The sequence below is a fragment of the Schistocerca nitens genome, chromosome 5 (assembly GCF_023898315.1).
Source record: "Schistocerca nitens isolate TAMUIC-IGC-003100 chromosome 5, iqSchNite1.1, whole genome shotgun sequence".
NCBI lineage: Eukaryota > Metazoa > Arthropoda > Insecta > Orthoptera > Acrididae > Schistocerca > Schistocerca nitens.
Window position 1 is genome coordinate 354,105,459 of NC_064618.1, and position 142,009 is coordinate 354,247,467.

A 142,009-nucleotide genomic window follows, 5' to 3' on the forward strand; every position below is an offset into this window, starting at 1 on the left:
TACCAAAAGCACAATTTTTTCCAGAAACCTTAACTTTCATGTACGATGAGAGAACTACACTCCTGGAAATGGAAAAAAGAACACATTGACACCGGTGTGTCAGACCCACCATACTTGCTCCGGACACTGCGAGAGGGCTGTACAAGCAATGATCACACGCACGGCACAGCGGACACACCAGGAACCGCTGTGTTGGCCGTCGAATGGCGCTAGCTGCGCAGCATTTGTGCACCGCCGCCGTCAGTGTCAGCCAGTTTGCCGTGGCATACGGAGCTCCATCGCAGTCTTTAACACTGGTAGCATGCCGCGACAGCGTGGACGTGAACCGTATGTGCAGTTGACGGACTTTGAGCGAGGGCGTATAGTGGGCATGCGGGAGGCCGGGTGGACGTACCGCCGAATTGCTCAACACGTGGGGCGTGAGGTCTCCACAGTACATCGATGTTGTCGCCAGTGGTCGGCGGAAGGTGCACGTGCCCGTCGACCTGGAACCGGACCGCAGCGACGCACGGATGCACGCCAAGACCGTAGGATCCTACGCAGTGCCGTAGGGGACCGCACCGCCACTTCCCAGCAAATTAGGGACACTGTTGCTCCTGGGGTATCGGCGAGGACCATTCGCAACCGTCTCCATGAAGCTGGGCTACGGTCCCGCACACCGTTAGGCCGTCTTCCGCTCACGCCCCAACATCGTGCAGCCCGCCTCCAGTGGTGTCGCGACAGGCGTGAATGGAGGGACGAATGGAGACGTGTCGTCTTCAGCGATGAGAGTCGCTTCTGCCTTGGTGCCAATGATGGTCGTATGCGTGTTTGGCGCCGTGCAGGTGAGCGCCACAATCAGGACTGCATACGACCGAGGCACACAGGGCCAACACCCGGCATCATGGTGTGGGGAGCGATCTCCTACACTGGCCGTACACCACTGGTGATCGTCGAGGGGACACTGAATAGTGCACGGTACATCCAAACCGTCATCGAACCCATCGTTCTACCATTCCTAGACCGGCAAGGGAACTTGCTGTTCCAACAGGACAATGCACGTCCGCATGTATCCCGTGCCACCCAACGTGCTCTAGAAGGTGTAAGTCAACTACCCTGGCCAGCAAGATCTCCGGATCTGTCCCCCATTGAGCATGTTTGGGACTGGATGAAGCGTCGTCTCACGCGGTCTGCACGTCCAGCACGTTCGCTGGTCCAACTGAGGCGCCAGGTGGAAATGGCATGGCAAGCCGTTCCACAGGACTACATCCAGCATCTCTACGATCGTCTCCATGGGAGAATAGCAGCCTGCATTGCTGCGAAAGGTGGATATACACTGTACTAGTGCCGACATTGTGCATGCTCTGTTGCCTGTGTCTATGTGCCTGTTGTTCTGTCAGTGTGATCATGTGATGTATCTGACCCCAGGAATGTGTCAATAAAGTTTCCCCTTCCTGGGACAATGAATTCACGGTGTTCTTATTTCAATTTCCAAGAGTGTACATTGCTGGCTGGCTCTGAGCACTATGGGACTTAACATCTATGGTCATCAGTCCCCTAGAACTTAGAACTACTTAAACCTAACTAACCTAAGGACATCACACACATCCATGCCCGAGGCAGGATTCGAACCCGCGACCGTAGCAGTCGCGCGGCTCCGGACTGAGCGCCTAGAACCGCTAGACCACCGCGGCCGGCGAGTGTACATTGCCTCTTGTGCATTACGTATCTCTCTGACACTGGCAACGCAACAGCTGCATCTCTTCTGATACCAAATGCAGTATGTAAAAACGTATTTCGCTTTAGAATGAGACGTAGGTGACGTTATTTACACAATATCAGATTCTTCTGAAAGACTAATTGCACAGTTAATTCGTAGCTTTCATCTTCAGTAGTGTTTTTTCTGAGCCACCAATCTCCACCAACTAAAGGAGTCTGCATTATATAGCATACTTCAACCGAAGAATTACACGTTCTATAAACTGGGCCAATAAAGTATCTAATTTATCAATTTCTGTAGTATATCATGACACCGTTTGGGTGGAAATGTAATAAATGAATATAGTGTAAGTGGAAATGGATCAGAATAAATTTTCTAATCATCTTGTCAGCACTGACAATTAATGGAGTCAGTGACAATTCCTCTTCTTGGCTCTCTGGCGTAAGGTTCGTACCCAGAAGAAACACTAAATCTTTGTTTTTTTTATTTTGTAAAATGAAGAAACCGAGCAACAATTGCTGAAGCGACAATATTTTTATTATTGCATACACGACCAGTTTCGGAACACTTACATTTTCAGCACCTGGTGCAAAAATTAAAATCACTTAACCATCTGACGTCGTCCTCACCCCCAAGTTGTCATGGAGCTAAGGTTCCGTGTCAAAATGATAAAAAGGGGTACATAAATTCCATAAAAACCGTTCCCCCTTGCGCCCCGACCGAGAACTCTCTGTAATAAATCTTTCATTTCCTGGTAGTAATTCTCGTATTTAATGTAGTCAGTCTACTATACAGGATGTCCCTTTCAAGCCCCCCACATTTCGAAGGCCCAGGAATAAAACCTGCAGTAGACATGATAACCTCTCAGTCGCTCATTCTATGGGTCGAACGAGCTTTTCATTGTTCTGATACAAGCTTTCTTTCAACTTCTTTCCTCGTCAAGTTATTGTACTGCCAGCTAATTTTGGACTATGGTTTTCCATTTTAGTATTTAATGTTCTTCTACAGCACCATATTTCGATAGTTTCCAGCTTCCCCCCTCCAATTTTTGTTTCAATGGTCCACGTTTCACTTCCGTAGAATGTCCTCCACATGTCGAGTCTCATAAACACCATTTCTCTAACATGGAAAGGATCATTTTTCCCTTTGATGAATTAAGCCACATTTAAGCCGATTGCCTTAATAAGCAATAAAAACATTCTATAAGGATGACACTGACATTTGGGTGAGATGTTTAGAAATGTACCAACTGCTGTTCAAATTACCAGCTATGAGACTATGAGAACCAGAGGTGATCGTGTTGTGTACTCAATGTTATTCCACAGCATCACACCAGGAGTTGAACCCCTATGGTGATGTCTCTGAGGCGAACGACGTTGCTGTATACGCCCTCCTGATACTTTATTCGGAAACGGGTCTCGTGTGATTTTTGCGACTCGGTCCACTTCTGTGTCCAGTGTCGTCCATGGGAGCATCAAAGTCAGCGCAACTCTCGGCTGCCGGAGCTAGGGTTGCCGTGCTGTCGCTCCAGATGTTGGCGTGTTGTCGGTGTTGTTACTTGTCTTGCTGCTTTTGAAACCCATTTCCTGACTCAAGGTTGTGACGCGGCTGTACCATCCTGTACGGCCGAGCAAACAATATACCGGTCCAGAATGAGATTTTCACTCTGCAGCGGAGTGTGCGCTGATATGAAACTTCCTGGCAGATTAAAACTGTGTGCCTGACCGAGACTCGAACTCGGGACCTTTGCCATTCGCGGGCAAGTGCTCTACCAACTGAGCTACCGAAGCACGACTCACGCCCGGTACTCACAGCTTTTTGAGGTAGGAGACGAGGTACTGGCAGAAGTAAAGCTGTGAGTACCGGGCGTGAGTCGTGCTTCGGTAGCTCAGTTGGTAGAGCACTTGCCCGCGAGTGGCAAAGGTCCCGAGTTCGAGTCTCGGTCGGGCACACAGTTTTAATCTGCCAGGAAGTTTCAATATACCGGTCGTCTCTGGCGCTAGTCGGTTGTCCTCGCTGAGATCCTGCATGGCTGAGATCCTGAATGATAAACTGGCTATTCCCATGAGGCAGAACGTTAATTGCGTTCTCGATACGCCATGACCTTGCTGCTGTCAAATTCGAACACAAGGTATTAACCGTTTCTCCTTCTTGCACGAAGTATAATAAGAATGATCTAAAAACCAAGTGACAATGAAGTGTAATTTCTGAATGGGAAACCTTCTGCGTAGTACTCACTTGTATACAAAACACCGAGGGCGTTACTCCTACCTGCAGTGATGAAATACTAATCATATGCATATACAGGGTGGTCCATTGATAGTGGACCGTTTACCAATTGCGGAGAAGGTCGATATCGTGTTGATGTAGGGCTATTGGGATCAAATTGCCCAACGGGCGTGTGCTATGGATGCTGCTCGGTATCCTGGACGACATCATCCAAGTGTCCGGTCCGTTCGCCGGATGGTTACGTTATTTAAGGAAACAGGAAGCGTTCAGCCACATGTGAAACGTCAACCACGACCTGAACAAATGATGATGCCCAAGTAGGTGTTTTAAGTGCTGTCGCGGCTAATCCGCACATCAGTAGCAGACAAAATGCGCGAGAATCGGGAATCTCAAAAACGTCGGTGTTGAGAATACTACATTAACATGGATCGCACCCGTACCAGATTTCTATGCACCAGGAATTGCATGGCGACGACTTTGAACGTCGTGTACAGTTCTGCCACTGGGCACAAGAGAAATTACGGGACGATGACAGATTTTTTGCACGGTTTTATTTAGCGACGAAGCGTCATTCACCAACAGCGGTAACGTAAACCGGCATAATATGCACTATTGGGCAACGGAAAATCCACGATGGCTGCGACAAGTGGAACATCAGCGACCTTGGCGGGTTAATGTATGGTGTGGCATTATGGGAGGAAGGATAATTGGCTTCCATTTTGTCGATGGCAATTTAAACGGTGCAATGTATGCTGATTTCCTACGTAATGTTCTACCGACGTTACTACAAGATGTTTCACTGCATGACAGAATGGCGATGTACTTCCAACATGATGGATGTTCGGCACATAGCTCGCGTGCGGTTGAAGCGGTATTGAATAGAATATTTCATGACTGGTGGATTGGTCATCAAAACATCGTACCATAGCCCGCACGTTCACCGGATCTGACGTCTCCGGATTTCTTTCTGTGGGGAAAGTTGAAGGATATTTGCCATCGTGATCCACCGACAACGCCTAACAACATGCTTCAGCGCATTGTCAATGGATGTGCGAACATTACGGAAGGCGAACTACCCGCTGTTGAGAGGAACGTCGTTACACTATTGCCAAACGCATTGAGGTTGATGGTCATCATTTTGAGCATTTATTGCATTAATGTGGTATTTACAGGTAATCACGCTGAAACAGCATGCGTTCTCAAAAAAGATAAGTTCACAAAGGTACATGTATCACATTGCAACAACCGAAATAAAATGTTCAAACTTACCTACGTTCTGTATTTTAATTTAAAAAACCTACCTCTTACCAACTGTTCGTCTGAAATTGTGGCCATATGTTTGTAACTATTACAGCGCCACCTATCACAAAGCGAAAAAAGTGGTCCAACTAAAACATTCATATTTCATTACGTACTACATGATTATGTAATAAAAATTGTGGGTTTCTATTTTTAAAAAGCGCAGTTGATATTCGTTTGACCTAAGGCAGCGCCATCTAGCGGGCCAACCATAGCGCCATCTGGTTTCCCCCTTCAAGCTAGACAAGTTTCGTTTTTGTAGTTTTTCCGTTTGACGCTTATTTCGTGAGATATTTGGCCCGGTCACGATCAATGGATCACCCTGTATATGACTTTGAATATAATACAATGGTGTCTGTTCCTTTGCACATGTCCGAAAGAACAGACATCACGAAGAATCTGCAGCTGTGCTACATTATATATAAATTGAAGGTGGAGAGGGGAAAAAAAGGAAAGGATAGAGAAGGGGTTAATGATGTCAACTGCATCGGGACATAACGCGGAATCAGCGGCGACGAGTGAAAATGTGCACTCGACTGTGATTCGAACCCAGGATCTCTCGCTTACTTCTTCCTTTTTTTTGTAGTTGTTCGTTGTGTTTCGCCACATGACATCCGTTATCCGTTGAAGTTCCTTGTTGATACCTTCGCTCAATTTCTTTTTATTGCAAAGAGCAGCCAACTCTCTGACCGAACACGCTGAGCTACCATGCCGGCTAAGCAGTTGCGTTAGCCACTGCGCCACATGGACACAGTCTTCAGGGCACCTACGCGGAATGTCTCGGCACACCTCTCGGCCGATCCCGTCTGGGTGGCGCATTGGTTAACGCAAGTGCCCACTAAGCGCGAGGTCCTGTGTTCGAATCCGGGTCCAGCACACATTTTCACTCGTAGCTGCTAATTCCGCATAATGTCCCGATGCAGCTGACACCAATAACCCCTTCTCTTTCCTTTCTTTTATCCCCCTCGACCTTTAATTTACAGATAGTAAATTAAAGTCCCCTGCTGCGTTTTCTATCTGTATATGAAGGCTTATCACACAAACCACTATAGGCATTTAGATATAGCTTTTACTAATAGATAGATTACTTCATTAGGAAGGTTTCTGCGTATAACTTTTCTTTATAGTAATGATGATTATGAACTATATGTATTGCTACATCCGCCACCAAAAATAGCTGTCGAGAATCCCAATATAGACCTGCGAGCAGTACCAAATGTATGTAGTATATATGGTTAAAGCTCAACCCAGCCAAAACCTTAGCGGTGCTGGTTCGTTATTCTAGGCTCACTACTCCGAAATATCGGAACTCCCTGCCATCTGTAATCCTAAATGGGGAAAATAGCAACTTCGCTTCCTCAGCAGAGTCTGGGAGTAGTAATAGATGAAAATCTAAATTGGACAGAGCACATAACTGCAATGTGCATGAAAGCATCAGCTTCTCTCCATGACCTACAAAAATATGAAATGTTCTTCCCTCTTGACACGAAAAAAATTTGCACAAACGTTTATACTTCCATTTACTAATTTCAGTTATGTTAACCTGCTACATCTTCCTCTGGAGAGCTCATGGTGCCACGAACTGGCTATGAATGCCCGTATTCATTACATCTGTGGTGTTCGACTCTGATCATATTTCACCTTCATATCTGGCTGCGTACAGAAAAGTGCAGAGAATTCCACACTCTCCATCATTCACTACTGTCTTGTCAAGGCACGGTGTCCTCCATATCTCTCTTTGAGCTTAACGCTGTTATCTGAAGAGCATGGCATAAACATCCATTCCCATCAGATCAAAAACCATCTGTGTCCCACTCCATCGTTCAGCCGCCTTCTCGAAGTCTTCTCAGTAACAGGAAGCTGATTCAGGAATAACCTCCCGTATTACATTAGAGAACAGAATAACATCTCCAGCTTCAGAAGACACTTAATGGCATATCTATTAAAGCAACAATAATGATTACCATTGTCGCTGCACACCCTTGTTATCCTTGTACATCTTCTTTGAAATCAAATCTTCCTCATTTCCCAATATTCTTAGCTCGTGCAGACATCTTAAATTTTCTTACCCCAGACTTGCTATATCATGAAATATCCATTTTCTGCATCTATAAACTCATTTTTAAGTGTCCGGACTATTTCCATTATTCTTCTAATTTTTATTGTGATTATTATTATTATTACCATTGTCACTATTACAGTCAGCGGCAGCAGCAGTACAAGCATTGCCAGTATTAACTTTATTACCCCATAGTCAGTGTTATATACTCACAATGTCTCTATAGATACTTAAGTCATTTTAATCATATTTTTCATATGAAAATTGTTATTTCTTAGGTAACTATGAGGTAAAAAAGGTACTATATGTGTGAAACTGTGGTCTAACGTAAGAAATCGACTGATGGCCCTAATCAGATCAGGTTCAACAAATAATAAAAATAAATAAATAATTGGCGTTTTGAGTGACATCTCATGGCAATGATTGTAGCTACGAGCCGTTCAGCTACAGAGGTAGCTTCATAGAGCGAACAAGCCTCCACACCCATGTTCTGTGATGAGACGTGTACGTTCAACACCTCATCACCTATTTGTGATTTCAGTGTTCTTCAACCCTCCCCTGGGTGCTCATGACTGTAGTAAACTATCAGCCGACCAGCTACACCGTTTCCGACACGCATGTTTTCCTGTGCCGGAACGTAACAAACTGCCCTTCTTCAAATTCATTTGTGTTAGCGGATTTCCCATTTGCGTTTAGTAACGTCGCTAGAATGATTCATTTCTCGTCTCTGCTCTGCTTATGCAGTACACGAGGTGGCTATAATTAAAGTGCAGCTACTCATGGAGGTCCAGTGTGGTCTCTAATTATCATATGGCAGCGAAAATTGGTGGATATGCTGATACATTAGCGCGGAAACGATTTACGCTGGAAAAAGTTATTAGTTGCAATTTCGACCACCAAGTTCAAATCAGATGGTGTACAGCAACTCGTCAACGTCTCCGGTGTTCATGTGGACCAAACTGTGATTTTGGCAGTTAATAATAGTATCGACATTATGCCCTTCTCACTTTTTTTACCCTTTCTGTCCATTACATAACCGTGGAAACGTTTCTATACATCTTTCTCACATTCATATCGCCAGAATTGTACCTGGTGGCCAAAACTGGAACTAATTTTTTTCAGTGTAAAGCGATTCCGCATTAGAACATCTACCAAGTTTCGCTGCCAGACGCTAATTACAACCCATGACGTCCTCTGTGAATAATTGTACTAAACATTATAACCACACAGTAATTTACTTATCGCATAAAGTGCCTGCAGCGCCATTAGGTGGCATGCGTTAGATCTCACTGTGGGTACTGGTTACAATGCTTTGGTTCATCGGTGTGTAAAGAAGAAATTAAATGCTATACGACATGGAACTGGAAATGAGTCATTACATAATGTATATATTAGGAATCGTCGTCCTTTGTAGCCAAATTGTCAGCATGTAGGTCTGCTATGCGGTGGGCTGGGGGACTGGGACCTATAGGCATGACATCAAAAAAGAATAGGGTTAAGGAAGAGGGAATTTTTAGGAAGTCAGCCCTCTTGGGGATGCGTGTGAGTGTGACACGAGAAGGTACTTGGCACAGCATATTTGTAGGGGGAACCACTCAGAAAGTGTGTTGTTTATGGTGAAAGTCCAGGCGGGAAGTTGTTTTGCTTAGATACAGAACGGTACTCTTGCTTTGCAAATTTCTAATCAGAAATTTAAAACTGTATGAGTCTTTGTCGTATAAAATGCGCCGTGTACGAAATCCAGAGCTGATTCTGTGTGTGTTGTGCTCTCGTGTTCTGCTTAAATGTAAAGGAGGAAGTTATTTAAGGATGGTTTGTCAAATACCAAAGTGATCCTACAGGAACTTTAAAGAGCAATAGATCAGTCCTGATCGACAAAGAATCATATTGACCGTAGCAGTGCGGTGTTTCAGAAGAATTTTTAATGAAAAAGATGGGCCTGTTCGTAAGAAGTCTGTCTAAAATATTTGTTTTCCAGTGAATAATTAAACAGAGGATGTACTGCTACTTGTCAGACGTAGAGTTTGACATACGATACAAAATCAAAGAATGACCAGTAGTTCTGTGATTTTATTCATAATTGTATCATGATACTTTCATTAGAAATGCATTACTGTGAAATTCAAATAAATACAAATGCCCCCATGCTGCGAATAAAATTCAAATTAGTAATGACATGCAAATGGAATAAATCAAGAATGAGAAAACAGGATGAAAATTTACTTTTATTATCATCATTCACAAATCATCAGTACAAAAAATTACATAGTTGATCTGACTGGGCGTATACGTTGCTCGATAACTGACCACTTATTCTCACCACATGATAAACGATGACACATGTAACCATGGGCAGCTGGTGTGATGTTAGTGCGTCATGCCGATCTCCCAGTGAGTCTCTTGTGGTCACTGCTTGTCGGTGGGCAGTTCTTTCCTTCATGTTCTGAAACGGAGCTAATTATAACTGAAATGCACGTCCTCTCAGTTACTGCCATCTTATCAAATAAAAAGGAAACAATTGTCAATTCTGCACTATCTCTTCGCAACATTTTATTGAATCGATTACCATGTGCACTTTTTGGTGCTCATCAGACATACACCAAACGTTCCTATACCCTCTTTACATCTGTTCAGTTGACTGCAACATACACTGATGAACAAACTTTTCTATTGCTGCACTGGTTGGCGCCTCTCCATAGATGACAAATATACACATTCACATACAGCCCACATTTATATAACAAGAGACAAATTTAGCAGAACGAATTACAATAAGAAAAAATTACTTGAGCATATGACCGAGTTTACGTTGACTGAATGTTAATTTTTGCATAAATATTTTGGTAGAGTCGAAAATACTGACGTAAAGGTTCAATTTCTTCCATACAAACTAGAATTTATCTTGATTCAACCTACAAATATTCTGATTTATTTTGATTCAATTTTCGGCAATTTACACATGTAAGTTGAGTGTACCTAGTTGTATATGTATCGACGCTATATGACAAACAGCTGCAAGAAAGTTAACATGGTTCTGTCCACAATTACTGTTATGCTAGATCCTGACAGCTTGACTTTATTTTTTACAGTTTTCGCAACTCAAGTTTGTTTAACTTTTGTTATTTAATTCCCTACAGTACAAAACCGTTCCAGTATCTTATTAATTCATTGAACTGCACAGATGTATTGGAGGTTTCATCGTATTGTTTTGTTACGATTATTGTCTTGCTACTGTTGTGAATCTGAAGCGTCCCAGAGATGTTTATCAGCGATGTTCTTACCTTCTGTACACAATAGCTAGATGCAACGATGCTGCTGATCCAAGCAATATGGTGGTTGTTCCGCTTAAACTTTTAAAAAATAGCGTGAAAATTTTATTCTTCAACACATAACTCTAGAAAATGCCTCACTGGTTAGAAATATTTACAATCACTTCAGGGAAAACATCTGGATTGGAGTCAGAGGTGGTGCTTCGTTAAAACATATTGATTTATGTCAACAATGCACACTCACACTATTACAAATATTTGGATTGTGAAATATACATTTATCTAAAATTTACACATACATGCACTATGCCCTCCCAGTTACTTAAAACCAATTCTAAATATTTTGTTGCAAATGAAAGTCCCTGTAACATTCACAGGTTTCGGTAAACCAGTTAGTTCTGAAGTCATAAGTCCTTGCACACAACGGAATCCACATCTACTTTTCACTTTGCTGACCATCGTACCGTCACTTCTCATTAAATCAGTTATTTCAACTTTCCCAAACTTCAACAGTTCTGGACTCTTCTCTTCTCGTCTTGCAGTTTTCACCCATAAATTAATATTGTTCTTCTTCCGTCTCCCAGTTAGCTACTCTTCTTTTCTTAGTACACCTGCAATATCTTTTAAAATAATTTCTACACATGAATGTCTTGGTTTACAGTTCGTCTTCCTGCGTTAATACGACTCCTTTACAGTTAGCCGTAACACCCTCAGTCAAGCTGTAAATTGATCTAACTTAGCTTCACTTTAACACTTCCTCATTGTAGAATTTCTCCCTGTACAATCTTCCACACGCCCTAGACTGAATATTGCTAGATAAAACTTCTACTTCCACTGTTACACAAATTGCGCTTTCCACAAATGCGCCTCCACCAAAACTCCCTTGATGTGTCTCTTTGGTCATTTACTGATGTAGATGTTACTTTTGCCCAACGGGCATAGTACTTCATTTACATAGACCATAGGTGTTTGCGGTAATGCTACATATGCAACATTTTAACTCTATGCAGATGCACAACAAAAGTAATGCATATACAAAAGAGATTAAATACATTCATATACTAATAAACGCACTTTGTATTCTGTATTAATAAAAATCAGAAGTATAACATTACATTGGAAACAAATATAATTAAAGAAAAACCAATAACACTGTTAAATTATTTACAAAGGATAAAATCTTCGTCACAGTACTATAGCTTCAGTGCAGCTTAAGTCATTTGTCGTTTTACTCTTCCCAACTCCCCACTCTCCAGGTACCACTCAGCGACTGATTCGGTGCTGTTGTCCTTGGCGGAGTAGCCACTTGCTGGCTCCCAACATCACGTGTCGTCTTTTGTCTGCAGAGGCATGGACACATCAAATTCAGTGTTAACATTTGTGATGGCATATACGTAGGACAAACAGGCAGAACGTTTGATGACAGATTCAAAGAACGTATGAGAACCTGTAAATATGAGGCGAACCACTCCACATTTGTAGAACTCCTAGTAGAACACAATCACAAGCCAACCTCTAGAGCAGAAGACATGAAAATAATTAGTATAAAGTATAAAACAGCACCTTCTAATTTTGCAAGAAAATTACCACATACAAAAACCAAGGTAGAAAAAAACCCTCTGTTGAATGATCAAGTATACATAACAAACAACTCACTGTTTACTTTAATAGACAGAATAGTAAAGATTATGTCATAATAATAGAGATTATTCTCATAATAATACCACCCAACCCCTTTCCTCCCAATCTCCCATGGACCCCTATTTAAGAAAGCTCAAACCAGCTGAACAGCAAATCTTTCAACCTCTCACTGCTAATGACAGAAGAATAATAGTGCTCCACAGAAATTAGCGCAAAGAACATGAACATTGTGAAGAAAAACGTTCGCAGTGTGAAAATGTACTTACGTTTCGTAAGTAAAATTGTAGTTCGGCCTCCAGCATGTGACCAGATGAGACGAAATGCAAACACCAGCCCAAAAATCAAATAACTGTAAGTAATCACTTGCCTCGGGCTTGGATGTGTGTGATGTCCTTAGGTTAGTTAGGTTTAATTAGTTCTAAGTTCTAGGCGACTGATGACCTCAGATGTTAAGTCGCATAGCGCTCAGAGCCATTTGAACCATTTTTTTGAAGAAAGCCTGAAAGTAAAAGACGAAGAGCGTCTGGGAGAAATAAAATAAGTTGCAGAAAGAAAAAGGCGGTTTTTATTTACAAAAAGAATATTTCTGTGCTTGCTGCGGACGATGGCTATGCAAACAAATTTGTTACTGTTTACAGTAATTACATAGCAGAGGGTGTGTACCATTTATATTTAGAAGATGAGGTCAGACGAAGTCGGATTTTTAATAATTCAAGCAATGGACCTCAAGAAAGACCATCCGAAATGGAATGGAAAATGACATACCACAAGGTGAAAATGTGCACAAGAGCAAGTGGTTCAGATGGCTCTAAGCACTATTGGACTTAACATCTGAGGTCATCAGTCTCCTAGACTTAGAACTACTTAAACTTAACTAACCTAAGGACATCACACACATCCATGCCCAAGGCAGTATTCGAACCTGTGACCGCAGCAGCAGCGTGGTTCAGGACTGAAGCGCCTAGAACCGCTCGGCCACGGCGGCCGGCTAATGCACGTACGACCCACAGTCGGAAAACAGTAGAAAATAGGCTGGCATACCTGTAGAACGTAAAGTCAGAACACATTATGCGAAACACTATTAGAATCACTTAGCATGACGCGTGAGAATCTCCAGAAGACGTCTAGAGAGATATTGCAGTCACCTCTTCCACTAATCTCTGAATCAAAGTTCCCCATGATCAGCTCTGAAGGATCTCCAAAAGAACCAGAAAGACTTTCGAATGACAGAATCCTCTGAACGTGCAATAAGAAAGCTTTCAGCTCACCAAGATCCCCCAGCTGCCCCTGTTTGCAGATTTCATTTTCCCCCACTGCACCATTCAGGGCCCAGACTTTCCAGTCATATCGTTTATGTCGTTGGTAGGCTCAGCTTGCAATGTCACTCACTGAATGACTGACGGTGGGTAACCACCTTTAGCATTCTTTATTATAGGATGCCAAACTTTAACATTTTGCTTCCGAAAGTCCCTGGACGGCAGGTAGTGTCGAACACGGGAACTCTGGAGATCGTTCTCACGCCATCTTTTGCAGCACCTGCCACGGTGTCTCGGTATTTCTGAGCTGTCGAGAGTTTTATCAAACTGCAACTTAACAACAAGCCCATCTGTTCATAATGGGAACGCTTTTAAGCCCCTGCTAATGTGTCTCAGGTTCTCGAAACTCTGAAGCGTCCCTCAGCTATCAGTCTTAAAATGGGACACCCGCTTTACAGTGAAGAGTATCACTTAAGCTAGGCCATACCTGCCCATTTTCTGTATCTTTCAGGAAAGTTTCAAGACATCCAGACTTTTCGTCACTGGGACCCTTTTTTCCAGATCACTGGGCTCTGAAGAATTCACACACGTATTGATGATCATACGAAAATCTTCGAACTTATGCATAGAGGAATATTGCATGTGAGGATTGTTCTTCGGCTCTGTAGTTTTAAAGACTGTGTAAAATTACAAACTGTGTGTTCACTTCTGACACTCCACTCCTTTTCCCCTTCGTCAGACATCAGCACAAATACCCTTTGAGTGCATTAGCATCTATAAAATAAATGACTGGGGTTAGGAGTGGACCCTTATTCTATGACAGAGTACAATGGTGTTTAAGCTTTACACAAATTGTTTTTAATTCAGAATTATTATCAAATAAATGTACGACTTTACATAGGTTTTAACATGACAATGTTAAAACAGTTGTCAAGATAATGCATTTCATCCTGATTAATCGAAATAACTCTAAACATGACAATATCAAATTTTAACCAGAAGGTTCTTCACAAAATTATTTTTACTATTACTTCGTGAAGTTGGCCAGTATTACAACAAATCATCCGATTCTGGTTCTAAGTTCGGTAATATTTAGGATAATAATCAAGTCTACAGAGGATGGTTAGTTTTTGTGACAAGCTGAACAAAAGATTAGTCAAGGTTGCTCGAGTTCACAGTGAATGCAAGCTGGTGAACAAACAAGTTAACACCTCTGCACTCGGTATTTACCTTAGCTGTGATGAGCTGTCAGCTGCATGGCTGCTCTCATCCTCTGGAAGTTCTATAAAGGCTTTGCCGATTTAACCAGAAGAAACTGTCCTATGTTTCTCGTTACGTGAGAAAACATGCACTCATCCCTAGTCTCGAAATATGGCGATATGCACGCCTATGGATGGAGCAGCATGCATATTACAATGCCCTCTCAGTTGTCACAAGAACATTCAACTACTTGGCTGTCTCATTTCTCCGCTAAAGCTAATATCTAGCTGAATGTTAGCCGAAGTGAATGCAGTGTTAACACAAAATTCCTCCTCTGCGTCGTATAGAGCGTGATGTGCCCCGTTCTATACTTGACGCTGGTTCAGAGACTTCGGTCTTGTGTCTCTCGTAGCAAAACTGTCACCCACCTGGGTCCTTTTGTGCTCCACATCATGGCTTTTTCCGACCAATAGCAGGATTCCTTTTATTTTGTGGAAACTATCTCTGCCAATCGCAAAGGGCCTACCATCAAACTATATTAGAGTTTCGACTGTTTACCCCCTCCTAGTTCGTGTCAGACAATCGGACATTTTGAACCCGCTCCAGATGCCTAAAGGTTACATGCGTACATCATGAGCGTACGACGTGCAGTTCATGTGATTGACTGCGTCAGTGGTTTGTTCGTATCTGTCTGGAAATCCCCAAGTGCAGTTTTATAAAGATTCTTTCCATACCACTCCGGTGGCCCACTACTTGCCCTCCTGGATGAGTCACCTGGCCTGTTCGTTGTTCCACGCCGCGGGTCACTTTAAGAGCTTTCCGTTGTACTTGTCCAGAGCGTGATGTCGCCCCTCGCATCTGCTCCCAAACAAAACGCTTCCTCCAGCAGCTTGTTTCACCTCTTACTCATTGACATGCAAGATTTAGGTTCGGTGAGTTAATACTGTCGACTGAGTGTCATCCTTTTGCATTGCATACTCAACATTTTAAGAGGCAAATCTGTCTTTTCGCCGAAGTAGTTCAGGTGACATATTCAACTTCCCATTACGATGTATAAAAACTCTCATGTAAGGTGCGAAATTAACATTCACCTAATCTGCCACCTTACACACTATTTATCAATTAATCACTTAAATGGAATTTAGTTGATCATCATGTAACTGGAAAGTTGCCATGAAACACCTAGTTCAGGGAGGTAACGCTGGGAAGAACTCCAAGCAAACCAGAGTGGAGGTTAGTTGAAGATCAGAGGATCACTGCGTGGAAGCTGCCTGGAATTCCTATAGCGGCAAGTGTAAACCCTGCCACGGAGTGGCTATGGACGTTAAACTGTGCTAAAACTAAATCTTCAAATACTCACCAAAGGCATTAAAACCACTTCCTGACAATCTACAGAAAATCTAATGACACGGTTGAAATCGAAATGAAGAGGCGAATTCAATCAAATTACCAACATATTTATGCAGCAGACACTGAAAAATTATTAACATTTACATCTTGAATGGTTTATAACAACAGTAACAAAAACTACAGACACACTAAATGTGCTTGAGACACTCCATCTGATAGGTCTTGAGGTCAGCTATTATAATGAGTACATGTATCTTAGTACACATCAAAGTAATTGTTACAACTAATAGTTATTACATAAGCACCAAAACAAAGAGTTCCACATAGATACATGACAGATTAACATCAGCATGAAAGATTTATGCTATTGTTTCAATATATTAATATTTGTTTAAAACGAAAATTTGTAATTAATTGTTTATGAAGTGGATGTTTGAGTAACACAGTGAGGACGTAGCGTGCTGACTAAAGTAGTAAATTTGACTAGCGCTTGTCATTCGTCCTTATGTGAAATGTAAAATAGAAATTAAAGTTGTTTATCATATAATGTTTAAGGTATAAAGAGTACAAGACAGCTGATGTTCATAACATGTTAATATGTGTATGTTTATAAGATAACTGTTTTAGTAACATAGTAAGAAAGCTGAAAAAAGTAGCATATTCTAGTAGTGGTTGTCTTTCATTTGTTGGAAATGTAAAATTTATACAGATCACTGGTGATCATTCTACAGTCTTTAAGTATAATGAGTAGCACTTAACCTGTAAAGTGTTTAAACATGTATACTATGTATATTTCAAATATCTAAAATCATAAAATCTTGTATCCAGTAGAATGACAAAAACTGAAGAAGAATAAAGCTCAGAAAATCTTATTCTTTGGTTAGATAATATTAATGTCTATGCCAAAGAAAAAGAATAGAGCAAAAAAGGAAGAAATAATTTTCAGGCAAAGCGGATTTTTTTTAATTGAGAGAATATGAAATAAATTTGTTATTGTGCTTCCTACTATAGCACAGTGATGTAAACACACAGAAATTATTTATCTGTTAGATAGTAATAGTTAAATAACAGCTCTGGTAGGCATTAAGGTATGAAGGTATGAAGATGGTCTCTAATTAGAAAACCCTTTTCGATTAGCAGATGTTAATAGATATTCACTTATGGCTATTTTTCCCTCGGTGTCTGAGTAATTTATTCAAGGTCACCCTGCGACTGCTGGTAATTAATGCGTTGAAATAATTTCAGCTAATTTTCATAGACTTTAGTGCAACTGTACAAGAGTATGTGGTAAAAGCATATGCAGTTTATGAGGAAATCAGCATCAGCATTATTTTTCTTTGTCATAAAAATTAAACTAACAAGCAGAGGTGACATCAGACTTTGATCTGATTCTGCATTACTATTGCTGCTAAAAAGGTTAGAAGCAAAAAACGTGTAATTCAGCAGAACAGACTTACTTCATGATGCTTTTGGTAGATTAAACTCATTTGTTCCAGAACCTGTATTATTCCCTAGAGACAGAGAAATTTCTTTATGTGTATTAGGCACTTCTTCAGGATATTACTAATCTACATTCAAAATGTAACTGTCCTTTGAATTATCTTTAATAGTCAGTATGTATTTCTTCCTCAAATATTAGTTGGATTCAGAAAGACTAAACCTTGCATAAGGCAAACATTACTGACTCTATTCATCCACATAAACTATTAGTATCTCAATATCCTAAATCGTTTAATTCATTATCTGGATCACATACCTTCAAATACATATCACTTGCTTTTATGTATCTCTTACAACATTGTCAACTCTTCAGTGATCTAAGCTACATCATAATTGTGTAACAAAATTATTGATTAGTCATTTTCAAAGCTGTATCCTATCCTACCGCAATTGATCTATAGAACAACGTGGGATCTAAACTATAACATTTTACAAATGTTCTGTAATGTTTCCAGGTGCATACTAATAATAAAACATGTATCTTTTTATATAAAACACTAGCTGTACCTGGCCATGCATTGCTGTGGCTCAGTCTAGTTGAATGGAAAGGAAATAAAAGAGAAACCACACATTTCTAGTACATATGGAAGATGGATAAGTATCCCAATCTCCTTCTGACCCTTTCCATCTCTTCCTCCCTCTCTCTTTGTCCATCTCCTCCGCCTTCCACCTCTCACAGTCGACCAACTCTTGTCCCCTCTCTCTGTCCAGCTTCTTCTCCCTCTCTCTCAAACTTCTCCTGCCTCCTTTCTCTGTCCATCTCCTCCTTTCCCCTCTCTGTGTCCACTTCCTTCCACTGCTCTGGCAATCTCCCCAAACCCACTCTTCTCTGATCTTGAGCTTTGTTTGTTGTTACTGCAAATTCAGGCTGTACATTTAATACACAAAACATAATCCGATACACTAAAAGTACAACTTTCCTGTTTCCTGTTTTCTATTAAACCTGTCTGTGAGGAAGGATACAAAACCACATTCACTTAGTTTACTGTAGAATTCAATTTTTGAAGATAGTTGTGTTTCTTTAAATCTTTTTCAATTTTTCATGTAATCCTAAGGATAAACACCTGTGCAGGTCTGCTTGATCTTATATTCTCCAGTTGATCCTTCTTCAAATTTTATCATAATTTATCTAATGATGAAACCATAAAAGCAAGTGAATCTCTAAACCCAATTTTTATGCTCTCAGTTTTCTTTCCAAAGCTTTTGTATTGCTCTTCATTTGTTTGGAATCAGATCTATAGATTTTTATCATATCCTTACTTATAACAAACATATTAACATCATATACTGATAGACTGTGTAGGTACATGTTAATGTTGGAGTCTGGTAATTCAACCAGCAAAACTTCATCTCTAAATTTACATCATAACTGTTTTCTCATTTTCTCTAATTTGTGTCAGTTCAGTAATTTCTTATAATTAGTTTTAAGTCCAAACAGATGCTCAGCACCATTTTCCATCCTGTTTTCAATCTTCATCTGATAATAATCAAACTTCCTATTAAAAACAATTTCTAATTTTATTAATGTGTGAGATAATTCAAATTTATCTTACAAATGTGACACAAGTTATCTTTATCAAATAGTATTGTTTCTTCTCCATTAGATTTATTTCCAACTATTTGTTACTCATCTTCTCAACATGTCTTTTAATCAGTTCAGTAAATTGTTTAGCTGCATTTTTAGCTATGAATACAACAAGACCCTTACAATGTCTGTGATTTTACTTCATATAGCATGCTTTTCCTACATAATTTTATATAATTCACTCGGATTCAGTAGACAACTGTTAATGTTCTCTAAGAGTTTCTTATAAAAACAGTATAAATCACAAAAGGTACTTCCGTACAATTCTAATAACTTTTGGAGTGGTTTGTTTTAGTTGTTAATGGTAATTCTTTCCTGACTGTTGTATTTTCTACTTGCCTTTCTGTACCGTTTTCTAATTTTTCTTTCGAAGTGAAATGTAGTAAACACATCTCACAGATTAATTTTTATCCTTTGTATATTGTGATTTATATACATAATAATTTAGAATACCGAGCGAGGTGGCGCAGTGGTTAGCACACTGGACTCGCATTCGGGAGGACGACGGTTCAATCCCGTCTTCGGCCATCCTGATTTAGGTTTTCCGTGATTTCCCTAAATCGTTTCAGGCAAATGCCAGGATGGTTCCTTTGAAAGGGCATGGCCGATTTCCTTCCCAATCCTTCCCTAACCCGAGCTTGCCCTCCGTCTCTCATGACCTCGTTATCGACGGGACGTTAAACACTAACCACCACCACCACCAATAATTTAGATAGAACTTTAATTCAACAATAGTCAGCATTGAGTCCATTCCAATAGTGTAACAAACTGACATGTTGTTCTTTCACATAATCTGTTAAATATAGAAGATATAGTCTGTGTGCTTCACAAAGTGAGTATCCATGACATATGTTCAGTTTCCTCTCTGTTTTTAGTAAACCACCAATTTTAATAGGATACTTAAATTCAGTGATTTTCACATCAATGTCAAACTGAACATTCTGACACTTAGTGACTTAGGATTTTCAGGAGATTTAATAGTCTGCATGAATGATCTACTATCTTCGTTTTCACACTTGCACAAAATTTCCTGTGTTCAATCACATTTGATATCGATACTTTTGGTACACATACACCAGTCATTAATCCAACTAATTTATCAAAATTTGAGGAAAGTTTGGATATGTCAATTAATGTTTTTGATAAATTTTGATAAATTTGAAGAAAGTTTTAATATGTCAATTATTGTAATTTCTTTGATTAAAAATGTAGTGCCCATCTTCTACAACTTACAAATAATAAGAAAGATGAACATGTAGATTTATTATTATCTATTTTTAACTTTTCAGTAATATATAATAATACTTTCTCATGCTTTGTAACACGATCTGCATGATCTTCTGCCAGTGATAACTGTAATTTCACACCCTACAGGAAACATTTTTGATCTTCCTTTTTTACATTAATACGTTCTGCTTCATTACTTTTGGTAATTCAGTATATGATAATCGTCTTAGTGAGCTATATCTGATAACTGCGGGTGTGAACCTATGACTATATGCAGACTTCATTCAGAATCTCTTGCCTGAAACTCTGTTGATTTTGTTCATATTTATGTGTTAGAGAAGAATGTGATATCTCTTTTATGAGTAATTGTATGATTACTTGAATTAAAATGGATTTCTGTGTTCAGTTGTAATCAGTCGTCCTAAAGTTACAGTATAAGTACGTGTTAACTCCCATTCTATTATAACTCATAAATTCTCTTTAAACATTTTAGGTATAACACATTCCACAGTCGTTAAAAAATCTGAGCATCTCTCAGAGCCTTTATTGATTTCTATATTAATTGTTCCACATCTATTTTGAACAGCTCTCTCAACAATGCATCTGGTGTTCTGAACTCTCCTGTTAGGCTCTTCAAAAATTACTGATGAGAATGAAAATATGTATATTCTTCAATTATTTCACTCATTTGGTAATAACCTTTAGGTACAGCTCTGAGTTCAAGAATTTTCAGCATGCTATGATTTAAAACAGTGATAAAACCTTTAATTTCTTATAGGAAAAATCTTAGAGAAAACAAACATGGCTTATAACTTGGTGTTACTGAACATACACACATTCACCACAATTACGACAAGTTTTTTTTTAATTTTTCTGTCTGGGTTTCTTAGAGATCTTCTTATAATAATTATGAGATGTAACACACTACCCATCAGAATCTCTTAACTTTTAAGTTTTTTGGTCATTCTTTATTTGTCTTAAGAATGCAGCCTTTACCTGAGCTTGTTTATCTATTCTTTACTTTTGTATAGTTATAGAAACGATATTCAATTTTATTCATTTATTACCATATGCTTATTTTAGTTTCCATTTAATAAGTGTAAAAATTTATTTTTGTTTCAAAAATTGGTATTTTTTATAGTATCTTCATTTTCTGTTTTTATATGATTTTAACAATTTCTTTACAAGTAGTTGATAAATTAGTACATTCTTATAGAATTTTGAATTTTTTAATTTCATATACACTTAAAGATCATTGCTTTAATCTGAAATATATGTGTCTTTTTTTCAGTTCTCTGCTATTTTTCATGCAGGGTTTATACAGAAGAAAAATGGAATAAATGTGATTTCTTAAAAAATGTGCTGACACAGATATATTTTCCAACTTCCAGGAGCGCTTTCATAGAAATGAAGTAAATTCTAAATCTGTCCAGAACTGATCTAGAAATGTCACTTTATATCCAGTCCATTGTCCTCTATACTAAACTGGAAATACTAATTCACTAAGTAAATCTACGGCACATGACACTCATTGACACCATTGATAGGTCATGAAAAGCTGTCAAGATGTTCTGCAATTGAGGAGAGATGTAGCTATTTATTGATACCATGTAATTTTGTCTGGGATTAGTTTGTATTTTGCTGTTACTGTTGCTTCATATATGCTAATCCTCTGTAAGATCAGTTTCCCAGCTATTGTGCTTAGTTGACATACATAATTTTCATACTGCTGCTAAAGATCTTCTTTAATAATAGCTCTCAAAAATCTTACATATATACAAGTGAGATTTTTCTAACATTATCAGTATTTTATTTCTTGAGGGAGGAGATCAGTTACCTATAAAATATGAGTAAACCACTGAAATAAGAATATTTTAATACGATTAACACACAAGACTAGTATTCGATGTTGAGGCTATAAACTATTTTATTATAGTAAAAGATAGATGGAAACATAACTGTCTGTGCTGTATGGATCCCAACGTTTAATTATACTGGTTCTAAATACAAGAGACAGAATCACATGAAAGCCACAAGCAGAACACACAAGACAATTCAAAATGCCATTCACCAATATAACGCCTTTATCATGGCTCTCTAGACAAAGACTTCTTTCAGTACGTTCTGTTTTTGTATTGTACTTCTGAGATCCCCACGTTGTTTTAATTAGTCAGAAATTTAATGCAGTGTACTTCAGAAGATATTATGTCACTTACATATCACAGCTACTCATTCCTAATCAATAACACAATTTTTGTTTCTAATACATATGTTACACATCAAAGTAGTCCAGTAATCGACTGAACGGACAATGATACTGGCATCTCAGCGCACTGTTTTCATCATTATTACTTCAGGGCATTTCAGGGGATCTCGAGCTACCGAAAGATGTCGTTATTTATGGCTGAAATCATGTACAATGGTTGATAAATATTCCTTATAATTTTTGTTGCAAGATGTATATTATGAATAAGTAAAATCATGGCTGCCATTGCATTGGATTGATTAAGTGGTGTTCCACACAAATTATCTTTCGAATTTTATAGCAAGCACCAACCAACTGACAGTTTGGCAAAACAGTCATTAAACTGTTTAGCAATGAACTGAAATAGATTCAGAAACAAAACACACTGATAGTCATAACTGGTTGTCTTGCAATAAAGACTGAAGATACTGATGAAGGACAGAATCCAATTTTAAAATATGTTTTGGTTCACTAAGTAAAAGTGACTGTATTAAAAAATCACATCATCAGCCTGCCTGTAAACGTAATTACTGCCGCAAGAATTGTAGGATTAAACTTTTACAAGTCCAAAAGAAATGTTCAGTAAATATCTGAAATAAGTGTACAAAATTATCAGCGCCAATTGTATGTAACATTACCACTCTTGAGACATACATTCACTTTAAAAGCATATCTGAAATAAAAATTCCATATCAGTATGACCCAAAGCGCCATATGCACAATCGATTTAGGTTGTAGTCATAATAAACATTTAAGGAACCCCCGCCAGACCAACAAGGTTTTGCTAGAAAATGAAGCCCTAGTAGCAGACTTCCTCGGAAATTTCTGCAAATGACGTTGTGTGAAAGGAACAATGACGCTTTAGCTAATCAACTGAAAGCTTGGGCGTATCTGAAGAAGCCAGAGTTCAAATTTTCAAATGTGTGTGAAATCTTATGGGACTTAACTGCTAAGGTCATCAGTCCCTAAGCTTACACGTTACTTAACCTAAATTATTCTAAGGACAAACACACACACCCATGAGCGAGGGAGGACTCGAACCTCCGCCGGGACCAGCCGCACAGTCCATTACTGCAGCGCCCCAGACCGCTCGGCTAATCCCGCGCGGCGGAGCCAGAGTTCCTTAATCTATTTTATTGTTGAACAGGATATTTATTTGTTTCGAATTTTTAACGAGATGTAGTTAATCATTTGTAATAAGTGAAGATTGTCAGATTGAGGGACAGAAGTAAGTATCTGCCTTTTGCTGGCAGTGCTGTTTCTGCTGAATGCTCTATTGGCTGGTATGTGGTTTCAGTTCTTAGGAATATCATTTCGGCTTGTTGCAAAGTGCTAACAATGAGTATGCCTCACCGTTAGTAAGAATTACGAACGTATTGAAACAAGAATCTGCCTTTCACTGGAAATCATTATCAACTCATTTACCTATTTAACTTAAGACATACTTTCCCAAACAATTGCACCTTCTTATGTATGCGTATGGGCTAAGATTCGACGGAAGCTGGAAAAGAAAAAGTAAGCCTAACGAAACTAAACCAAAAATTATTTTATCATGAAACAAAAGCAAAAAAGCAACAAAAATAAAGGCTGTCTGTTCGAAAGAGTGTATGTTTCCACATTCAGGTAATAAAATCAACTACTCAGCGACATTCAGTACACTGCTGTTCCAATCCGTGGATTGCCAAACACGTCTACCTTCTTCAGCAATGCGGTCCACAAACTAGCCGAGATATCACTGCTCAGTTCAGTACCACTCATCGACGGCGGACTTCCTGAAATGAGCCAATGTGTTAGGAGACTACTACAAGCGTCAATTGGTTCAAATGGTTCAAATGGCTCTAAGCACTATGGGACTTAACATCTGAGGTCATCAGTCCCCTGGACTTAGAACTACTCAAACCTAACTAACCTAAGGACATCACATATATCCATGCCCGAGGCAGGATTCGAACCTGCGACCGCAGCAGCCGCGTAGTTCCAGACTGTTCTAGGCGCTAGAACCGCTCGTCCACCGCGACCGGCATCGTCAATTGGTCCCAGTATGCTCAGTCACTTTCTTGACAGCAGATACCATTGGCCATTCCACTCGGCTGACTTTTCTTGGAGGGAAGTGTTCACGAGGTGGTCGTGGTGTGCTCGTGAATTATTGTCTAAAAAGTCTAACCCATAGCCGAGAGTTGGGAAATACATTGAGGGTTTCTGTCCCGCCACTGCATAGCCTTAAAATTATTCTCGATAGTGACGACAGGCGTTCATTATTATTGCACGAGACCGGGAAAAGCGTGGCTCACCAGCTTTCTGTTCAACCCGTACGATTGTATGTCTGGTATGTGCCTCTAACTCTTCCGGTGAACATTAGGCATTAGAAAATTGTTGCATTTATAGGCGATGAAGACCCGACTCCTTTGAACTAGACTCCAATCCATGTGTTCCCTTACTCATCTTCTTCACTCACGACGTTGCGTACTGTCTAAACCGACAGAATACAACACTCCCAATTGCCTTCAGAATGCAATGCACAATTCTGCTGCATTTTCCAAGAAGTACCAACGAGCCATAAACTGAAAGTAGCGTTCGCGGGAAACCACTGTGAACAAAACGTTCTGTGTCTCGCGATAGCGGGCGCATATTGGAATGACAAGGCTGTACTGTACGAAGATCTCTGTGTTGACTACCTAACTCGCCGTAACAATAATGAAAATGTGTATACGAACTAAGCTTAACGTGATCGTTCCATTCATATATACGTGCAGAATTGTCTCGTTGGCGATTCGAGAAACAGTGCGCTCTGCTACATCGTACCGAGTTAAATTTTACCTCTGTTACACAGGTGGCTGCACGTAGTGACTTCCTGTGGCCGGAAGAGTGTTGAGTAAGAGGTTTCCGGAGGAAAAGTCATGAGGACGCATCACAACATTCATAACGCAAATGCATTATCATTGGGATACCTCGGTTACCACAAACATGTGCAGGAAAGTGTTCACAAACACTACGTAAACGATACGTCAGATTGTCTGTGAGGTATGTAGGATATGTAGCCAATAAGACTGGAATAATCTCAGGCAAAGTAGCTATTTCGTAAATGTGTTTAATTGTCTTTCCATGAACATGTCACTCACAGATGGCAGCCTCAAGGCCATTAACTTCCACTGACATCTCAGACGTTACAATAGATATCACACTTCACAAAGTGTAATCGTTTGGCACAAAACACACTTCAGAATCTTGTTACACAGAGATGTAACCACTCATCTTGTCAAGATCTGTGAACGAGTAATAAAACCAAAATCAAAATGTTTAGTAACTAGTAATCATCGTATGTCTTCATCACACAAAGTGTAACATATCAAGATATATGAAATCTTCAGTATTCTGTCGCAATCTTCTCATTAAAAGGTGTAATCTTATGACAAAGGTTTAACTCAGTAATAAAAGTACTAAAGTTAGAATCTGTCTTGTGTTTTGAGGCTGCGTAACCCATGGCGCGCAAAAATACTCACGCTATATTCATCCAGTATTTGAGAATGAGAGCATTTAGTGAATTCCAACAAACCTTTCACAGAACTTCAAAACTGTACGAAGCTCTTCCTCGCTGGCACCCCGTCACAAAACCATGAAAGGAAAAAAAAAATTACCTCTTGCAATATTTTCGCTGTTCATGCAATAAAACTTCATAATCAGGCGTGACGTTTTCATTTATTACTTCTTTAGTGCTAACTCCATCGGCAACACAATACGTCCCTGAACGTACCTGCAAAATTATATCATTGTACAACACACAGTTCAGGAGATATGACGTCGTAAACACTGAGACGTGTGAAAAATTAGCGTTTGCTTGAAACGGAGATGAAATCACGTAGACTATACTTATACACTGTTGATAATAAGAGCACTTATCGACTTCCAACAAACTTTAAAGAGAACTTAAAACTTTTTCTCGCTCACATGATCAATAGCAAATATTTAACACATTAAGTCGTTTCTAAAGTAATTAGAAGTTTTAAGTTGTTTTATACGTAGGATTTCGATTCTTTCAAGAATCTGGAGTTTACTGCTAAATACTAAATCACTAAAAGCAATCAAAGAACAATATACGATGTTTTTAAGCATCTCATATAACTGTACATTGTTATACTTTGAATATGCGTTGCAGAGGGTCGAATGACCCAGACATATGTAGGAATGTGTAGCCAACCGGAATTTAAACATATTCGGGAAGCGCAGGCGACTCCACCCCAACAGATCGGGTAAATAAACGACGGGATGCGATTAAATCACAAGTACAATAAAATTTGTATATGCAGGAGAGGAAAGCCTCAGAGCTTGCCAAAACAGTAATTTAAAATAGAATACGGTTGCCAGTCTCATTAGGCGACGAGGGTATCGTAGCAAAATACTAGACTATTAGCTAAACCTCTGAGTGCAAACAATACGAAAAAAATGTAATTTAAATATTTTTCAGATAATTAATCTTTTTTATCTTAGTAAGCAATGAAAACAAGAATAAATTGACAAAAATCTAACAAATATATGTTTTGAGGAGATGGTTCCACGTTGGAACCATTGGGACATGTAGTTTCCAATCATCCTTCATTTCATGTGATACGTTTCGAAGCAATGTCACATTTTTCCTAGATACAATCGCAGATATCGACACTTTCATGAACTCATAATGCGTAAATCAAATTATAGCGCTATGTAACAAGCAAAAAAAGTCCCTTAAAATAATAAATATATATCCAATTACAAAACTGATAAAAGTACGTATTGTCCCAGCGATTTCATGTCGAAACGACTCATAAAAGCTGTCGTACAAACTGAAATTTAGGTTACGGTGGACCTATTCTCACTGCTAAGTATCTTCTCAATATGACCACCGTAAAAAAAAAAAAAAAAAAAAAAAAAAAGATCCTTCACACACCACGTAGCAAAATCTCTGCGTCGGCTGTTGCTTTGAGCACTGTAAGTAACCGCTAAAACACACTACATTCGTAGAAATACCCCAGTATACAGCTGGACATCCCTGTCTCGCACTGGCGTCGGTGCTTTCGCGCAAAAGGCACTGGTACTTCGAAACGAAGTTAATAAAATGGTGGTTTTGGGTAGAAACCATTGCTGCTCAAAGGGTTAGCTTATGCACGATAATTGCACCATGAAATACATCCACTCCAAGCAAGTGAAATTCATAGGAATGACTCTAAACGCACAGATAAGACGCTTTTTATTTTAGCTGTTGTCTTCCCTCTCGCTAGTGCCACATAGCCGTACGGAGTCCGGTCTTCTTGCTACAGAACATGCTCGTGACCATCGCTGCCAAGAAATCACGTACAGTGGCTGCATTCCTGCCAAGTCTCTGCAGTATTGCAGAAGGATCTTCCAGCTTCTTGCAGTCTTAGAGGCATTCTTGACTAACATCAACTTACCACGTTCAGTTTCAAAGGTGCCTAACTTTAACAACCGTTACACCGTGTATTGAAAGCAAACCTTAGCCGGACCCTCGTAGTGGCGCTAGCAGCGCCGCTCTTAGTGTGACTGGACATCATGTTTCAGATGTAGAACACTCCTACCAACTTCCGTTTATGTCGATAAGTACCTTCTTTGTGTTGCGATATTTTTTCCGTCAGTGGACAGAATATCTGTGGGGCACCATCTCCTGAAAACATGAATATTTAGAGGTGATAGAACACATTTAAATTAATTGTAACGTAAAAACATGTCGAAGTATACCTCGAGCTTTAGATTGCCGTGGCTATTTTTGGTTCTTAGCAATTTTATTTGCATGTCATGGCTGTTCTATAGCTGAAGCAGGTTTCTTATTTTTCGCTCCTGTGTCTTTGTTCAATCCGAAATTTTCTTCAGTCTCTAACGACTTAATTCTTGGCGGGACGTTATTCTGTTCGGTGTTTGATACAGTAATGTTATGTAACACTGTTGTAATGTCATGAAACATTGTTTTCTACGATCTCACATCAGTAACTAGGAAAATTAAGCTCGGAGATCCTATTGGTGCTACTCGAAAGTAATTTTATGTGCTATTTCTAGCTTTCAACTCTCCTTTCATCTAATACCCTGCGTAATAACACGAACAACCTACATTTCACATATCATAATCATAAACATCGATGTGGTAAGGGCATAGACCAATAACCTTCATTGGCACTTCAGAGGAAAACAACAGGGAAGCACCTCAAGGATGTAGCAAACAAAGGAATGTCAGACTGCCGCTAGGCAAACATAACGAAGTACAGAATAAAGAGCACTAGGGCAGTATGAGTCTACTGTAGCAACTCATCGAAATTCATTGTTCATCATCTTTTATCTCCTTTCAGAAAATTCTGTTCAGATATAATGGAGCCAGAGTTTGAAGTATCATCTTCTGCTGTTATACAAAATATTTATATCTACGTATTTCTCAATAATTTTCGAATGACAACCGGAAGTCCTATCGTGACATTTCTAGAATTGAACAGGATTTTCAAGTTTTAGCTTGAGGAACTTTTTACGTGGTAGTACTTACGCTCCATATTTTACTCAACATATGGAGTGAAAGTGAAAAAGATTTTTGAATGAAAAGAATTTGAGATTGCATGCCGAAGTGATACCAACAAAGGTTTCTAAGTACGTTTCTTGTAACATATGACGCAGACGGTAGATAAGGGGTTGCAAGATAGACCACGAAAGCTGTTCCTTTGACAATTTTCAGAAACAATTCTTTGACACTGTCGGTATACTATCTGCGACTCTGAAACTGCAATGGTCTTCATCAGCTTGAAAAGAATCCGAGTGACAGAAGAAAAGATTGTTCATTCATGAGTATGCGTCAATAGTACAACATCCATATGCAAATGCTGAAGCGTAGTGTTTTTTATATCGTTATAAGATTTCTTAATTTGCATTGACGAGTGCTCAACAGTTATATAACATACAACCTTTGTGAAGAAAGAGGAGGATGTTTTCGATATACTTGTGTCTTTTAATAGTGAACACACAGTGACGAATAACACAATTTGCAGTTACGTATGTCCATCTACGTCTCTCTTCTACATATACTGTAACTTACAGTACTTCGATATTAACCTCCAAAGCGATATTAACATTTTACGGAATGATGCCAAATCTTACCAAGAACTTTCCCGGAACAATGGCACCATTAGCGAAGACGTCACCAGAAATTCAACAAGATGTGCTATGCGCAAAACGTTACTGTCGACAGATCAGAGTTTTGGCAGTAGTCCACATACTATCCCTGGAAGGCAATCGATTTCTGAAAGCCGTTGGCTGAGTGAAGTTATACATACGTATTTCTGCCACTCCTGCCTCTCCCCTATCATGTCACAGTCTGTTCTACGATTAAATTACTCTGCTGAACGGGAAAGTGGAATCTCTATTATAATACAGATTCAGTTTACCGATACTAAGGAACGTTACGTCTTGGATATGAATTAGAAACCAGAAGCTCAAAATGATTCATTTAGTAGCTTAGACAATTGATTCAATTAGAGGGACTTAAGCTGTGTTTACAACTGACTTGCAATTACTCGTAGTTTTAATTGAGTCTAATTAATTATTTATTTCCGAGAACTTTTCCCGTTTACACTGTGAGAAATAGGATTTGTGCGGAGAGAGCAATATTCCCTTTGAATACCATTTGTAATAACCGTGCTGGCAAACACCACACCGTAATTTATTACTTATTTGTAGGGGCATTTGATTTCATTTGTGTGGTTTTATTAATGAGCTACACAACACTTCAGGTACAACCTTCGGTGGATGTTATGCACGAGGAAGTGACGTAAATTGTCATACGCATTTAATTCAGAGATTCTATTACGCAGCTCAGAAATTCTCTTTAAGGTGCAGTGAGACCTACCTGGCTGTCAGCAGATTTTGTACGAGTAATAAAAACATTGAGAGTCTTCTGTATTGATCCTGCAGTCTTCGTTTATAAGAAGAGCAGTCGTGTGGGGGAGGGAGCCGATGCTGCAGAAGTGCCGTCCTATTCACGTCAGTGGTACTCGTACTGGGACTGTGAACGGTGGAGAGGAGGAAGGAGCTCAGAAGTGTAACAGTCTACGATTTTGGCCGTTTTTCGTCATGGATTTGGATACTCAAGGACCGAAGTCACTGACATGGCAGTACACTGCGGACTCCATTCTCAAGTACGACGTACGTTTTCTGAGTGTATGTGGTCTTTGGCCACTACAAGGCTCGCGATTGTTTCGCATCTTTACTGTCACCATCATCACGCTATGTTTGGGTCACATTGCCGAAGCCGGTATCAACCTCTGCACACTGCGAGGCGAACTGGAAGACTACACACTGGCGCTGTCCAACGTGTCGGTGATCATCGTCGGCGTGCTCAAGGTGGCGATCTTCCTCCGTGACGAGGGCAGCTTGTGTCGGCTGGTGCGCTGGTTGGATGCGCTGGTCAAGCGACAGACGGAGTACGTGCGGGGCCAGCCGCGTCGCGAAGCGATCTTCAGGGAAGCTCGGCAGCGCGCCAGTCGCATCTCAAAAGGTCTGGACGCGTACAACGTCTCCCTGCTCTTCGTATGGATTCTTGCACCACTGATTGCATCCCCGGGCGACAAGAGACTACCCCTCCAGCAACTCCCAATGGCGAACACGACCGCCTTCCCCCTGTACGAGTTGTCCTACGCCTTACAGGCTATCTCTCTGACGTTCATCGCTTTAATCAACGTGCATATGGACTGCTTTTTTACAGTAGTTATGATTCACATAGCAGCTCAGCTAAAAATTATGGCCTCACGCATTGCTGATCTACATCTGACCCGAAATGATGGTGGAAACTCGTCAGAATCAAAATTGGGAAATAATAGTTTGGTAATGGAAGACCTGTACAAGCAGTTATGCCTCTGCATCCATACTCACCAGGATATCACAAGGTACATAACATCAAGAAGATATCATTCAAACCATTTACATTTAAGGTAGTTCATGACAATATGTTTCAGTACCAGGGCTACAGTACGAATTTCTTGTCTTTGCGAGAAAGTCACCTTAGCCAACAGACTATCCGACGACGTCTCCTGAACCCGTTCAAATTCTCGCTGTCTTCGATGATTCCCTCTTACATCCCGAAGTCTTACGTGCATGGAATCTCCCATGTTGGGAGTAGCACCAATCGAGGAAACAGTAGCAGAGGACTTGTCTATAAATCTAGAACCAGGGATACTCCATGTGCACGAATGACAAACGAGAATTGCTTCACATTCCCCACTCATCGCAGTAGCACACTGGACGAGGTGACGCAGTGGTAAAATACTGGACTCGCACTTGGGAGGACGGCGCTTCAGTTCTCCATCGGACGACCTGGATTTAGGTTTTCCATGGCTAAACCACTTAACGAAAATGCCGTGATTGTTGCTTCCCCATATTCCCGTTCCATTCCCAGACTGAAGGTGTGCTCTGTCTGCAGTTATATCGCCGTCGAGAGGATGTTGTAAGGTGACACAAGAATTGTGCCAGGAATAGGACTTCTCATGCTTACGGCGATCGCTCCTTATAAGCAGGAATTCCAAGTTGAAATTCTGGTCCGCAAGCAAATTTTTCACGTTTAATTCCGATGTATATCACCATGGACAGTACGACAAGTTACTACATTTACGAAATTCTTATTACAAAACAGTTCTTGCTAGTAATTAATGCACCATTCAAATAAAGATCCTTGTATCTACCGAAGTAACTAACGCACGATTGTGTGATTGCGCAGGATGACGTCCTGGGAGAGGAATAATTTTTTCATAAGCTTCAATGCGTTGTCAAGGACTAAAGTAATGTTCCCCATGATCAGAATTGGTATAGATGTTACGGGATCAGTTCCAGTACTTCTCACATTGCCTCAAGCAAATAGAGCACGTCACACTCATCACTGTGATAGGTCCGACAGATAGGGCAGAGAGTTCGGCTGCTCTTTCGTTCTAACTTCGCAGAGCAGACTGCTTGCCAACATCGAATTCACCTTCCATTATACTCTCACAACTAGGTGCTGGAACGGATTGCGCCAGTCCATAAATCACGTGAAACAGTAACAATAATAGCATCTACCAACAAGGAGCAGTTCCAGTAAGGACTCTGAAGGTGGTGAGGTATGGCATTATTTAGGTATTAGTTGCTTCGTGTAATTTTGAGAATCTATGGAAAACTTAAATGGAGATACAGGACCATAATTGTAAATGCTATTCTATCTGAATAAGAGTGCACAGCTTTTAAACCCAGAAATCTTAAATAGTGTTCCTGAAAAGGGAATAGCTCATTGACAGCACCATATCATTCATGCTGAATATGAATGATCTGAGTGTGCAGTGAATCTATATCCTTTTGACACTGGATCAGAGAGATGGGCCAATTGTTTCGTGGCCATACCCCCTCCCGATTTAAGCCCATTGGTCTCCTACACACGGGAACGCACAGTCCGTCGTGCATTCGACCTCGGTAGCTGAAGAGGCAAATGCTCTCTGAGGATTGTGCTAGCCTGTCGGACGTTTCACGCTACACTGGGTTGTGCGTGTTACGTAGTATGGCGAGGAGCGAGGACTGCATCTACGACTACATCTACATCATAACTGTGCAATTCGCTCTTAAGTGTTTGGCAGAACTACTTTCAGACTATTTCTCGATCGTTTCACTCTCGCAGAGTACGTGTGAAAAATGATTTCCTAAAATTTTCCGTTACTATTACTATGGTAATTTTCCCCTATGCAGGTCAGAGTCAAAAAAATGATTTTTCCTCCAAGTTGGTGATTAAAATTCCATGAAAAAATCTCGCCGCAGCACATAACTCCAGAAATGAAATGAAATGATCGCATTGCATTGTTGGCCGGGAGCTCCCATTCGGGTTCCGCCGCCAAGTGCAAGTCTTACTTCAGTCGGCGCCACATTGGGTGACTTGGGGCTGATGATGAGGATGAAAACACAACACCCAGTCCCCGAGGAGAGAACATCTCCAACGCGTCCGGGAATCGAACCCGGGCCCAGTACATGAGAGGCAAGCATGTTACCACCCAACTAAGCAGGCAGACTTAACTCCAGAGAAAGTTACGAACGCCTCAAGAAAAACTTTGCAAGCTAATTTTAGTCCCTTATGACCCTTTAGACCAATTCTGATTTTATCATTTCTAGTGTCTCTAGAACTAAATCCATTTTTTCGTATTTGATTTGTTGTTTTCCCATTTTTTGAGGCTCTCCTCAACAGCCATTTTGAAAATGTTTTTGATATTTACTCGTATTTCCCGTTCACATCTCGCATGTTCTGAAGGAGAGGTATCACAGAATGCCTCTGCATAAATGATTCACGAATAATTGTATAATGGTATGTGGCACCATTAATGTGAAGAACTATAATAATGAAACTTCCTAGCAGATTAAAAATGTGTGCCGAACCGATACTGGAGCTCAGGACCTTTGCCTTTTGCAGGCAGGTGACCTACCGGGAGAGCACTGGCCCGCAAAAGGCAAAGGTCCCGAGTTCGAGTCTCGGTCCGGCACACATCATTCATCTGACAGGAAGTTTCATATCAGCGCATACTCCACTACAGAGTCAAAATTTCATTCTGGAACTATAATAGTGTTCGAAAGCATGCATTCGAATAACTAAGTAAATCTGTTACCGGTGTAAATGCGCCAGGCTGATGACTTTCGGAAATTTATCCAGTCCACATTTGACCAGCACACTGATTCCAACGCATACGCAGCATATGCATTCGCTTTCCACTCAGGAAACCTAAGAAATACCATAACATTTTGCTTTTCAAACGTCGACCCATTACACGGCAAAGTCGATTGTCTTCAGTTTTTTCTCTTGACAGTGCAAGACGATCTCACGTGTAATTTCTTGTACCCTTATTTCTCGTTTTGTTAATGACTTTCTTTCGCTTTCAAATCTCCCTACAAGAGAACACAACAGGTCCTTATATTGCCATACAGTTCCACAACTGAAGTTACTTTTAAGAGGATGACGTCCAAATGTGGCTGAGAAATGTTCAGCAATGTCAAATACAAGAAATGGCATCCTGAGCTGATTCAGTTCTCAGACTCTTACTCGAAGTGACGCAAATTAAGAATTCTAGCCTTCAATTCTTGTAGTCAACGACGACGTAAAGTTAGTTAACTTATTGAGAAAGATGTCTTACTGTTTCTTATTGAATCTTTTTGGATATGTGATGCAGAAAGATCAGCCAGAACACTACAGCCTCCCCTCTACCGTATGAATCAGTACACATGGTAATGTGGAGATCACATAGCATGGCCCAAAGAATATTTAAAATTTGACCAGAGACATATTAAAGAATATTCGGCCTACTCTGTGACTAGGGAACGGAGAAGGTAGATAATTTAAGTAACTCTGACGAATGTGGCTCTGACGACACACATTTGATCTTAAACAATACTTCCTATTTTATAAATGGGAACACTCATGCAACATAAATTCTATTGCCAAAAGTCTGACGTGGACGTTCACTCCGAACAAGGCTGAGAGCGAACGAAAATTAAATAGGCGTTTGAATGGATAAACAGCTAAAAACACGACTTCCAGTAGTTTCATTTCAGGCTTAACAATTGTTTTACATAAAGTGTGTTAAAGTACAAGCACTCACAGATACAATCGACTGACTTTAGTGAACAGTTGTACCAATACGGCAGAGAGGTCCGTAAACAATCAAATGTAGAACTAAGATACACATTGTGGAAATATTTTGAGAATTTGAGGACCAGGCTCATAGCTGTATGTATTTTTTTATCTTTATATGCTTCAAGCAAGTATCAAGCAATTAACAATCATGCTGTGAGGATCCAGAGGACCGAAACATTTCTGGATTGAAACAGAAAAGAAGGATCCGACCGCGTTTTTCTCCGAATAGTGACCTGTAAATATTTTTTGATTATGTTCTTCATGTTTCAAAAAATGTATGTAGCTTAACCCAGAGAAGAGAATCATTTACAGTCTGGCGCACTAATGTTCGTTAAAGTATTTAATAACTACACCCTCTTTGTGCACTACCTCTGTAACGGTGTATGAAACAATACGTTGATGCACCCACGGAACATGCTAAGAATTTCATAATCTTGTTCCTTGGCAAACTGAATATTATTTTTCTTTTTTCAGGTTCATCGTTCATTTAGAAAAAGTGATGAATCCCATCGCAATGATGCAGCTGGCTCTAGGAGTATTCAACGGCTGCATGCTCATTTTCCCGGCAGCTTATGTAGGTACCACTTGGAAATTCACGTCACCGCTTATTGCAAAATATGATACTCGTAAACTTCGAGGTGTTGTCTAAGATCTAGAAGTGGGTAATATTCCCAAAAATATTATACGGCTTTAAACAATCTTGCTGCGACTATTCTCAGCCACAGAAACGAAGAAGGCAGAAGTTATCTCAGGAAATACAAGGTGTTTCAAAAATGACCGGTATATTTGAAACGGCAATAAAAACTAAACGAGCAGCGATAGAAATACACCGTTTGTTGCAATATGCTTGGGACAACAGTACATTTTCAGGCGGACAAACTTTCGAAATTACAGTAGTTACAATTTTCAACAACAGATGGTGCTGCAAGTGATGTGAAAGATATAGAAGACAACGCAGTCTGTGGGTGCGCCATTCTGTACGTCGTCTTTCTGCTGTAAGCGTGTGCTGTTCACAACGTGCAAGTGTGCTGTAGACAACATGGTTTATTCCTTAGAACAGAGGATTTTTCTGGTGTTGGAATTCCACCGCCTAGAACACAGTGTTGTTGCAACAAGACGAAGTTTTCAACGGAGGTTTAATGTAACCAAAGGACCGAAAAGCGATACAATAAAGGATCTGTTTGAAAAATTTCAACGGACTGTGAACGTGACGGATGAACGTGCTGGAAAGGTAGGGCGACCGCGTACGGCAACCACAGAGGGCAACGTGCAGCTAGTGCAGCAGGTGATCCAACAGCGGCCTCCGGTTTCCGTTCGCCGTGTTGCAGCTGCGGTCCAAATGACGCCAACGTCCACGTATCGTCTCATGCGCCAGAGTTTACACCTCTATCCATACAAAGAGTTTACACCTCTATCCATACAAAGCGCCGCTACCATTGCTGCACGAGAGACATTCGCTAACGATATAGTGCACAGGATTGATGACGGCGATATGCATGTGGGCAGCATTTGGTTTACTGACGAAGCTTATTTTTACCTGGACGGCTTCGTCAATAAACAGAACTGGCGCATATGGGGAACCGAAAAGCCCCATGTTGCAGTCCCATCGTCCCTGCATCCTCAAAAAGTACTGCTCTGGGCCGCCATTTCTTCCAAAGGAATCATTGGCCCATTTTTCAGATCCTAAACGATTACTGCATCACGCTATCTGGACATTCTTCGTGAATTTGTGGCGGTACAAACTGCCTTAGACGACACTGCGAACACCTCGTGGTTTATGCAAGATGGTGCCCGGCCACATCGCACGGCCGACGTCTTTAATTTTCTGAATGAATATTTCGATGATCGTGTGATTGCTTTGGGCTATCCGAAACATACAGGAGGCGGCGTGGATTGGCCTCCCTATTCGCCAGACATGAACCCCTGTGACTTCTTTCTGTGGGGACACTTGAAAGACCAGGTGTACCGCCAGAATCCAGAAACAATTGAACAGCTGAAGCAGTACATCTCATCTGCACGTGAAGCCATTCCGCCAGACACGTTGTCAAAGGTTTCGAGTAATTTCATTCAGAGACTACGCCATATTATTGCTACGCATGGTGGATATGTGGAAAATATCGTACTATAGAGTTTCCCAGACCGCAGCGCCAACTGTTGTTGAAAATTGTAACTACTGTAATTTCGAAAGTTTGTCTGCCCGAAAATGTACTGTTGTCCCAAGCATATTGCAACAAACGGTGTATTTCTATCGCTGCTCGTTTAGTTTTTATTACCGTTTCAAATATACCGGTCATTTTTGAAACACCCTGTATGTCTACTGCAAGTCTCTAAAGTGAGCTCCTATAGGAACGTTAATCGGGAAATCTCAATATGAATCCCACGATTTTTTTATTTATTATTTCTCTTAGAAAGCTTAACAATTATTCTGAAGAACAGTGAACAGTAAGTCAGTAATTTAATTGCTAGATATTTACATAACGAATTTACAAGATCGTATTGACATGTAATATTAGCGTTATATGATCTAATAATAAGCAGTTTCCAATAAAAAAAGTCAGTGTTCGTTGCAGTAATAACTTAAATGTTCTGTATGATTCACAAGGAACTCCTTGAGTGCGAGGTCAAAGATGTTTACGGCATTCGACACCCCACATGTAGTTTACCATGCAACCACAGTACTGGTTGCTAATGGCAACAGGGGGCGGGAATGGAAGTATCAAATCGTGAGCACAGAATGTGACTACGAAGCGTCGTTGAACTACTTAATCGACGAGTAACTCACAACAGGTGCTACAGGTGTTGATACAAAGCAGGGCAATGACAACAGTGACCAAACCAGACATTCATATATCTACAACAAGATGAGTCAGTCGAAAGTGTTGTGGCTTATACGCGCGACTGTGCAGAAAATGTCCTTGAGGCCTATGATATGTACTTAATAAGTGAAAGTGATTTTGAAACACTTGTCCTGTCCTGTAGTTCTTCATACTTGTCGGACGTGGAGCCGTCTCCAGTGAAACGTGGTAAAGGGCAATCGTTGTCCAAGAAGGGAGCACTAAACATAATTACGTAAATGGAATATCATCCTCAGCACAGTAAAAATATAATAATTTATGAACAGATTTCGAGTAAGTCCGCAAGAATACGACCGTTTAGTGCGTAAGAGAAACTACGAATATTCAAGAGAGGACAAGGCGCACTTGATACAAAGAGTGGTGTTTGCGTGTTTCAAGAACGCTCGATACAATTTGCACGATGTTCATGTTAGTGACCTACTAAATTATGCACATCAAATTGAGCACGATGTAGATTTCCGTCATTTCAAGTGAAGCAATGGATGGTTCAGAGAGTGCTACAGGATTGGAAGACAAAAAATAACGAAATTTCAAGCAAAGCGTCAACTTGATGAGGCACAGCAAACAGCGGAATCGGCCCGAAAATTTATAGATGAGATAAACAAACTTATCCTTCCGTTCAGAAAGGAATTTTTTTCAACTCCGACCAGTCGGGATCTGAAGAGGAAATGCGCATGAGAGGAGCTCTGAAAATTAAAGACACCAAGAGAGTTGTATCAAGATCAACTAACATCAATGCCCTAATGCATTCGTACACAATTACGTTGACTGATTGTATGGATCGTAAATTGGATGGAAAGTTATTTACTGTGCTACGAGAAGTTGGAGGTGGTCTGCTCCATAAGATTCTTTCCTGTGTGCGTGATGTGTGATCTTGCAAGGGCAAATGGGGTTAAGAGAACTACAACTATGGTATGAATACTGCTTTTGGCCAATAGTTGGTCAAAATAACTTTATTTTGCTTGATTCCTGGTCTCCTTTAGCGTAAAAGAGTGTGATATTGCAATTCATACCAGCTGGAAACACTGGACAAATCCAGCCTATGAATGTTTGTTTTTTCGGCACCTGGAAAACATATTATCGCGCTTTGTGTAGCTAAGTCCTAAAGGATATCCGGTTTGACGATAAGCTCCATGGCAGACTGTTGCAAAAAAATGGTTCAAATAGCTCTAAGCACTATGGGACTTAACGTCTGAGGTCTTCAGTCCCCTAAACTTAGAACTACTTAAACCTAAGGACATCACACACATCCATGCTCGAGGCAGAATTCGAACCTATGACCGTAGCAGCAGCGCAGTTCCGGACTGAAAAACCTATAACCGCTCGGCTACAGCGGCCGGCCAGACTGTTTCGCATTCGGTTGCATGCCGTGACATTCCATCAGTTCCCATCGCCCCGTTACACCAATATGCTTCTATATGCATTGTTGCATTCTTTAAGAGTGAATACCTAGCTGAACGTCCTGCACGGTTAGTAACTCCCTAGGGGTTCGCCTTCGATCTTGATATGTGCGAACCTTTGTGATCACTGCGGCGCTCCATTTTTCATTCGGCGTTCATGGTGCAAGCTACCGGTTAGATTTGAAGATTTCTTGAATGCCGACAATGTCCATTTTGTGAATTGCAATACACACATCCCACAGAAGATTGATCTCAGCAGCTCCCAGACACTCATTTTCTGTTTGCCCTCCCCAAACACATGGTGAGTCATTAGCAGCTAATATATTTTCTCAGTAGAACGAAACGCAAGGCCAAAGTTGCAAATTTTACTTCTTTGTTCGCTCGATGACTAGTTTCGGGACGACGATTTGAAAATGAGTCTCGGCCGACACAAGTCTTCGAGTGAATAAAAAAATAAAATTTGCAAGTTTGGACTGGTTTTTCGTTCTACTGATTAACAGAAATTTCTGACCCAAGCTATTCAGCATGCTGAAGGTTCGTAAATATATTTCCTGTCTTAGTTGCTAACATAAAACTTTCAAATGAGCGTTACTAAAGACTGAACTTGTGACTTCGCACTAAAGGGGTTCCTTGTCACAGACATTATGAAATAAATGGTAAGGGTTCGCCAAATTTATGTCTGTGGTCGCAGAACAGAGTAAACATGTCGTAGACAAGCATTACCGCACAAAATAATAATTCGACAGTGTCGTAAGTTTAAGTAAATCTTGTAGCGTCGCTTAGAGCATATCGATTATATGGACAATATAATGCGGTAATGCAATTGAAGCATAAAGAAATCTTTGACGCTCCATATTTCGCCACTTTCGGTTTTGAGAGCGATAGCCGTAATGTCGTCAGTAAAAGAGTGTCATTACATTGATACTAATGTAAACGAAGCCAAGAAATAGGACAGGCTGCTCGTCCCAAAGATGTCGAGTTTGCAGTTGATAACTAAGGGATGATACGTATGTCTTTCAGAAAGTAAGTTACACATATCATCCCACGCTAAGACCAGAATGGTCCATTGTCAAAATAGAGTACACGTTTGGGGTTTCTGCAAACACAGTTCCGCCGCGGTATCGATAACAGGTACAGCACAGTGCAGGAGGGAAGTAGCGCGGTAACTGTAAACCTGCTCCAAAGCTGAAGTGCGCGAAGCAGTACGATTCTTTATGGCAAAACCCTGACTTGCACAAAGATGCCCTATTAAATTCTGGTGGTGTATGGACCAAATGACAGTGGCCACACAGGTGTGGATGATGAATCTTACACCATATGATTTCCATCGTGAAAGACATTGTCCGACGATGAGGGAATTTACACAGCGATTTTCGAATGGCTCCGTGATCAAAGAGCGGATTTCTATCGTCAAGGAAGCGAACCATTGGAATAAATTTGCGGCCATTGTTTACCGAAACTTGGTTACAGTGTGGAAAAATTGTGTCACGTATCTGTGTGGCATTGAAGTGTAGTGTAGCTTTCAATAGAAGTTATTTGCCCTACCACAATAATTGTAAATTACTTTTTGAAGTCTCCTCGTAAATACCAATGAAACGTTAGGAATGCGACTTCCCTAGGCAAATGAACTTTAGATGCACCAATCGGTATGAAAACTGCAAAGATTTTCGCAGCAGAGTCGGTTGACACTAAAGTTTTCTGAATACGGTATTGCGTCATAATGTAAAAACTATACTGGAGAAGCCAACGTTTCGGCCAATGTTACACTGACCTCCTTCTAGGTCTTCAGGCGATACCATATTCATAAAACATTTGAATAGGTATAAGTCATGAAGATGGGCAAATAGATGAATTTCCCCTGAATTTGTCTCAAATTCTGCGTAATTTAGACTCAGATACGTGACGCACCCACGCAGATAGAAACAAGAAAAACCACTACATGTATTTATCACAAATTTGATTGAAACCATTTGCGTGGACGTAAGCTAGAAGATGTTAGCACGATCACACTCAAGAAGATCCAGCGAAAGCGTAAGGAATATTGCTTAAATTTGGAGTCAAGATGATTAAATCTTAAAGTCCCGTCGACGACAATGTCATGAAAATCGAAGCTCTAGCTTAGGCAAGAGAAGTGGAGAGAAGAAAATCGTCTGTCTCGTTTTGAAAGGAACTTTTATGGCACTCGCCTTAATCGATTTAAGCAAATAAAGAAAATTTTTAATTTGGGTGGTGAGCCGGTTATTAAAAGATCAGTCCGCCAGAATACGAATCCATTGACTTCACAGTCGGCCGAAGTGGCCGTGCGGTTAAAGGCGCTGCAGTCTGGAACCGCAAGACCGCTACGGTCGCAGGTTCGAATCCTGCCTCGGGCATGGATGTTTGTGATGTCCTTAGGTTAGTTAGGTTTAACTAGTTCTAAGTTCTAGGGGACTAATGACCTCAGCAGTTGAGTCCCATAGTGCTCAGAGCCATTTGAACCATTGACTTCACCAGCTATCCACATCGCTCAGTCTGTCAGTCAAAGATAGAGCCAACTCTTCAAGTAACTTTGGTCACTTTCAAGGGCAAATACGTCATCGTTATCTTAACGAAGGAATGGAATATTCAACAGAAATACAGATATAAAACAATACCTTGAACAATAAAGTCAGTTGTGCCATTCAGTTCAAGCCTCATTCGAAGTAGGTATCAGTGAACATATTCATAGGTTCGATTCTCAGTTTTCAGCCAGGCTTAGGGCTTTTGCTCATACTAACGTCTTCTTTCACCAGAAAAACGACTACTCAAAAATGTTGTACAAAAATCTTTGGCATAAAGTGCATTTCCGTGTTCATAACTCAGTCCACGCGTAGCATGCGTGAAGTATCAACAGAACTGCCAAGTGTGTGAGATGTGATCATAAGTTTTTAATCAAGCGACAACCGAGAAACTAGGTCATTTTGTTAGTTCTCGTCTGGTTATTCTCACATCTTCTCAACGATGGTTGTCTTGGTGGAGACCTTGCTGGGAGAAGTCTGTAGTTTAGCTATTCAGGGAACGTTCCACCTCGAAAACCATCAGGTATTTTTCCTGAAAATGCTCGCAGGCCTTTGTATCTTCATCCAAAGAAAGTGGAAGAAGTCACAGACTGCCACGCCAGGAGAATACGAAAGATGAGACAGAATTAGATAGCCTAAAGAGACAGCATGTATGACGGTGGATGGTGTCCTGTTCAGAATGAGAACGGGCGTTGTAGTGCACAAAGCTTCCAGCAGCACTTGACGGCCTCCCAAATCGTTTCGGGACTGACACAGATGCATTTCCGCCGTTGCCTTGATTTGTCGGGGTGCGAACACTCGCGGAACCCTGCAGGCTACAACTCTTAGCCTTTTCAAAGTGTCGTGCAAGATGTTGAAAACTGATCCATGACTCACTTTTTTTCTCAGAAGTGATCCGCTGGTCTTCGAGCACCAGAACCTTCACTTCTTTTACGATTCCCAGTTTTTCAGAGAGGTCGTCTGCTACTTCGTTCTTCATCATTCAGAGATGTTTGAGCAGTTTGAACAGAGTGCAGGCGTCTGCACCAGCTGATCAGCGTATCATGTGACGGTACATCGTTATTGTGCATTCCCACCACATCAGCGGGGCTTGCTGCAGCGTTGTTCTTCAAATGCTGAAAAATAAGCTGCTGTACGATACTGCACTTTATTAGTGAGCTGCTTTAGCTCATCTAGCAGCGTGCTACGGTATTGTGGCGCGACTGTTTTAATGTGTACCGGGACTGCAGACATATACTTGCAGACAAACAAAATACTAATTTCGTAATTTCATTTTTTCGTGTTGATGATCAATGATTTATGACTAAAGGTCGTAGTTAATTTAAGAAATATTGTTTTATACGCATACCGATTTTAACGTTCATTTTCATATTTTTAGCTATCTGTATCCTTTTTGTGCGCTCTGAAGGTTGTTGACAGAATGACATACGAAGAAAAAGTGATGGAAACGTGATTTGTTCACAGAGCGCTGAAAGTGGATCTCTGCTGAAGATTTTGGTGAGCGCGCCTGCAGTCAGCACGCAGTTGCTGCTCTACTGCCTCGGGGCTCACAGCGTGCGGGAACAGGTGAGCCCAATCACTTGCGTTTCATCCTCTCTTTAGCGGCTCAAACAATTTGAATGTAACCATTGACCAATTGAGTTTAACACACTTCCTAACAATGCTTAGGCTCAACACGCTTGTATTAACAGTAAAGTTTATTCCACTTCTATACTGAAGCTGCAATTGCTACATTGCATTTCCGAATTAATCTAAAACGTTCTCACCGTTCACGGAAGCCTCTTAACAAGCGTTCCAGTAGATATACGAGTATGTTCTCCCAACGGAAGTTACTGATCAACAACGACGACGCTGTTTCGGTCACAGTTTTCATAATTAATTACACGCATCTTTCCGCAAATAAAACGTATCATTAATTACTTTATCCTACCAACTGACGTAATACTTTCAAACTCTTTCTCATCACTTATCAAATTAGTCATACAAATTATGCACTACGTCACACACATTCAAACACTGAAAATTACAAGTTATTTGCAGTTTGTTTATACATGCAGTAAGTAGAGGTAGATTATACACAGAAATTAAATGAGTTATTTATCTAGACGAAACAACAATACAATTTTAAAATTCCCTTTACAGATGTCCTTAACCTGTATCTGTGAAAGCAGTGTGAAAATCTGATTCAGGCAGTCCAATTAAATCCATTTACCATATTCCGGATCGAAAGCATCAGACATTCCTATGTATAAGGTCATTCTTCACTACTGTAAAGGCGTATTCATGTTGTTGTTGTTGTGGTCTTCTGTCCTGAGACTGGTTTGATGCAGCTCTCCATGCTACTCTATCCTGTGCAAGCTTCTTCATCTCCCAGTACCTACTGCAACCTACATCCTTCTGAATCTGTTTAGTGTATTCATCTCTTGGTCTCCCTCTACGATTTTTACCCTCCACGCTGCCCTCCAATGCTAAATTTGTGATCCCTTGATGCCTCAAAACATGTCCTACCAACCGATCCCTTCTTCTAGTCAAGTTGTGCCACAAACTTCTCTTCTCCTCAATTCTATTCAATACTTCCTCATTAGTTACGTGATCTACCCACCTTATCTTCAGCATTCTTCTGTAGCACTACATTTCGAAAGCTTCTATTCTCTTCTTGTCCAAACTAGTTATCGTCCATGTTTCACTTCCATACATGGCTACACTCCATACAAATACTTTCAGAAACGACTTCCTGACACTTAAATCTATACTCGATGTTAACAAATTTCTCTTCTTCAGAAACGCTTTCCTTCCCATTGCCAGTCTACATTTTATATCCTCTCTACTTCGACCATCATCAGTTATTTTGCTCCCTAAATAGCAAAACTCCTTTACTACTTTAAGTGTCTCATTTCCTAATCTAATTCTCTCAGCATCACCCGATTTAATTTGACTACATTCCATTATCCTCGTTTTGCTTTTGTTGATGTTCATCTTACATCCTCCTTTCAAGACACTGTCCATTCCGTTCAACTGCTCTTCCAAGTCCTTTGCTGTCTCTGACAGAATTACAATGTCATCGGCGAACCTCAAAGCTTTTACTTCTTCTCCATGAATTTTAATACCTACTTCTAATTTTTCTTTTGTTTCCTTTACTGTTTGCTCAATATACAGATTGAATAACATCGGGGAGAGGCTACAACCCTGTCTCACTCCTTTCCCAACCACTGCTTCCCTTTCATGCCCCTCGACTCTTATAACTGCCATCTGGGTTCTGTACAAATTGTAAATAGCCTTTCGCTCCCTGTATTTTACCCCTGCCACCTTCAGTATTTGAAAGAGAGTATTCCAGTTAACATTGTCAAACGCTTTCTCTAAGTCTACAAATGCTAGAAACGTAAGTTTGCCTTTTCTTAATCTTTCTTCTAAGATAAGTCGTAAGGTTAGTATTGCCTCACGTGTTCCAACATTTCTACGGAATCCAAACTGATCTTCCCCGAGGTCCGCTTCTACCAGTTTTTCCATATATATATATTCATACAAATCTTCAAATGTTATGAGCACAGATTGAGCGAAAAATGATGTTATTATGAAATCATCTGCTCTTAAACAACTAGAAACATTGTACATTACTCATTTCAACATCATTAAAAATGTTTAATGCTACTGCAGCGACTAAATGAAAGACAGTTTGTTTTCTGCCATATGCGTTTCGTTTCTTTTATTGTGAAGCGTCTTCTGTGGCCTGTCATACACATTTGTCTTACATTGCATAGTACTTAACAAAAATTTTACTATGTTAAGTTTTCTCTCTTTAATGTATTCTTTTTTCAGGCTAGAAACAACGTTTGCAGCACAATTTCGTGAGACTAGATTATCTTTTGGTGTTACTTACGATTTCTAATTACGTCAATCCACGTGCGTCCTTCTGGAGGTGTGTTTAGTTGGTCTGCATACTCCAGATGGCCGATTTTCGGCTTTTTTTCGACCACATTTATTTCAACATTTCATTTCCACTTTCCACTGTGTACTGAATGTGTGCGTTTATAGTGTGTAGTGTTGCCAACTGTCATCGTGTGTTTATCATTTGTCTTTTGTGTGTGTTGTGCTTATGTGTAGCACGATATTTGTTCATTTGTCAAGTGTGTGCGAGTGCTGTTACGTGTGGGTACGATGTCATCTGAGTGTGTGCGTTATTCTTTGTGTGGTGGCGTGGTGGAGTAGATACTTATGTATGTGTGTGTGTGTCAGCGAGAGAGAGAGGCAAGAGTCGAGAAATATTATATTATTATTTTATGTGTTTATGTTGTATGTTTTAGTGACTAACATGATCAACAATTGATTGTTTATATTGACTTGGTCAGTAATTACTTTCTTGTTCATTACCAGGGCTCATTGGTTCAAATGGCTCTGAGCACTATGGGAGTCAACTGCTGTGGTCATAAGTCCCCTAGAACTTAGAACTACTTAAACCTAACTAACCTAAGGACAGCACACAACACCCAGCCCTCACGAGGCAGAGAAAATCCCTGACCCCGCTGGGAATCGAACCCGGGAACCCGGGCGTGGGAAGCGAGAACGCTACCGCACGACCACGAGATGCGGGCCAGGGCTCATTGTACAAGGAAGTTTTCCTGTAATGTCAGGAGTTTGTTATAATCGTTCACTCTAACAACCAACTTTCAAGTCCTGTTCCAGGTTGGATGCTTCATGCTCATGTTTTATCAAGTGTTAAGTGAAGGTAGAATGGATATTTTCATATTTCCATCTTCTTGTATGTTCCTTATACCTAGTTTTGAAATTTCTTCCAGTCATTGATACTCTGATTTGCGTTTTTGAACTTCCAGTCTCTAATACCTACTCCATCAACTTCATTTGGTTTTCTGTTGCTGTTTGTAAATGTGACCAGAGTGTGTTTCTTGTTCTGAAAACAGTCTGTAATCGTAGTTTCTTAACATATTTGCTACAGTGAGTGTTAATTTGTGTTTCTATTTCACACTTTACCATTTCTTTCTCTTAGTCATGTTATGAGTGTTACTGTTTTGTGTTTGTGTGTGCACAGTAGTGGCTGTATTGTTTGGGGGATTTTTCGTAGACTAAGAATTGGCAGCACTACACACTCTAAACATACACATTCAATACACCTGGGAAGATAGCCAGTTAAAACACAGCACTACCGACATCCTTTATCGAACCCTAATTTACAAAACCCAATGCTGTAACACCAAAAGAAAGGCATCAGTAAGAAATAACATCCGCCGGAAACGAGTCTCGTGTTCTGTGAATGTCTGCGTTACACCTCAATTACTCTGCACGAGAATTTGCCTGCCCTGTCTGGTACAGTTCCAGGTATGGCAGACAGGTAAGACTTCGCCCTAAACGAGACTTGAAGATTAATTACAGGCAGCATGAGATCAACTCCATTTCAAAAGATCTAATGTGTACCAGTATCCCATCCCCGGACATCAAAGAAGTCCATCGCCTTTATGGGTCCTCTCCAGAAACTGCCCAACTGAAATCAAGACGTAGTTTCCTCCATACTACGGAAAACATTACAGAACAACCTTCAACATTCAGACTAAATTCTTGGCGTAACAGAGACCGCAAACTAGAATTAATGGCACCATCAGAGAACTCACTTCCCGGTCATGAACAAAGCTGGATAACGTGGAAAACGCTCCTTAGACTACGATATGGAGTCGGTAGGTGTAAAACCAACATTCTTGTGACTCCACCCTGTGCGAATGCGAAGAGCAAGCCATGGATCATCTCCTAATTTGCAATCTGTGTTCAACTACATGCGCCCTAAAAGAACTGATGTCAACTACCCACTAAGCCTGTGAGGTGGCTAAACATTCGCCACACAGCATTTAAGATGTGTGTTATTACGTAACACCTGGTTGTAGAAGACTGGTAATGCTTATAGTACCAGACTGATATTACCTAGGTGTTTTTATTTTATGCTATATGGTTCCTGATACGATTAAATTAACACAAATTGGAAAGTGAAAGTGAAGTGTTTAAACATATCTGGTCGAAAGAACACCGAAAATCAGCCATTTGGAGTATGCAGACCGACTAAATACGCCCATAGGACGACACTCATGGATTTACAACATGCTAACTGAGCCAAATGCTGAGCCGCCTCGTGCGCTATCATCTATGCCATGTGACTAACAGCTGGCTCAGTTTCGATCCTTCTTACCGTCCCAAGTGCACTTTTTGCATTGCTCTCTTGCGTCCTTTTAGGAAACCAAACGAACCTTCAAATCCACTTTTTGTATCGTTCTCTTGCTCCGTTTTATGAAACCAAACGAAGAACACGTTCGACCGTACCGTCAATTGAAAGGGCCCCTTGAATTTACACACGTAACGGGTTGATTAGCTAACTTCAATGCTATTTAACTCGGAAACGACGCAACTTAACGGCTTTTTTCTGAACAACTATTTCTCAGTAAAGGCTAGCCTTCAAAACCCTTACAAGCTTTCCAGATTGGTTCTGACCACACTATGCTCATGTAAAAGCAAACAGATCTCGAAATTTCCACATAGCCTAGAGATGTTCTCCTTGTACCTAGCAAATGAATACAGAATTCGAGTCTTCAAAATAATTTAATCAATAATATAAATGTTTTCTGTTAAAACTGACTGCGAGAAACAAAATGCTGTGTTGTTCTACGAAAATGTGCGGTTTGTCTCTCTATCTAACAGTCGTTGTAACTAAACTAGCTGGGAATTTAAACAATAAGACATTCCTTCTCTTTACACTACAATGTGTTATGTTTTCTTCCTCGCAATCAGTTTTAATAAAAGAATAGGCAAGTGGTGACTCATTGGTTTATGATTAGAGTACGCCTACGGAATCTGAATCGTGCGAAGCTTTGAAATCCTACCCGGTCACAGACTGAAACTCTGAAACTACGGGAAATACCCTCATTGAAGCTACTATCCAAACACGTTCAGCAGCTGGAGAGCTCTCTCTCATATCCTGTACACCAGAGGTTCCAAACAATTTACCCATTCATTTTAAGCGATTTCAGTTCCCAATCATGTTTTGTTTGCAATAATAATACACAAGACTCAAGGTCAGAAAAAGGGGGAAAGAGGAGATGAACCGAGGAGGGGGAGGGGCATATCTGGACATAAAAATTCGGAAGGAGATCGACAACGAGAGAGGACGAGGAGGAGATGGAGAGAGAGTGAGAGAGAGAGAGAGAGAGAGAGTGAGAAAGAGAGAGAAAAGGGAGAAGGTGATGGACAGTGATAAGGGGGGGGGGGCGAGGAGACGGTTAGTGAGACGGGGGAGGAGGGGGGGAGAGCGGACCATGGGACGTATATCCATTTCCAACACAGATTTAGCAATTGCCATGTATTGCCAGATTCACTAGTACACAATAACGTCTCTCGTCATCATCAATTTTCAGATGATAGTGACCTAAAGGTAAGGTATTCCCATTGTCTAGAAATAAGAAAATAAAAGCAGGCCACCATGCGGTAAAGATGAAATAACGAACAAAGGGATAACATTCTAGGAGCTGAAGTATGACTTGTCAGAAGACTGAGAGGAGGCCGATAGCACGCGTTTAAGCTCACGCAGGCTGGCGTGAGGTCTGGAACATTACAAGGAAATGAGAACTTAGAAAAACGGACGCAGTTGATGTAATACTTAACTTTAATCCATAATTGTAGAACATTGGTCTGACGGTACAGGCATCACAAGTTAAATATCTATTGATAATGGCGCCTTGCTAGGTCGTAGCAAATGACGTAGCTGAAGGCTATGCTAACTATCGTCTCGGCAAATGAGAGCGTAATTTGTCATTGATCCATCTCTGGCAAAGTCTGCTGTACAACTGGGCGAGTGCTAGGAAGTCTCTCTAGACCTGCCGTGTGGTGGCGCTCGGTCTGCAATCACTGACAGTGGCGACACGCGGGTCCGACTTATACTAATGGACCGCGGCCGATTTAAAGGCTACCACCTAGCAAGTGTGGTGTCTGGCGGTGACACCACATTTCTCCCCCGCAAATCGGCGGACGGTTGTGTTATAAGGCCTCCGCCCGCCGTGGGGAGAACCCCATGTTGACGTATGCGACGAGGTGGGGAGTCTAACAACAGGCGAGGCTGTGCCACCCGCACCCGGCCATTCGGTCCGAGGGGAGCTAGGAAACGCCTGAAAACCTAGTCCAGGGTGCACGCCAACATGCGGTGTATGCGCCCGTAGAGAAACAGGAGGGGCCGAAGGGTCGACCTCCATCGCGTCGGGGTACCCGACGGGCGAAGACGCCATCTGGTCCGGAGCGGGCAAGAGTTCCATGTCGGAGGACAGCGGGTCACGGGAAGCGATCGGCGGTGCGTGACCCAGGGAGCCGCCCGGCGGTTGCAGCGACGCGTCCACTGCTGGCGTCGCCGGCGGGAGAACAGGCTGCGGCGACGGCGCGTCGCCATGGGGCAAAATGGAAGGCATCGTCGGTAACACCTGGGGATGAGGCGAGCCAGTAGATGGGTCCCCAGGGCGCTGACCGGACGGCACCGTCGCTGAAAGCAGACGGGGAGCGGCAGAACCCAGGCGACGACAGAGGCGCAGCTGATTGAGATGCCGACGCACCTCACCAGAGGCTCCCAAAACCAGATACAAAGCGCGGCCTAGGCAGCAAAGAATGCGCCCTGCGAGCCAACGCCGTGAACCTCGGTAGTTGCGATAGTATACAACGTCCCCTGGAGCAAAAGCAGGTGGCTGCCGCTGCACAGGAACCTGATGCGGCGGATGCAGCAAAGACATCAAGGTTCGATGAGGACGAGCGTGGAGCAACTCAGCCGGCGAGCGACCATCTCGGGGCTGAGAGCAATACGAGGACAAGAAGAGCAATAACGCGTCCTCCCGAGAATGCGACTCTTTTAACTTCAACATCTGTGACTTGAAATTCCGGACCAATCGTTCAGCGGCACCGTTTGACTGAGGCGAAAACGGCGCGGATGTCAGATGTTGAATACTATTGGCCTTTCAGAATGACTGAAATTCTGCGGACATGAATTGTGGGCCATTGTCGGAAACAATGGTCTGTGGAAGACCTTCAATGCAAAAGATAGCCGATAACGCTTGGATGGTGGCAGATGACGTCGTGGAAGACATCCTGACAACAAAAGGAAAATTACTGAAGGAATCTACCACAACCAACCATCGAGCATTCCAGAATGGACCAGCAAAATCGATGTGTAAGCGTTGCCAAGGGGAAGTGGCTTTTGGCCATGCAAAGAATTTCCGCGGCGGTGCGGATTGTTGTTCGGCACACGCCATCCAAGAAGTGCACATATTCGCATCGATTCCGAACCAAGTACAGTGCTGACGAGCAAGTTGTTTCGTGCGCACTATACCCCAATGTCCTTGGTGGAGAATCCGTAAGACAGAGGACTGTAACGAACATGGGAACACGACCCTGGACTGATCATTATCAGAACGCAACAGCAAAACACCACGTCGAACAAAAAGTCTCTCCCTGTGAGCAAAAAATCGGCGAACCAACGGATCCTCGATCCGTGACTTTGACAAGGGCCATTGCGTGGCATCAAAACGCAGAACGGTAGCAAGGACAGGGTCAGCAGCTGTGGCTGTAGCCACACGACGAAAATCAATCGGAAACGATTCGACCACGTCTTCGGTTTCCGCATCAATGAACATGCAAGCAAGTTCGGAGGAATCGAATGCTCTATCCCCAGCAACAGGCAAACGGGACAACGCATCGGCGTTTCCGTGCTTAGCAGTGGACCGATACAAGATATCGTAGCGGTACTGCGAGAGGAAAATAGACCAGCGAATGAATTTCTGCGCTGTACGTGGAGGTACAGGCTTGTTCGGATGAAAAAGCGATGTCAAAGGTTTGTGGTCCGTGATGATGGTAAATTGATGACCATACAAGAAATCATGGAACTTAGTAACACCAAAGACGAGAGCCAAAGCTTCTTTCTCGATCTGTGAATAATTTCTTTGCGCAGACGAGAGCAATTTGGACGCAAAGGCAATAGGGCGATCATGCGATCCATCTTTGTGCGCAAGCACAGCACCGATCCCGAAATCCGATGCATCTACCATCAACAAAAGGGGTTTCTGGGGATTGAATGGCGTAAGGCAAGTAGTGGAAAGCAACGCCGATTTCAACTGGTGAAAGGCGCGTTCGCATTCCGTCGTCCAGACGAACGGAACACCTTTACGGCATAAGCGATGAAGTGGAGCTGAAATTGAGAGGCGTGCGGCACAAATTTGTTATAGTAATTTATTTTTTCCAGCACACTCTGTAGCTGCTTCAAATTCTGCGGTGAAGCCAAGTCGTGTATGGCAAAGAGGTGCTCTGGACTCGGATGTATGCCTTGGGCATTGATTACATGTCCCAGATAGGGTAAGTCACGAGCAAAAAACACACATTTGTCCTTCCGCGAGCGAAGACCATTTTGTCGCAAGACCTGAAATAATGTTCAGAGATTGGCTAAATGTTCGTCTTCCGTCTTTCCGGAAATCATAATATCGTCCAGATAATTTGCTGCAGTAGGGACCGAGGCACAAACAGTTTGCAGATATTGCGGAAACAATGCAGGGGCGGATGCACACCCGAATGGCAGTCTTTTGAAGCGATACAAACCCAGATGCGTGTTAACCACCAGGACGCGCTGGGATTCGTCGTCCACTGGTATTTGCGAGTACGCATCTGCTAGGTCCAACTTCGAAAAATATTTACCCGGGCACAGTTTGTCAAAAAGATCTTCCGGGCGGGGTAAAGGAAAAGTTGCAATCACTAGTTGTGGATTCACCATTGCCTTGAAGTCCACACATGGTCTCAATTTTCTGGAAGGTTTTGGATAATTACTAAGGGTGATGCCCAGAGAGAAGCCTGCACACGTTCAATCACACCTGGTGATTCCCAATCGTTTAACGTTCTTGCGACCTCATCATGCAGTGCGTGGGGGACATTGCGTGCTCTGAAAAATTTCGGTTGCGTGTTTACTTTCAGTTCCAAATGTGCTTTATAGTTCTTAGCGCAACCAAGGCCTGGTGCAAAAATGTCAGCAAATTCTTCCAATAGACGAGAAACACTGGCTGAAGGCACAGTCTGGTACACTGATAGGACTTGATTTACTATAGACAAGTTAAACAACTGAAATAAATCTAAACCAAACAAGTTCACTGCAGGAGAAGAACGAAGGACGTAAAATGACACAAGTTTTTTTGTCCCTTGTATGTTGCAAGAAGGCTGCACTGTCCTACCACAGAGATATTCTGACCGGAATAGCTAGTTAACTTAACATTTACGGCACGCAACGGAGGTGTGCCCAGCTGTTTGTACATGTCCTGATTGATTAGTGAAACCGCAGCTCCGGTATCGAGCTGGAATGGTATCACGGTACCATTTATGACCAAATCTACAAAAAGTTTATTGTCCTGCTGACGACAAGAGCGACTGTCTCGTGCAACGTGAATTGACACTGGTACAGAATCACTTGCGACTTGACGGGATTGCCGTCGATGTCGACGCACACTATTTGCGGGACGAACACAGTCACTGTTAGAGAGAGTGGCACTGGGCGGAGTGGAATGAACTACATGAATTTCCATGGGCGAAGGTTCACGAGCCTGAGTATTCTTGTTTCGATTCCAGCGCGAAGCAAAGGGCCTGGAATGGTTGCTAGGTTCCGATCGGAGCTTTTTCTGGCAAACACTCTGAACATGTCCTTTATTATTACAGAAAAAGCAAATAGCCTGGCGTGACGGGCAATTCTCACGCGAATGTCTAGTAGCACACCGCGGGCATGATTTCAGCACTGCATTTGCTTGCTTGCACGGCACACCTAGCGGAGAGCTTGGCGGCAGCTGCGCGGACGGGCGCGAGGGCTGTTTACTGTTCCGTGCAGCGCGCCCGGCGGGCCGATTAACGTGACACACGGCTGGCGAAGTTGCAAATGATTCCTGAGCAAAGTCAAGTGTGTCCTGCCTATCCAATATGTCCATCACTTGTTGAAGGGAGGGATTGACTAGTTTCAAAATCTGTTCCCTTATACAAACATCAGAAACGTTCTGTGCAATTGCATCACGTACCATAGTATCTGAATAAGGATGTCCACATTCACACTCAAAAGCACAATCCCTAGTAAGGCCTTGCAAAGTTGCAACCCACTCCCTATTAGTCTGACCGGCCGTACGTTTTGTACGAAAGAAGGTATACCTTTTTGCAACTAATTGACTGATTCTTGGAAATATGCATCTAATGCCAACAAAATTTCCTCATAGGACAGAGTTGCTACATCGCGTCGGGGAAATAATTTCACTATCACACGGTACGTGTGCACCCCGACGGATGCTAACAAAAAAGGCTGCCGCTCGTTACCTTGAATTCTGTAGGCGGCGAGATGGAATCCAAATTGGCGTGACCACTCCGTCCAGCTTTCCAGTGCAGCATCAAAAGGACGAAAAGGTGGTGCAACTGCGTGTTGTGGCTGCGGTAGCGGTGTAGCGGCGGCTGCCGCATCGTTTTGCATTGCACGTTGACCCTGGACGAGCTGTCCAAGGGCACCCAATAAGGCCTGCGTCTGCTGATTCTGTAAGCGATAAAATTCGGACAGTACATCTGGAGATTGTGGCGAAGCCATGACACAAGTAATTTAAGCAAGTATAAAGAATAAGACCGTTTTTATCCTCGTCGCCAATGTTGTGAATTGGCAGGAGCCAATTCACGGGGTTTGGAGGAAGCCAAAAGGCTCGCGTTTAACCTCACGCAGGCTGGCGTGAGGTCTGGAACATTACAAGGAAATGAGAACTTAGAAAAACGGATGCAGTTGATGTAATACTTAACTTTAATCCATAATTGTAGAACATCGGTCTGACGGTACAGGCATCACAAGTTTAATATCTATTGATAATGACGCCTTGCTAGGTCGTAGCAAATGACGTAGCTGAAGGCTATGCTAACTATCGTCTCGGCAAATGAGAGCGTAATTTGCCATTGATCCATCTCTGGCAAAGTCTGCTGTACAACTGGGCGAGTGCTAGGAAGTCTCTCTAGACCTGCCGTGTGGTGGCGACACGCGACACGCGGGTCCGACGTATACTAATGGACCGCGGCCGATTTAAAGGCTACCACCTAGCAAGTGTGGTGTCTGGCGGTGACACCACACTGAGGAAAGCTAGAAAATCTGTAAAGAGAAATGTTGAGGCTCAATCTAGATATATTTATTTATTAGTTATTTAACTTGATCAGATTAGGGCCATCAGGCCCTCTCTTTCATCGGACAAGTGTTTCACACATGCAGCATTTCATACATCAGAGTTACATCATGACAATAGTTTAAATACGAAAATTAGATTACTCTAGTAACAATATGAATAAAGAGTAATGACTAAGACCTAATAAAGTAAATGCTGGCAGTATTTTTACAACATGTGCTATACATACAAATTATGATAAAAGCAATAATAATAACAGTAAAAAAATCAAATAATAATGATAAACATGAGAAAAATTGGCAATAGTAATGAAGATTTGTGCAGTTGAATATTGCCCGCATCTCGTGGTCGTGCGGTAGCGCTCTCGCTTCCGACGCCCGGGTTCCCGGGTTCGATTCCCGGCGGGGTCAGGGATTTTCTCTGCCTCGTGATGGCTGGGTGTTGTGTGCTGTCCTTAGGTTAGTTAGGTTTAAGTAGTTCTAAGTTCTAGGGGACTTATGACCACAGCAGTTGAGTCCCATAGTGCTCAGAGCCATTTGAAGCATTTTTTTGCAGTTGAATATTAATATCTTGGTGTGTAAAGTAGATGTTTACTAGTACAGCGAGTTTTGGGGAAGGGAGATTTAAGGAGGGAGAAAGAGGGAAGTAGTGAGGTGAAGTGCATTCATATACAGAGGAAGGTATTACTGTTGCTTAAGTAGATACGTCATTTACTGTTTTTTGAAGCCGGACATGTTTTTAAGTTCTCTAACATAACGAGGGAGGTTATTCCAGAGTCGTGTTCCCGCTACTGTAAAGGACTTGGAGAAGGTGACTGAGCGATGCAGTGGAACAGAGAGGATTTTACTATGATGGGAACGTGTGTTTCTACTATGTTGTTCCGACATAAGCGTTAAGGACGAGGAGAGATATGAGGGACAGTGATCATTTATAAGGCAGTAGATGAGACAGAGTGTATAGAAATCTCTGCGTTTGTCTGCACGCAGCCAGGACAATTTTGCATATGCTGGTGAAATGTGATCAAAAAGTCGAACGTCACAGATATATCGGACGCAGGCATTCATGACCAGTTCCAGACGTCGCGAATTTTCCTGAGAGAGGCCTTGTAGGATAATATCGCTGTAGTCAATGATTGGGAATATAAGCGTTTGTACTAATTTATTTTTCAGATCGAAAGGGAAGAGTTTTAGGCAGTGAAGTGAAATTGAAGGAAGATACGGATTTCTAGTCAGACGATTATAGGGTAATATCAACAGTGGCAGAAAATGATACAACGGGTGTAGTTCATTATGTATAGGGACGAAGGACAGATATGAGCTACTTTGCACAGTTCAGATGCGATAGCAAACCAACATCTACAGCGATGGTTTAGGTATAGCTGCCGTCGTCGCAATCAGAAGATGAAGAGATAGAGAAAGGGTATGAGGATACTGAAAAGTAATTCGTTATCTAAAGGGAAATGAAAATCTAATTATTCTGGAGAACTGAACGCGGTTGCTGGGGAAGAAACAGAAGAAATGGTTACGGGAGAATACGGGCTTGGCAGTGGGAGTGAGAGAGGAGGAAGACTAACTGAGTTCTACAATTAAGTTCAGATGGTAATAGTGAATACTCTGTTCAGTAATCGCAAGGGAAGGAAATGTACTTGCAAAAGACTCAGAGACAAGGAAAGATTCCAGCTGTATTACATGATGGTCAGGCAGAGATTCCGAAAGCAGATATTGATTTGTAAGGCGTACCCAGATGAAGATGAAGACTCAGATCACAAATTAGTAATGTTGAAGCGTGGACTGAAGTTTAAGTGAATGGGTCAGAAGAATTATTGTAGAAGTAAGTGGGTACTGAAGTACTGAGGAAGCCTGAGGCCAATTTGAAGATTCCAAAAGATGTAGGTCTGTGATGAGGAATAACACAGTGAGCAGTTCAGCTGAAGAGAACTAGACATCTCTAAAAAGAAATCAGAGATTTGGAAAAACAAAGACAAATACTAAGAAGGTAAGTGTAAAGAAACATTGGGTAATTCAAGAAATACGTCAACTGATCTACGAAAGAAAGAAGTAAAAAATGTTCAGGGAAAGGCAGGCACACAGCAGTAAAAACCATTTACGAATGAAATAAATAGAAAGAGTAGGGCACCGAAGGCAAAATGGTTGTATAAAAGATGTGAATAATTCGAAAAATAAATGATCGTTGGAAAGACTGAATCAGTATATAAAAGTCAAAACAACCCTCATCGAAATAAAAAGCGGAAGTGGTAACATTAAGAGTACAATGAGAATTGCAGAAGAGAGAAAGGATATGCGTCAAGAGTGCACTGAAGACCTCTATGAGAGGATGAACTTGTCTGATGACATGATAGAACAAGAAATTGGAGTCGATATGAAAGCCATACGGGATCCAGTTTTAGAATCAAAATTTACAAGAGCGCTGGAAGACTTGAGATCAAATAAGGCAGATGGGATGGATAACATTCTATAGGAAATTCTAAAATAAATGGGGGAAGGGGCATCCTACTCACCATTCAGGTTGGTGTTTAGAATCTATGAGACTGGCAGGCTACCATCAGATTTTCGGCGAAATATCACCCACACAGTTCCGAAGATGGCAAGGGCAGATATGTCCGAGAACTATCGTACAGACAGCATCCAAGTTGCTGACAAGAATAATATACAGAAGAAAGTAAAAATCTGAGGGTCCGTTAAATGACGATCAGTTTGGCTTTAGGAAATATAAAGGCACCAGAGAAGCATTTCTGACGCTACGTATGTTAATGGATGCAAAGCTGAAGAAAAAGCAGGGCACGTTCATAGGATATGTCGATCTAAAAATAGCAGTAGAAAATGTCAAATAAGAAATCTGAGGAAAATAGGAGTAAGCTATAGGGAGATTTGGGTAATACACAAATCAACAAGAACCAGAATGTAAAATAAGACTGAAAGACCAAGAACGAGGCACACGGATTAAAAAGGGATTCAGTCTCGCCCCTACTGTTTTATTTATACATCGACAAGCCATGATGGACGTAAAAGTAAAATTCAAGAATGCGATGAAAATTCACATGAAAGGGTGTCAATAATAAGACTCGCTAATGTCATTGCTATCCGCAGCGGAAGTGAAGAAATATTACAGGCTATGTTGAACGGAATAGACAGTCTAATGAGTATAGAATATGAATTCAGAGTTGTGATCTACCCCCTACTTCCTACTTGCAGCTATTGTCCACAATAAGCAAAGTCTTTTATGAAAAATTTGAGAGGAGCGAAGATTACAATAAATTTTCGAATTTACTTACCTTGTCATGTTGAGTTGGCTCCAGTTCCTCTTGTCTAATTCTCCTGATTCTTGAAGACGAAATTCTCATGTTTTATGTCCTCACGGTTGAAATGAAGGAAATGAATTTGTTGACGCAGAATTTTTGTTTTTACGTTAACATATTTTCTCTCTTTTTAGTATGTCATGCAGTCTTTTGATTTTTCACAATAACAAAGCCGAAATTACATTGTTCGCACAAAATACAAAAATACGCCCGATCACATCAAAGGCTAGCTTACGACTCTCCACTTTGCGGAAAATAATCATACTCCAAAGGGTTCACAATTTTTCTTAACAAATGAATTTCTACCGGTTCCTGTTACATTATCAGTTTCACTTATTATTTCATAAATGAATCCAGAAATAAACATAGTAACCAGTACAGTATTGCGTAATTAATAATATAAATTTTAAGTGTGCCAATAATTCGCAATTTCAAATGTTTTTAAAAAAATAATTTTAACTGTATATACAGAACTAGTACTTATCGATTATAACATCGAGACTAAAACATTTTATAAAGTAATTCATTTTCACAAATTTTAACTTGAAATATAAAACTGTGTATACAATTATATGAAAGTTTTCAGAAAAGCAACTGAGATAATTCTGACCTGTCCAAATTTCGAAAAATAATACTGGTATCAACAACTACTGTTGAGGAAAAGTAATGCTAGAAGAGGATGTCCCGTTTCAGAGTGAACGGGAAAAAGAGAAGTGGCAGGAATGAGGATACTGAGGAACTTAACATCATCACTGGTGACCACGAAGTATACAAAGTTAAGGAAATCTGCTGCCTTGGTAGCAAAATAACCAGGCAAGTAGGTCGTTCCTGTCCAAGCGAATTCTACTGGCATCAGACTTAGCCTTTAATCTGAGGAACAACGTCTGACAATAGACGTTTGGAGACAGCACTGTATGGTAGTGAAACATGGACAGTGGGAAAACCTGAATAGAAAAGAATCCAGGTGTTTGAGATAAGGTGCTACAGAAGAATGTTGAAAATTAGGTGGACTGATAAGATGATGAATGAGGAGGTTCTCCTCAGAAAAAGGGAACATATGGAAAACACTGACAAGCAGAAGAGACAGGATGATGGGACATGCGTCAAGACATCATGGAATAACTCTCCATGGTACTAGAAGCAACTGTAGAGTTTAAAAACTGTAGGCGAAGACAGAGATTGGATGCTACTCTTTGATGCACAGGTTAGCGTAGGACAGAAATTCGTGGCGGGCTACATCAAACCAGTCAGAAGATTTATGACTGAAAAACAAGCGTCTCAAGCTGATAAATCTAGCTTGTTCTGTTTAACATCTGAAGCTAAATGGGACTCGGATTGAATAATAAGTGCTACAACTGTTTTAACATTACAATCAAACACACATTGCGGGTAAAAATCTTCAACAAAAGTCTGCAGTCTACCCTTTGCGCTGCACCTTGTACATCCTCATTCAATTACGATGTATACACAGTAGCTCATAGATTGACTAGGTCACTAACAGGTTCACCAATCAACTCATTTTTCAAACATCCAACCTCTTAGCCTTACAAGTAGAATGTTATATGTGTTTACAGGCAATATTGAACTATCAGTCAGTCAGGCAGCAGTAGCCGACCGCGACAGACGCAGCAACAGATAAGTAACCTCATTTGTCATTTACGAGTTCCTAACCAGGAGCGAATTTTATTATATCATCTGTGTGCTTTAATAGTTTAGTTTCTTGAGTTTAAATTTAACATCTAATAGCCGCAGTTCTCGCGTTTTCGTTTACGTCAGAAAGTAAACCGATTTTGTGACATATTACAAGTTCCTAATCAGGGTCAAATTAGTTAGTTTCATCTGAGTGCTTCGGTAGTTAGGTTTTTGAATATCTGCGTATTACTAGACACAGTTCGTGCGTTTTCGTCAGGTTCTACAGTAGAGTTGTGCAGCACGTGCTGATAGTCCGTTTATCTGCATAGTTTAGTTTTCCACGGTGTTTAGTATGGACAGGGACTGCGATTGTTGTGTGCGGATGCGAGCCGAGTTGGTGACACTTCGCTCTCAGCTTCAGGCTATGATGACTTCGGTTACACAGCTTGAGGCTGCAGTGGATGGGCACCACTGTTGTGGGCCGGCCGTGGGGATCCAACGGACGTCCAGCGCGTCAGAGTCCTCCGATCGGTCCTCACCGGTGGCCAACCCAGTTACTGCTCGCACTGAGGCTGACCCCTCACCTGTGGTCGAGTGGAAGGTCGCCCCGGGCCGAAGCAGGTGGCGAAAGACTTCCCAGGCGGCCGCACATAAGGTCTCCCCGGTTTGTCTGACAAACAGGTTCCAGGTGCTGTCTGTGGCTGACATTGTCGCTGCGCCAGATGCTGTCGCCATCCTGTTTCAGAAGGAAACCACTCAGCCAGCAAGATCCGGGCAATCGCACAGGGTGGGATTATTCGTAGTTGGGAGCTCCAACATTAGGCGCGTTATGGGGCCCCTTAGGGACTTGGTAGACAAGAAGGGTAAGAAATCCAATGTGCACTCCGTGTGCATACCGGGTGGAGTCATTCCAGATGTGGAAAGGGTCCTCCCGGATGCCATGAAGAACACAGGGTGCAGCCAACTGCAGGTGGTTGCTCACGTCGGTACCAATGATGTGTGTCACTTTGGATCAGAAGAGATTCTCTCTGGTTTCGAGCGGCTAACAGAAGTGGTAAAGGCTGCAAGTCTTGCTTGCAAGATGAAAGCAGAGCTGACCATTTGCAGCATAGTCGACAGGACCGATTGCGGACCTCTGTTACAGAGCCGAATGGAGGGTCTGAATCAGAGGCTCAGACGGTTCTGCGACCGTGTAGGCTGCAGATTCCTCGACTTGCGCCAAAGGATGGTTGGTTTTCGGGTTCCGCTGAATAGGTCAGGTGTCCACTAAACGCAGGAGGCGGCTACACGCGTAGCAGGGGCTGTGTGGCGTGGACTGGGCGGTTTTTTAGGTTAGAGGGTCTCGGGAAAACACAAGAAGGGCTTCAGTCACAAAGGGTGCAGGCTGAACACAGGAGGAACGTAGATACAGGAACTATTGGTATAACAGTTGTAAATTGTCGTAGCTGTATTGGGAAAGTGCCAGAGCTCCAAGCGCTAATAGAAAGCACTGATGCTCAAATCGTTATAGGCACTGAAAGCTGGCTAAAGCCGGATATAAGCTCAGCCGAAATTTTTGCGAAGAACCTAACGGTGTTCCGAAAGGATAGGCTAAACACGGTTGGCGGAGTCGTGTTTGTTGCTGTCAGTAGTTTAACTTGTCGTGAAATTGAAGTAGATACTTCTTGTGAGTTAGTATGGGCAGAGGTCACTGTTGGCAACCGGAATTAAATATTAATTGGATCCTTTTACCGACCTCCCAATGCAGATAATACAGTTGCTGAAAGGTTCAAAGTAAACTTGAGTTTGATTTCAAACACGTACCCGAATTATACGATAATAGCTGGTGGTGACTTTAATTTACCCTCGATATGTTAGCGAAAATACATGTTTAATTCCGGAGGTACGCATAAAATATCATCCGAAATTGTGTTAAACGCATTCTCTGAAAATTATCTCGAGCAATTAGTTCATGAGCCCACGCGAATAGTAAACGATTGTGAAAACACACTTGACCTCTTAGCAACAAATAATCCTGAGTTAATAACGAGCATCAAAACCGATTCAAGGATTAGTGAACACAGGGCTATCGTAGAAAGATTGAATATTGTAATCCCAAATTCCTCGAAAAATAAGCGAAAAGTATACCTATTCAAAAAAGCAGATAAAAATTCACTTGACGCCTTCCTGAGAGACAATCCCCACTCATTCCAAATTAATAATATAACTGTAGACCAGATGTGGCTTAAACTCAAAGAAATAGTATCGGAAGCAATTGAGAGATTTATACCAAATAAATTAACAAACGACGGAGCTGATCCTCCTTGGTACATAAAACGGGTTAGAACACTGTTGCAGAAACAACGAAACAAACATGCCAAATTTAAAGAGACGCAAAATCCCCAAGATTGGCGATCTTTTACAGAAGCTCGGAATTTAGCGCGAACTTGAATGCGGGATGCCTATAACAGTTTCCACAACGAAACTTTGTCTCGAAACCTGGCAGAAAATCCAAAGAGATTCTGGTCGTATATGAAGTATGTTAGCTGCAAGAAACTATTAATGCCTTCTCTGTGCGATAGCAATGGAGATACTATCGAAGACAGTGCTGCCAAAGCAGAGTTACTAAACACAGCTTTCCGAAATGCCATCACAAAAGAAGACGAAGTAAATATTGCAGAATTCGAATCGAGAACAGCTGCCAACATGAGTAACGTACAAGTAAATATCCTCGGAATAGTGAAGCAACTTAAATCACTTAATAAAAGCAAGTCTTCTGGTCCAGACTGTATACCAATTAGGTTCCTTTCGGAATATGCTGGTGCATTAGCTCCATACTTAAGAATCATATACAACCGTTCGCTCGACGAAAGATCCGTACCCAAAGACTGGAAAGTTGCACAGGTCACATCAATATTCAAGAAAGGTAGTAGGAGTAATCCACTAAATTACAGGCCCATATCGTTAACATCGATATGCAGCAGAATTTTAGAACATATATTGTGTTCGAACGTAATGAATTACCTCGGAGAAAACGGTCTATTGACACACAGTCATCATGGGTTTAGGAAACATCGTTCTTGTGAAACACAACTAGCTCTTTATTCGAATGAAGTGCTGAGTGCTATTGACAGGGTATTTCAGATCGATTCCGGATTTCTGGATTTCCGGAAGGCTTTTGACTCTGTACTACACAAGCGGCTCGTAGTGAAATTGCGTGCTTATGCAATATTGTCTCATTTATGTGATTGGATCTGTGATTTCCTGTCAGAGAGGTCACAGTTAGTTGTAATTGACGGAAAGTCATCGAGTAAAACAGAGGTGATTTCTGGAGTTCCCCAAGGTAGTGTTATAGGCCCTTTGCTGTTCCTTATCTATATAAACGATTTGGGAGACAATCTGAGCAGCCGTCTTCGGTTGTTTGCAGATGACGCTGTCGTTCATCGACTAATAAAGTCATCAGAAGATAAAAAGAAACTGCAAAACGATTTAGAAGAAATATCGAAATGGTGCGAAAAGTGACAGCTGACCTTAAATAACGAAAAGTGTGAGGTCATCCACATGAGTGCTACAAAGAACGCGTGAAACTTCGGTTAAACGATAAATCAGACTAATCTAAAAGCCGTAAATTCAACTAAATACCTAGGCATTACAATTACGAACAATTTAAATTGGAAGGAACAAATAGAAAATGTTGTGGGGAAGGCTAACCAAAGACTGCGTTTCATTGGCAGGACACTTAGAAAATGTAGCAGACCTACTAAGGAGACTGCCTACACTACGCTTGTCCGTCCTCTTTTAGAATACTGTTGCGCCGTGTGGGATCCTTACCAGATAGGACTCACTGAGTACATCGAAAAAGTTCAAAGAAAGGCAGCACGTTTTGTATTATCGTGAAATATGGGAGAGAGTGTCACAGAAATGATACAGGATTTGGGATGCACATCATTAAAAGAAATTTCTCACGAAATTCCAATCACCAACTTTCTCCTCCGAATGCGAAAATATTTTGACACCGACTTACATAGGAAGAAACGACCACAAAGATAAAATAAGGGAAATAAGAGCTCGTACGGAAAGATATAGGTGTTCTTTCTTTCCACGATCTACGAGATTGGAATAATAGAGAATTGTGAAGGTGGTTCGATGAACCCTCTGCCAGGCACTTAAATGTGATTTGTAGAGTACCCATGTAGATGTAGATGTAGATGATGTACGATTATGATACTTCTCATCCCTGATAACATCGTAATTATTTGAAGTGTTAACATGATAAATTAAGTTATCGTTGTCTGTGTAACACCGTTTTAATTAAACGAGTATTTTAAATTCAGGGCATCTGCAGCTATTGAAAGGTATGATGCTGCGAATTCCATTGACAGCTGGCAAAATTCTTGTTTTACTGATACACAACAGGTTTGGCGGTCTAAGGCCGCATCATTAGGTGCAAAAAAGTTGTCGTATAGGTACCCATCGTTCCTAGTCAAAATATATTATCCGGTGAACATTGTTTATTTCATATTTGCGAATGAAGGGGAACTTGTTTTAAGATTTGCATGCATCGGTGTGATGGCAGGGCAACCCAGTGTTGGGAAGGGTATAAGCGGTCCGCACAGTCGAGTGAGGCGGGCCTTTGTTCGCAAATATAAAGTAGACCATATTCACTGAATAACGTGTCTTGACTACGAGTGATGCGTACACTTACGTTGGTTCAAATGGCTCTGAGGTCATCATTCGCCTAGAACTTAGAACTACTTAAACCTAACTAACCTAAGGACATCACACACATCCATGCCCGAGGCAGGATTCGAACCTGCGACCGTAGCGGTCTCTCGGCTCCAGACTGTAGTGCCTAGAACCGCACGACCACTCCGGCCGGCCACACTTATGAACTTGTAACATTGTTGCACCTGATGATGAAGCTTTAGGCCGCCAAACCGATTGTGTATCAATAAAACAACAGTTTTACCAACTGTAAGCGGAATCTTTCTTACATCAAATCGTATTCATTGCATTGCTGGAAACTTGTTTAGTTTGCAGCCGTAATGAAAGTCTATACGATGTGTCTTCATAACATCTAAAACATCCATTCCTACCGCTATTGGCTTATGAAAATCTAAATTAAGTCTTTTTAATTTATTACCAACTAAATTTTGTTTAAAATAACGCTCCTTTGAAAATTAGGTCTTGCACCAATACAGTAGCTGATATCAGTATAAAGGCATGAGCATTTGTAGGGAAGCTAACATTGTCGATTGGAACACTTCTGTGCAATATATATTCAATAGTACGAAAACCAACATACCGACAAATGCAGTCAAATGGTATTGCATTTGATGTCAGAAGTACAGTGTATAGCAAAACATCAACGAATCAGACGGCAGAGCCTGGACCCCGGTTTACAGGGTGTCGGCTCTGTGCGGTGTCAGTACGTGCGCACATGCCTTTACTGCAGCCAGGAAACATGGATTATTAGTGATACATAAACCACGATTGTCACAATTCCACACGGAAAACAATTATCATACAATAAAAAAGCAAAAATCGGTGCATACAACCAAACGGAACACTCTAATCGTCAAATCGCCAAGAAGTTGAACCATTCATGCACAGTTATTCAGTTATTTATAACTTCGTTACACTGGGCGCACGATATGGACAGAGCACGAAATATGGCCAAAAGTAGAAAATTATCTGACGCATGAAAACGGTTATTTTTGTGCAAAGCTAGGGTCACAAACCATATTTTTTCTCAACTTGTTGCCGATTTACGGTGGCCAGTGACTGCTGGACATGTACGACAAATTTTGTCACATGACAGATATCCATCAATCAAGAAAGACTGCAGAAACCAACACTAACACCCAGACATAAACAGGCTATGTTAGAGTTTGCCGAGAAACGGATGTCATGAACTTCAGAAGGGGATAAAGTGGTCTTCAGTGATGGGAAAAAGTTTAATTCATATGGGCTGGATGGATTTTACTGTTGGCATGATCTAAGAACAGAGCATCAAGTAAGAATGAACAGACATTTTGGTGGTGGAAGAGTTATGATTTTGGCAGCCTTCTGCGCTAAAGCTAAATCACGCATTGGTTGTCTGAACACTAGAATGAACTCTTAACATGTACACTGAAAGGCTAGAGACAGAACTGATTAGAACTGTGAGAACCTAGGAGACGGAAGTCGAATGTTTCAATACGTCTGTGCATGTTTTTGCTACAACCAAAAAGTGGTACTGTAACAGTTGTGTTACTAAATGTGACTCTTCTGTCACTAAATGTAACTGTGTTTTCTCTTTTGATGCAAGTCAATTGTCAGGATGAGCATTCTAAAGCATTCTGTCAGGGTGAAAATATTAAATAAATTAACTTTTCTCTCTTAACAACATGTGGGCAGGGTGGGTTCTTCCTTGGCTCGGGTATGAGGTCGAATGAAACATCATTTTTACATAAGATAACTTTTATTGAAGATTTGTACAACTGTATCTTACGGAATGTTCTGGTTCGGAGAGCGGCAGCTGTGTCGTTTGTGAAGTCTTCTGCTGCGGCAGCGGCGGCGGCGGCGTCTGATTACGCGTAGCGGTGTGTATCTCGTGTCGCCGTCTCGCCCAGTTGACTGGAGACGTGCAGCGCGAGGTGGCCCGTTTAATTATTGCGAGCGAAATCGTGCATCGGATGATACCTTGGGTATCGCCTCCCAGTGTTTCTCTTCTCTAAGCGGCCGCGTGTGTTCTGCGTCGGCCAGCGGAGCGGCGCGGCGGGGGAAGGCCAGTGTGGCGGACTCGAACCACGGACTCCCGCTTGCCAGTCTTCAGCTGTCAGGTCTTCATCCCAGCTCACAGGTGACTGCTGATGTGAGGCCGTCTCCTTCAGGTCCTCACGAGTCACCCGGGTATGTAAAAATCCGACTTCAAATACCTTTTAACTGCTGTCTTCTGGCGCCGCGGCTGCTGCTTGCTATTCCATTACAGCGGCGGACTTGCTTCATCTGTGCATGATGCAGACTCTTCTTGCATGACGGTCTTCAGCACCGAAACTGACAGAAAACTACTACTACTCTTCTTTTCTTCCTTTGTCTCTCTTCTTCGTCTCCGTCCCCGTCTCCGTCTTCGTCTTCAACTCCGTCTCCGTCTCCGTCTTCATCTGTCTGGCCCACTGCGTCTCGCGTATTTATTCACTTCAGTTTACTGGAGGTGAACGACTTCACGGTCATTGCCTCTTCTGTCACGTTGAGAAGCTCCTCGAAGAATCTTCTTAACGTCGGTCATTGGCTCTTGGAATGTAGGCGAGGGCTTTTGATCCCATGTGACGACTGAGAAACACGTGAGCCGGGTATTGCCTCTTCTGTCACGTTGAATAGCTTCTCGAAGAATCTTCTTTACGTCGGTCATTGGCTCTTGGGATGTAGGCGAGGGCCTTTGCTCACATACGACAACTGAGAAACACGTGAGCCAGTCTGGCGATGCCCTGACGGCTGAATCGACAGCGCCCGCTTATGTGGAACTTGCTGACTTCACGGTCATTGTCTCTTCTGCTCTGCTGTTGTGCCCGCTGTATGCCCGTATGTAACTCTCTAAACTAAACCAAGTTTTTCATTTATATTCTAATTTCTAGTTCACTTTGATTTCACTAATTTATTTACTTAAGTACCACTCAACATTCCTCCACCCTTCGGAGAAATTCGCCCTCGAATTTACCACTCAACATTCCTCCACTCTTCACACGGCAAAAGCACTAACACAAGCAATGAAAACTCTCGACTTAGAATATTACACACGTTTCACATTAAGTATGTTGAACATACTTTATCATTTTACAAAAGCAATGTACGCTCATGAATCACATAGTTCACACATAAATGGTTATAATAAGTGTAACAAATCTTGGTGACAATGAATAAACAGAAAATAGATTTTTCACTTAGAAAATTACATAGCAACACCTGTTTCATGTACCCTATACTAATGCAAGAATATCTATTCTACAGTATTGTTTATTTTAACATGAGTCTGTTTAATAAAGAATGAAGTACAATAAACAAAATTAATATACTAATGCTCAAACGTAACTACTGAAGTACACCAGTTAAGAGTGTGGTATCCAGTGAACAGGGATTTGATGAAGTGGTATATTATGATTTGGCTTATTTTTTCGTCTTAAATAAAAGAAAACTGTACAAAGTAGAAACACCAACACAAAGGTTCCAAATATACCCGTTCCTAGCATTATAATTTTAGTTTTGCGTTCACCTTTTAATTTTAAGACATGTTGCATCATAACATTGGCATCAATTTTGCCTTGCTGTGAGTTTATGAACATATCTAATGACTTCAGAAGGGAACTGTCAAGGGAGTAATTGAGGTAGGATAGGTTTTGTGTAGGAAATGCTTTGCATGGCGTTTCCTGAAAAGAGCAAACAACATGGTTATGAACCTACCAATCTAGTAAAAACAAAAACAAAGAAATGAAGGAATACATTGTTAACTACAAGATCTACATGTTTCTACGTTCAACTTTTTTTTTCTTAAAAAAGAAACCATTATCATGCATTAATTATTCACATTTGTATATTATCCACAGTCGACTAAGATTCCACTAGGACATTCGTACCCTTGATCGAAGATTGTATGGTGCCATGTCTGTATGTTGTGCTGGCGTGGCCACTCTTTTTCCTTTACGGGAACTTCCTCCACCCTTCGGAAAAGCAGACACTATTGTTGAAGGAATTACATCTGGAGCGCCCTTAAAAGGTTTTAAACGACTTGCATGGACAATGGTAGTTCGGGTGGGCAGTTGCAGTTTAACGTTGACTGGTGACGTGATCTCAATAATTTGATAAGGACCTCTGTAGTTTGTTACAAATTTCTTCGTTTTTCCTTTCGCAATGTAGGGGGTTGAAAGCATCACCCACTGACTGATTTTGTAATTTGGATATTTAGCTTGGGTATTACCTAATCTTTCCTGTCGTTCCAAAGCCTTTGTATTAGATTTTTGAACCTTTCTCCATACATCCTTCATCATTCGACTGAAATCTCTTACTGTTTCTCCAACTTTTCCGTTTTTCTGCCTGATTACATCAAAAGGGGACGGCATTTTTCTCCCATAGACCACTTCATAAGGTGACATGCCAGTTGCTTCATGCGTTTTGGCGTTGTATACCGACACGATTATTGGTAAATACGTATCCCAATTAGAATGTTGTTGATTAATATAATAACTAAGCATCTTGCCAATTGTCCAATGAACTCTTTCTGTGCGCCCGTTGCACTGAGGGTGTAATGGAGTTGTGCGTAATTTGCGTATTTTTAGTAAGTGGCATAGCTGTTTCATTAATTCAGACATAAAATTAGATCCCTGATCTGTGATAATAGCTTCAGGTACGCCAAATTTAAGTATCCAGTTGTTAACTAAAGCTTGGGCAACTGTATTTGCTTGCTGATCTGGGAGACTCACCATAGCTAGATAGCGTGAAAAGTGATCTATAATTGTAAGAACATACTTATTACCAGCCGGTGTTTTATGAAATGGCCCGTAGAGATCCACTCCGCAGATTTGAAATGGACATGAAGCCTCGGGGAGCCTCTGTAAGGGTATTTTTGAACGAGAAAGTTCAGCTCGTTGTGCGCACGCAATGCAATTACGAACGTACTGCGCAACATCCTGCTTTCTGGTTTGCCACCAAAATCGCTCTGCTACACGTCTTTCGGTTGTCCGCTGTCCACCGTGTCCTGCAAGGATATGATCGTGGGCCTCTGCCATTATTTCTTGTCTAAGGTGTAGGGGAACAACAATTCGCGGTCCAAGTTTTGTTTTACGGCATAATACACCATCTTCAAAGCAAAATTGTTTTTGAGTTGCGTATTTTTTGCATTCTGTATCCTCATCTTGTGCCTTTCTCCAGTCCTCAGTATCTCGGCCTGTTGCTTCCAAAAGTGCTATTTTCCGACTTAGACAATCTGCATTCGTGTGTTTTTTGCCTGGTTTATGGATAACTTCGAAATCCATTTCGGAAAGACATAGGGCCCAACGGGTGAGACGACTAGATGGATCCTTTAATCCAAGCAACCATTTTAAAGCTGCGTGGTCTGTAATGCCCTTGAATTTCCTACCGTAAAGTAGCATTTAAAGTATTTGATACCATAAATAACACTTAACAATTCTTTCTCCGTTGTGGAATAATTTCTTTCTGCCGTTGTTAGTTGTCTCGAAGCGTAGGCTATGGGGTGTTCCGCGCCATTAATATTCTGACTCAAAACAACTCCTACTGAATGACCACTTGCGTCACAGGATAAAATAAATTCTTTATTATAATCTGGGTAGGCTAATACTGGACTGTGTGTTAACTTATCTTTAAGGGTTTGAAATGCTGATTCACAATCTTCAGACCAATGAGATTTTGCACCCTTTTTCAATAATTGGGTTAAGGGTCGGGCAATTTCAGCGAAATTTTGAACATATTTCCGGTAGTACGATGCGAGACCAATGAAACTTTGTACTTCCTTAACGCGTTGTGGTGTTGGGAAGTCCTTAACTGCCGAAATTAATCGAGGATCTGTTTTAATTCCTTTTTCACTAATGACATGCCCTAGGTATGTAACCTCTGTCAATGCAAAAGTACATTTTTCCATATTTAATGTTAATTTAGCTTTTCTAAGTCTCTGAAAAACATTACGCAGATGCACAGCATGTTCATTAATGTCTTTGGAGAATACAATAATATCGTCTAGGTATACACAACATTGCTGAGTTTTGAGTCCTCGCAATACTCCATCGAGTAGTCTTTGAAAAGTTGCTGGTGCATTTTTCAAACCGAAAGGCATTCTTTTAAATTGCCAGTGGCCTCCAGGGGTAGAAAATGCTGTTTTATGCCTATCTTCAGGAGCAACTTCCAATTGATGATATCCACCACGTAGATCGATTGTTGAAAAGTATTTACTGTTACCCAAACTGTCAATGATATCTGTAATGTTTGGAAGAGGATAAACATCTGAGATAGTTTGTTTGTTAAGGTGTCTGTAGTCACAACAAAATCTATATCGTTTCGTACCGTCGGGAGACTTCTTTGGAATAATTACGATATTTGAATTATAAGGCGAATCAGAATATTCTATAATTCCATCTTTTAGATGCTGTTCTATAAATTCATCCAGTACTGGCTGTAAGTGATGCGCAACTCTATAAGGCTTCCTATAAACTGGGGGGCTATTTCCTGTTGGGATCCTATGCTGTGTGATATCTGTTGCTGGCAGTGGACCTTCTGCATTAAATAAATCTTGAAACTCAACTAAAACTGCTTCCATCGTGTCTCTATCATTTCCTTTCAAATGCTCAATCTTCTGGCGTAATGCGGTTTTATAGGCGTCTGGTTTCTGACCATCATTAATATCTGACCAAATGAAATCTTCTTCTTCAAAAGTACTGACTGTAGCTACTAATATTCCCTTATGCAACTCTTTGTCCTCCACTCCGAAATTGTCAATATGTACCGGTACTTTTCTTTCTCCCTCAACGTCTTGAACCCGTACAACACTTCTACGTACAAAACAATGTGATACATCTAATTCCTCATTTTCCTCTAAAGGCTCTATTAGACACACTGTATCTGTAGGTACCTCGGGGTCAACGGTCATCCAGAAAAGTTTTCCTGAGCCAAATGGTATCTGATCCCGCGAATCAACCTTCAAGGACGTTGCACGCAGTATAGTTGATTTCGCCTTCCGGTTAGGGAAATCTTGCGGCAGAGGGCCCTTTGCAGCGGTGTCACCTAGCTGGAACACTATTCCGCTAAGTTCTACAGTTTGCTGTCTGAGGTCGATTTTAGCGTGATGTTTATTCAGGAAATCCAGCCCTAGGATCGCGTCGTACCCGTCAGTTACTTTTGTTACCACTTCTACATCTTCCTGAAATTGTACACCGTGAATATAGAAAATCAATGATGTACATCCTAATGACTTCACTCTACCTCCTCCTACTCCACTCAATCTATACCTGGGAGGGTCATATTTCTTTTCTCCAATGCGTTCATTACTCACTATTGATACGTTTGCGCCTGTATCCACTAGTATCCTTGCATCTTTATCCTGTATGGTAGCAGATAACCAGCATTCCGCCTTCACATTCGCCTTAATGGCATGAAATTTTATTGGGAACGCCTGGCGGCGGCTCCGGCATTCCCGTTTGAGTTTAACTGATTTCCATTTCCAAACACTTTCTTAGACCTGCATTCCTTGAATGTGTGACCTATTCTTTGACAATTAGTGCATTGAGGTTGTCTGCAGTTTTTTGCTATATGTCCCTGTCGATCGCACCTAAAACATCGTACTCCTGCTGAAAATACATTTCGCTTCTCCTTGTATCTGGTGGCAATGTCAATTTCTTCAAAAGCCGTCGCCACAGATACAGCTTCTGCTAAATTTTTAGGAAACTCTGCCCTGACAAGACGGGACGTTTCAGGAGGCAACCCACGTAAAAATGTATCCAGAGCTCTATTTTCTGCCTCCTGTAAAATAACTTTATTTGCTTCATCACTAGTTGTCAACTGATAGGTGTTAATATTAACTTTTCTAATCCTATCTACAAAACTTTCTAACGACTCGTTTTGCCTCTGAGTGATAGTGTTTAATTTTTCCCTATAAAATCTACAGCTGTTCTGTTTTTGAAAACGTTTAAGCAATCCTTTCTTCAATTCCTCAAATGTTGGAGCATTCCGTAATTCTTCATGGTATAAGACGTGTGCTTTAGCCTCTCCTGTCAATCTTAACTTTGTCATTTGTAAGAGCTGTTCATCTGACCATGATCCTAACTTTGCAGCTGCTACTAAATCATCACAAAAGGCTGTTATGTCCTCGCCAGGTTTACCTGAAAAAGGAGTTACTAAGGCTGCTGCTGAGGAATCTAGGGTGGGAGGGATTGAACTGGTTTGCCTAACCTCATTCAACTGTTTAAATAATGCATTATTATCACTTTTAAGCTGTTCTATCTGATTAACTAAGATCTGAGTAGCTTCCTCACTAGAAACCGCTTGTGGTGCTGACTCTGACTTTGTACGATTTCGTGTCATCATTTTACAAACTAGTAGTTACACAATATTACCACACTGAATTCAAAAGATGTTTACATATTTTCGACAAAACTCTTAAAATCATGAGAGAAAATACACTTCTAAATAAAGAAAATATTACGACTGCTATGCAAACCTCTATCCTTTCACACATTAAACAATACTAACTGTGGACCTTTAGTGACTGTCACTCACACCTCATATTGAGCCAAGGGTTTTTTCTCAGACACCAAATGTAACAGTTGTGTTACTAAATGTGACTCTTCTGTCACTAAATGTAACTGGGTTTTCTCTTTTGATGCAAGTCAATTGTCAGGATGAGCATTCTAAAGCATCCTGTCAGGGTGAAAATATTAAATAAATTAACTTTTCTCTCTTAACAACATGTGGGCAGGGTGGGTTCTTCCTTGGCTCGGGTATGAGGTCGAATGAAACATCATTTTTACATAAGATAACTTTTATTGAAGATTTGTACAACTGTATCTTACGGAATGTTCTGGTTCGGAGAGCGGCAGCTGTGTCGTTTGTGAAGTCTTCTGCTGCGGCAGCGGCGGCGGCGGCGTCTGATTACGCGTAGCGGTGTGTATCTCGTGTCGCCGTCTCGCCCAGTTGACTGGAGACGTGCAGCGCGAGGTGGCCCGTTTAATTATTGCGAGCGAAATCGTGCATCGGATGATACCTTGGGTATCGCCTCCCAGTGTTTCTCTTCTCTAAGCGGCCGCGTGTTTTCTGCGTCGGCCAGCGGAGCGGCGCGGCGGGGGAAGGCCAGTGTGGCGGACTCGAACCACGGACTCCCGCTTGCCAGTCTTCGGCTGTCAGGTCTTCATCCCAGCTCACAGGTGACTGCTGATGTGAGGCCGTCTCCTTCCCGTCCTCACGAGTCACCGGGGTATGTAAAAATCCGACTTCAAATACCTTTTAACTGCTGTCTTCTGGCGCCGCGGCTGCTGCTTGCTATTCCATTACAGCGGCGGACTTGCTTCGTCTGTGCATGATGCAGACTCTTCTTGCATGACGGTCTTCAGCACCGAAACTGACAGAAAACTACTACTACTCTTCTTTTCTTCCTTCGTCTCTCTTCTTCGTCTCCGTCCCCGTCTCCGTCTTCGTCTTCATCTCCGTCTCCGTCTCCGTCTTCATCTGTCTGGCCCACTGCGTCTCGCGTATTTATTCACTTCAGTTTACTGGAGGTGAACGACTTCACGGTCATTGCCTCTTCTGTCACGTTGAGAAGCTCCTCGAAGAATCTTCTTAACGTCGGTCATTGGCTCTTGGAATGTAGGCGAGGGCTTTTGATCCCATGTGACGACTGAGAAACACGTGAGCCGGGTATTGCCTCTTCTGCCACGTTGAATAGCTTCTCGAAGAATCTTCTTTACGTCGGTCATTGGCTCTTGGGATGTAGGCGAGGGCCTTTGCTCACATACGACAACTGAGAAACACGTGAGCCGGTCGGGCGATGCCCTGACGGCTGAATCGACAGCGCCCGCTTATGTGGAACTTGCTGACTTCACGGTCATTGTCTCTTCTGCTCTGCTGTTGTGCCCGCTGTATGCCCGTATGTAACTCTCTAAACTAAACCAAGTTTTTCATTTATATTCTAATTTCTAGTTCACTTTGATTTCACTAATTTATTTACTTAAGTACCACTCAACAGTACGAAGATAATTATATCTATATATTGCCCTGTCCTACACGAAGTTCGGATCTAAACCCAATTAAAAATCTTTGTGTAACACTTTCAAGGCGTGTTTATTACAATGGAAAGCAGATGGAGGCCATATGTGACGTGAAAAGAGCGATACGAGAAGAGGGGGCGTCACGTTCAGTGCAAGAACTACAAACCCTAACAACATCAAGCAGAAGAGAATTTTGGAGGTATTTAGGAAGAAAGGAGGTTGGAAAAAGTACTAATAATGCTATAATACAGGGTGATTCAAAAAGAATACCACAACTTTAGGAATTTAAAACTCTGCAACGACAAAAGGCAGAGCTAAGCACTATCTGTCGGCGAATTAAGGGAGCTATAAAGTTTCATTTAGTTGTACATTTGTTCGCTTGAGGCGCTGTTGACTAGGCGTCAGCGTCAGTTGATGCTAAGGTGGCGACCGCTCAACAGAAAGCTTTTTGTGTTATTGAGTACGGCAGAAGTGAATTGACGACAGTTGTTCAGCGTGCATTTCGAACGAAGTATGTTGTTAAACCTCCTGATAGGTGGTGTATTAAACGTTGGTATAAACAGTTTACAGAGAATGGGTGTTTGTGCAAAGGGAAAAGTTCTGGACGGCCGAGAACGAGTGATGAAAATGTAGCACGCATCCAGCAAGCATTTGTTCGCAGCCCAGGAAAATCGACTCGCAGAGCTAGCAGAGAGCTGCAAATTCCACAATCAACTGTATGGAGAGTCCTACGAAAAAGGTTAGTTATGAAACCTTATCGTCTGAAATTGGTTCAAGCACTGTCTGCAGCTGATAAGATTAAAAGAATCGATTTCTGTGATTTTATCCTTGCTCAAATGGAAACAGATGAATCTTTCGTTTTAAAGATTGTGTTTAGTGATGAAGTAACTTTCCACACTAACGGGAAAGTCAACCGTCACAATGTCTGTATATGGGGCACTGAGAATCCGCGGGAAACAACTCAGTATCAACGTGACTCGCCTAAGGTGAACGTTTTCTGTGCCATTTCAGCCAATAAAGTTTTTGGTCCCTTTTTCTTCGAAGGTGCTACTGTAACTGGACTACAGTATCTGGAGATGTTAGAGAATTGGCTGTTCCCTCAGCTCGAACAAGAAGCACAACAATTCATATTTCAGCAGGATGGAGCACCACCACATTGGCACTTATCTGTCCGTAACTACCTGAACGTCAACTACCCGAGGCGATGGATCGGCCGCCAGGCAGCCCGTGACAGAGCACTTCATCACTTGCCTCCAAGAAGCCCTGATCTTACCCCCTGCGATTTTTTCTTATGGGGGTATGTTAAGGATATGGTGTTTCGGCCACCTCTCCCAGCCACCATTGATGATTTGAAACGAGAAATAACAGCAGCTATCCAAACTGTTACGCCTGATATGCTACAGAGAGTGTGGAACGAGTTGGAGTATCGGGTTGATATTGCTCGAGTGTCTGGAGGGGGCCATATTGAACATCTCTGAACTTGTTTTTGAGTGAAAAAAAAACCTTTTTAAATACTCTTTGTAATGATGTATAACAGAAGGTTATATTACGTTTCTTTCATTAAATACACATTTTTAAAGTTGTGGTATTATTTTTGAATCACCCTGTGCAACACGAACGTCAATGTCTTTATACCTATTTCCGTCCAGGAAATGCGGACGCATTATTTTGTTAGACCTGTTTTGAAAGAAACTATGTAATTCTACCATCATTGCATATGTCTTATTTGTATCTACTACTTCGTAATAAATTCGATACGTTTTGCTTTGGACATTGCAAATTACTTTCGTCGGAATCCAGCGTTTATAATGATTTCCACTAGTGTACAGTTATTCCATATCTACCTTCCCAGGATATCACCAGTTTTATGTCTCTCTTCTTTCGAATATTTTACAGAATTTTGACAACTTTCAAAAATAATTGCTTGCAATGATAAATTTCTGTGGATCAGTCTCAATGTGTGGCTTCAGCGATGGAACTTGTCTAAATGACAAAATTCCATGAATTTTTTAATACGAATTTATTATGAAAACACTGTTTCAGATATCTGTAATGAGTAACACAGTTCTTTTATTATAAAAAGTAGATCTTGTTGAGAATTATCCGGTACATTCTCATATAAAAAGATTCATCACTTTCTAGATAAAGTCATACAAAATTGGGCTCTGGAAATTATTGCGTCATTGCCCAGCTATAAAGGCTGTTCACATCAAGATAAATAATGTAACATTCATCAGTTTTATCAGCATACATAGCCAATAATCTACTGTTTGCAACAGCATGCCTGGGTGAACAACGAATGATACTGCCTCTATCGCTTCTTTCAATCAAATGAAGTTCAGTATCAGTAATGATCTGCAATTCTGCTCTAGTTATTTTCAGTAGAGCATCCCATGCTATGCCAGGTGAAGTAATTTAGTGAGTAATTCATACGTTTTAATACATAGACTATGAAAGTTTTTGGATACATCACCGCCGGCCGGAGTGGCCGTGCGGTTCTGGGCGCTACAGTCTGGAACCGAGCGACCGCTACGGTCGCAGGTTCTAATCCTGCCTTGGGCATGGATGTGTGTGATGTCCTTAGGTTAGTTAGGTTTAATTAGTTCTAAGTTCTAGGCGACTGATGACCTCAGAAGTTAAGTCGCATAGTGCTCAGAGCCATTTGAACCATTTTTTTTAATACATCACCACTTAGTAGCACATCACTTCTCGAATATAGTTCAGAACACTCTCCCAGTGTCTTACCCAAAAATAAACGCCATTTACGCAATATCGCCATCCTCCGAACCTACACAATATACTCGTCCATCCCTACACAACCCCCAATCCCTTACCTCATGGCTCATACCCCTGTAATAGACCTAGATGCAAGACCTGTCCCATACATCCTCCTACCACCGCCTACTCCGGTCACTAACATCACCTAACCCCCAAAGGCAGGGCTACCTGTGAAACCAGTCATGTGATTTACAAGCTAAGCTGCAACCTCTGCGCTGCATTCTATGTAGGCATGACAACCAACAAGCTGTCTGTCCGCATGAACGGCCATTGTCAAACTGTGGCCAAGAAACAAGTGGACCACCCTGTTGCTGAACACGCTGCCAAGATGATATCCCTCATCTTAATTACTGCTTCACAGCCTGTGACATATGGATACTTCCCACCAACACCAGTTTTTCTTAATTGCGCAGGTGGGAACTTTCCCTGCAATACATCCTACATTCCCGTAACCCTCCTGGCCTCAACCTTCGTTAGTCACCTCACCCATCCAGCCCCCTCCCGGTTCCCATTCCAGCACTACACAGCAGTCATTTCACCGCCACACCCAGTCTTTTAATTTCTTTTATTTCTCTCCTTTCCGCTACTTACCCCCTCCCTCCTCCACTCCTTCTCTGCTGCCCTCTGTCTAAACTGCAACATTTCACTGTCCGACATTCCCACCATACTATCCCTCCCCCTCCCTGCCCCAGCCGCCTCCTTACCCCACCCAGTCGCCACTCCCATCATGCACTGGTGCTGCTGTTCGCAGTGTGGTCTCAGCTGCAGATGTGTGTGCAAGTTGCGTTTATGTGATTGTCTGTGTGTGAGTGTGCATGTGTGTCTACTGCTGACAAAGGCCTTAATGGCTGAAAGCTTTAATTGTGTGAATCTTCATATTGTGCCTATCACGACTCAGCATCTCCGCTATATGGTGAGTAGCAATTTTCCTTCTGTGGTATTGTTACATTCCATCCTGGTTTTTCCATTGTTTGATTTGTTTAATATATACATGTATTATGTATGTATATGGGAAACGCTGTTACCAAAAGTCTCGAAAACGTTTCGACATATTTACCTCAAATTTTTGCATGATACACATTCTGACAGACATCATCTATATATTTTTTTTAAATGACGATGTACAGGTTTTCTGTTAAGACTGGCTATGCGAAAAAAATGCTGTACTGTGAAAATGTGTGGTTTCGTTTTCTTTCTTGTAGTCAGTTGCAGTTATGATAGCAAGGCATGTAAACCAGTAGACGAATATAATTTAAAACAAAACTAATATACACAGCAATGTGCTGTTTCGTTTTAAGTTCCATTGGTTTTACAGAACACAGAAAAGGTGTATGTATGACTTATGATTAGAATAGTACTACAGAATCTAAATCGTCCAAAATTTTGTAATACTACCCACTCGCAGACTATAATTATGAAAAATATTGTCTTTGGAGCTAGTATGCTCATAGATCCAGCAGCTATCTCATACCTCATATACCAATGATCCCAACCGATTTACTCATTTCAAGTGATTTCAATTCCGAATTAAGGTTTTTTTTGCAGTAACAATAAATAGTGCACAGGGTCAAATAAGTGGTAAGTGTACAGAGGGGGAAGGAGTAAATTACAGAGAGAGGAAGGAGGAGATAGACAGAGAGATGGGGAAGGAGTTGACGCACAGAGAGAGGGAAGAGAGGAGAAGGAGATGGACAAAAAGAAGGGAGAGGGGGCGATGGGCAGAGAGAGAGAGGGATAGGAGTTTAGGATGTATATCGAATTTCCATACATGTTAAGCAATTGCAAAGCATTGCTGGATTGCTAGACTACTGTTTCGACTATGTAACAGTCGACAATGACCATATTACGCACCCTAACGAGCACGCTTCAGTGAGGTATATTTGTTTGCAGTCCTATAAATAGACGACGACTACTGCTCTGAATTTCGGTACTTTTCTGGGAGACGGAAGCTGCTGCTCTCCAACCAGCTGCTTTAGTTTCTGAAACGTTGAATTAGCGTCCCTGAGTTCCAGCAAGTACTCAGTAGGTGACAGTAGTAGACGTAAGATTGTTACGAGGAATATAAGACAGATTTACTTTTTGAAGTGTTTCGTGTGTGTACAAGAACAAAAGTACTGAACGATGATCACGATGATGTCACATCACTAACATGCCACTCCAAGTGGCAGCCTCACTTTTATTACTCACGTATTACCGACGGAACAGTTATACTCGTATGCGCTGTAGATTCTGGCTCTTCGGAGCATATGCGCGCCACTGTAATTCCCTATAAATGTTCCTCTGCAGCGTCTTGCTGGAAGTGTCTTAAATTACATTTGAAGTGGGCCAGTGAATGATGTATGCGACTCACAACATCATTTGTATCTTTTTCGAAATCCTATAGTTTCAAATTTTAAGTGATCCTAAAGATCAAGTTTCTTCGAGTCAAAGGACCTCGGGCCACAGCAGTACAGGAGCATTGCACAACAGGCATAGATGAGTTAATGAACTGTTAGTATTTTTCTACAGTTTCATTAAGTATCTTTGCAACTGCCCATACGAAGGCGAACCGCCACACAAGCTACTGTTTCACTTGTTCTTGGCCACTAGACGACTTTCCACAGCCGGGGTCTCAAGCAGATTGCTTCTGTTCTCCAACTATCTGCGCCTGGCTGCCTCTTTTTGCGTAGCTTCATTTCCTTTGGACTCTGATGTAACTCCCCGTCATAATTCGTCTCATCGGTGCAGCGCGAATTTTTAATAACTGTTACTGTAGTTTTAGAATGCCATGCCGCAGTATCAATTTGCACCTTACATTTATGTGGCTATTATTTATTTGTATTCTATTATTTCCTTCTATACTGCGCCAGGCTCAGAGCGGCCTCCTTTAACGGAGTTCCAGAAAGTCACTGCTATGTCTGAGTACTCTGTCTTGCACCCATCGCCATCCGTCGTTCACCCGGCCCTTGTGTCAGTTCCTAGCTTACCACAGTTCATTAACTTTGTACGGAAACGGCCAACACCGAAATCCGTCTATTTACATCACCCCCAATAAAACTGTCTATAAAAGCAGTCCAGTGAAAAGTTCATTAACACCAGTCTGCAATCAAATAACTTTAAATTCCGGTTTAAGTAAAATGACATTATTTTTATGGGAAACTGTCAACAGTGTACCTTCTAGCCTAAATCTAATGTGATAACATTAGATACAAATACGACAGAAAAACAACAAAATGAGTAGAATAATATAAATAACAAACACACATAGAAATACTAATAACAAAATTAGTCCTCCAGCTTGGATGTCCTGTCAGGACATAAAATTTTGAAAGCTCTTGGCATATGATTACAAAGTGTTCTCAAGCTTCTCTATGCATTCGTCACACAAAAATTTAAAATAACAACACGCAACACGACTTCCTCAGCTAAACTAAGGTGACACAGACGCTCACTTTGTGTTGCCTTTTCTAATGTCCAGCTGCGCCAAGACTCGCCAGCATCTCTCTTGTACTATCAATTGATGAAACCGAATGAAATCTCCTACCAGTAACCGAACTCACATGCCTCCCGGGTACTAACGACGTGCCAGTGGCCATCACCTGTAAGCTACATAACAATCGAAATTCCTTGCATGCTTACACTGAAGGGACCGATGGCCTTTGTAATCTGGTCCCTTCAACCCCCACAAACCAACCAACCAACTTACACTGAGTGGCTTTATAGCAATAACTAACATTTGTAGCAAGTCGTTAAATTAACTACTGGTATGGCTTGGTATGTGTACATTTGACGATGCTTGTGATAAGCCAGTGATGTTCTAGTATCAGAGTCATACCGGCTGCTGCTCTCTGCCGGTCACTGCTTCTTGTGTGGGCCAGTAAAGTTACCTGCACGGTGTACCAATTTTATGTTACATTGTCAGTAACGGCGTGATGGTAGATTATGGGGGAAAATGACGCACTGCTGTTCAAGGCAAACGTTGAACAGCCAGGTGTGTGTTGCAGCCAATAGAATCGAGACAGTCCTCTTCCCATTTCCGTAATACCTTCGATGGCGAGCACAGCCCAGCAGCCTTTTGAATTTAAGAGGCAGAATAACATCATGCGTCCAAGGTACTGGTAGTCATGATCGAGGGTTGATGACACTCAACCTGTGAACTGTCCCCCATTGTCGCCTAGCCAATACCATCCAGGGGAGTAATGTGTGCCAAATATGTGTCGCTCCCCTCACAGTCTTTGATTCTGAAATGATACATAAATACACTAATGGCCATTAAAATTGCTACACCACGAAGATGACGTGCTACAGACGCGAAATTTAACCGGCAGGAAGAAGATGCTGTGATATGTATATGATTAGCTTTTCAGAGCATTCACACAAGGATGGCGCCGGTGGTGACACCTACAACGTGCTGACATGAGGAAAGTTTCCAACCGATTTCTCATACACAAACAGCAGTTGACCGGCGTTGCCTGGTGAAACGGTGTTGTGATGCCCCATGTAAGGAGGAGAAATGCGTACCATCACGTTTCCGACTTTGATAAAGGTCGTATTGTAGCCTATCGCGATTGCGGTTTATCGTATCGCGACATTGCTGCTCGCGTTGGTCGAGATCCAATGACTGTTAGCAGAATATGCAATCAATGGGTTCAGGAGGGTAATACGGAACGCCGTGCTGGATCCCAACGGCCTCGTATCACTAGCAGTCGAGATGACAGGCATCTTATCCGCATGGCTGTAACGGAACGCGCAGCCACGTCTCGATCCCTGAGTCAACAGATAGGGACGTTTGCAAGACAACAACCATCTGCACGAACAGTTCCAATACGTTTGCAGCAGCATCAACTATCAGCTCGGAGACCATGGCTGCGGTTACCCTTGACGCTGCATCACAGACAGGAGCGCCTGCGATAGTGTACTCAACGATGAAGCTAGGTGCACGAAAGGCAAAACGTCATTTTTTCAGATGAATCCAGGTTCTGTTTACAGCATCATGATGGTCGCATCCGTGTTTGGCGACATCACGGTGAACGCACATTGGAAGCGTGTATTCGTCATCGCCATACTGGCGTATCACCCGGCGTGATGGTATGGGGTGCCATTGGTTGCACGTCTCGGTCATCTCTTGTTCGCATTGACGGCACTTTGAACAGTGGACGTTACATTTCAGATGTGTTAGGACCCGTGGCTCTAACCTTCATTCGATCCCTGCGAAACCCTACATTTCAGCAGGATAATGCACGACCACATGTAGCAGGTCCTGTGCGGGCCTTTCTGGATACAGAAAATGTTCGACTGCTGCCTGGCCAGCAATTTCTCCAGATCTCGCACCAATTGAAACCGTCTGGTCAATGGTGGCCGAGCAACTGGCTCGTCACAATAGGCCAGTCATTACTCTTGATGAACTGTGGTATCGTGTTGAAGCTGCATGGGTAGCTGTACCTGTACACGCCATCCAAGCTCTGTTTGACTTAATGCCCAGGCGTATCAAGGCCGTTATTACGGCCCGAGGTGGTTGTTCTGGGTACTTATTTCTCAGGATCTATGCACCCAAATTGCGTGAAAATGTAATTACATGTCAGTTGTAGTATAATATATTTGTCCAATGAATACCCGTTTATCATCTGCATTTCTTCTTGGTGTGGCAATTTTAATGACCAGTAGTGTAACAGAATTTGAAAGCGGAATGGTAGGTGGAGCGAGACACATGGGACATTCCATTTCGGAAATCGTTAGTGAATTCAATATTGCGAGATCCGCTGCGTCAAGGGTATGCCGAGAATATCGAATTACAGGCATTGCTCTCACCATGGACAGCACAGGGGCCGACGGCCTTCGGCCTCCACTTGAGGCCAAGAGCAGCGGCGTTTGCGAAGAATTGTCAATGCTAACACACAAGCAACCGTTCATAAAATACCCATAGAAATCTATGTAAGACGTATGACGAACGTATTCGTTAGGACACTGCAGCGAAATTTGTCGTTAATGGGCGATGGTAGCAGATGACCGAAGCGAGTGCCTTTGCTAACAGCACGACATCGCCTGCAGCTCCTCTCTTGGGGTCGTGACCATGTCTGTTGTGCTCTAGACGATTGGAAAACGATGACCTCGTCAGGTGAATCCAGATGTCAGTTGGCAAGAGCTGATTGGAGGTTTCGAGTGTGGCGCAGATCCCACGAAGCCACGGACCCAAGTTGTCAACAAGGCACTGTGCGTCTAGCCGTCGTTCTATACTGGTGTGGGTTGTGTTTACATGGACATGAACCGATCATTGTTCGAAAATGGTTGTGTTTGGCGACTTGGAGGCCATTTGTAGAAATTCATGGACGTCATGTACCTAAGCAACAATGGAATTTTTATGGATGGGTATGCGCCATGTCACAGGACCATAGTTGTTCCCGATTGGTTTGAAGAACGTTCTGGACATTTCGAGCGACATTTTTTGACCACCCAGATCGCTCGACAGGACTTCCATCGAACATTTATGAGACATAATTTGAGACTTAATCGTGTACAAAATCCTGCACTAGTAACGCTTTCGTAATTATTGATGGCTATAGAGGCATCGTGGCTCAATACTTCTGCAAGGAATTTCCAACGACTTGTTGAGTTAATGCCACGTCAAGTTGCTGTACTACGCCGGGCAAAAGGAAGTCCGACAGGATATTAGGATCCATCCCATGACTTTTGTCACCTGCGTGTACACCACAGCGGTTTCATTTGTTATAACGTTTGCTGCTGTAAGTCACAAATTTACTTTATTTATCTCCTGCGTAATGCTTTTCAGGAATTAAATTCCCGTTATCAAGTGTTCTTTTTCTGTACTATGACACATTCAGGCAAGATGTTTGCGATGTGTGAACTACTGCACGCCAGTAGCCTAGCACACAAACTGTCACAAAAACTGAACAAAATATTGATTAAAATAACTCGTATGATACAAAATAATACAACATATCTCCTAGAAAATAGTGTGGCTTTAGCTGAAGAATTGAAAGTCATTTTATCGGACAGGGTGCTCAGTTTTTATTACTAGACATTAGAGCCATTTATTCATACATACTTATACAAGATCCGCAATATTAATCCAGAAGAACCTAATAAAACATAAGAAACTTGCAGACGTAGTGACTGTTGGATTCAGAGAACTGCTCCAGCTAATTCTAAGTTACAAGTATTACACATTTTATGGCAAAATTTATAAGCATCCAGATGGACTAGTACAGGGATCTTGTATATCTGGTACCATACTTAACATATACGTCATTCACCTGGAACAAAAATTGTTTAACAGCCCAGAACTTCGTCTAAAGGAAACTTATTTTATAAATGTATGTCGATGACACACGGTTGCTAGTCAGATGTGTAGCGTAAGACCTAATGGGCGTTCTAGACTGCTTTAACAGTGTACAGAATAAAGCAACATTTTCGGTGGCACAAAACGAAAACATGAACTACCTGGACTTCAGTATAACAAGAAACAATACGTCGACGTTCATAATAAATAATGCAGCTACAATAGCAAATGCCATAATCCCTACAAGTTCATATCAGCAAAACATTCATAAACGAGCAGCATAGAGGTAAATGTTGCACAGGAAAATAAAATACCCTTGATCAGTAAAACATGTAAAGGCAAAAAACGTAGTGAAACAAACTGCAGTTGCCAATGACTTTACTTCTTTCATCGTTGACTCAAAACAAGAAAAAACAGATATACAGAACACCACAGAAGAAAAATATAAAAACAAATTTATATGTAGCATCTTGTGCATTGGTAATACATCACAACAGATTCTACTGTTTTCAAAACACACGAGGTAGGAATAGGATTTTTGGCGGAGGTTCGAGTCCTCCTTCGGGCATGGGTGTGTGTGCTTGTCCTTAGGATAATTTAGGTTAAGTAGTGTGTAAGCTTAGGGACTGATGACCTTAGCAGTTAAGTCCCACAAGACTTCACACACATTTGAACATTTTTTGAATAGGATTCCCTACAGTTGATCAATCCGAATGTCACCGCAAAAATGTTGCAAGTTGCTAAGCGATATTTTATATTTCGTTACAAGGGACGCTTGGCTTTCGGTAGTTTGTTATAAAGCAAGTACTTTTCGTTTGACATCGTACACTCAGTTACCTTTGTATCAGTGTTACACAGAAAATATTTGCGCAGCAAAGCAAATGACGACGGTACGTACAGTGTGTTTTATTTGGAAATGAACTTGTTGCTCTTACTCACGGTTCATCTGTTGACAACATTGACGCCCACTTTACTCTTCTCCTTCACGGTCGCATTTAGTGTTTCTCGACCCCATCTCCAGTTTATTTCCCTTAGTGTAAGGTGTACGTGACCAGTGATACTCAGCAAGATGGACAAGAGTTCATCGATACGCATCTCGTCTATGGGTTCAATGAATGCAGAGTAAGAGCAGCTATGTAGAGCTGTTTCCGCAGCAGCGGCTTAAGTCTCATTATGGCTTCTACTTTATGTCGGACATATACCAAAAATTCGAAATATTTAATTAGGAAAATTTCTAATGTTATTGTTATATTCAAACAAGACAAACATGATATGAGGTATGTACTCAGAGGTAATGTTAACCTTGATGTGATAATTAATGTGTTCCTCGAAATGTGTAACCAGCATGGAGTGAGAATGCATACAGTTCTGTAGTTACAGACAAAGATGGTGATTTAAATAAGGGACACTATCACAATAATTTCGATAATCATATTTGTACTAATAGCGTAATAGGAGAGGAAAGACTGACATTGCATTCTGGTGGAATTATTAAAATATTCAACATCAAGTATAGTAACTGTTCGACGAAAATTTTCCTGTTGAATGGCTCTATCGAAATTATCTAAATTTTGAACTCTGTGTGAAAGTTTTTTAGCACATAAACTCAAACACTGTACAATGTGACACTAAGCCCATGAACATAATGTATAGCTAAACCAGCAGCCGGTTATTTATTCGCTTTAAACACAAATCTGTAATGAAAATGGTAGACTTTACGTATTTTTTATTAATAATCAGATACCTTTGAAAATGGAACAAAATTCAGATGGTTTTGATACTTTTGAACACGTTGCCACAATGGCTGCTAGCACAAGTGGATTAGTTCCGTCATTCTGGATTGTTTTTAAATTTCCCACGAACACAACTGAGCTACTTACAGCATCACTTAAATTTTTTGCTACTACGTATTTGAATTTTCCACCACCGCCACCAAGGATTTTTCAGAGATTGCAGCACCTACTAGTGGCGGCTGTTTGGAGTCTGCGCACAGCCTCAGATAGTTACTCTTTTGACCCAATATAAATTTTCTTTCAACTAGCCCACTGTCGCCTGATCTGTAAGTTAACCCTCGTACGTAGTATCAGACCAGCTTTATGAGTTTGTTCAGGATTTTCTAGGGTACAGAACTATAACGTCGTCCTTAAGCGAGCTAAATCATCAGATGTTGAAGTGACCACTTCAGGCGTACACTGGGACGCTGAGTGGGGAAGTGCATGTTTTGTGACTCACAGAGTAAGTTGAAGGGCAGCGCAGTGCAGCACACTGCCTCTCCTGTCTCCGCCTGCAAGCTGCTTTGATAGGAACACAGTTTACCGTGGGTGTGATACATAGTTTGCACTTACAATAGAGAAACAGATTACTGAAGCAGTTTGATTATACCTGGATTTTTGTGACACTAGTCAATGTGGCTTATTGAAACCCAAATTTAGAAAAAGATTTTTGGTGCTATATTGCAAAGCTCTGGAAGTACTGGAGAACGTAGGAAAAGCCATTTTGCCCTAGACTCGATGAAAGGAAAATCCTGACGTCACCTCCTTGTGTCAGAGAAGGGGCAACGCTTGTTTCACAAGCGGCTATGGACGCAAGGATCGAGTATCTCGTGGGATAAGAGACCCCTCCTGACATCTGCCAACAGCCTCCTTGGAGGGCGGATAAGCGGTTTGATGGCAGGGCACTCTCTTGCACTTGGAGTGCCTGACAAGGCCAAGACCATAGGATACCGAAGGCAAGGGGAAACCACCGCATTAAAGAGCAATGTGGTATCCCTAGTCCCACTGTACTGTACTCTGAAGTATGATTATTCCTGAGAAGAAATAGTCTGGAATAGGCTCACAAATGGAAACGGATCTCCAGGTGGGCACTTACCCAGGAAAACCATACACTAAATTAAATCGAGATAAGAAGAGGAAAAGGGAAACATCTTTATTAGTGATTGCTGCATGGAATATGTAGACGATGAATAAGAATGGAAAATTATAAAATGTGAAGAGAGGAACGGAGAGACATAAGCATTTTGGGCTAAATAATGTTCGGTGGGAATGAGAAGGAGGATTTGAATCTAGAGTATACAAGGTAATTTACAAAGGATCGGAAAGGAAGGAAAATGGAGATGGAGTTATAGGCAAGAAACATCTACACAACAAGATAGTGAGAATTATTTCAGTTAGTGAGAGCGTGTTTCAGTGAAAGTATATATGGCTACATCGGACACAAGTGTAGAAGAAGTGGAAAAAATATATGAGCAGATTGACGAAGTCTACGAAGAAAATGGGAAAGGACAAGTAGGAACTGTAATTATGGGCGTCTAGAATAGTATACGGGGAAAGAGAAGAAGAAACAACTTAGCTGAGATCTGTGGAGTGGAAAAGATCAAAGGGGAGAAACACTGATTGTCTTCTGTGAACGATTTGATCTCTGAATTGCCAATACTTGATTTAAGTACCAACAACAAAGATTATACACCTGGAAAGCCCTGAGCGATATTGACAGATATCAAATAGACTGCTTTATAATCAATCAGAAATTGAAAAACAGCAGTAAGATAGCAAAAACCATTCCCTGATACAGACGATAGTTAACTCATAGCAGATACTAGTGCAAGATTAAGGATATTAAGAATAGACAACAGGTAAAGAAATGGCACATTGAGAAACTGAAAAGTGAGAACTTTAAGAACGAGTACAGTCATTATATCGAAAACAAATCTGAACGCAAAAGAGAAGTGCAGGAGTCACTGAAGAGTGGAATATACCATTATAAATACAATGTTGGAAGGATTAGAGATAGAAACTGAAGAGGTAGAAAGAAGATGAATTATGATAGTCAGTAACAGCAAGTATGATAGATAAAATGGATAAGTGCAGGAAATAGAAAAACGACATGTCGGAAGAAGGAAGAAGACAATACAGAAAACTGAACAATGTGGTAAGAAAGTTAAATGAGCAGGCTTGAGAGGAATGGATGAGGAAACAATGTGAGGAAATAGAAGAACTGGAAAAGAAGGCAAAATTGGCAGAAATGTACAAAGCAGTAAAACCCTTAACAAGAAGAGAAGTAAGGAAAAGATGCAAACAAGAAATGTTAAATAAACATCGGAAGAAGACAATATGAATACAAGAAGAGAAAGAAGTTTGGACGGATTATGGGGAAGAATTATATGGTGCACAGGCTGATACCAAACTGATTTTGGAGGATGAAGAGGAACAAAACGAAGAAGACCAAGGTCCTAAAAAATGGTTCAAATGGCTCTGAGCACTATGGGACTCAACTGCTGTGGTCATAAGTCCCCTAGAACTTAGAACTACTTAAACCTAACTAACCTAAGGACAGCACACAACACCCAGCCATCACGAGGCAGAGAAAATCCCTGACCCCGCCGGGAATCGAACCCGGGAACCCGGGCGTGGGAAGCGAGAACGCTACCGCACGACCACGAGATGCGGGCACCAAGGTTCTAAGCTACTGAAATAGGAACTGGAGAGAGTAATTCAGGAGCTCCAGGGAAGAAAGCATTAAACTGTGACTAAATACCATCTGAGGCAATGAAAGTCTTAGGCCCCAAATTCAATAGCCAGATTGATTGAGATAAGAAACAGAATTTATGACACAGGAAGTTGGCCTCAAGATCTACTTCAGACCGTTCTAGTATATTTACCTGAAGAATGCAATACCAAAGATTGCAAAGGCCATAGAATAATTAGTTGTATCAGCTACGTTACAAAGGCTGTAACAAGAGTCATGATAAGGAAAATTGAGAAGAGCATTTCGAGTTCGGAAAGATAAACGAACAAGAAATGCTCTATATTACCTGAGGATGATTAATTAAAGAATGATGAACGTGAAAAAGGAGGTGTATATTTGTTTTATCGACTGGGAGAGGGCTTTAGATTAAATTAAATGGAGTTCAGTACTGAGAATTTTAAAAGATGAGGGTCAGACAGGAAAGATAGAAGGTTAATAAAACAGTTGTGTACAAAGCGATAGGTGACAATTCGAATGCAAATGAGGAGACACGAGAGATGAGCAGTGGAAGGGGTATAACACAATAGGGTGCTCACTGACACCAAAACCATTCAACGAGTAAGGAGAAGAACTGATAGGTAAGGCCATAGAGGATGCAAAAGACATTGTAACTGGAGGAGAAAGGATAAAGACTATAACATATGTGGATGATCAAGCAGTGCTGTCAGAATCAGAAAAGAAGCTGCAGAAGATTTATTGTAAGAATGGGCAAGGGGTATGGAATGAAGATAAATATAGGAAAGACAAAAATGATGTGAATAAGCAAGAAGTAAGTTAAAGTTCACATTTTCCTAGAGAGAAAAAAGGTAGAACAAATGAAATCCTTTCTGTTCCTGGCAAGTTTAACGACACGGAATGGAAGATGTACAGAAAGAATATATAAGGAGGATGATATCAATGTGAAAGAGATGATTTTAAGAATGGAGCAGAGAAAAAATTTGCTAAAAGTTATCCCTGGAGTGCAGTGTTATACACCAGTGAATCATGGACAGTTAAAAAGAAAGAAAAAGATATGTTTAGAAAGAAGATGTGGCTATCGCCAAGAATGTCTAAGGAAAGTGACGTGACAGATTTAAGAATGAAAAAGTAATGAAGACAATAGAGAAAGAAAGAAGGTTATTGGATGTGTTTTGGAAAAGAAATAAACATCTTGTTGGCTGGGACATCTACTGCGTAGGAGTTGTCTGGACCAAAGAACTATAGAGAGAAAACTGAATGAAATGAGAGGAAGGCATACGCAGAGAATTGGAATGATGGATGATATTAGAAGAGGAGGAATATACAGACATATGAATCAAGATGCTCAGAAAAGGATACGATGGAGAGCCTCTAGTTGAAACTTGTCATAAGATATATACACTAAAGAAGAGGACTGCAAAGAACTTAATGTACATAACAGTAAGTATTTTTAAACATTGGAATTTTTTATAATCAATTCTGTCTGCTTTGTTTATACTGGGTGAACATAACGAAAAACGACAAATTGCATTGACGGATTGCTTATTGGAAATGGAGAAAAAAAATCCTATGAACATGTCTCCGGAAATGCATCTTTGCCCGGTAGACGTCGTTGGCGAATGAAAGTTCCTCTGACCACGTGTCATTTGTTCCTTGTGTGTTGCAGGCTGTGTGATTGTCGCAACGTACTGCAAGCTGCAGAATGGTCGGGTATTCATATTTGAAACAAACCGAGAGGGTTTTTGTGTACGGCCAAGCAGGTGGAAACGGTCGAGAGGCAGAACGCGGTCCTCCAGTTTGGTGTACGCACACTCCTTTTTCTCCCTGCACCTTCGTCTGTTTGGAAGGACCCATTCACACAAAAACGCCCAAAAAGGGTTGAAATGTTGCCTCTGAGAGTACTTGTTTTGGTATAGCCGTGCTGCCTCTCGATCGTGTCCATCTGCTTGCCCGTACAGATATACCACATCGGCTTGTTTCAGACATGAATACCGGACCATTCTGCTGCTTGCAGCAAGCTGCGCCAGTCACAGAGCCTGCAAAACAGAAAGAACACACGGTACATCGTCAAAAACTTTATTCGTCAGGGCCATCTACCGTGGCAACGATGCATTTCCGACGACATGTTTACAGGACTTTTTTTTCTTCAATTCCAGTCAGGAATCCGTCCCTGCAGTTTGTCGGTTTTCTTAATGTTCACCCTGTATGCCACCTATTGATTCTTGTTTAATTCAAATTGATCACGTTTAACTTTAAACTGTTGCGTTGTCATGAGATATCGGGCTATAGCTGTAGAGGGAATACTTTCTTTTTGGAGTTCCGTGCTTCAGTCGTTGAAAACGGAACCCTTACAAGACCACTTCGTTGTTTGTCCATCCGTCTGTCTGTCCGTGTGTCCGTCTGTTGAGACCCCTTTTTCTCAGGAACGCGCCGACGTATCAAGTTGAAATTTATGTCACATACTATGATCCTGGGTCCCTTGGCGATGAAAAACATTTAAGCTCTTAAGTCAATGAAAGTGAAAGATACTGTCATTTATGTCACCTATTTTGACGGCTGCAAACTCAGTTACTAAAAATTGTAGAGTACTTTCCGCTGATCTGGAACCATGAAATTTGACAAGAAGCAACGTTTCACAGTGCAAGTAAGGAAAAATATCCTTGAATCACAATAAAAAATTATTTTTTGTCGTTTGTTATCCATCTGTCTATTTGTCTATCGGTTAAATTTTTTTTTTTTTTTCCTCAGGAACGGGAAGATTATGAAGTCGCAATTTGTGTCACATTCTAGAGTCAATGGTTCCTTGACGGCGTAAAAAATGGAGGATTCTACGTCAACGTAGTCGAGAGATCGGCTATATATGTCACAAATTTTGATACTTGCAAACTTACTCACCAAAACCAATAGGGAACTTCATGTTGACATAGAATCATGAAATTTGGCTAAGAAGCAGGGTTTCACAGTACAAGTAAAGGAAATAAATCCAAAAATTGTTAAACTGTGATTGTATCACAAAAAATACCTTTTTGCCATTAGAAACTTACGTTACATCTGTAATGTGTCAACACCCTCAAGAACTCCTGTAGGGCTTTCGATCTGGTTTTCAGTAATAAGTGGAGTGATTCGGGAGAAGGGTTTGTGTATATAATTGACAAGTACTTCGTGCTAACAGTCTGAGCTATGATGAAATGGAATCCCCTGCCGTTGTGAAGCCGATGCCTTTGGCACCTAGAAGTGATAGGCGTAAGATCACCCGGCTACCGCGCTGACAGTCTATGCCCACAACTAGTACGGCATGTCCAATGTTTCCAAGGACAGTAATAGCGGTAATTCATGCATTTCTGCACTTCCATTATTTCGGATAAGTTTCCGATATCCCATAAAATATCCATCGAAGAGTCCACAGAACAATTCGACATTGCGTAACAACAATAGTCTTACGACTGGTTGTACTGTTTTCTTCTAAAGCGACATCCGTCAAATCAAACCAGTAATTGCCACAGGGACGAGTGCGGGTGAAGTCAATGCATCTGCAATTCCTAGTTTGCATAGCATCTTAATATAACTACGAAATAAATAAAATTAATCAAAAATTACAGTAGCGAAATCGAAATTACAAAAAACGTTTAAACATAAAACTTAATAATTAAAGCACTCTCAAAAATCTTGAAATTACTGGGACCAGTATCATTCCCCTACCGGAACCGATAGCACACAAAAATCGATTCCAGCGACGGATGAACTATCTATATTCATAATTAAGTTTCTGCGGAACCCTCGGTGAGAGAGTCTGACTCGCGCTTAAAGGCATATTTCTTTTGTCACTTTCGTGACGATGTGTAACAGTTTTTCTAGATTTTATTGTTTCTAAATTCTATTTGTTTTCCAAAGGACACTTCTAACCGCTTTGAAGTACTCTATATTCTTATAGCTCACAACGAAAGTACTCCTACTATTGTTGTAAATGAATGGAAGTAGATGAATTCTCAGGCATTATATTAGTCTTATCATGCGTATTGTTGTCAACGATTAGGGTACTTATGTAGTAGTTGTGTGACACACATGTCGCCTTGTCGTCTTTGTCAACACTTCCAATTTGAATGTCAAATGGTTCTCTGAAATTTCGAAATCGTGATGCTCGTATTCCAAAAGCGGATTAAGCTGTTTGGCTGGCTCGTGAAACTTACCTCAAGAGGCAGACAGTTTTTCTTTCATTGCCGATAGATATTTGGCCGTTACAATCTCGTGAACCTTGTGCAATTGTCTCCAATCTTTTAAGGACATGGTTCATATCAGAAAACTCAGACGTCTAAGAAAATTAACCGTGAGTTTTTCTCTTGTTTTTGAATCTGCCTTACATTTTGATTTCTTCCGTTTCGAAGTGTCACACAATAACATCACATTTTCATTTCCTCATCAGAATCTGAAACGAAATCCACGTGTTAAGTCTTTGCTTCGGAAGTAAATACTGCCCAATAGTAGCTATGGAATTATCTCTCAATGTGATCACATGCTATGTCGTACGGTTTCCCCCGCCCCGCGCTGCGCTGGCATACTCTGCATATCCTACGCCCAGTGTGAGCCCGTCCTTATAGTGTCATTAAAAAATTTAAAAAGGGAGACGGATAGGTTAAAGTTATGAATAATGAGAATTAGTGAAGCTTGGTGGCAGGAGGTACAAGACTTCTTGTCAGGTGAATGCAGGGTTACAGATACAACGCCAAATAACGATAATGCAAGAGTAGGTATAATAATGGCTCTGAGCACTATGCGACTTAACTTCTGAGGTCATCAGTCGCCTAGAACTTAGAACTAATTAAACCTAACTAACCTAAGGACATCACACACATCCATGCCCGAGGCAGGATTCGAACCTGCGACCGTAGCGGTCACGCGGTTCCAGACTGAAGCGCCTTTAACCGCACGGCCACACCGGCCGGCTATAATAATGAATAAAAAAAAAAAAAAAAAAAAAAAAAAAAAAAAAAAAAAAAAGGGGAAGGAGGATAAGCTACTATGAACAGCATAGTGAACGCATTATTGTAGCCAAGGTAGACACGAAGCCCACGCCTATCACAGTAGTACAAATTTATATGCCGAATAGCTCCGCAGATGATGAAGAGATTGAAGAAATGTATGATGCGATAAAATACATTATTCAGGTAGTTAAAGGGACTGGAATTCGATAGTAGGAGAAGGGAGAGAAGGAAAAATAGTAGGTGAATACGGACTGGGGCTAAGGAATGAAGGAGGGAGCCACCTGGTAGAATTTTACACAGAACATAACTTAATCATAGCTAACACTTGGTTTAAGAATCACGAAAGAAGGTTGTATACGTGGAAGAGGCCTGGAGAAACTGGAAAGTTTCACATAGATTATATAACGGTACGACAGAGATTTAGGAACCCGGTTTTAAGTTGTAAGCCATTTCAAGGGGCAGATGTGGACCCTGACCACAATTTATTCGTTATGAACTGTAGATTAAAACTGAAGAAAGTGCAAAAAGGTAGGAATTTAAGGAGATCAGACCCGGATAAACTGAAAGAACCAGAGGTTGTAGAGAGTTTCAGAGCAAGCATTAGGGAACGGTTGACAAGAACAGGAGAAAGAAATACAGTAGAAGAAGGAGGGTAGTTGGGAGAGAGAAAAGAGAACCACCTGTATGAATATCAAGAGCTCAGATGGAAAACCAATCCTAAGCAACGGAGGGAAAGCAAAAAGGCGGAAGAAGAATATAGAGGGTCTGTACAAGGGCGATGTACTTGTGGGCAATATTATAGACATGGAAGAGGACGCAAATGAAGATGAAGTGGGAGATTTGTTACTGCGTGAAGAATTTAACAGAGCACTGAAAGACCTAAGTCGAAACAAGGCTCCGGGAGTAGACAACATTGCGATAGAACTACTAGTAGCCTTGGGAGAGCCAGTCGTGACAAAACTTCCATCTGGTGGGCAAGATGTATGAGACAGGCTAAGTACCTTCTGACTTCAAGATAATAGAATAATTCCAATCCCAAAGAAAGCAGGTGTTGACAGGTCTGAAAATTACCGAATTATAATTTTAATAAGTCATGGTTGCAAATAATAACATGAATTCTTTTCAAACGAATGGGAAAACTGGTAGAAGCCGAACTCGTGGAAGATCGGTTTGGACTCCGAAGAAATGTTGAAACACGCGAGACAATACCGGGCCTACGAATTGTCTTACAAGGTAGATTAAGAAAAGCAAACCTACGTTTCTAGCATTTGTAGACTCAGAAAAAGCTTTTGACAATGATAAACAGAATAATCTTTCAAATTCTGAAGGCGCCGGCGCCAAACACAGGGAGTGAAACAAAAGAAAAATTAGGAGTAGGAATTAAAATCCATGGAGAAGAAATAAAAGCTTTGAGGTTTGCCGATGTCACTGTAATTCTGTCATAGACAGCAAAGGATCCGAAAGAAACCAGCTGAACGGCATGGACAGTGTCTTGAAAGGAGGATATAAGATGAACATCAACAAAAGCAAAACGAGGACAATGGAATGTAGTCGAATTAAATAAGATGATGCTAAGGGAATTAGTTTAGGAAATGAGAAAGTAGTAAATGTGTTTTGCTATTTGGGGAGCAAAATAACTGATGATGGTCGAATAGAGAGATATAAAATGTAGATGGAAATGGTAAGGAAAGAGTTTCTGAAGAAGAGAAATTCGTTAACTTCGAATATAGATTTAAGTGTTAGGAGGTCTTTTCTGAAAGTACTTCTATGGAGTGTAGCCATGTATGGAAGTGAAACATGGACGCTAGTGTAGACAAGAGGAGAATAGAAGCTATGGAAATGTGATGCTACAGACGAATGCTGAAAATTAGATGGGTAGCTCACGTAACTAATGAGGAGGAACTGAGGAATCTGTGGCACAACTTGACTAGAAGAAGCGATCGGTTGGTAAGACACGTTCTGAGGCATCAGGGGATCACAAATTTAGTATTGGAAGGATGCGTGGAGGGTAAAAATCATAAAGGGAGACCAAGAGATGAATACATTAAGCAGACTCAGAAGAATGTAGGTTGCAGCAGTTATTCGAAGATGAATAGGCTTACACAGGATAAAGCAGCATGGAGAGCTGCATCAAACTAGTCTCTGGACTGAATACCATAACAACAACATTGTTCTAGGCGTATGTAAATACCTGATGCATCACATCATAATTTCCGTGATGCAAATGATTCTGTTCCAACTGTAGCATAATGCATGGAGACCTGTAGTGAGTCGATAATTGTTAATTGATAGTTGACTCACATGTGTTCGACCTCCGTTTTTACCGTGCTCTATTTACAAATCGAACAAGAAAAAGTGGAACTGACGGAAATGCAGGAAATACTCTGCGCCACACACCGCAAGGCGGTCTCGAAAGAATGGAAATAAATGGAATACACGGTTACATAAAGAGATTCCTAGCTATTTGTTGTCAAGCTATAGAAGTAGTATCTCTTACAACCTCTGTAGCCCGGAGACAGTTCTCTAAAAATAAATCGTGACATGGAACTGCAGGCGATGCCAGTGGCAGCCCGTTATCTTGTGCTAATGTGTTACAGCACAATGTAAATAGCGCATTAATATAATACTATTTGTCCTCGAATGCACGCCGAAAATCGCACTAAAACTACGCATTTCTCTTCGGATGCGTGCTGGTGTGCAAATAAAATGGACCAGCGCCTGGTCAGTATTTTCTTTGAAATTGCGTGTAACGTACTGTGCAAACGTAGAGTATGAGGGGTTTCTGAACAGTAGCTGCCGTAATGGCACTGTGGCCGAGTGATCAACACCGTTGCCTGTCAATTTGTCAGCATGTGTTCGATGCCCCTTTCGAGTTCCTAGAATATTTCACCCGAGTGGGCCATACGGAAAACGTAAAACGGTCTCTAAAGATGAACGCGTAGAGTATGAGGGATTTTTGATTGGTAGTTCTTGTTACGACGCGACGTGGCAGCCATGTAGTTAAATGCATTAAAAAAAAAAACAAAGTGGTTAAATGTACAGGCTCGCAATTTGGATGTCCGATTTCGAATGCTGCCGGTTGCATCGTTTTCTTTTTTCTTTGTCTGTTATTCCTCACAATGTTAAAAGATAAATTATAAAATTTAAATATATTTAAACAGTTCAATTTATACACGGTAAATTAGTACATTCAATTTAGTTATGATTACTAATCTTGAAAGTAAAAAGGCTATGGACCACCACACGGTAGCACATTGGTAAAATTTTGCATGAGCCGCCACTGTATGATGACATTCTTTAGTTGAAAAAACAGCATCAAAATAGTTATTTTACGTGCTATAGAGGAGGTACGAAATGATTTTACGGGAGAAAAATTTGCTAGGTCGACCACTTTCCGTCTATAGCAGATACAAGCAGGCTCGCTAGCTATTCTGCAGTCTGTTACTAACAAAATTTATCAACGTCTATTTTCTCCCCCGTATCAGGTATATAAGTGTACAGTTCATCTGAATTGGCTGGTTAATAAAAACCAGTAAATTTCCACCCCCAATCCTTTAAAGAATCGAACTCCTATGTATAAAACAGCATATGTCCCGAACTATATGCCATAAATGATATGATCCTGGAAGTACATAATGTCATATATATGGATGCTGTCCGCAAAATGAGTTGCAAATAAATCTCGTACTAAATAAGTAATTAATTAAAACGTCATGCCTGAAGCTGCAGTTTTACTGTATGAATAGCGAAAATGTAATAAGAGATATACTTTTGTGAGAAGCGATGACAGAGAGAAAAAGCTTAGTAAAAGTTTGAAATTATGAGTAAAGTTTCTTGGAATTCCCTAATTACTCTCATTCACAAATACTGGATGAATGCATCCTGCGTAATTTGTGCTCTGTTAGTTACGCTGCCTCAAGACATCCAGTTTCTACTGCAAACATGCCTCATTTTGTTCAACTTTTAACGTAGTACTACTGCTATTAATGAGTAAAATATGACAGCGTTTTAAATTTTTAAATGTGGTTCGTACTTGTATGAAACATTGTAAATCAAATATTTATTGGAACTGGAAGCTATCTGCAAATTGGATCGTGCTCCAGCCAAGATCGGTGTCGTGCATCTCGTACGTGGGGAGCCAGAAAAAGCAATGGCTCCGATGCAGAGTCCAGTGTTCTGGAGGCTGTTGTCTAAAGGCCCTCGTAAATGATCAAAATTGTTTCACGAAATTACCCTTTCATAGTCACGGATTTGCCATGCAAGCCCGTACACGTTCAAACAACGTTTACCAGTTTAACCTCACTTTTAAGCAGACGCTATCCGTCCTCGTAGGTATTTTGACAACAAATCTAGACAAACTAGTGCTGACGTTGACTTTGTCGCTGTGTAGAAAGAAGAAGAAAAGAAAACAAAACAAAAACATGGTCCGGAAAACGGCTTAAAATGAGAGATTCGCTCATGAATATCTGCTAAAGGAAATATTACCCTCAGAACCCGATGATTACATCAACTTTCTTCAAATGGATAATGCTTTTTAAAGCTTATTAAGGCCCTCTTAAAGGAGCAAACCTGTCTGTCAGCGTCACTCTTATCTAGCCACGGATGTGTCACATAAGCCCTTACACGTACGAAGAAAGCTTGTCAATTGACCTTATTTTTGAAGAAGCTGTATGGTGTATTTTGGCCCTAGTGGGAATGGCTACAATGCATTTGTAGCAGCATGGAGAGTTCCATCAAGCCACTCTCCTGACCGAAGAGCACAAAAACAACACTGATTCTGGAATTGTGTTTGAAGAAGAAGAAAACAAGACGCCGGCCCAGGGAATGGTTTAAAATGAGAGTGAAATACACAAGTGAAAATATGATAATTGAAATGTTACATTCAGAACGTGATGATTGCTTCAACTTCCTGCTGATGGTCAGTGAAACGTCCAATAACTTGTTTAGCGAAAAAGAGGAGATAAGTATGCGAAAATTTATTCCCTTCTACTTGTTCCTCTAAGACGGTTGTTTAAAATATCACAACGTAGAAACATATAGCTGTCATAGTCCGTGGATAAACCGAAGAACTTCGATTTCCTTTATTTCATTACACTTCCGCTTGTATGCGACTGTATGCGTAAAATACTGATTTTGTTCATAACCTTTTCATGCGTAATATATGGCTAGGAAAGATGGTATGCCTCTAACATTTTCTAACATTTTTTAATAATGTTTTCATAATGCGGGGCCACAGTCATAATACATTTCTTTTAAAGTCAGTACCGCCATTAGACTGTTGTTTATTTATGACAGTATGCCATCTTAGGCAATTTATAACACTTAAAACACTTGATAATGGCACTCTGAAGCCGTAATCATGATTGTGTAAGTGTTAATGTAACACTGTAAATAAACAATAGTGTAATGACTTTAAAGAGATCTACCATCTTGGTAACTGTCAGTGCTATTTTGTTTTTATACTTGACCATGGGAACTCACGATATAATGAGATAACATGTAATAAAACAATTTTTCACTAAACATGTGCAGCGAAACATCTTCACAAATAACGTCCACCAGCTTGCCAAACTTCCCCTTAATCAAAATTTCTCTCAAACACGTCAGACACGATCTATGTTTGACAAACACGTCAAACAGCTTTGTACTCAGCTTTGTACAGCTTGGCAAGCATAGTTGGGTTTGACAAAATGTTTGATCGTTTAGGTAGCATTAATGTCGCCATACAACGCAACTTTAAATCGATTTTTTGCATTCCATTTTGTATTACCATTTATTATTGCAGCTAGGTTCATAACTTCCTTTGTGACACAAGACCCTAGTTACCTTTCGCGGATAACGCTCTCACTGAGTACGACTCCCGTCTGCCTCAAAGGTTCTATTCGGCAAGTAGCTTTCTCCTACTTTCAGTACTTCATGGATCACCTGCATATGTTGCCGTATCCTAACAATTGTTTTCAGAGCGACTTTGGCTCTTTATTCTGCAACTAAGCCATGTCTTAGACATATCCTCTATTACAGCAAGGTGAGAACTTGTGTGAAGTACGGGCAGTAGAAGAGAGGTATCGATGTAACTGAAACAGTAATGGATCATTCATTTAGTAAGAGCGTAGACCACGAAATATTTTTCATTGCAGAGTCACAGATTAATTGTGAATAAATTGCTACTTTGTGGCTAGGCCGTATCGCGGTGAAACACGCTCTTCCAGAAGTCTGATACCACAAAGTACGATGGAGAGCTTCTGTGAAATTTGCTCGAAATCAGGCGAAATCTCTGGGCGGGCACCCATACTTGGCGGGGGACACTATTTTCTAGGCGTTTTTACGTGCTTTCTGTGCACATAGAACTCCAAAGTGCAACGTGACGCGATCGACAGGCATACTAGAGACATTTCCCAACACATCTGTGCAAAGCTTTATGGGAATTTAACTGTGGTTTCCATTTCGCTACTGACAGGAACTTAATGGACACCCCTCGTATTAGCAAGCCACCCTGGCTTCGTAAGGGTAGCATTAAGTATCTATGGCCAGACGACTTGTCTGTAGTGGGGTAAAGGAGCGGTAATAAATTACATACATAAACCTTCCTCTAATAATTATATCTGTTAGTGAAAACCGTATGATACTCCCTAGTTTAGTTGCTGAGATTAGCCTTTATATTCAGACAGAAAAACACGGCGGGGTACATCATAATTCGAACAGTTAGTAGGAAATATTTACACATTATGCACGTAAATCTTCCCTGTGAATCAGTCTATCTATTAATGTAAACTTTATCAAAATCCTGCAGCAGTTACTGAAATAAGTTTTCACATATGGATGGAAAAGCCTGGCGGAAATTATATACATATGTATAGACCTCAGTTTATAATAGGATGGCCGATTAATAGTGTGCTTTCAGTTGTTTAGCCGAGCAGTTGTTTCCATTTGTGTGCACAACGTTTCGACGACCACCCCAGTCCCATTCTTCAGCTCTGGGGGCGTATAACTCCCCTCTCCGTGTATTAATTCTGAGGCATAGAAGATGCTGATATGACTGTAACTAATTTTACAACAAGATGCATTTTTGACTTTACAACATTTTGTAACATTCTTAAAGCATGTTTTCTTATAACGATGTTTGGAGACCCATATTTTCATATCATGTTTGCCTTCGTTTAACCCTTTATCAAAATCCTGCAACAGTTCCTGAGATAAGTTTTCACATATGGATAGAAAAGCCTGGCGGAAATTATATACATGTATATAGACCTCAGACCTGTTCTGTTTTGGTCTATATAACCTGAAATGGTTGTAATTTCGTTTCTTATTATTTAAATATCAAAATAACTTCCTGAAATTTCGTGACTTTGTCTGAAAATGCAAGGCAGTATGTGGTTAAAAAAATTTTAAAATATTTTAAGTCATCTGGTCATAAACCTTAAGAGTTACACATGTAGTGTCGGGGTCAAAATGACCAGACATTAATATGATTGCTCTAAAGTCAAATACTTTCAGGTTGTCTCATATTTTATGGTAGTAATTACTTTCATTCTTCATACTTATTCTCAACATTCAACATGTCAACAAAGGCGCTGCGTTTACAACAATGGACTTGTCATTACGACTTGTCAAATGTTCGAATTATTCATTGTTTCTGCTCAGTTTGTGTTCATTGCCGATTGTGATCGGTCTGAATTGTGACATCATGGCAGTTATTACATCATTGACTGACGCTGAGTTGGAAGAATCAGTAATCAGCTCAACAGGCGACGGATCACTTTCCGAGTTCGAAGACCATGCTAATAATGCGTCTGAAAGCGTGTGTTCTGATGACATTGATGACAGTCCACAGCCTGTTCAATGTAGTGTTCAGACTTATATTTCTAAAAACGGGATCACAGAATGGCAGTTGCAACCACCAGAACAACACGGCCGCCCACCTGCTTCGAACGTCATCAAAAGTACCCCAGGAGTTACCAGGTATGTAAGCAGAAGAATAAGTTCATTTTCAGTATTCTTTTCTGCAGCGCTTCGGAATAAAATAATAGATATCTCAGATATTGAGGGCAACGAGTTTATGGTGAACAATGGAAAATCTTAGGACTCCTATTCCTTGCGGGTGTATATCGCTCGCATGAGAAATCTACGTAAAGTTCGTGGGATAAGGAAACTAGGCGGCACATATTTCGAGCAACCATGTCCCTAGAAACATTCTGTAAAATATTGCGAGCGTATTGCGATTTCGTAAGACATCCACAAGAGAAGAAAGAAGATGTACTGATAAATTCGGCGCAATTCGCAGTATCTGGGGGAAGTGGTTAGAAACCTTCCTAAACTGTATAAATCATGGAAAAATGTGACCTTCGATGAGCAGCTGGTAGCATTTGGAGACCATTCAAGCAGTATATCCCAAGCAAACCGGCAAAACATGGAATCATAATATGGACTCTGTGCGATAGCAAATCTTCATATTCACTGAAAGCCCAAATTTATACTGGAATGGAGAATGGATCAGCGCCAGAAAAAAAATCAGGGAATGCGAACAATTGCTGACCTTACCTCTGATTTGTGAGGTCAGAATGTAACATGTAACAGCATTTTTTAATGTTAAACTATTGGGGACACCTGCCCCTGAAAAGGAAACTGATAATGTTAGGAACCGTACGTAAAAATAAGCCAGAGCTCATTGTGACCAACAAGGAGGTTCATAGCTCTTCATTTTATTTGACAAATGGCACTACGGTGGTCAGTTATATTCCTAAGAGAAATAAGAATGTTGTACTAATGAGTACTCTCCACCGTGGTTGGGAAATAAGTGACAGTGCTGATAAGAAGCCAATAATATTTTAGATTATAATTCAATCAAAGCGGCTGTAGACACACTCGATCGGCTTACAGGTACATATAAATGCAAACAAAGAAACAATAGATGGTCCATTTTAGTTTTCTGCAATGTTCGTGATGTTGCTGCTTGTAATGCATATGTCTTTGGATTTAGATTGACCCTAGTAACTCGAAGGCAAGAAGACTGACTATATGGAGAATAATTTTGGAGGAACTGGTTGCAGAGCATATTGCACCGAGGAAGCATTTTCCAAGAACAGAAGATTCTTCGAGAATGATCAGGAGTATACAGGACCCTGAAGGAGTGGCAGGTGTGGCTAAATCAGCAACAACAAGAAACTCTTCTACACGTGCACACTCTAAGTTCTGTCCTTGAAGCAATGAGAATAAAACAAACATGTGTGTGGAAAGTGTAATAAACATGTATGCAAAACACACACTCACCTACTTGTCACCAAACTGCAGGGAGTAAGAAGGAAAGAATTTCATATGGGCAGACGGACAGATGGTTGTTGAGATTGACTTTTTGGTGGAAATGTTGGTTGTTCCTAGTGTACCCTGTATAAATATTAAAATAATAAATTTTCTTTAGAGAAGTTATGTGTGCTACCATTATTATCATTATTATCGCTATGGTCAGTGCCTTCGTACAGTAAAAGTGAACAGAACGGCAGGGATCTGAAAACCTATTACTTTGTATTTTAGTCTTCCTACTGAGAACATTGATTACCACAAGTGGATAGTAGTAATTCTACTCACCAGTTATCAGCAGAGAATTTTGATCTTAACCAAAGATGCACGTTATGTCACTTTAACAAGTAACAGCTATATGTTTGAAGTGAGGATAATTATACAGCGTATTCTGATAATTCTATCACAAAATTTGTGCTTGTGTATCTCTGAAGAAATGTAAACAATATGGAATATTTAAAAAGCATTATAATTCATTGCTGCCATGCCTAATTGATTATCCAAATTTAATAAAAATGCAATCATTCTTCGATGTAAATTATTCTACATTATATGTCATCTGTGAACAAATAGCGACATGAATTGTATTCTACGAGTTATCGTTGTAAAACTTTTGTATCTATGGATCATGTTACTCTTTCACGTAGTGGAGGAGAAGAGTCGGCATTAACTAGACCCCGTTGTACCCATGTGCCCCATGTGCAGAAATTGTTTCGTTGTTATTTAAAAGTGAGGAATACATGGTATACTGACTTCAACTGTTGTTAGTTTTAAAGGAGTTACATTTATATATGATTACATAATTATGAGAATACGAAGCATCTGCATCATTGATGATTTTTGTAGGAGGAATTATGTTTAAACTTCGAGACCAAGAAGAAGATTAGCATATTGTTCCTAAACGCTTTCGAGCTCCAGGCACCCACTCGGCGAAATAATATCCCATTTATTTTCAGCACAATGAGCAACAGTAACTACAACAGCAAGAATCAGTTATTTACAACTATTGACTTTCCCAACGTACAGAGTTAACGAAATAGTTCTAACACCTGTGTCCTGCGATTAATCTTAATCAATGCTATGTCTGGTATCCAGCGATAGAATTGTGATTGTATTCTATGACGTCATTTATTCAACAATATACCAGTTATAGGCAGGACAGGATAGCATTTTGAAGTTCTAAATGGCGCAAAGATTTTCTTAGAGTTTCAGTGTGCCTTTAAGCTAGGCTTGACCTATCACTAGTATGAAGATTCGACAAAAACGACACGTGATTCAGTTTTCACGTTTAACTGTACGTTATATTTGCTTGGTATGATTAATGGGGTAGGTCAGGTACACACATGCAGCCGAAATGATGTCAAGTTGAGAGACTTGGTCCAGACGGTTAAGGAGGGCTGTGCAAACGATACTCGCGCTCGAACGATCTCGATGTGTCCCAGTAGACCGCAGGGCTCGGTACAACATCGAATGCTGCTGGAACAATGACGTGAGATTTGGCACACGCGGAGCAGAAGCAAGCGATACCGAGAAACTAAAGAATTGCCAAGGCGACAGATTATAATTCTGCCTGAAATTTGACAGTTTCGTGAAAAACAGGTGGAAATGATAATAAAAACTACCACTGAAAAAATTTCTGTTTTAGCTGAACTAATTTTCGATAATAGTTATCATATAATATTTGTGGATACCGTACATAAACAATTATGGTGACATTTTTATATAAAGTTAACAAAGGTGAAACTACCGTCCTTCAAAAATATTACTCGAGTCCGAAGCCAATACAGTATTTCATTTGGTTATTAGAGACAACAGTAATTTACCAAGTGAGTTAGAAATGAGCATTTCGATCCCCGTTCACATATTAACGTGTGAAAATATTAATCAGTTTTAAAACAAGATGGTAACATTCTCATGTTGAATACTTAATAAATTAAATAAATCATATTAAATTGACTAAGTGCTATCGGGAGAATAAATAATAGTGGCAAGACCAGTTGTGGGAAAAGTAGTAGCAGGCGTCACTAACTTCAGTTATTTTTTGGTTTCAAAATTTTATTGAACAGGAGCACCAACCTTTTCAGTCCTTCATGAAGCGTTTATTAACAGTGTGTCACAGTCATAGTACATACGTTTGACGATTGGTTTTTACCACCTGGTCCATTCTCAACCCTGGCCTACTGAGGCTGCACTGAAAGTGCCTGATCGTAATAACAAACATCAAGATGGCAATACATGCTTTATAAGATGACTGTCAGAAGCAAACTGGGCCCCTAAGCAAGGGACTCCATTTCGATTCCGCGTTGCTTAGATGCGCATATTGATTGTGAGAGTCATCTGCGAACATTTATAAAGCGTGTATTGCCATTTAGATGTTTGTTAATAAGATCAGGGGCTTTCAGCACAACCTCAGTAGGCCAGGCATGAGAATGAACCAGCTGCTTCGAAAATAGTCGCCAAATATATGAACTGCAACTGTGACACATTGCTAATTAACGCATCATAGAAAGTACCAGTAGAAGTCACTAAATCCCTCTATGCCATTATTTATTGAGATAACTTGTCTGGAGTGTTAATATGCATGGTGATTACGTTGAGAAGCATGTAACATTGAAGAAATAGTTTCTATTCAGGTATAGACAAAAGTGGAGCTGTTTTGGCTGTGCGTGACGAAACGGCTGTGTGGTTGTAGGGTGAGCGGGTGTCTCTGGCTGCATACAGCTGTGGCTGGCCTGACGCCGACGCCAGATTCCGGAAAGCCTCGCTGCTGCTCATGGCGAGGGCGCAGAGGGCGCTCAGACTCACCGCCGGCGGCATCTACCCCATACAGAGGGCCACCTTCCTCTCGGTAAGAGTTTAGTTACTGTTCGCACTAAACAGTTTTGGACGTCACAGCATTAAATCTCTGTCCTGTTTCGTCATGATGCCATGCCTAACGACAGTGTGGTCCTTAGAGACGGACCAATAGCTCAACTGGACAAGGGCTCGGCAGGTAACATAGAATGGTTCTTTCAAAGGAGCAATTCGAGTATTCGGGAAGACGACGTAAAGTCAGTACATGATCCTTTCAAAATTCGTGGCCACCATTTATCATTACTCCTTCTTTTGTACCTGGCAATGGCAGAAAAAAGTGGATATATTAGGTTAGTGGATATATTAGGTTACTCCCCCCTTTGTACCTGGCAATGGCAGAAAAAAAGGATATATGAGGTTAGTACATCAAGAAGAGAATAGAAGCTTTAGAAATGTGGTGCTACAGAAGAATGCTGAAGATTAGAAGGGTAGATCACATAACTAATGAGGAGGTATTGAATAGAATTGGGGAGAAGAGAAATTTGTGGCACAACTTGACTAGAAGAAGGGATCGGTTGGTAGGACATGTTCTGAGGCATCTAGGGATCACCAGTTTAGTATTGGACGGCAGCGTGGAGGGTATAAATCTTAGAGGGAGACCAAGAGATGAATACACTAAGCAGATTCAGAAGGATGTAGGTTGCATTAGGTACTGGGAGATGAAGAAGCTTGCGTAGGATAGAGTAGCATGGAGAGCTACATCAAACCAGTCTCAGGACTGAACACCTCAACAACAACAGGTTAGTACACAAGTTCGTAGCGTTTTTGTTTTCCATGTTGGTATTCCGGTTGCTATGGGTTTATTTATCGATTATCAATTTTTATCTTTAGTTCACTGTTGCTATTTGGGTTCACGTATTATCATTATATCGTTTGGAGATTGTGACTGGAGCTTGGGCACACAAAAATGGAGTGCCAAGTGCAGAATTCGGAACACTTCCGATATATTCTTCTGATTGAGTTCAGTAAGGGGGTGACAGCAATGAAGGCAGCCAGAAACGTTTATACCATGTATGGGAATAATGCCATTGGACAGAGAACGGCAAGAAAATTTTTTTCCTCTTTTTAAGGAACATCTTTTCAACATCAGTGACTCTCCAAGGGTTTGATGAAGATCGATTAAATGCATTAACCCACAATAACCCACGTCATTGTACTGGAGAACTGACAAATGTGATGAACTGTAACCGTTCCATCATTGTGCGACATTTGCGTGTAATGGGGAAGGTTCAAAAATTGGGTGTATAGGTACTGCATGCTCTGAGCCAAAATCACAAAAATCAGCAGGTAGCCAAATGTGTATCCCTGGCTGCTCGTCGTCAATTGGATCGTGAACAACACCAACCAATCCTATCCTTCACCGTTACTGGTGACGAGAAATGGTCTGTGTATGCAAACATAAGGAAAAGAATGTTGAGCCCAAACAAAGCTGCCACATCCCGTGTCAAGACCTACGCGCACCCAAAAAAGATAGTGTTATGCAGCTGGCGCAACAATGACAGTGTGGTGTATTACAGATTTCTTCTCGGAGCTGTAACCATCACTACTGACATTTACTATCAACAACTGAGACGTCTTGCAGACACAGTCCGAGAACAGCGACCAGGAAGACTGCGTGAAGTGACACTATACCATGATAATTCCCCCCCCCCCCCCCCTCCCCCCGCGCCACTCTCATCGACTGGCAAAATATACAACGATACAGGAGTTGGGTTGGGAAGTCATGCCGCACCCACGTTATTCAACCTATTCTTGCACCCTCAGGTTTTCACATTTTCCAGTGTCTATTGAACAACCTTCAAGGAACTTTCTTCCCGGATGAAAAGGCACTCCGAAAATGGCTTAACAAGCTATTCGCCTCAGCACCACGTAATTTCTACAGTCACGGCATCGAAAAGTTACTCAATCATCGGCACCCTGTTGTAAGTGGCTAAGGACAATGTATTATTGATGTGAAGTCTCTGTTATATGTATCCGTTGTCTTTATTAAACTTACGGAAAACGCTACAAACTTGCGCACTAACCTAATAAAATCCGTACTGACAAAAATCGAAGAGAAATATGAAATGAAAAGTATATTAACAAAAAATAAAACGTTTTATGAAGTTTTTTGTGGAAGAAAAAAGGTCGTTCAACATATAACGCTCCATGATAATGCCTCTCCAACGACTGCCTTTCGCCGCCTCTAACGATCAATGATAGAAAGGCTTCTCAATTGGTCTCAAAAAGCTCCAACAATTCATGTGAAATGAATCTTGTGGTCTGTTGTGAGCCTTCCTGGAATACATTTGAACACACTTTTGAACAACCATAAGCCTCACTCAATGCACACCTAAAATCAATGTTTACCAATAGCAAACTGTCGAATTGTGAGGCGCTCTTCGGCGCGAATAACGGTATCCGAGCAGTTCACTGTGTCGGGATCAGTAGCTGTGCTAGGACGCCCCGAAAGTGGCCAATCAGGGATGTCAATTGTTTCCGTTGCTGCTCTTTCTAGCGATTTAACTCGCTTTACTCATCGCCCAAAAGTAGTACTATCAATTACATCATTACCATACACTGCACAGTAACGTTTGTGGATGTTCACCGCTGTTTATTTTTCCACAACCACGAATTCAACAACAGCACACCGGCTGTAACTGGAGTATTGCAGACACCCTTTGATTGTTCACTACGTCACTTTCACCTGTCTGAATTGTTTGAAACTTCACACACGTGTCGATGAAACATCATATTTCAAGCACCGAGTGGGAAGTATTCGTATATGCAGGGGTTGGCAGAAACATGGAAACACCCCTAGAAATACATGTTTGAACATACATACAGTGGTGTCATAGCCTGTAGGTTACGCTGTAATATTTGAGCACGAGAAGCACCTGTACAATGTTCTCCTTATATTGAAAGTGTAATTAGTAGCCAGCTCAGTGTTTTGGGTAGTTGTGAGTGCGTCATTTTGAAGCTAACTGAATTCGAAATTGGGCAGATTGCTGGTGCTCATACCGTAGGTGTCCAGTTTTCTCTCAAACTGTTTCCCGACACATTTCAGATCACTTTATTGCTCTTTTCCCATGAACAAATAGTCAATCATTGGGCGCTGCATAATAACTGCAGTCAATATTCGGGACCTCTAGTGACTTACCCTTTTATTGCCTTCTTTTCGAATGGACGGCACAGTTGGAGCCTACCAGTTACACAGTCCTTTTAAAAGGAACCAGACACCATAAAATCTTCAGAGTCGGAGGCAAAGTCGCAGCCTCAGGTAGACAGATCAGCATTCACGTCCATTCGCGTCCCGGATCCCATACTCTGGGGACATTACATCTGATATGCACATAAACCTTTCTTGTGAATCAGTCTATCTATTAGTGAAAACTTTATCAAAATCCTGCAACGGCGCCTGAGATAAGTTTTCACATATGTTTTTTCTGTTGAAAAAACACAGCCTTTTAGCAAGATAAGGAATCTCAAACGGTGTTGCTTCCCAGAGGCGGCTAACATGTCGACTCAGGAACGGCATCACAAAATAACGTTCAGTTTAAATTTTTAGAAACCAGCATTCTGGTTGATGCTCATACGCCTCCACGTGTCGGGAATCTAATAGACCTGTTTGGAGTTCTACGACGGAGTGGGTGAGATTTTCTGCCTCCCTCCTCATCCCACAGCATTACTGGTTGGAAATACCAAAAATACGAAAGAGTAGGCGATGGTTTAACAACTGTACTTGAGTTTTACTGAATGTAACTCGCAATGTCTGCAATGATTGGCAGGTGGGATCCCTGCTGTGACAAAAAGGATGAAGTTAGAGACTGTTTAGAAAGAAAATAATACACTTCACATGGCTGAAGAGAGAAAACTTCATGCTAGGTGATGAACGAGCACTCCCCATGTTAGGAGTTTTGACGGTAATGATTTCATGTTAGGCTTCTAGGAAACAGTAGATGCAGACTTGTTGCTGGACAAATGATGAGGTGAGCCTTGTAATTACACACAAGAATGTTTCCTCTTGAGAACGCATTATAAAGAGAGAAGTGAACTCAGTCTCCAGCCGACGTCGCCAATACTTTCAGCATTACGCTATGAGGTGGTCGCGATCGCAAATTCCATAGGGCTCACGATATGAGTTCTCTCTCTTTATGGGCCAATTATTCCGTTTTAATATTTCGCAGCCAGCTATTATTCTTTCAATAGGCAATTCGGCTATATCATTGATCTTCGATCCTAATTTTCCATGTTCTGTCTGTAATTTACTAACAATACTCACAACCACTGACCGTACTCGTCTATTATCAGCATAACTTTGCACTTATCTTGTTCATCCACCTCTGCCTGGGTTAGAGTCCATCATCTGAATCCTTTATCCAGGTATTAAATGTTCAATTGTTTATCTCATCTCATGTGTTTTACTTTTCGAAAATAAGCGAGATTGTTACAATGACCACTTATTTCCGTTATAGATTAAATGATCCCTCCCACCATTAATAAGTGTATGTGCGTAGTGTGGTACCCACATTGTCATATTTGATTGGGCCACGTCTGTTAATTAACATTCCCTGCCGCCGTTGGATAAGCAGCTGCCAGCAGAAAGTCGTATACTCCTAGCTCACTCATTTGTTACGTAGTTTAATTCTTAATTTCTTTGCGTGTTTTTGGTACTTGCATTGTTTAATTCATAAATTTCGGGCGTATTATAGTATTTGAGAGTTGTAGCATCGCGTTTTAGTACCTGAATAGTGTAAAATCGCGTAGTCTCCTTCACCCGCCAAGCAGTGTGTCAGCAGTGCGCAAGTGGCAGCATTACTGCATTTACTAGGCAATCTTGTATTTTAATAATCGTTTAAATTTTGTGTCGATTTGTTTGTGCTCTCTGTAGATTATTTCAGACGTTCTTTGCGCAACAGTTTTTAGCATGGATAGGGACTGCAACTGCTGTGTTCGGATGCAGGCTGAGTTGGCATCCCTTCGCTCCCAGCTTCAGGCAGTGTTGACTTCGGTCACACAGCTTGACGCTGTTGCCAATGGGCATCACTGTGGGGGTCCGGATGGGGGTTTGTCGGGGACGGCCAGCTCGTCCCACGCATCCCCCGATCGGACTACGACTGTGGCTGCCCAGGATACTGCCCACATTGAGGCTGATCCCTCACCTGTGGTAGAGTGGGAGGTCGTCTCGAGGTGTGGCAGGGGGCGAAAGACATTCCGGAGGGCTGACGGAAGGCCTCTCCAGTTTGTCTGACGAACCGGTTTCAGGCTCTGTCTCCGGCTGATACTGATCTTCGGCCGGACATGGTTGCTTGTCCTGTTCCAGAGGTTGCCCCTCAGTCTGCAAGATCCGGGCGGTTGCAGAGGGTGGGCTTACTGGTAGTTGGGAGCTCCAACGTCAGGCGCGTAATGGGGCCCCTTAAGGATATGGCAGCAAGAGAGGGGAAGAAAACCAATGTGCACTCCGTGTGCATACCGGGGGGAGTCATTCCAGATGTGGAAAGGGTCCTTCCGGATGTCATGAAGGGTACAGGGTGCACCCATCTGCAGGTGGTTGCTCATGTCGGCACCAATGATGTGTGTCGCTATGGATCAGAGGAAATCCTCTCTGGCTTCCGGCGGCTATCTGATTTGGTGAAGACTGCCAGTCTCGCTAGCGGGATGAAAGCAGAGCTCACCATCTGCAGCATCGTCGACAGGACTGACTGCGGACCTTTGGTACAGAGCCGAGTGGAGGGTCTGAATCAGAGGCTGAGGCGGTTCTGCGACCGTGTGGGCTGCAGATTCCTCGACTTGCGCCATAGGGTGGTGGGATTTCGGGTTCCGCTGGATAGGTCAGGAGTCCACTACACGCAGCAAGCGGCTACACGGGTAGCAGGGGTTGTGTGGTGTGGACTGGGCGGTTTTTTAGGTTAGATGGCCTCGGGCAAGTACATAAAGGGCAACAGCCTCAAAGGGTGCGGGGCAAAGTCAGGACATGCGGCTACCAAGCAGCAATCGGTATTGTAATTGTAAACTGTCGAAGCTACATTGGCAAAGTACCGGAACTTCAAGCGCTGATAGAAAGCACCGAAGCTGAAATCATTATAGGTACAGAAAGCTGGCTGAAGTCAGAGATAAATTCAGCCGAAATTTTTACAAAGGCTCAGACGGTGTTTAGAAAGAATAGATTGCATGCAACCGGTGGTGGGATGTTTGTCGCTGTTAGTAGTAGTTTATTCTGTAGTGAAGTAGAAGTGGATAGTTCCTGTGAAATATTATGGGTGGAGGTTACACTCAACAACCGAGCTAGGTTAATAATTGGCTCCTTTTACCGACCTCCCGACTCAGCAGCATTAGTGGCAGAACAACTGAGAGAAAATTTGGAATACATTTCACATAAATTTTCTCAGAATATTATAGTCTTAGGTGGAGATTTCATTTTACCAGATATAGACTGGGACACTCAGATGTTTAGGACGGGTGGTAGGGACAGAGCATCGAGTGACATTATACTGAGTGCGCTATCCGAAAATTACCTCGAGCAATAAAACAGAGAACCGACTCGTGGAGATAACATCTTGGACCTACTGATAACAAACAGACCCGAACTTTTCGACTCTGTATGTGCAGAACAGGGAATCAGTGATCATAAGGCCGTTGCAGCATCCCTGAATATGGAAGTTAATAGGAATGTAAAAAAATGGAGGAATGTTTATCTGTTTAGCAAGAGTAATAGAAGGCAGATTTCAGACTACCTAACAGATCAAAACGAAAATTTCTGTTCCGACACTGACAATGTTGAGTGTTTATGGAAAAAGTTTAAGGCAATTGTAAAATGCGTTTAGACAGGTACGTGCCGAGTAAAACTGTGAGGGACGGGAAAAACCCACCGTGGTTCAACAACAAAGTTAGGAAACTACTGCGAAAGCAAAGAGAGCTTCACTCCAAGTTTAAACGCAGCCAAAACCTCTCAGACAAACAGAAGCTAAACGATGTCAAAGTTAGCGTAAGGAGGGCTATGCGTGAAGCGTTCAGTGAATTCGAAAGTAAAATTCTATGTACCGACTTGACAGAAAATCCTAGGAAGTTCTGGTCTTACGTTAAAGCAGTAAGTGGCTCGAAACAGCAAATCCAGACACTCCGGGATGATGATGGCATTGAAACAGAGGATGACACGCGTAAAGCTGAAATACTAAACACCTTTTTCCAAAGCTGTTTCACAGAGGAAGACCACACTGCAGTTCCTTCTCTAAATCGTCGCACAAACGAAAAAATGGCTGACATCGAAATAAGTGTCCAAGGAATAGAAAAGCAACTGGAATCACTCAACAGAGGAAAGTCCACTGGACCTGACGGGATACCAATTCGATTCTACATATAGTACGCGAAAGAACTTGCCCCCCTTCTAACAGCCGTGTACCGCAAGTCTCTAGAGGAACGGAAGGTTCCAAATGATTGGAAAAGAGCACAGGTAGTCCCAGTCTTCAAGAAGGGTCGTCGAGCAGATGCGCAAAACTATAGACCTATATCTCTGACGTCGATCTGTTGTAGAATTTTAGAACATGTTTTTTGCTCGCGTATCATGTCGTTTTTGGAATCCCGGAATCTACTCTGTAGGAATCAACATGGATTCCGGAAACAGCGATCGCGTGAGACCCAACTCGCTTTATTTGTTCATGAGACCCAGAAAATATTAGATACAGGCTCCCAGGTAGATGCTATTTTCCTTGACTTCCGGAAGGCGTTCGATACAGTTCCGCACTGTCGCCTGATAAACAAAGTAAGAGCCTATGGAATATCAGACCAGCTGTGTGGCTGGATTGGAGAGTTTTTAGCAAACAGAACACAGCATGTTGTTATCAATGGAGAGACGTCTACAGACGTTAAAGTAACTTCTGGCGTGCCACAGGGGAGTGTTATGGGACCATTGCTTTTCACAATATATATGAATGACCTAGTAGATAGTGTCGGAAGTTCCATGCGGCTTTTCGCGGATGATGCTGTAGTATACAGAGAAGTTGCAGCATTAGAAAATTGTAGCGAAATGCAGGAAGATCTGCAGCGGATAGGCACTTGGTGCAGGGAGTGGCAACTGTCCCTTAACATAGACAAATGTAATGTATTGCGAATACATAGAAAGAAGGATCCTTTATTGTATGATTATATGATAGCGGAACAAACACTGGTAGCAGTTACTTCTGTAAAATATCTGGGAGTATGCGTGCGGAACGATTTGAAGTGGAATGATCATATAAAATTAGTTGTTGGTAAGGCGGGTACCAGGTTGAGATTCATTGGGAGAGTCCTTAGAAAATGTAGTCCATCAACAAAGGAGGTGGCTTACAAAACACTCGTTCGACCTATACTTGAGTATTGCTCATCAGTGTGGGATCCGTACCAGATCGAGTTGACGGAGGAGATAGAGAAGATCCAAAGAAGAGCGGCGCGTTTCGTCACAGGGTTATTTGGTAACCGTGATAGCGTTACGGAGATGTTTAGCAAACTCAACTGGCAGACTCTGCAAGAGAGGCGCTCTGCATCGCGGTGTAGCTTGCTCGCCAGGTTTCGAGAGGGTGCGTTTCTGGATGAGGTATCGAATATATTGCTTCCCCCTACTTATACCTCCCGAGGAGATCACGAATGTAAAATTAGAGAGATTCGAGCACGCACGGAGGCTTTCAGACAGTCGTTCTTCCCGCGAACCCTACGCGACTGGAACAGAAAAGGGAGGTAACGATAGTGGCACGTAAAGTGCCCTCCGCCACACACCGTTGGTGGGTTTGCGGAGTATAAATGTAGATGTAGATGTAGATTTCCATTGGTAACATTATCATCTCCTTTAATTGAGTTGCATGATCGTATAGGGTGCTTCCCCCGTCTCTGGTCACCAGAGATCGAACTTCAGCATCATAGGGGTATGGCCGGCTGGAGTGGCCGAGCGATTCTAGGCGCTACAGTCTGGAACCGCGCGACCGCTGCGGTCGCAGGTTCGAATCCTGCCTCGGGCATGGATGTGTGTGATGTCATTAGGTTAGTTAGGTTTAAGTAGTTCTAAGTTTTAGGGGACTGATGACCTCAGAAGTTAAGTCCCATAGTGCTCAGAGCCATTTGAACCATAGAGGTATGCAAAGCATCACAGCTGATACTCCACAGTACAAAGGGTGTTGTTTCAGGAGACACAAGTTCGAAGATTTATACCACGTACAGGCAAAGAAATAAAATATCATCCACTAAGTCACAACGCGAACGAAACTGTTTGTTGAGTGATCGTGACAGACGATCATTGAAGAGGATTATGACGAAAAATAAGAGAACGACACTTGCAAAAGTCACTGCAGAACTGAATGGCGCACTCACAAACCCTGTCAGCACCAGAACAACACAAATGGAGCTCCATAAGCTGGAGTTGAAACGTGACTCGCAATTTCAAATCAACACATCAGTGATGCACGTGCTCACAACAGGAAAATGTAATACAGAAGCCATAAAACCTGAACTATGGTGCAATGGAAGAATATCATTTGGTTGGATGAGTATTGTTTCACACTGCTTCCACCTTGTGGTCGAGATTACCTCCCATGAATGAAACATGATGGTGATTCGGTGATGATTTGGGCTGCCATATCGTGATATTCGATGGGACCCATGGCTACTCTGCAAGTTCGTATTGACGCCGACGACTATGTGACCATTTTGGCTGATGAGGTGCTTCCCATTGTACAGTGTTGGTTTTCAGATGGTGATGCTGTGTTCCAAGCTGACGGGACCCCCGTTCAGTTTGAATCGTCCAGGACTGGCTACATGAGCACAACGATGAAATGTCAGATCTCCCCGGGCACCCGTAGTTACCATACCTCAGTACAATGGAGCCTTTATGGTCTATTTTGGACAGGAGGGTGCCTGATCGCTATCCACCTCCATCGCAGTGTCTTCGACCTTGTACAATTTTGAGGGAAGAATTTTATAAGACTACTGTCAAATCCATACAGGACCTGTATTTATCCGTTCCAGAGGGCTGCAAGCTGTTTCCAATGCCAACGGGTCTCCTACACCGTGCTGGGCGTGGTAATGTGTTGTGTTTTTGATGTTTCCATATTTTTATCCAACCGCTATATACTAACAGTTGTAAAAATTTGTTTTCTCCTGTGGTAAGTGACGACGGGCAACGAAGTGGTGGCTGCAGCAGCCGACCACCCTTGTGTCACCTCCACATATAGTTACGGAATCTTAAGTCCCATACATAATAAATGTTGGCTTACTATTTGTGGCACAGAGCCATGTATCGGTAAGAGATGAGACACTGGAAGTGAGCTGTGAAAAAATGCAATCCATGAAGCTGATTATCATGGCTTGGCGTGGCACTTCCCTCTCACGGAGGCGTGACGAAACGGTCCCAACCATTTTCTAGATTGGGGTTAGTCTTATGAGGCACTGATTTCTTCTTCGGCGATAGGGATCGCAATTGTGCAGTGTGAATTTCAGTATTCTACGTTTTAAATTAATTTGCTCATACAGGGGTACCCTACGAAATTTCTGACTGGATTGGGGATTTCTTAGCAGGGAGGACTCTGCATTCCATGTTGGACGGAAAGCCACCGACAGTAGTAGAAATAACTTTTGATGTAGCTCCCAGCAGTACTTTTGAACCCTTGCATCGTATTTTAATGACCTGACAATTTTAATACTTGTACAAACCACAGATTTTTATCAAATGAAACAGCTATCTGCAAATGAAAAACCTGCAAAAATATGAGATCGTGGTAACATTTCAAAGATCAGCAAACATTTAAAAAATTATCAACTGACTTTAAAAGTTCAAAAATTTAAAACTGAGCACGTAACAAAACGAGAAAATTTAGTGACCCATGACTACAGCATCAACAAGTCACAACTGGAAAAGATCAGCTCATGCAAATACTCGGGTGTAACACTTGGTAGAGTATTAAACTGAACGCCTACGTTGGCACAGTTGTAGGTAAAGCAGGTGTCAGACTTCTGTTTGTTGGTAGAATCCCAAAGAAATCTGGAAGATGGCAAGACATGAAGGATTTCCACCTTTCATATTTAATAAATTCTGTCATTAGTATGTATCCATTTAATTCACGATTATCGAAGTAGGAAGGCAGTAGGACAGTACGGGAGTAGGAGTGGCTAGCAGCAGACCTGTGCCGACGCGACGGGGAGTCTGTCAGTCTCCGAGGAACGTCCTACCTTTAATGCACTACGGTGCATTGTTCCCAATGCTAACTGCAAGGCGTTTTCTACAACTTTCGGGCGTCTTTGTACACCGATGCAAACCGACGGGAAAAAATACGCATATCTTCAATAAATTTAAATTATAAAGGTAATTATTCATTTATTTCAACATAAATTTACAATGTAGCGTCAATTATTAGTCTTTCACAACCAGCCAAATACTCTGTAATGCCAGAAGTACGAAAACTTTGTATTTAAGAAAGTAAGTACATGAATTTCTAAAAATAGTTCATTTAAGAATTAGTTTCACTTCTAATATGATGCGTTATTTGTCCTTATAAAAGTTTGCAACCCTTATCATAACTCACGTTTATCCGAAAACTCTGAACAAGTATCTGAGTGAAACCACTCCTGACCGGACGATGACTCAAAACATTCACATACCTGACTTAAATGTCATAGACTTGTTTCAGTTTGTCGTCTAACATTAGGTAAAACCACTCTGATCCAGAGTGTGAGTGGAAAACATCTGTATAGCTTACGTAGCCATGGAGACTAGTTACATTCAGTTGCTTCATTCGACTGAAACAATCGACTGAACAAAAGAAAAGAAAAAAAAAAAAGAATTGCCTGACCAATCGGTTGTTAGAATCATTTTGTTGTTTCACCTCTGCTACTGCTACATGTACTGCAGTATATGGGTAAACCGCTGTTCATTACTGATTCTATTGTTTCAGTTGCTGAACGCTGGTTACTCTTACTACGCGGTTCTTCAGAACTTCACTGGTCGCTGAAGACGCAACATCCGGCATCTGCTATCACTGCACGCACCCTGCTTGTCACCAGAATGGTAATGGGATACACCCTGCTGCTTATGACTTGTCAACCAAAACAACCTTGGACTTATCTACTAGCTATCGAAAAGTACAGATGTATGGGTCCTTCATCAGTCTCAACGAAACAGTCAAAAATAGCGCTGGACACTTTAATAAGAACTAATGTGTCACATACACAACATGAAAGTGGAATAAATAGATACTTGAACAATATGAAAATAATTCAAAATAAGTTCACTGAATGCGAATATCTTGACATCAGACCCAGTCCGGCACAAATTTTCTTAAGTCACTAATAAGTAGTGTATCTACACCTAACACAGCTGATGCCAAGATATCCGCATTCAGCGGTTTTACTTCACATTAATTTCGGATCACCGTCAATAACCATTAATGTTTGGTCATGCCCCATCCAAGTAAATCAAGTAAATAGGAAACGTTTCCTACTGTTTCCTTTCTTTTGATGATGTGTAATATTCTTGAACAAAAATCTTCTGTTATAAATCTCCCACTCATCTCATCACTCCCAAAGTTTTTTGTGCATACACACGATACGTCTTTTCTCTCATCAGTTCTCACTTTCACCTTTCTCACACCGTTCTTGTTCTTCTTTTTCTTCTTCAGCAGGTTGCTGAGTACTCGATTACAACAGCAGAAATCTTCTTTACATGAAAGACATAAGAAACAAAGCACATATATTCTACACTAAAGTAACAGAGCTGAGCCAATGAGAACAATCAATGAACGTTATAGAAATTATTACGTATAAGCGTATTTCCGATATTTCTTGAACATAGTTTATGTTTCTGTATTCTTCGTTTCTTGCGACAATGCACTGAAAATCATTTTATTTAGATAACATGTGTTTCTCTTCAGTGGTGGCGTTAGTCGTCGGCTTCCGCTCGTGACCTCGTTCATGTAGCGACCTCGCAGAAAAGTTGTTCTAGTTATTAAAATTTTAGCTGTTTAGTTATCCGTATTTATTTCCGTACGAGTGTAATAGTCTTTATCTAAGATCGTCTGGCAACATTATGAAGTGAAGCCCTTAGTACACAATGCACATAAAGTGGACACCTGTACAGCAGCACCCCAAGGGTACACACTTGGAACTGCAGACTGGTTCAAGTGGACCGATTACACGATACACCCGGGATATACTGAAATTAGTTCTTTAATTATTTTTATTATATTAGAACACTGACCTACAGAATTTTCCCTGACGAAGACAACTCAAACTTACCCTATTTATTTATTATCCACAATATAAAACCCCAACGCAGTCTGACTGCTATACATTGACAACATGGCTTCCAATAATTAACACAAAAGAATGACCCTGAATTGCAAGAAATCCTAACAATAATACAAGTGATAATATTCTTCTCGGGTATGCAGCCAGATCATTACGTCTTCATGACACAATATTTCCGCGGTCCAACTGGCTGGTGCACGATCAGTTCCGGCGAGATCGTGCACCAGCACTCTCACCTGAAGATGGCGGCCAGTTGGACTGCGGAAATATTGTGTCATGAAGACGTAATGATCTGGCTGCATACCCGAGAAGAATATTATCAATTATTACGCCGGGAAAGCCTTCGTAGTCACAATAATACAAGTGCATAAAATATGAAATTAAAGAAATATGAAACTACCTCCAACTCTGTTAATTGCCTAGACTCATTTCAATCACGAATCCCGATAGTGGAAACCCCATTCTTTTTCATAAGTCACTTACCTCACAGAAAATCTTCATAAGACGAACTACAGCAATTACAGCAAGTAGTAACAACAGCCAGATACATAAAAAGATTCTAACTACTATAGACTCTAACTACTAGGAGGCACATAGTTAGCAAAATGAAAGATTTTGTTGAAGAGCAAACAATGTATATAGAAAATTTTACCTTATTCATGTGACATCCACTTCCAAAAAATTATGTAGTAGTCAATAATTCCACTAGCCAATGACATTCATCATCATACATTTCCGTGCACATTTTCTTATAAAAACATCACTTCATCTCACTTTACATTGAGTGTCCTACCAACACAGTGTCTCCACTAATAAAATCATGTCCATACATTTCCCTATCCACTCGCTAGCTGCTAGTCCGTCCAACCACAGAATCTGATGCCGAGGACGCAGAGCGCTGTCAGCGATATTAACACAGTCTATAGCGCTGCCAACATACAAACAGGCTACTTACAATACCTATCGCGAATCTGCTCATGCATACTAGACGGAATAATGCATGAATCTCTTGAGTCAGCGACACACATGTGTAAAACTTCTGACTCCGTTTCTTTTAATTAATAAGTGAAAAATTGGTTATTTGTTTATTGTAAATAAGTTATTATCTATTTTATGACATATTTATCGTAGTGGCGTGATTTATGTCATATTTGTAATGTAAGACACTATCCAAATATATTTTCAACGTATTTAATTGTCTGTAACACGTTTTTTATTTTACTGTCTTAAATTTTAGATAAATATTTGGTAAATAATTTTTATATTTTAATACTTTTTATTCTGCCATCCAACATGTGAGGATAAAAAAAATATTCTCCCATGTATGATGATAACACACCCTTTTCTCTCTATACTAAACATTGAGTACTTTAGTACTGTACGTATCAAGCTACTCACACTGATCAGCAAGAACGTTATGACCACCTACCCAATAGCAGGTAAGTCCACCTTTGCCACGGATAGTAGCGCTGACGCGTCATGGCATGGAAGCAATAAGGCCTTGGTAGGTTACTGGAGGCAGTTGGCACCACATCTACATACACAAGTCACCTAATTCCGTACATTCAGGGTAGGGGGCAATCAGCTCTGACGTCACGTTCAATCATATCCGAGATGGGTTCGATCAGATTCAGATCTGGCAAGTTGGGGTGCCACCACATCAAATGGAACACGTCACTGTGTTTTCCGGAACACTCCATCACACTCATAGCCTAGTGACATGGCGCATTATCTAGTTGAAGATTGCCACTGTCGTCGGGAAGCATGATCGTCATGAAGGGGTGTACGTGGTCTACAACCAGTGTACGGTACTCCTTGACCGTCATGGTGCCTTGCATGAGCTCTAATGGGCCCAGGTATGCCCACGTGAATCTTCCCCAGAGCATAATGGAGCCGCCGTAAGCTTATCTCCGTTCCACTGTACAGGTGTCAATTATCTGTTCTCCTGGAAGACGCCGGATTCGCGCCCTCCCCTCCTTGTTAGGTATCGGGATCCATCAGACCATGCAACGCTGTGCTACTGTGCCAACCCCCAGTGGCGATGGTCATGTGCCCATTATAGTCGTAGTTGCCGATGTCGTGATGTAAACGTTGGCACGTTGCTTAGGTCGTCGGCTGCTGAGGCCCAGTTTTAGGAGTATTTGGTGCACTATGTGTTCAGACACACTTGTACTCTGCCTAGCATTAAAGCCTGATGTTAGCTGTGCCACAGTTCGATGCCTGTTCCGTTTTACCAGTCTGCCCAGCCTACGACGTCCGATATCAGTGATGAGGGGTGATCACCCAAACCCACGCTTTGTGGACGTGGTTTCACAGTGGTTTCGCCACGTGTTGGAGATGCTCACTGCAGCACTCCTCGAACACCCGACAAGTCATGCAGTTTCCGGAATGTACGAGCCGAGCCTCTGGGCTATCACAATCTGCCCGGTCAGATTCAGAAAAATTGCGCGCCTACCTCATTCTACACATACAAACACGCTCTCCGATACTACATACACATTGCGTTTGTGTGACTAGCAGTCATTCCTCGCCAGGTGACGCTGCTATTGCCTGGACGGGTTTATATCGATAGTAGGTCGCTGCTCATAATGTTCTGGCTGTTAAGTGTAACAAAAAATATTTTTTAGATCATCATGTCTGGAGGAACCCTAAGCAGACAGAGACATGGGGAAAAATGGGAGCCCGGTGCATCAAAAAGAAGGTAAAAGGCTGAGACGGTTATATCCATCCAAGCTATGAGTTCCAGTATGATAAAAGTTCCTAAGAAATCCCTTTCACGCGTAACTGCACCAGAGGCCTCTGATGAATCACTTCTACAGGTTTCTTTAGTTTCTGATCAGAACCAGCTTCAGGCTCGAATTAATTTGTTACGCTTTATGACACAGCAGAGTTGGGTGAAACTGCTGCGACCCAACATTCTGACTCGAATAAAGAGCTAAAAAGGGAATAGACTTGTAGCTCAAAAAATGAAGAGCAAACTGTTTACATAAGAAACTCATTTACAGAATCTGGTTCCGGGTAGTGGGTATTTCCAGTAATAGGTTCGCAGCGTCATGACTTAATTCAAAATGGTCCCCAACAAAATGTAGAGAAATCTGATGAGTGTCACCTCAAGGACGCAAATGATAGACTTTCTACTAAATTTTATTTACTAGAAAACTGAGTGACGGTGAAAAACAACATCACAGATATTTAGCTTACTCCATATCTCAAGATAAAAAAAAATGGCTCTGAGCACTATGGGAATTAACTTCTGAGGTCATCAGTCCCCTAGAACTTAGAACTACTTAAACAAAACTAACCTACGGACAGCACACACACCCACGCCTGAGGAAGGATTCGAAACTGCGATAGTAGCGGTCGCTCGGTTCCCGACCGTAGCGCCTAGAACCGGTCGGCCACACCGGTAGGCTCAAGATAAAAGTTTATTGCTTTACATATAGGCTTTTATTCACATAGTAAAAGAAGGATGTTGTGACTGGAAAGATCTGAGTAAGATATTGCAAGGACATGAACGAAGTCAATGATACTTGGAGTGCATGATTAAATGCATGTAATTTTTTAAGGAATTAAGTAAGGAAAAACAGTAGCTTAGGAAAACCAGCGACTGATTACGGAATCATAAAAGTATTGATATAACTTGTTAGAAATACTGAGAGATATTATCAGCAACCTAGCCTCACACAACCAGGTATTTAGAGCTCATCGAGAATCCCTTAATCTGAACGATAGCGGAAACAGAGGAAATTTTATAGACCTATTTAAACTGTTATCCAAATATGGCCTAACACTAAAAGATCACTTACAACGTATTAATGATAAGAAACTTTGTAAATGTTATCTGCGCCACGACATCCAATTACATTAACATCCAAATCTGTTATTAAGGAAATTATAAACAGAGTCAGACAAGCAAAATACTATGCCTTCATGCTTGATTATACTAGGGATATAAACCGTCTGGATCAACGTCAATAATATTAAGATTTTCCAATTTCGCAACTGGGGAGATAAAGGAACATTTCGTTGAGTTTATTGCCGTCACAGAAACAACTGACGAGTATTTAATAAGTGCCATTTTAAAAGAACTAGAAAATAATGGCCCAGATATCCAAAACTGTCGAGTACAGGGATACGATGACGGCGCCAATATGTTTAGCATTAATAAAGGAGTCAGAGAAAGAACACTAAGTTTTAATTCACGAGCATTCTTCAATCTGTGCGGATGCCAATGCAGGAATTTGTTTTTCATAGATGCAGCTAATACTTCTACAATAGCTAAAACATTTTTCGCTTCATCTATAAAGCTTATATGCTCTTTACAAAGTCAAGCAAACGCGGGCATTTTCTAAAAACCAAACTAAAATAGAATTTAAAACGTCTCTCTGAAACACTTTGGGATAGTAGAATCGAAGCAGTAAAAGCGATGTATTTTGCAATTTGATAATGTCATCGGAAGTGTGAATGTCCTGAAAAGTAAAGATTTCGAGACTCTTAGCGACCGTGTAGCAGTCTTGAACGAAATTTTAACTTTTGAGTTTATTGTCGCAATGCGCCTGTCGTACGAGATTTTACTACGTGTGAACAATATACGTAAACTATGTCCGCAGCTCGTGATCGATCCCAGGTTAGATTCCCGGTCGGGTTGGGGATTTTCTCTGTCCGGAAACTGGGTGTTTGTGTTGTCCTCATCATTTCATAATCATCATCATTCGTGGCAGTAGCTAGACTGGACTGTGTAAAAATTGGGACTTCGTACGGGGCAGATGACCGCACAGTTGAGCGCCTCACAAACCAAACATCATCCTCAGTTTAAGTAAGCTGTGGTAATCGGTTCAAGTGAACTGGAAAGTCGCTATTGACGCTTTACGTTCATTTCGTCACTGAATTCAAGAATTCCGTAATATAGGATTTGACTCAAGCGTTGTAGATTCACCATTGTTTGTTGGAAAAAGTAGTTACGAAATTGAGTCTCACTTAAAAAAAAAATACAGCTTAGGCCGAAGGAAGCTTCTCAAAGTTAAAATGTATTAAGACCTACTTGGGAAGTGCTATGAGCCAAGAGGTGTATCTACGTTATCAGTACTATCAACTAAAGCGGAAATAGCGACTGGTATTAACTATGACGTACTCTTAAAAAAATTCGGTGAGGCGAAAAGCCGAAGAGGTTGTCTATTTTAATTTGTGTTTGTTTATTGTAATTCTTGTCATCACTGTAATACTTGTAGAGTATGGTAATAAAATTTTCGTACAACTATTATTAATATTTAATTCAGTTCATTTAACTTACCGACAGGAAAATGAAAGAGGCCTCGCAAAGCTGATTTGCCACCGACGTTCAGTTTCTCATCTACGGCATTGCTTTGTATAGTACGTACTTCTGTATAGGTCCCTCGGGGACACCTGTGGTGTAGGGATAGCGTTGTTTGATTAGTAATCAAAATGTCTTCGGTCCCAGGTTCGAACCCCACCACCACCTATATCTTTGATGAAAGTCATTAGCAATGGCAACCGAAGACTACCGGCATAAGAGATCCCCCTCATTCAGCCAACGGCCTTGTCAACGATAGCGGAGGAGCGGACAGAGGTTCAGGTCACTCTCTTGCCCTTGGGGTAAGAAACGGCCCCTAAAGGCGGAACAATCAGTAATGATCAACGGAATGAGGATGCGGAAGGCAATGGGAACCACTGCATTAAAGACACTTAACGTGTATCCATAGGATACAAGCGCTAATAGAAAGCACAGAAGCTGAAATCGTTATAGGTACAGAAAGCTGGCTAAAGCCTGAAATAAGTTCTGCAGAAATTTTTACGAAGTCTCAGACGGTGTTCAGGAAAGATAGATTAGGCAGAATTGGTGGTGGAGTGTTTGTGTCTGTCAGTAGTGGTTCATCTTGTAGTGAAGTCGAAGTAGATACTCCGTGCGAATTGGTATGGGTGGAGGTTATACTTAACAGCCGAACTAAGTTAATAATTGGCTCCTTCTACCGACACCCAGACTCCGATGATATAGTTGCTGAACAGTTCAGAGAAAATTTGAGTCTCGTAACAAATTAATAGCCCACTCATACGGTTATAGTTGATGGGGACTTCAACCTTCCCTCGATATGTTGGCAAAAATACTTGTTCAAAACCGATGGTAGGCAGAAAACATCTTCCGAGATTGTCCTAAATGCTTTCTCCGAAAATTATTTCGAGCAGTTAGTCTACGAACCCACGCGAATTGTAAATGGTTGCGAAAACACACTTGACCTCTTAGCCACAAACAATCCAGAGCTAATAGCATCATGACTGATACAGGGATTAGTGATCACAAGGTCGTTGTAGCTAGGCTCAATACCGTTTCTTCCAAATCCACCAGAAACAAACGCAAAATAATTCTATTTAAAAAAGCGGATAAAATGTCACTAGAAGCCTCCCTAAGAGACAATCTCCATTCCTTCCGAACTGACTGTGCAAATGTACGCGAGATGTGGCTCAAATTCAAAGATATAGTAGCAACAGCAATTGAGAGATTCATACCTCATAAATTGGTAAGAAATGGAACTGATCCCCCATGGTACACAAAATAGGTCCGAACGCTGTTGCAGAGGCAACGGAAAAAGCATGCGAAGTTCAGAAGAACGCGAAATCCCGAAGATTGACTAAAATTTACAGACATGCGAAATTTGGCAAAGACTTCAATGCGAGATGCCTTTAATAGGTTCCAAAACGAAACATTGTCTCAAATTTGGTAGAAAATCCGAAGAAATTCTGGTTGTATGTAAAATACAACAGCGGCAAGACGCAGTCAATACCTTCGCTGCGCAGTGCCGGTGGTACTGTTACCGACGACTGTGCCGCTAAAGCGGAGTTATTGAACGCAGTTTTCCGAAATTCCTTCACCAGGGAAGACGAATGGAATATTCCAGAATTTGAAACACGAACAGCTGCTAGCATGAATTTCTTAGAAGTGGATACCTTAGGGGTTGCGAAGCAACTCAAATCGCTTGATACGGGCAAGTCTTCAGGTCCAGATTGTATACCGATTAGGTTCCTTTCAGATTACGCTGATACAATAGCTCCCTACTTAGCAATCATATACAACCGCTCGCTCACCGATAGATCTTTACCTACAGATTGGAAAATTGCGCAGGTCGCACCAGTGTTTAAGAAGGGTAGTAGAAGTAATCCATCGAACTACAGACCTATATCATTGACGTCGGTTTTCAGTAGGGTTTTGGAGCATATACTGTATTCAAACATTATGAATCACCTCGAAGGGAACGATCTATTGATACGTAATCAGCATGGTTTCAGAAAACATTGTTCTTGTGCAACGCAGCTAGCTCTTTATTCGCACGAAGTAATGGCCGCTATCGACAGGGGACCTCAAGTTGATTCCGTGTTTCTAGATTTCCGGAAAGCTTTTGACACCGTTCCTCACAAGCGGGCCTATGGGGAATCGTCTCAGTTGTGCGGCTGGATTCGTGATTTCCTTTCAGGAAGGTCGCAGTTCGTAGTAATAGACGGCAAATCATCGAGTAAAACTCAAGTGATATCAGGTGTTCCCCAGGGAAGCGTCCTGGGACCTCTGCTGTTCCTGATCTATATAAATGACCTGGGCGACAATCTGAGCAGTTTTCTTAGGTTGTTCGCAGATGATGCTGAAATTTTCCGTCTAGTAAGGTCATCCGAAGACCAGTATCAGTTGCAAAGCGATTTAGAAAATATTGCTGTATGGTGTGGCAGGTGGCAGTTGACGCTAAATAACGAAAAGTGTGAGGTGATCCACATGAGCTCCAAAAGAAATCCGTTGGAATTCGATTACTCGATAAATAGTACAATTCTCAAGGCTGTTAATTCAACTAAGTATCTGGGTGTTAAAATCACGAACAACTTCAGTTGGAAAGACCACATAGATGATATTGAGGGAAAGGCGAGCCAAAGGTTGCGTTTCATTGGCAGGACACTTAGAAGATGCAAGAAGTCCACTAAAGAGACAGCTTACACTACACTCGTTCGTCCTCTGTTAGAATATTGCTGCGCTGTGTGGGATCCTTACCAGGTGGGATTGACGGAGGACATCGAAAGGGTGCAAAATAGGGCAGCTCGTTTTGTATTATCCCGTAATAGGGGAGAGAGTGTAGCAGATACGATACGCGAGTTGGGATGGAAGTCATTAAAGCAAAGACTTTTTCGTCGCGGCGAGATCTATTTACGAAATTTCAGTCACCAACTTTCTCTTCCGAATGCGAAAATATTTTGGTGAGCCCACCCTACATACGTAGGAATGATCATCGAAATAAAATAAGAGAAATCAGAGCTCGAACAGAAAGGTTTAGGTGTTCGTTTAGCCCGCGCGCTGTTCCGGAGTGGATGATAGAGAGATAGTATGATTGTGGTTCGATGAACCCTCTGCCAAGCACTTAAATGTGAATTGCAGAGTAATCATGTAGATATGTGGCCTTTAACTGGAAAAGTATCGTGATGGTCTCTCCATTGGCTAAAGATTCCGGAATAGTGCCCCAATCAGATCCCCGAAAGGAGCTGTCAAGTGGGAAGTGACCATGAAAAAAAGAGTAACGAACGAAAGGATAACGTTCTACGGGTCTGGCACTGGAATCTCACAAGTTTTAACGTGATAGGGAAGCAATAAAAACTGAAAATGGAAATGTTAAGGCTCAATCTAGATAAAATGGGAGTTAGTGAAGTGGAATGGGACAGGTGGGCACAAGGTAATATCAATAGCAATATTCGTTCTGAATAGCAAGATAGGGCAGAGACTCAGTACTGCGAACAGTTCAGTTATAGGTTTGTTCTCATCAGAATCGACAGCAAACCAATAGCGACAACGATAGTTCAGGCGTACACGACGACGTCGTAAGTAGAAGATAAAGAGATAGAGAAAGTATATGAGGATATTAAGCGGGTATTTCAGTACGTAAAGAGAGATGAAAATCTAATAATCATGGGGAACTGGAATGCGGCTTAGGGGAAGAAGCAGAAGAAAGCGTTACGGGAGAATATGGCCTTTGTTACTAGCAAAGAGAGTGGAGAAAGACCAATTGAGTTCTGCAATAGATTTCAGCTGGTAATGGCGACTACTCTACTCCAGAATAACAAGAGGAGGCGGTATACGTGGGAGAGGCTAGGAGATACGGGAAGAGTTCTTTTAAATTACATCATGGTCAGACGGAGATTCCGAAATTAGATACTGGACTGTAAGGCACACTCAGGAGCAGATATAGACTGACATTACAGTTCAGTAGTGCTCAAGAGTAGGCTGAAGTTTAAGTCCAGAAGAATCAATGTGCAAACAAGTGGGATACGGAAGTACTAAGAAATGAAGAGATACGCTTGAAGTTCTTTGAGGCTGTATGTACAGCGGTTCTCTGAGGCTATATGTACAGCGGTGATGAATAGCTCAGTAGGCAGTTCAGCTGAAGAGAAACTGACACTCTAAAAAGACCAATCACAGAAGCTGGATCGAAAAATTTATGAGCAAGAAGGTAACTGCCAAGGAACAATGGGTAACAGAAGAAATACTTCAGTTTGTCAGTGAAAGGAGGAAGTACATACATGTTCAAGTAAGAAGAAGGTGGTAAGTTCCTCTGGGACCAAATTGTTGAGGTCATTGGTCTCTAGGCTTACACACTACTTAATCTAACTTAAAGTAACTTACGTTAAGGACAACACACACACCCATGCCCGAGGGAGGACTCGAACCTCCGAAGGGGGGAGTCGCGCGAACCGTGGCAAGGTGCGTTAGACGGCGCAGCTACCTCGCGTGGAATACATGTTCAAGGAAATTCAGAAGTACAGAAATGCAAGTTACTTCAGAATAAAATAAGTACGAAGTCATAACAACATCCGGTGAAATCAAAATCAACAGTGGAAACACAGAAAGTGCAATGGGGATTCCATCGTTAAATGCAGAGGAGAGAGCAGACAGGTGGAATGAGTGCAGTGAAGGCCTCTATGAGGGGGGAGGCATGTCTGATAACGTGACAGAAAAAGAAACAGGAGACAATATAGAAGAGATAATGGGTCCAGTTTTAGAATCAGAATTTAAAAGGGTTATGAAAGACTTAGCATCGAATAAGACAGAAGGGATAAATAACGATCCATCACAATTTCAAAAACCTTTGGGGGAAATGGAAACACCTTCTGACTTTCGGAAAAATATCATTCACACAATTCCCAATTTTGCAAGAGCGACAAGTTTTAAAAGTATCGCATAATCAGCTTAACAGCCCATGCATCCAATCTACTGACAAAAATAGTATACAGAAGAATGCATAAGAAAATTGAGATGTGCGAGCTGACGACCAGTCTGGGTTTAGGAAAGGTAAAGGCACAACAGAGGCAGTTCTGACGTTGCGGTTGATAATGGAAGGAAGACTGAAAGAAAATCAAAGCACATTCATAGAATTTGTCGTTCTCGAAAAATCGTTAGACAATGTAAAATTTTCGTTTCCATTTTTCCGTATATTATTTTTGTCGTCATCTTGGATGCATGAGATGTTAAACTGACTGAACGATAATTCTCTCACCTGTCGGCTCTTGCAGCCTTCCGAATTATGTGGATGACGTTTTTCCGAAAGTTTGTTGGTATATCGCCAGTGTCATACGTTCTACACACCAACGTGAATAGTCGCTTTGTTTCCACTTCCTATCACAATTTTAGAAATTCCGATGGAAGGTTATCCATTACTTCTGTCTCATTTCTTTTTAAGTCTTCCAAAGCTATTTTCAATTCTGATTCTATTATTGGCTCCCCTATCTATTCTCTATTGACTCTTGTTCCTTCTTCTATAACATCACCAGACAAGCCCTTCTCCGCATAGAGGCCTTCAGAGCACTCTTTCCACTCAACCGCTCTCTCCTCTGCATTTGACACTGAAATTCCCATTGCACATTTAATGTTACCATCCCAGATTGTAATTTCACCGATGATTGTTTTGACGTTTCTATATTCTAGGTCAGTCCTTCCGACGATCATTTCTTTTCCTCTTTCCATGTTTATGCAGCCGTGCCAGTTTAGCTTCCTTGCTCCTCCTGTTTATTTCATTCCTAAGTGAGTTCTATTTCTGTATTTCCCTGAACGTTTTTGGACATCCTTCAGTCGTATATCAACTGAATTGTTTCTTCTGTTACCCATAGATTTCTGGCAGCTATCTTCCTTGTACATATGTTTCTCTTTACAACTTCTGTATATGCCCTTTCTAGAGATGTCCATTCCTCTTAAATTGTACTGCCTACTGAGCTATTCATCATCGCAGTATCTGTAGCCTCAGGGAGCTTCAAGGCTACCTCTTCATTCCCTACTATTTCCGTACCCCACTTCTTTGGGCATTAGTTCTTCTTGACTTGAAGTTCAGCCCACTCTTCATCACTACTAAATTGCTATCTGAATCTATATCGACTCCTGGGTACGCCTTACAATCCAATATCTGATTTTGGTATCTCTGCCTGACCATGATGTAATCTAACTGAAATCTTCCAATATCTCCTAGCCTTTTCCACGAATACCTCCTCCTCTTGTTATTCTTGAATAGAGTATTCTCTATTACTAGCTGAAATTTATTGCAGAACTCAGTTGGTCCATGTTCACTCTCTTTGCTAGTATCAAGCCCGTATTCTCCCGGAACCCTTTCTTTCGCTTCTTCCCCTAGGACCGTATTCCACTTCTCCATGATTATTAGACTTTCATCTCTCTTTACGTATTGAAATACCTGCTCTATAATCTCACACATTTTCTCTATTTCTTCATCTTCTGCTTAACGACGACATTTATACCTCAACTATTATTGTCGGTGTTGGTTTGCTGTCCATTCCGACGAGAATAACACTGTCTCTGAACTATTCACAGTAATACACTCGCTGTCCTACTTTCCTATTCATAAGGAATCCTACTTCCGTTACACCATTCTGTCCTGCTGTTGATATTGCCCTATACTCATTTAATGAGAAACCCTTTTCTCCTTTCCGTTTGACTACTCTGATCCCCACTACATCTAGATTGAGCCTTTGCATTTCCCTTTTCAGATTTTCTAGCTTTCCTACCACTTTCAAACTTATGACAGTCCACGCCCCGACTCGTTGAATATTATCCTTTTGTTCGTTACTCAGCCTTTTTCTCGTGGTCAGGTTACCCTTGACAGTTGTCACCCGGAGATCCGTATGGGGGACTAGTCCGTAAACTTTTGTAATGAGGAAATCATCGTGACCTTTTTCTGTTACTGGCCATGTCCTGTGGATACACATTATGTTATTTAATGCTGTGGTTTCCATTACCTTGTGCATCCTCATACTGTTGGTAGACCCAAGAGAAAAAGAGTGCCCTGAACGTCAGTCCACTCCGTCCTGCGTGACAACGACATTGACGGAATGAGGGTGACTTCTTCTGCCGAAAGCCTTCGGCGGCCATTTTTTATTCAAAATTTAAGGAGTGGCACGGATTGAACCCAGGACGGAGGCTGTTTTGATTTCTAGTCAAGGGCGCTGCCCCTTGTCCATGGGGGCAAAACTCAAAGTCCTTTTTTGTTAATGCTTATGCCCGTGAAAGGCAGCAGCCATAGGCACTCTGCGGCATGCGTGTACAGTGTGTGTTGCCTATAATCCATTCATCTGGGCCACATCGAGTAAGATTAAAGTTGCCTGATTCGCTTCTAAATTTTGCTTCTTAAGGAACTCATTCTTATGGTTTTCTTGTTTACAATCACACTATCAATTTACTAGGGTAGGTAGTATGCACATGCAGCACTGAAGTACACTGGTTAGTTGACTTCGGTGAAGTCTCGTCATCTCAGGCCCGGTGACTTCAAAGTCACCTAGCTTCGCCAGGAAGTATCATCAAACATTTTATCTATGTCAAAAGTTGTTTATCATGATTTGATCTATCACGCCCAGACATTTGATGTAAAGACTTTGCAACATTCTGTTTAAATACATAGACATGTTCTTCAAATATGTTCATTTGTGATACCTTGTAGGAAATCCCTTCGGCACCATTACTGATGTTGAAATCATTGAAATGATGGTTTTGCAAAACCTATATTTCTTCAGAATAGCACACCACTTTGTCAGACGCTGCTCACATTACTATAATAGAGCAACAATCTCGCATCCGCCAGGTAGTGACGGCGAAGGCTCCAACAGGCAGCATCATCAACGAACGCCCTCTGCACAGCGTGGGTGCTCCCACAAGAGCTCACCGCCACCTCGTACTCTGCTCTGGTTGTTCGCCCTCGCCAGCAGCGGAAGGTGTTTGATAATTTTTGTATAATGTGGGGCCACAGTCATAATATATTTCTTTAAAGTCAGTACCGCCATTAGACTCTTTTTTATTTTCAGTGTTACATTTACACCATCATGATTTCGGCTTCAAAGTGCCATTATCAAGTGTTTTGATGTTATACAGTGCCTAAGATGGCATACTGTCATATTTAAAATACACTATTTGACACATTGTCTAAGGGTCAATATTTCTGGTAAAAGTCTACTGCTTTGTTTTATCACTGAGTATACCATCTTGACTGAATTCAGGCACTGTATAACATTAAAACACTTGATAATGGCACTTGGAAGCCGAAATCATGATCGTGTAAATGTAACACTGAAAATAAAAAACAGTCTAATGGCGGTACTGACTTGAAAGTGGAAGTTGTGTGTGGCTCGGCACTTACCCCTCCCCCTGACGGCACCTCGTCACCAACGCCGTCATCCACCAGGTGTAATGGCTTAAATGGCTTGGTTTTCCCGTATCACAAAACATCTGGATCGACGCTGACGATTTACACCTCTGGCCATGAGCTTTTATTATGCGCAGTATGAAGCGAATCTGAATTTCACAATTGGCGGCCTCCCCTTGTGAGTATACCATCTTGACTGAATTCAGGCACTGTATAACATTAAAACACTTGATAATGGCACTTGGAAGCCGAAATCATGATCGTGTAAATGTAACACTGAAAATAAAAAACAGTCTAATGGCGGTACTGACTTGAAAGTGGAAGGTGTGTGTGGCTCGGCACTTACCCCTCCCCCTGACGGCACCTCGTCACCAACGCCGTCATCCACCAGGTGAGCTCAGTCGTCTTCTGGTAGTGTTAATGATAATGAACCTGTAGCTAGTGGTAGTGCTCTATACCATCCTGATAGTGAAGGACAATTAGCGGCGTCATGACCCCTCTAGAATACTCGGCTACCTCTTAAAGGACAGCAGTGCTACTAAAATTGCAGGGTGCTTTTACACAGAAGAGTTACAGAAGAGCTCGGAACCAGATGTGTATCTCGTAGAGAAGGTCATACGGTGCCGAGGGCATAGAGCGTTAGTTAAATGGCTTGGTTTTCCCGTATCACAAAACATCTGGATCGACGCTGACGATTTACTATATTACAGAGTGTGCAGACCACAACCACCTCAGTAACATAAAATGCGTGATAGGAGGCGCATTAGAAGAGGAGGCGGTATTCTTGACAAACTACCAGTCGAATTACACATTTCTGGATATAACTACTGTGGATCCGGAACAAAACTTCAAAATCGATTGCCACGCCATGATCAGATGATAAATCTTCTCGACGAAGGATGTATGGAACACGACATCGCTTGCGCAGCAAATAAAGATTGTCACACCGCCGATTGAATTTTAGCTGACAATGCTAAGGCAATAAGTGCGATAAGGGATACTGTTATAGGTCAACGCATTGCAGCATTTGCATTTCCAAAAACTATTCGTGGTGAAGTTAAGTTGGGAGCGGGTGTAAGTTAAGCCATGTTACGAGCGCTTCACGTAATCCGCAAAGGAAGATTACAGCCAAAGGGTGCATGAAAAACCGTATCCTTACAGCGTTGTATGCAGCTAAAAGCCCCCTGAAGCAGAAAGGAGCGAGAAAAGAAAGATCGATTAAACCAGTAAGGGTTGTAACAAACACCCAAGATGTCGGGTGGAGTTATTCCCTTCCTCATTGCTGCCCTTGTCTGTCTCTCAGCGATAGGTTCACTGACTAGTGCTGCTGCGGCCATTTCCTTACCAGCACAGTCAAGAATCCACAAATCTCTCAGGTGCAACTGCACCAGGACAAAATCGCATGATGGAGGCAGCAACCATCGGAAAACGGCTATAATTGAAACCATACAAGAAAGGACTAGGTCTCTTCATAAAAAAGAGCCCCCTAGCATTCCTACCAGACAGGGCGCTCACAAATACAGATCTGATTAAGTCTGTTAAGAAGAAATTCAACATTCCAAGTTCCGATGTGTGTCTATGCGGTATACATTACGAAAGACTATGTGGAAATCAGGAGAATAAGGAATAGTGAATCTTGGTGTAGCAGGGGGATCTGGAACTCACGTGGTAGCATTTGTTAAAAAAAGAAATACAAATATCGCCTACTATTTCAACTCATCCAATGGCGTGCAACCTTCAGAAGAAGTAAAACGATACTTCACAGGCAGAAGAGATGTGTTTTACAATTTCTGCCGCTACTAAGACTTTTAATACATTCCTTTGTGGTCATCTACGCACAATGTTCCTCCTAACCTTTACGAATCATATATAAGGACGGGTATTAAGCATCCGTTCACCAGTTGACGTTTAGATTCAATGTCGCACACACTGACTTTAAAAGAATGACCGTCTGCATCATGTGCTAATTGTTCCCCACGAGTTCATTTAAACATCGGAGATTGGAGTACCGCGCTGACTGGACTGGAGACATACAACACCATCCCGAATGTCACAGAGGCTATCGATAAACTGCATCTGGAAATTAATGGAAACTGAACCTGCTGCATACGATACTGACTATTTAAACGAAGTTATAAAACATTCTGGAAAAAGGGTTAAGCTCCATGCAAACATCAGTACACTTAAATCTAAAATAACGTCGGCGAACGCATCGATTTACTGTAAGCAGAAAGGTTTAATAAGCACATTACTAGGTTCCACAAATGGACAGCTTTTGAAAACGGATGCCAGTAAATTTTACAAATCTGATCAGACAGTCGCTATATCCCTGTCAGTAAAATCCGTGGTGAGTGTAACACTGCAACGAACTCATATCTCAACGATAGACTGGTTCTTTCACTTTACGGATTCTTCTCATCAGTTGGAATAGGGTAAAAGATAGTTGAGATTCCTAAAAGTGCTGTATATCTTCCAGTGACAATTCAGACACTGAGTTACCTGGATCTTCGTATTGTGGACCAGAACAACCAACTTGTTGACTTTCGTGGTGAGGAAATCATTGCACTACTACATGTAATACAGGATGGGCCTAAGCTGTGAAACCAGCGCACTTAGCGCACAGCGCAGCACTTCGCAGCAGAACCACAAGGTGATAACACGTGCGAACTATAATTTTCTTAAATCTGTAGACTTGAAACCACGCAATGACACCGTCGCTCGATATGTCTCACTCAGTGGAATATTATGAGTGAATCATATGCCAGAATACTTCTCTCATAAACCTTATGCTTCAAGCAATGGTATGAGAACAACGAGGAGAAGTTCACAAGGTGGGAAGTATTCCAGGCGGAACTACGCAAGTATTTCGGAGACACACAACGACAGAAGTGCAAGGCTGAAGACAAACTAAAGTGTAGGGCACAGCGTCCGAGAGAAACGACAGCATTCTACATTCAAGACGTCTTGGAGCTGTGTAAAATAGTGGATCCTAGAATGAAGGAGGAAGATAAGGTTGCACATCTCATGAAGGGTGTTGCTGAGAACGTGTATCAAGCACTACTCCTGAAGGGGGTTTCGACAGCAGACTACTTCATAAAATGGTGCCAGTACATCGAGACAATGCATGAAGAATTACATGCAAGAAGTTGGAACGGCTTCGATGTCTGTGATCGAGGAAGCAACTGATTCCACAAGTGTTCTTCGTCAGATAGTGAGAGAGGGCGTTCAGAAGGCACTTGGATTGCACGGCGAGCAGAAAACCGAGACGCTTCAAGAGGTCATAAGGGAGGAAGTGGAACAGACACCGAACCCAATCTCTCATCCTTCATTTCCCTTTAAAACTGTAGAAAGCCAAGACCCAGGCGGAGTTACGTTCCTACAATGCCACATGAGGAACCTGTTTGGGCACGAAGGAATACTGACGTCTGGAGGACCCAGGATAACCAACCAGTATCTTTCCACTGCGGACGACCGGGACATGTGGTGCGCTATTGTCGAGAAAGGCGACGGATATTTGATGACACCCACGCCAGAAGACAGCAGACCGATCTTAACCGACGCCAACTCCGAGACGACAAAGATGAATAAGATGATGTGGGTGCAGGACGACGTAGGTCACCATCGCCGCTAGCTAGCCTCTGGAGAGGGCGCTCCCCAACACGCCGATCAAGGTCTCCACTGCCGTTTAGAAGCTCCAGCAGATTACCTAGCCCCCGCAACCTGGAAAACTAAAGTGTGCGACCTTAATTGGAGGTGAGGCCGAAGAGAAAAATCCTCCGCCGTCGATCACTACAAAAATGATAGGAAACTACGTCAATATCCTCATGAAAGGCCGACCAGCTCAAGTTCTTGTGGACTCTGGAGCATCACATTCAGTCATTTCGGAGAAGTATCGCCGCCAGTTGCAGAAAACCGTATTCGTCGACAGCAAAACATCTCTGCAGAAGATGGCTAATGGGAAATATGTAAAACCTACAGGATGATGTGTCATTCGTGTGGGTACAAGTGGCCACACACAGCCCTTAGAATTCATCGTCTTACAAAAGTGCAGTCTTGACGTCATTCTCGGATGGGACTTTTTGAAAGCTTCTCAGGCAATTATAGATTATGGTCGCTCGAAGATTATGCTAGACGAGATGAGATACTGTGGACAGGAAGACGCCCAACCGAGTGTGTGGAGACGATGTGTGCTGGATGAAGTGATCATCCCTGTAGTCAGCGCTAGAAATATAACTGTCACATGTCATGCCATGCATCAACCCATGGATCTTGTAGTGGAATGTAAGAGAATCATACCACTGAAGAGTAACTTGGTCATCCCAGCCTCTGTCGTCTCGTTTAAGAACGGATTCGGTGAATTGTGGGTAGTTAACTGTCACCGAGAACCGCAAATCCTTCCAAGACTCATGTGCGTAGCAAACGCCGAGCCGTTAATTGAAGAACAGCTGAGCGTTATAGAAACCTTCCATGCCAAGTCTGTGGGCGAAATTAGCGCTACCACCACGAGGCAAGACCTTGTAGCTCGACTATCACCAGATCTCATTAAGGAACAACAGAAGAAGCTACTTGCCGTTCTTCAAGAGTTATCTGAATGCTTCAATCCACAGGTGAAGAGCAAATTAGACAAATCGAACATGTAGCACCGGATTAGCACTGGAGACCATCAACCAATAAGCCAGAGAGCATACGGTGTGTCAGTAATGGAACATCCAGTAATTCGCGACGAGGTAAAGAAAATGATGAAGAATGACATCATTCAGCCTTCGCAGAACCCAAGGTCGTCACCAGTGGTCCTCGTCAGGAAGAAGGACGGCAGTTCGCGCTTTTGTGTAGATTACAGGTAGCTTAATAAGATAACTGAAAAGGACATTTATCCTCTTCCACGAATTGACGATACACTAGATTGACTGAAGGGGGCTAAATTTTTCTCAACCATGGACATGTACTCAGGATACTGGCAAATCGAAGGAGATGAGGCTGATCATGTGAAAACTCCATTCATCACCCCTGAGGGCCTGTATGAATTTAAGGTAATGCCGCTTGGTTTTTGTAATGCACCAGCAACTTTTGAACGGATGATGGATAATCTTCTAAGGCATCTGAAGAGAACGATGTGTCTTCGTTGTTTAGATGACATTATAGTGTTCTCAGAGACATATAAAAAGACTAAGGGCCGTTCTTAAGGGTCTCCAACAAGGTGGACTGAAACTTAATCCAAGAAAATGTCTCTTTGGAGCAAAATAAATCAAAATACTTGTACACCTCGTGTCGAACGAAGGTGTGCGGCCAGACCCAGAAAAGGTGAGATCTACAACGGAATTTCCTATTCCTAAAAGTATTAGAGGTGTGAGAAGCTTCCTCGGATTAAGTTCTTATTACCGTCGTTTTATCAAAGGCTTTTGTACCAAAGCCAGGCCACTCCAAGAGTTGTTAAAAGCTGATGCTAAATTTATCTGGGGTGGTGCTCAACAAGATTCGTTCGATGTGCTGCGAGAAGCTCTGACGACTGACCCTGTACTTGGTCTGTATGATGAGAGAGCACCTACAGAACTACATACAGATGCCAGTGGGTATGGGATCAGTGCTGTTCTGGTGCAAATATCGGATGGAAAAGAGGAGGTTATAGCCTATGCTTCTGGGACACTTACAAATGCCGAGAGAAACTACTCAACTACAGAAAGAAAATGTCTTGCTGTGAACTGGCCATGTGCAAGTTTCGACAGTATCTCAGTGGAAGGCCATTCACAGTTGTTACAGACCGTCATTCCCTTTGTTGGTTGACAGATCTTATGGATCTAACAGGACGACTCGCCAGGAGGGCACTACGTCTTAAAGAGTATGACATTACCAAAGTGTACAAAAGTCGAAGGAAACACCAAGATGCCGACTGAAACTTCCTGGCAGATTAAAACTGTGTGCCCGACCGAGACTCGAACTCGGGACCTTTGCCTTTCGCGGGCAAGTGCTCTACCAACTGAGCTACCGAAGCACGACTCACGTCCGGTACTCACAGCTTTACTTCTGCCAGTACCTCGTCTCCTACCTTCCAAACTTTACAGAAGCTCTCCTGCGAACCTTGCAGAACTAGCACTCCTGAAAGAAAGGATATTGCGGAGACATGGCTTAGCCACAGCCTGGGGGATGTTTCCAGAATGAGATTTTCACTCTGCAGCGGAGTGTGCGCTGATATGAAACTTCCTGGCAGATTAAAACTGTGTGCCCGACCGAGACTCGAACTCGGGACCTTTGCCTTTCGCGGGCAAGTGCTCTACCAACTGAGCTACCGAAGCACGACTCACGTCCGGTACTCACAGCTTTATTTCTGCCAGTACCTCGTCTCCTACCTTCCAAACTTTACAGAAGCTCTCCTGCGAACCTTGCAGAACATTCTGGAAACATCCCCCAGGCTGTGGCTAAGCCATGTCTCCGCAATATCCTTTCTTTCAGGAGTGCTAGTTCTGCAAGGTTCGCAGGAGAGCTTCTGTAAAGTTTGGAAGGTAGGAGACGAGGTACTGGCAGAAGTAAAGCTGTGAGTACCGGACGTGAGTCGTGCTTCGGTAGCTCAGTTGGTAGAGCACTTGCCCGCGAAAGGCAAAGGTCCCGAGTTCGAGTCTCGGTCGGGCACACAGTTTTAATCTGCCAGGAAGTTTCATATCAGCGCACACTCCGCTGCAGAGTGAAAATCTCATTCAAGATACCGACTGTCTCTCAAGAAACCCTGTGAAAGACCATCAAGACTTTGATGAAGATAGTGACTGTCTCGCTGCACTCCAGGATCTCTCTGCTGAGCAGAAGAAGGACGCCAAGATGTCTCAAATTATGCTTGCTTTAAATCGGTAAGAGGATGTGAAAGGACAAGTTAAGGTAGTTAATGGATTACTTTGCAAGAATAACTTTGATCCGTTTGGAAAGAGGTGGCTACCAGTGATTCCTAAACACATGTGCTTAGATGTTCTTCAGAAATTCCATGACACATCAGAGGCCGGACATTTAGGATTTATTAAGACATACGATAAAATTCCCAAGAGATTTTCCTGGCCAGGTTTATTTAGGAGTGTCCACCACTATGTTTCGCACTGTCGATAGTGCCAGAGGAGAAAGCCAGTTCCTCAGAAACGACCTGGCCGACTTATACCAATTCCACCAGCTGAAACGCCTTTCCAGCGTGTTGAGATTGACCTCTTTGGACGATTTCCAACGTCTGCTAGTAGCAATAGATGGATTATTGTTTGCACTGATTATCTGACATGCTATGCCATTACAAAAGCCGTGAAAACAGCCGAAGCATCCGAGGTAGCCAAATTCATCGTGGAAGACATTGTATTAAAGAACGGTGCCCCAAGGTCGTTAATTACGGATCGATGGAAAGTTTTTCAATAGAATCTTGTGACAGAGATAAACCGTCAATGCAACATTACTCATCACATAACGACTGCCTACCATCCGCAAACTAACGGGCATACTGGACGCCTTAATAAGACCTTGGCCGTCATGCTATCAATGTTCGTCAATGTTGAGCAGAACAACTGAGATGAGGTGCTACTTTTCGTAACGTTTGCCTGCAACACCGCCAAACAAGACACCACAGGATTTATGCCATTTTTCCTGGTGCATGGGCGTGAGGCGACTACGACAATGGACACTGTGTTTCCATTACATCCTGATGACGTGGACGACGACTACATCGGCCAGCTGTTAACCAGAGCTGAGGAAGCTCGGCAGTTAGCTCGACTCCACACGCTGCAGGCTCAGGAAAACGATCGCCGAAGGTCTGACGCGAGCCACCGCCCTGTTGTCTACCAGCATGGTGACCTCGTCTGGATCTTCAGTCCTGTTCAGGAGGCTGGTCTCTCTGAGAAGCTCCTCAGGCGCTACTTTGGAACTTATAAGGTTGTAAGACAGTTGTCTGATGTTACTTATGAAGTTGAAGAATTCGACCCCGACACAAGACGACGAAAGATCAGAGATACAGTTCACGTCCTATAAGGATCCTGCAGCCCAGGGTAAATTCGAAACTTCAGGGACAGGCAACAAGCGGAAAGGTGACGAAGAGAGTGGCGGCAAAATAAGTTCTAAGAAGATCACCGCCATGGCGAGAATCAGTCATCGTGAGTCGGAGTATGCAGGACCGATGACTCGTTCCCGGACTAGGACGATGTAACACCGAGACGCTGTTCTCTTAAGTAGGAAGCAATGTCGCAGAAGAAGCTGAGTGACACTGTAGGGTAGCGGTTATGATACTAAACTGTTGCATGGACGGTCGTGAGTTCAAAACTCATCTGGACTGTATAACTTTAATTTCTATATTCGGTTCGAGTACATTCTAGAAGTATCCACAAATGTCAAGAATCATTGTCCTGGAATGTTCTGTAGCTGTATATATACTGTATGTGTTCTGGCCGGAGGCAGTTCGCTCCGCGCTCTTGTATGTGCAAGTGCTGAATAAACCTTCGTTACGTGAAGTTAGTGTTTGTCATTCATCTAATTACACCTTCTTCTACGTGACAATATTGATAAGTCTTGTTTTGGGAGCAGTAGGGTTAGCTTTCTGGGACACGTGATAAC

General features: G+C 41.7%; 1 protein-coding gene across 1 annotated transcript; it reads left to right on the forward strand.

Annotated features, from left to right (window-relative positions):
* Positions 1 to 30,653: 30,653 nt before the first annotated feature.
* Positions 30,654 to 118,474, forward strand: LOC126260452 (odorant receptor 43a-like). The gene is made up of 5 exons (XM_049957781.1): positions 30,654 to 31,465; positions 35,686 to 35,785; positions 43,468 to 43,569; positions 106,366 to 106,521; positions 118,418 to 118,474. The coding sequence occupies exons 1-5, from the start codon at positions 30,654 to 30,656 to the stop codon at positions 118,472 to 118,474; spliced, it is 1,227 nt and encodes a 408-aa protein (XP_049813738.1).
* Positions 118,475 to 142,009: the final 23,535 nt, after the last annotated feature.

What these genes read in the sequence shown, in the direction of transcription:
- LOC126260452 (XM_049957781.1), top strand. Translation starts at nt 30,654, where the DNA reads ATGGATTTGGATACTCAAGGACCGAAGTCACTGACATGGCAGTACACT. An exon ending in ACTCACCAGGATATCACAAG is followed by an intron (nt 31,466 to 35,685) that starts GTACATAACATC and finishes TTCTTTTTTCAG; the next exon opens with GTTCATCGTTCATTTAGAAA. An exon ending in AGAGGGCCACCTTCCTCTCG is followed by an intron (nt 106,522 to 118,417) that starts GTAAGAGTTTAG and finishes CTATTGTTTCAG; the next exon opens with TTGCTGAACGCTGGTTACTC.